At 51.6% G+C, this 114,613-nt stretch overlaps 2 protein-coding genes across 2 annotated transcripts; one reads left to right on the top strand and one right to left on the bottom strand.

Moving 5' to 3' along the window:
- The first annotated feature begins 2,846 nt into the window (after positions 1-2,846).
- LOC142908958 (coxsackievirus and adenovirus receptor homolog) lies at positions 2,847-86,262 on the top strand. The gene is made up of 8 exons (XM_076059640.1): positions 2,847-2,970; positions 10,940-11,067; positions 15,478-15,673; positions 25,634-25,786; positions 53,177-53,290; positions 57,635-57,782; positions 65,586-65,821; positions 86,132-86,262. The coding sequence occupies exons 1-8, from the start codon at positions 2,880-2,882 to the stop codon at positions 86,260-86,262; spliced, it is 1,197 nt and encodes a 398-aa protein (XP_075915755.1). The 5' UTR covers positions 2,847-2,879.
- Positions 86,263-91,053: 4,791 nt separating this feature from the next.
- Positions 91,054-100,888, bottom strand: LOC142908957 (uncharacterized). The gene is made up of 3 exons (XM_076059639.1): positions 100,612-100,888; positions 93,829-94,600; positions 91,054-91,344 (listed from the first exon to the last, which is right to left on the bottom strand). Exons 2-3 carry the CDS (start codon positions 94,510-94,512, stop codon positions 91,054-91,056), a joined length of 975 nt encoding a protein of 324 aa, XP_075915754.1. The 5' UTR covers positions 94,513-94,600; positions 100,612-100,888.
- Between the last annotated feature and the right edge of the window lie 13,725 nt (positions 100,889-114,613).

Genomic DNA, 114,613 nt, shown 5'->3' with positions numbered 1-114,613 from the left:
ATGAAGGTCGGGTCAGCGGGTTCAGAGGACGGCGCGCTAACCGTTCTTCTGATGATGATGATGATGATGCGTCGTCGATTTCCCGGGAAAGCCTCGCCCGAGTCTCGGGACGCGCGCTTCAGGAGGGTGCTTGCGTGAGGACGCGTTGCGTTGCTGTGAACCGTTGTTCATTTTAAATTTCGACTTGAAGCTTTCGTGACTGCAAGGATTCATCTTCTTTGGTTCTTTCGGTAAAGTCACCACCACGTAGAATGAGAATAAAATAATAAAATAACACAATAAAATTATCACGACGTTTCGGCCACAACGCAAGCGGCCTTCTTCAGGTGAAAGGAACAAACCTGCCGGGACGACAGAGCTTCAATGTAGCTCTGAACAGAGAAGAGGCTCCGTCGTCCCGACAGGTTTGTTCCTTTCACCTGAAGAAGGCCGCTTGCGTTGTGGCCGAAACGTCGCGAGAATTTCATCGTGTTATTTTATTATTTTATTCTCATTCTACGTGGTGGTGACTTTACCGAAAGAACCAGAGAAGGTTGTTCATTTCCCCCGCTGCCGTGTGACCGCTGCCGTGTGACCGTGCGTAGCGTGCTGTACTATGGCGAGTTGAATAAACGTTGGTGATGTTTTTCATACCGACCGTGTGTCTGCAGTAACTCGACGTAGCGTCTCGTTTCAGAGACTGAGCCTCAAGCGAGCGCTGAGCTCCGTCACCGCCTCTTCCCTGTTCACGCTCCTGAATTGAATTTTTTATTTAAAGCTTTCGTGACTGCAGGGATTCATATTCTTGGTTCTTTCGGTAAAGTCACCAGCACGTAGAAGGGAAACAATAAAATAATAAAAATATAAAACAATACAATTAAATCACCACGTTTCGACTGCAACACAAGAAGCAATCATCATCAGGTGTGAAAAACCACGGCAAGAAAATTTGAAAAAAGTGGCGTTTTTTTTTTCAAATGGTTCTTGCTGTGGTTTTCACACCTGATGATGATTGCTTGTGTTGCTGTCGAAACGTCGTGATTTAATTTTTATAATTTTATTGTTTCCCTTCTACGCGGTGACTTTACCGAAAGAACCAAGAATATGAGGTCCTGAATTGGTCTGTGGAAATTCCACATTGCTACTAAAGCACCGTCACCGGTCGCTCCATGCACGACAACCGCTCCCCCTCCCTTCCTCAAACACTCCCCACCCCCACGATGCTCTCGTTGAGACGTAAGAAAGAGCTGCAACGCCAACGTGCCCACGCCTGAATTGTGTTTCCGATTTGCCTTCTAAAGAAACGTCTGGCCGTGTCGTCTCGCACGCCCAGAGAGGGCATCTCGCATTCCCCCTGGGGGTGATGAAGAACGCCCGATGATCTAGAGACACAAACCTGCATCAGGATTTGCGTCGTATTCATAGGCAGCGTTTGATTTTCATATTTACCGAGGGGGGGGGGGGGGGGTGGGGGGGTGGTAGTTAGTGGCAGGGGGTTTGTGTAATAATTTAATAAGTACTTGTCGAGTTTGAACAGGAGAATGCGGTGGATTATTTTACATCGCTCTCTATGCAAGATGCAGCGGAATGGAAGCACAGTTGGGTTCCAGTTTGCTTTGTCCCTCGCGTTCGGAATCGCGGGTCCATTTAATAAAACTTCCACCCCCCCCGCCCCTAACTTGTAAACTACTGAACATACATTGATGAAGGTGTGCAGGTTAGGGGGGGCATTGCCCCCCACCCCACCCCAAAACTCCGCCCGTGGGTGTAGTCCATTGTTGTTGAGGGGTCACGTGAGGAGAGTTGCTTGGTCCACCGGTGACGATGACGGTGATGGTGATGATGACGGTGACGACGGTGATGATGGTGATGATGGTGACGGTGATGATGGTGATGGTAATGATGATGGTGATGATGACGGTGATGATGATGATGGTGATGATGATGATTACGGTGATGATGATGGTGACGGTGGTGATGACAGTGATGGTGATGATGACGGTGATGGTGATGACGGTGATGACGGTGATGATGATGACGGTGATGGTGATGATGACGGTGATGAGGTTGATGGTGATGGTGATGATGACGGTGATGATGGTGACGACGGTGATGATGACGGTGATGGTGGTGATGGTGATGATGGTAATGATGATGACGGTGATGATGGTAATGATGATGTTGACGGTGATGGTGATGATGGTAATGATGATGTTGACGGTGATGGTGATGATGGTAATGATGACGGTGATGATGGTGACGGTGACAGTGACGATGACGGTGGTGATGATGGTGATGATGGTGACGGTGATGATGACGGTGATGATGATAACGGTGATGATGGTAATGATGATGTTGACGGTGATGATGATGACGATGATGGTGATGATGGTAATGATGATGGTGAATGACGGTAAGGGTCAAAGATCGGGCAAAAGTCGGCTCGTTGCTTTTGACCTTTAACCTTGCCGAGGTCTTAGGGAAGGGGGAGGGTCCTTGTAAAGAGGGGCGTGGTTGGGGCGGGGGAGTCTACCGGAGCTCCACCCCTCGCCCACGTGACGTGTTGAGAGCGGAGTGGGGGAGAGAGAGAGGGGGTTGGGTGAATGGGGTGAGGGGCGTGGCCGTGGGTGGGTGGGTGGGGGTAGTTTCGTGGGTGGGGGTTGCGTGAGGAGGGGGTGGGGGGTGAATCCACCGGAGCTCCGCCCCTCACCCACGTGACGTGTTGAGAGCGTAGGGGTGGGAGAGAGTGGGTTGGGTGAATGGGGTGAGGGGCGTGGGCGTGGGTGGGGGTAGTTTCGTGGGTGGGGGTTGCGTGTGGGGGGGGTGAATCCACCGGAGCTCCGCCCCTCGCCCACGTGATGCGTGACGTCAGGGCGCGAGAGAGACGAGGAGAAGACAAGATGGCGGCTATGGCGGTGTCTCGCTCTGCGCTGCTGCTGCCGCTGCTGCTGCCGCTGCTGCTGCTGCAGGTGACTGCGATCGCTATGAGCGGTGAGTCGGCGGCTGTCTCGCTGGTCGTGCCGTCTTATTGGCGAGGCTTTGTGTTTGTGTGTGTGTTTGTTTGGGTAAGTTTGTTCTGTTTTCCCAAGTGCACCTAGCCTGGCACGAGCGGCGTTGATAACGGTGGTGGGCGGGGGCGGTGCGGGCGGTGCGGATCTGTGAGGGGGTGTTCGATGTCTCAAAGTGAACCTAGCCTGGCACACGAGGCTGGTGCGGTAACGGGGAGCGGTGGCGCAGTGGTTAGCGACTGGGTTGAACGTCGCCACTGGGGGGGGGAGGGAGGGAGACAAAGGCGGCCGGGCGTGGTGCTGTGTCACATGTTGTAGCAGCTGCTGCTGCTGACTCGCTAGCAGCACTTGCCCCTACAGCCTGTTGAAGGCTACACGGGGGAGCTTTGTCTTTCCTGGACACAGTCTCCCTCGCGTGTCAGACCTTCATCATAGGTGACACTTCATAGGTGACACTTCATAGGTGACACTTCATAGGTGACACTTCATAGGTGACACGTCATAGGTGACACTTCATAGGTGACACTTCATAGGTGACACTTCATAGGTTATACTTCATAGGTGACACTTCATAGGTGACACTTCATAGGTTATACTTCATAGGTGACACTTCATAGGTGATACTCATAGGTGACACTTCATAGGTGACACGTCATAGGTGACACTTTATAGGTGACACTTCATAGGTGACACTCATAGGTGACGCTTCATAGGTGACACTTCATAGGTGACACTTCATAGGTGACACTTCATAGGTGACACTTCATAGGTGATACCACAGGTGATACTTCATAGGTGATACTTCATAGGTGACACTTCATAGGTGATACTTCATAGGTGACACTTCATAGGTGATACTTCATAGGTGACACTTCATAGGTGATACTTCATAGGTGACACTTCATAGGTGATACTTCATAGGTGATACTTCATAGGTGACACTTCATAGTTGACACTTCATAGGTGATACTTCATAGGTGATACTTCATAGGTGACACTTCATAGGTGACACTTCATAGGTGATACTTCATAGGTGATACTTCATAGGTGACACTTCATAGGTGACACTTCATAGGTGACACGTCATAGGTGACACTTTATAGGTGACACTTCATAGGTGACACTTCATAGGTGACACTCATAGGTGACGCTTCATAGGTGACACTTCATAGGTGACACTTCATAGGTGACACTTCATAGGTGACACTTCATAGGTGATACCACAGGTGATACTTCATAGGTGATACTTCATAGGTGACACTTCATAGGTGATACTTCATAGGTGACACTTCATAGGTGATACTTCATAGGTGACACTTCATAGGTGATACTTCATAGGTGACACTTCATAGGTGATACTTCATAGGTGATACTTCATAGGTGACACTTCATAGTTGACACTTCATAGGTGATACTTCATAGGTGATACTTCATAGGTGACACTTCATAGGTGACACTTCATAGGTGATACTTCATAGGTGATACTTCATAGGTGACACTTCATAGGTGACACTTCATAGGTGATACTTCATAGGTGATACTTCATAGGTGACACTTCATAGGTGACACTTCATAGGTGATACATCATAGGTGATACTTCATAGGTGACACTTCATAGGTGACACTTCATAGGTGACACTTCATAGGTGACACTTCATAGGTGATACTCATAGGTGACACGTCATAGGTGACACGTCATAGGTGACACTTCATAGGTGACACTTCATAGGTGACACTTCATAGGTGACACTTCATAGGTTATACTTCATAGGTGACACTTCATAGGTGATACTCATAGGTGACACGTCATAGGTGACACGTCATAGGTGACACTTCATAGGTGACACTTCATAGGTGACACTTCATAGGTTATACTTCATAGGTGACACTTCATAGGTGACACTTCATAGGTTATACTTCATAGGTGACACTTCATAGGTGATACTCATAGGTGACACTTCATAGGTGACACGTCATAGGTGACACTTCATAGGTGACACTTCATAGGTGATACTTCATAGGTGACACTTCATAGGTGACACTTCATAGGTGATACTTCATAGGTGATACTTCATAGGTGACACTTCATAGGTGACACTTCATAGGTGACACTTCATAGGTGACACGTCATAGGTGACACTTCATAGGTGACACTTCATAGGTGACACTTCATAGGTTATACTTCATAGGTGACACTTCATAGGTGACACTTCATAGGTTATACTTCATAGGTGACACTTCATAGGTGATACTCATAGGTGACACTTCATAGGTGACACGTCATAGGTGACACTTTATAGGTGACACTTCATAGGTGACACTTCATAGGTGACACTCATAGGTGACGCTTCATAGGTGACACTTCATAGGTGACACTTCATAGGTGACACTTCATAGGTGACACCACAGGTGATACTTCATAGGTGATACTTCATAGGTGACACTTCATAGGTGATACTTCATAGGGGACACTTCATAGGTGATACTTCATAGGTGACACTTCATAGGTGATACTTCATAGGTGACACTTCATAGGTGATACTTCATAGGTGATACTTCATAGGTGACACTTCATAGGTGATACTTCATAGGTGATACTTCATAGGTGATACTTCATAGGTGACACTTCATAGTTGACACTTCATAGGTGATACTTCATAGGTGATACTTCATAGGTGACACTTCATAGGTGACACTTCATAGGTGATACTTCATAGGTGATACTTCATAGGTGACACTTCATAGGTGACAATTCATAGGTGATACATCATAGGTGATACTTCATAGGTGACACTTCATAGGTGACACTTCATAGGTGACACTTCATAGGTGACACTTCATAGGTGATACTCATAGGTGACACGTCATAGGTGACACGTCATAGGTGACACTTCATAGGTGACACTTCATAGGTGACACTTCATAGGTGACACTTCATAGGTTATACTTCATAGGTGACACTTCATAGGTGATACTCATAGGTGACACGTCATAGGTGACACGTCATAGGTGACACTTCATAGGTGACACTTCATAGGTGACACTTCATAGGTTATACTTCATAGGTGACACTTCATAGGTTATACTTCATAGGTGACACTTCATAGGTGACACTTCATAGGTTATACTTCATAGGTGACACTTCATAGGTGATACTCATAGGTGACACTTCATAGGTGACACGTCATAGGTGACACTTTATAGGTGACACTTCATAGGTGACACTTCATAGGTTATACTTCATAGGTGACACTTCATAGGTGACACTTCATAGTTGATACTTCATAGGTGATACTTCATAGGTGACACTTCATAGGTGACACTTCATAGGTGATACTTCATAGGTGACACTTCATAGGTGACACTTCATAGGTGACACTCATAGGTGACGCTTCATAGGTGACACTTCATAGGTGACACTTCATAGGTGACACTTCATAGGTGATACCACAGGTGATACCACAGGTGATACTTCATAGGTGATACTTCATAGGTGACACTTCATAGGTGATACTTCATAGGTGACACTTCATAGGTGATACTTCATAGGTGACACTTCATAGGTGATACTTCATAGGTGATACTTCATAGGTGATACTTCATAGGTGATACTTCATAGGTGATACTTCATAGGTGACACTTCATAGTTGACACTTCATAGGTGATACTTCATAGGTGATACTTCATAGGTGACACTTCATAGGTGACACTTCATAGGTGATACTTCATAGGTGATACTTCATAGGTGACACTTCATAGGTGACACTTCATAGGTGACACGTCATAGGTGACACTTTATAGGTGACACTTCATAGGTGACACTTCATAGGTGACACTCATAGGTGACGCTTCATAGGTGACACTTCATAGGTGACACTTCATAGGTGACACTTCATAGGTGACACTTCATAGGTGATACCACAGGTGATACTTCATAGGTGATACTTCATAGGTGACACTTCATAGGTGATACTTCATAGGTGACACTTCATAGGTGATACTTCATAGGTGACACTTCATAGGTGATACTTCATAGGTGACACTTCATAGGTGATACTTCATAGGTGATACTTCATAGGTGACACTTCATAGTTGACACTTCATAGGTGATACTTCATAGGTGATACTTCATAGGTGACACTTCATAGGTGACACTTCATAGGTGATACTTCATAGGTGATACTTCATAGGTGACACTTCATAGGTGACACTTCATAGGTGATACTTCATAGGTGATACTTCATAGGTGACACTTCATAGGTGACACTTCATAGGTGATACATCATAGGTGATACTTCATAGGTGACACTTCATAGGTGACACTTCATAGGTGACACTTCATAGGTGATACTCATAGGTGACACGTCATAGGTGACACGTCATAGGTGACACTTCATAGGTGACACTTCATAGGTGACACTTCATAGGTGACACTTCATAGGTTATACTTCATAGGTGACACTTCATAGGTGATACTCATAGGTGACACGTCATAGGTGACACGTCATAGGTGACACTTCATAGGTGACACTTCATAGGTTATACTTCATAGGTGACACTTCATAGGTGACACTTCATAGGTTATACTTCATAGGTGACACTTCATAGGTGATACTCATAGGTGACACTTCATAGGTGACACGTCATAGGTGACACTTCATAGGTGACACTTCATAGGTGATACTTCATAGGTGACACTTCATAGGTGACACTTCATAGGTGATACTTCATAGGTGATACTTCATAGGTGACACTTCATAGGTGACACTTCATAGGTGACACTTCATAGGTGACACGTCATAGGTGACACTTCATAGGTGACACTTCATAGGTGACACTTCATAGGTTATACTTCATAGGTGACACTTCATAGGTGACACTTCATAGGTTATACTTCATAGGTGACACTTCATAGGTGATACTCATAGGTGACACTTCATAGGTGACACGTCATAGGTGACACTTTATAGGTGACACTTCATAGGTGACACTTCATAGGTGACACTCATAGGTGACGCTTCATAGGTGACACTTCATAGGTGACACTTCATAGGTGACACTTCATAGGTGACACCACAGGTGATACTTCATAGGTGATACTTCATAGGTGACACTTCATAGGTGATACTTCATAGGGGACACTTCATAGGTGATACTTCATAGGTGACACTTCATAGGTGATACTTCATAGGTGACACTTCATAGGTGATACTTCATAGGTGATACTTCATAGGTGACACTTCATAGGTGATACTTCATAGGTGATACTTCATAGGTGATACTTCATAGGTGACACTTCATAGTTGACACTTCATAGGTGATACTTCATAGGTGATACTTCATAGGTGACACTTCATAGGTGACACTTCATAGGTGATACTTCATAGGTGATACTTCATAGGTGACACTTCATAGGTGACAATTCATAGGTGATACATCATAGGTGATACTTCATAGGTGACACTTCATAGGTGACACTTCATAGGTGACACTTCATAGGTGACACTTCATAGGTGATACTCATAGGTGACACGTCATAGGTGACACGTCATAGGTGACACTTCATAGGTGACACTTCATAGGTGACACTTCATAGGTGACACTTCATAGGTTATACTTCATAGGTGACACTTCATAGGTGATACTCATAGGTGACACGTCATAGGTGACACGTCATAGGTGACACTTCATAGGTGACACTTCATAGGTGACACTTCATAGGTTATACTTCATAGGTGACACTTCATAGGTTATACTTCATAGGTGACACTTCATAGGTGACACTTCATAGGTTATACTTCATAGGTGACACTTCATAGGTGATACTCATAGGTGACACTTCATAGGTGACACGTCATAGGTGACACTTTATAGGTGACACTTCATAGGTGACACTTCATAGGTTATACTTCATAGGTGACACTTCATAGGTGACACTTCATAGTTGATACTTCATAGGTGATACTTCATAGGTGACACTTCATAGGTGACACTTCATAGGTGATACTTCATAGGTGACACTTCATAGGTGACACTTCATAGGTGACACTCATAGGTGACGCTTCATAGGTGACACTTCATAGGTGACACTTCATAGGTGACACTTCATAGGTGATACCACAGGTGATACCACAGGTGATACTTCATAGGTGATACTTCATAGGTGACACTTCATAGGTGATACTTCATAGGTGACACTTCATAGGTGATACTTCATAGGTGACACTTCATAGGTGATACTTCATAGGTGATACTTCATAGGTGATACTTCATAGGTGACACTTCATAGGTGACACTTCATAGGTGATACTTCATAGGTGACACTTCATAGGTGACACTTCATAGGTGACACTCATAGGTGACGCTTCATAGGTGATACTCATAGGTGACACTTCATAGGTGACACTTCATAGGTGACACTTCATAGGTGACACTTCATAGGTGACACTTCATAGGTGACGCTTCATAGGTGACACTTCATAGGTGACACTTCATAGGTGACACTTCATAGGTGATACTCATAGGTGACACTTCATAGGTGACGCTTCATAGGTGACACTTCATAGGTGACACTTCATAGGTGACACTTCATAGGTGACACTTCATAGGTGATACTTCAATGTGTGATGTCCACTTCCGCGGGTTCCGTTCCCAGTGAACCACAGAGAGTCACTTGAAGAAGCAGGCAGCTCAGAGGCAGCTCTGTGATGTCCACTTCCGCGGGTTCCGTTCCCAGTGAACCACAGAGAGTCACTTGAAGAAGCAGGCAGCTCAGAGGCAGCTCTGTGTTGTTCATGGCCACCGCGAGGAGGGAGCTTTCGCAACGAGAGTCTAGCCACCACCACCACCACAACAACAATCTGCTTTTAACGTTTAGTTTTTTTGTCCTTCCCCCGCACTTCCAATTCGCACGGTTGGCTACGTTACGGTTGTGCGAAAGAAGTTCAGCGTGCATATAGACGTACCCCTCCGCCCAGGAGTGGGTCACCTTAGCTGATTTTGTTTCAAGCGGGTGAAAACGCAAGAGGCCACGATAAAATCTTATCGGTCCCCGTGTAATTCTCTGGGTATGGGTCTCTGTGTGAGTCTGCGGGTATCTGTGTGAGTCTACGGGTCTCTGTGTGAGTCTATGGGTCTCTGTGTGAGTCTACGGGCATCTGTGTGAGTCTACGGGTATCTGTGTGAGTCTACGTGTCTCTGTTTGAGTCTACGGGTCTCTGTGTGAGTCTACGGTTCTCTGTATGAATCTACGGGTATCTGTGTAAAGTCTATGGCTCTCTGTGAGTCTTTGGGTCTCCGTGTGAGTCTATGGGTCTCTGTGTGAGTCTACGGGCATCTGTGTGAGTCTACGGGTCTCTGTGTGAGTCTACGGGTCTCTGTGTGAGTCTACGGGTATCTGTGTGAGTCTACGGGTCTCTGTGTGAGTCTACGGGTCTCTGTGTGAGTCTACGGGTCTCAGTGTGAGTCTACGGGTCTCTGTGTGAGTCTATGGGTCTATGTGTGAGTCTACGGGTCTCTGTGTGAGTCTACGGGTCTCTGTGTGAGTCTACGGGTATCTGTGTGAGTCTACGGGTGTCTGTGAGTCTATGGGTATATGTGTGAGTCTACGGGTATCTGTGTAAAGTCTATGGGTCTCTGTGAGTCTATGGGTCTCCGTGTGAGTCTACAGGTCTCTGTGTAAGTCTACGGGTGTCTGTGTGAGTCTACGGGTGTCTGTGTGAGTCTACGGGTATTTGTGTGAGTCTATGGGTCTCTGTGTGAGTCTATGGGTATATGTGTGAGTCTACGGGTATCTGTGTAAAGTCTATGGGTCTCTGTGAGTCTATGGGACTCCGTATGAGTCTACAGGTCTCTGTGTGAGTCTACGGGTCTCTGTGTGAGTCTACTTGAAGATATTACTTCACAACCGTGTCACCACCACCACCACCACCCCCTTTCCCCCCTCTTTGCAGCCGTCTCGTGGATGGAGAAAGTGCAGGGGGAGACGGTGGTGCTGGGCTGCACCTGGACGGGCGACCCCACGGACACCGAGGTCCTGGACGTGGAGTGGTTCCTGCAGATGCCCACTACGAACATCTACGTGAGGAAGAGAGAGGGATACAGAGACGCACATCGCTACTCAGAGATGCCTGTAGCTTCTACTCAGAGACGCCCGTAGCTCCTACTCAGAGACGCCCGTAGCTCCTACTCAGAGACGCCTGTAGCTCCTACTCAGAGACGCCCGTAGCTCCTACTCAGAGACGCCTGTAGCTCCTGCTCAGAGACGCCCGTAGCTCCTACTCAGAGACGCCCGTAGCTGCTACTCAGAGACGCCCGTAGCTCCTACTCAGAGACGCCTGTAGCTCCTACACAGAGACGCCCATAGCTCCTACTCAGAGACGCCTGTAGCTCCTACTCAGAGACGCCTGTAGCTCCTACTCAGAGACGCCCGTAGCTCCTACTCAGAGACGCCCGTAGCTCCTACTCAGAGACGCCCTTAGCTCCTACTCAGAGACGCCTGTAGCTCGTACTCAGAGATGCCTGTAGCTCCTACTCAAAGACGCCTGTAGCTCCTACTCAGAGACGCCCGTAGCTCCTACGCAGAGACTCCCTTGGGCTCCTATTCAGAGACGCCCGTAGCTCCTACTCAGAGACCCCCGTAGCTCCTACTCAGAGACGCCCATCGGACACGCAGAGACGCCTGTAGCTCCTACTCAGAGACTCCCTTGGGCTCCTACTCAGAGACGCCCGTAGCTCCTACGTAGAAGTCCGCAGGCTCCTACACAGGCACCAGCAGGCTCCTACACAGGCACCAGCAGGCTCCTACACAGGCACCAGCAGGCTCCTACACAGACACCAGTAGGCTCCTACACAGACACCAGCAGGCTCCTACACAGACACCAGCAGGCTCCTACACAGACACCAGCAGGCTCCTACACACACACCAGCAGGCTCCTACACAGACACCAGCAGGCTCCTACACAGGCACCAACAGGCTCCTACACACGCACCAGCAGGCTCCTACACAGACACCAACAGGCTCCTACACAGGCACCAACAGGCTCCTACACAGGCACCAGCAGGCTCCTACACAGGCACCAGCAGGCTCCTACACACACACCAGCAGGCTCCTACACAGACACCAGCAGGCTCCTACACAGGCACCAACAGGCTCCTACACAGGCACCAGCAGGCTCCTACACAGGCACCAGCAGGCTCCTACACACACACCAGCAGGCTCCTACACAGGCACCAGCAGGCTCCTACACACACACCAGCAGGCTCCTACACAGACACCAGCAGGCTCCTACACAGGCACCAACAGGCTCCTACACACACACCAGCAGGATCCTACACAGACACCAGCAGGCTCCTACACAGACACCAGCAGGCTCCTACACACACACCAGCAGGCTCCTACACAGGCACCAGCAGGCTCCTACACAGACACCAGCAGGCTCCTACACAGGCGCCCGTAGGATCCTACACAGAAGCCGCCCCCACAGGCTCCTACACAGGCACCAGCAGGCTCCTACACAGAAGCCGCCCCCACAGGCTCCTACACAGAAGCCGCCCCCACAGGCTCCTACACAGAAGCCGCCCCCACAGGCTCCTACACAGAAGCCGCCCTCACAGGCTCGTACAGAATCAGAATTCACCTTCTTGGTTCTTTCGGTAAAGTCACCGCCACATAGACTGGAAATAAAATAATGAAATAAAATAATAATAATAATGCGATTCTCACGACGTTTCGGCCACAACACAAGTGGGCCTTCTTCAGGTGAAGAAACAGGGCTATCAAGAAGACGGAACTTGAATGAACGCTGTCAGGCAAGGACCGCGTCTTTTGAAGCTGTGTGGGCGAAGTTGAATTAGCATGTTACCAGCCTCACCTCCGGAGAGGGAGGTGGGATGGTAACATGCTAATTCAACTCTGCCCACACATATTCTTAGCTCTTTCGGTAAAGTCACGTTGAAGGGCAACAATAAAATAATAAAATATATTAAAATAATAAAATATATAAAACAATAAAAAATATTGTTGTTTTATATATATTTTATTATTTTATTGTTTCCCTTCAACGTGACTTTACCGAAAGAGCTAACAATATGAATCACTGCAGTCATGAAAGCTTTAAATCAAAATTCCGTCCACACAGCTTCAAAAGACGTGGTCCTTGCTTAACAGCGTTCATTCAAGCTCCGTCTTCTTGATAGCCCTGTTTCTTCACCTGAAGAAGGCCACTTGTGTTGTGGCCGAAACATCGTGAGAATTGCATTATTACTTGACTTCATTATTTTATTTCCAGTCTACGTGGCGGTGACTTTACCGAAAGAACCAAGAATGTGAATCCCTGCAGTCACGAAAGCTTTAAATCGAAACAGAATCGGAATATGTATATACACTGCAGGAGGAATCCGATGAGCTGTAAAGCTCTTTGTTCACAGATGGGGTGGGTCAGAACGTTCCAACAACAAACGGCTACAAGAACACGTGTCAGGAGTGCAACGTATAGGAAAACAAATCAATTGAACAGTATAAAAATAAATGTAAATTTAAACCTGGTAAAGCCCACTGAACTATAGGGTCTTATTCTTGGTTCTTTCGGTAAAGTCACCGCCACGTAGAAGGGAAACAATAAAATAATAAAAATATAAAACAATAAAATTCTCACGACGTTTCAACTGCAACACAAGAAGCAATCATCGTCAGGTGTGAAAACCACAGCAAGAACAATTTGAATAAAAATGGCGGGTTTTTTTTAACGTCAGCACCACGGAGAGCGATTTGGAAGTTTGTTCAGATGGACGAGTCCATCTATGTTCGGAAAAGAGGAGGGGGGAGACGAAAATAATGGATGCGGTCTGAAAGTCACCGTAAGCGTGAACAATCAATCAAGACCCGAAATGGTTTAGCAAATCCTTCCAACGATTGCTAAGCCCAGAATCCATCTCCTCGGTTGAAATTGTCTCCGTGTTTGTATATGCGGATAGCCTCATGAACGAATCTCTCTTGGTAGCCGTAATCGTGAACAATCAATTAAGACCCCAAATGGTTTATCAAATCCTTCCAACGATTGCTAAGCCCAGAATCCATCTCCTCGGTTGAAATTGTCTCCGTGTTTGTACGTGCGGATAGCCTCATGAACGAAACTCTCTTGGTAACCGTAAGCGTGAACAATCAATTAAGACCCGAAATGGTTTATCAAATCCTTCCAACGATTGCTAAGCCCAGAATCCATCTTCTCGGTTGAAATTGTCTCCGTGTTTGTATATGCGGATAGCCTCATGAACGAATCTCTCTTGGTAACCGTAAGCGTGAACAATCAATTAAGACCCCAAATGGTTTATCAAATCCTTCCAACGATTGCTAAGCCCAGAATCCATCTCCTCGGTTGAAATTGTCTCCGTGTTTGTACGTGCGGATAGCCTCATGAACGAATCTCTCTTGGTAACCGTAAGGGTGAACAAGCAATTAAGACCCCAAATGGTTTATCAAATCCTTCCAATGATTGCTAAGCCCAGAATCCATCTCCTCGGTTGAAATTGTCTCCGTGTTTGTACGTGCGGATAGCCTCATGAACGAATCTCTCTTGGTAACCGTAAGCGTGAACAATCAATTAAGACCCGAAATGGTTTATCAAATCCTTCCAACGATTGCTAAGCCCAGAATCCATCTTCTCGGTTGAAATTGTCTCCGTGTTTGTATATGCGGATAGCCTCATGAACGAATCTCTCTTGGTAACCGTAAGCGTGAACAATCAATTAAGACCCCAAATGGTTTATCAAATCCTTCCAACGATTGCTAAGCCCAGAATCCATCTCCTCGGTTGAAATTGTCTCCGTGTTTGTACGTGCGGATAGCCTCATGAACGAATCTCTCTTGGTAACCGTAAGGGTGAACAAGCAATTAAGACCCCAAATGGTTGATCAAATCCTTCCAATGATTGCTAAGCCCAGAATCCATCTCCTCGGTTGAAATTGTCTCCGTGTTTGTACGTGCGGATAGCCTCATGAACGAATCTCTCTTGGTAACCGTAAGCGTGAACAATCAATTAAGACCCCAAATGGTTTGTCAAATCCTTCCAACGATTGCTAAGCCCAGAATCCATCTCCTCGGTTGAAATTGTCTCCGTGTTTGTACGTGCGGATAGCCTCATGAACGAATCTCTCTTGGTAACCGTAAGGGTGAACAAGCAATTAAGACCCCAAATGGTTTATCAAATCCTTCCAATGATTGCTAAGCCCAGAATCCATCTCCTCGGTTGAAATTGTCTCCGTGTTTGTACGTGCGGATAGCCTCATGAACGAATCTCTCTTGGTAACCGTAAGCGTGAACAATCAATTAAGACCCCAAATGGTTTGTCAAATCCTTCCGACGATTGCTAAGCCCAGAATCCATCTCCTCGGTTGAAATTGTCTCCGTGTAGGTACGTGCGGATAGCCTCACGGCGGCGGCGGTGGCGATGGCGGAGCCCTTTTTGTCCGTCTCCCACCCCCCTGCCCTCAGGTTGCCACGTTCGCCGGGGGCGAGGGGCACATCTACCCGGACTTCGCGTCCCGCGTGCGATTCGCCCGCAACGCGACGCGGAGGGACGCGTCGCTGCAGATCGCCGGGCTGCGGGCGAGCGACGCCGGCGTCTACACGTGCAAGGTGAAGTTCGGCACTTTCATCAAGCTGGAGACCATCAGGCTCACCGTGCTGGGTAACGAACGCACGCACGCGCACACGCACGTACGCACACGCAGGTACGCACTTACACACACGTACACGCACGCACACACACGTACACACACGCATGCACGTACACACACGTATACGCACGCACACGCACGTACACACATGCACGCACACGCACGCACACGCACGTACACACGTACACGCACGCACACGCACGTACACACACGCACGCACACGCACGCACGCACGTACACACGTACACGCACACGCACGTACACGCACGCACGCGCACATGCACGCACGCACACGCACGTACACACATGTACACGCACGCACGTACACACACGCACGCACACACACGCACGTACATGCACACACGCACGTACAACAACAACAACCGCCATTCGCCACTAAGTGGCGGTGACGTCACCACGACGCTTGTGCCAGGCTATGTGCACCCTGAGGCCACGTGAAGTGTCGAACGCCCGCTGGCAGGAGGTCACGGGGCAGACCCAGGTGCCACGGGTCGACTGACTGTGGCAACCTGCTGTGCTTTAGCCACCCGGCGCTCCGCTCGTTGTTGTGAGCGTCGCTCCTCCGCCCTCCGTTGTTGTTGGAGGGTGACTGCCTCCAACTGCCCAGTAGCGTCCTTCACGAGCCTCCTCCACAGAGGCCGATCTTGACACCGCTGGTACCAGTCATCGGCAAGTCCACTCAGCTCCACGTCCTCCTGTACCACATCACTCCATCTCTTCTCTAGCCCGTGCCGTGCCCGCGTAGCCCCCTCAATCCGGCCAAACAAAAGCTGTTTCGGCATGCGGTGGCTGGGCATGCGGGCTACATGACCCAGCCATCGCAGCCTTCCCCGCCGGAGGAGCTCACCGATGGGACCTTGCCCAGATCTTTCAAGGATTTGTGAGCTTCTCACACAATCCATTCTGGTTAAACCCAGGATGGATCGTAGGCAGGCCAGCATAAATGTTTCTAACCGGCGAAGATGTTCCATTAGGGGGGTCCACGTTTCGCAAGCGTAGAGAAGGGAGGGAATGACCGTGGCCGAGAAGACCTGAAGCTTAGTGCGGAGCGACAGACCAGGTAGCTTCCACACAGCGTTACGCAACCGATGAAAAGATATTGCCGCTCGACTGATTCGGAGTGAGACCTCTGCTGTTAAACTGGAGCCAGTCATAAGCACACTGCCCAGGTATGGGAAACTCTCCACTCTCTCCACAACTGCCCCATCACCGATTGGGAGTTTTGGGGGCGGAGTGTCCGATGGTACAAAATACCCAGGCAGGTGCTTAGTTTTGGTGGGGCTGATGGTAAGGCCCCACCTCTTAGTGGCACGCTCCAGTCTCAGCAGCAGCGTTTCCAACTCCTCCTCTGAATGAGCAGTTATTACCAAATCATCAGCATACATAACATGGTTGAGCAATAGGGAGCCATCCCTTGACCGCACCCGGGCGTCGATCAGCCTCCCATTATATCTGTACCATATGGAGATTCCCCCGGTACAGCTATTGAAGGCTTCACGAACTACGTGGTCAAAGTAGATGTTAAATAATGTGGGAGCCAGAGGACATCCCTGTCACACCCCAAGGTTAACAGGGAATGGCTCTGACTCCCGGCCACGTAGTTTTACCCGGGCCCGCTCACCATCATGAAGGTCCTTAATGATCGTGAGCAGAGGGTCAGGTACTCCAAAAGCACGAAGAACAACCCAGAGCCCAGGCCTACTGATGGTATCATAGGCCTTGACCAGGTCAATAAAGCAGAGATGTAGGTCTTGTTGGAATTCCCTACACCTCTGCTGTAGCAGACGGACAGAAAATATGGCATCTGTGCAGGACCGCCCTTTCCTGAAACCGCATTGGGGCTCCGCAAGCCTCTCCTCAGCATGCCTGGCAAGGCGATGTTGAATAATCCTTGCCAGGACCTTTCCCGGCACACTGAGGAGTGAGATGCCCCTGTAGTTGTTACAGTCTGTGCGGTCCCCCTTCTTAAAAAGGGGGACCACCAGGGCATCCTTCCAATCCTGCGGAACCCATCCAGTGGTCCAGACTGTTGTTATGATGTCATATAGGGCAGTCTGTGCACAAACGCCGCCCTCCCTCAGCATTTCGCTTGGGAGATCATCTCTGCCCGCTGCCTTTTCTGGTCTCAGACTCCGGATCGCCTTCAGTACTTCCTCAACATATGGCACCTCAGCCAGCCACTCACAGGGGGTGACTTCTTCCAATATTTGAGGCACCGCAGCCTCAGCAGGGTCATCCTCACTTTGTGCCACGATGTTTTCCTGGCTGAGGGATTTTCCCTCCCCCAGGACCTCACAGAAATGCTCAGAAAACCTGCAAACCTGTTTCTGGGGGTCGGAGATTGGGTCACCGTTTTTTCCCCTAATGATGGTAATAGGTGTGGCGCTGCAAATTACTTTTTTGATGGAGTTAAATAGAGATTTGTGATCACGGGCCACTGAGGCAGACTCAATCTCCTCAGCAACCCGCGACTACCACCCATCCTTGCAGCGCCTCACGGCTCTCCGAACCTCCGAGCGAAGGCTGCGGTAAGCCTCCACATTCTCTGACGTGGGATTCTGTAGCCGATGACAGTGGGCCTGTCGCTTTTTCTCAACCATCCTGAACACCTCCTCTGTCAGCCAGGGTCTATGGGGAGGTCTGGACCGCGTACCCAAAGCAGCCATTGCAGCTGCATGAGTCACAGTCCTAAACCTCGCCCATTTACCCTCGACATCAGGAGGAGTGGAGGACGATGCCAATCCCAGCCGCAAGCGATGATGAAATTCTCGCTTGCAACTTTCATCAGATAACTGAGACCAGGCCACTTTAGGTTGGAATGGGGTCCTGGGTATACACCCACCACCGGAGTGGAAGAATGGCAGGCACATCTTACAGATGACTAGTCGATGGTCAGAGGGCAGATCAGCTCCACGGTAGGTCCTGGTGTCAAGGACATGGGCTCGCATCCGCTGGTCCGTCACTATGTAGTCCAGCAGATGTTCTTGCTTGGACCCGGCATGCATCCATGATGTTGTGTGGATGCGCCTATGCCGGAACAGCGTGTTGGTAATTACAAGCCCATGGGCTGCACAAAAATCTAGCAGCCTCCTACCGTTGTTATTGAGCTGATCTGGCCCATGCCCTCCAATCACTCCAGACCAGGTGCCAGTATCATGACCAACTCGGGCATTGAAGTCACCCAGCATGTTAACTCTATCCCGAGGGGCCACTTTAGCCAGCACCTGTGACAGGAGGTCATAGAAGGCATCTGACTCATCAGCTTTGCCTGCATCCCTCCACGGATGTTCATCTTTGGTGGGGGCATAAGTAACAACGACCACCATTCCTCGCCTCCGGTTGATGGGAAGGCGAGCCCAAAGTAGCCTGCGACTTACAGCTTCTCACACCTCACCGCTACGCTCCCACGCCCCCTCATTCTTTTGTTCAAAAGAAGAGCCACACCCTGTTGTTTGGCAGTCTGCTGCCCCGAGTAGAGGACGGTCCACCCCTCATGGTGGCAGGAGCCAGAGCCGGTCCACCGGACCTCCTGAATGCCACACAGATCCAGGCGGTACCGTTCCAGCTCCCGACAGAGGAGTGGCAGCCTCTCCTCCGCAGTGAGCGTTCGAACATTCCACGTGGCCACCCGTAGTGGCTTTTCGTTGTTTCTGGAGGAGCCCCGAGGGTAGATATTCAATCTCCTGGCTCCGCCAATTGGGGTTTGGCCAGGAGACGTCATAGACGCCTGGTCCTCCGGGGCCTCCGGCACAAGCTTATTAGTTACATATTTCAGTTTAACTCGTGGTTTAGTGGTAATTAATTGAAGGTGGAGGGGTTACCAGCCCCTCGCACCCGTACACACACGTACACACACGCACGTACACACACACACGTACACGCGCGCACACGCACGTACACGCACGTGCACGCACGCACACACATGCACGTACACGCATGTACACGCACGCACATGCACGCACGCACACGCACGTACACACACGTACACACATGCACGTACACACACGCACACACGCACGTACACGCACGTACACGCACTTGCACGCACGTACGCACGTACACGCACACATGTAGACATACGTGCACGCACGCACACACACGTGTGCGTGCGTGTACGTGTGGGTCTCTGTGGGTCTGGGTGTCTGTGGGTGTCTACGAGTGTACGTGTGCACGTTGAACTTGTTTCGCGCCGTAAAGTAGCCAACCGTGCTGTGGGTCTCTGTGGGTGTCTCTGTGTCTGTGGGTCTCTGTTGGTCTCTGTGGGTCTCTGTGTCTGCGGGTCTCTGTGGGTCTCTGTGAGTCTCTGTGAGTGTCTCTGTGTCTGTGGGTCTCTGTGGGTCTCTGTGGGTCTCTGTGTCTGCGGGTCTCTGTGGGTCTCTGTGGGTCTCTGTGTCTGCGGGTCTCTGTGGGTCTCTGTGGGTCTCTGTGGGTCTCTGTGGGTCTCTGTGAGTGTCTCTGTGAGTCTCTGTGGGTCTCTGTGGGTCTCTGTGGGTCTCTGTGGGTGTCTCTGTGTCTGTGGGTCTCTGTGAGTGTCTCTGTGTCTGCGGGTCTCTGTGGGTCTCTGTGAGTCTCTGTGGGTCTCTGTGGGTCTTTGTGGGTGTCTCTGTGTCTGCGAGTCTCTATGGGTCTCTGTGGGTCTCTGTGGGTCTCTGTGGGTTTCTCTGTGTCTGTGGGTCTCTGTGGGTCTCTGTGGGTGTCTCTGTGTCTGCGGGTGTCTGTGGGTCTCTGTGGGTCTCTGTGGGTCTCTGTGAGTGTCTCTGTGCGGGTCTCTGTGAGTCTCTGTGGGTCTCTCTGGGTCTCTGTGTCTGTGGGTGTCTGGGTCTCTGTGAGTGTCTCTGTGTCTGCGGGTCTCTGTGGGTCTGGGTGTCTGTGGGTCTCTGTGGGTCTCTGTGGGTCTGGGTGTCTGTGGGTCTCTGTGGGTCTCTATGGGTGTCTCTGTGTCTACACGTCTGTGTGGTTCTCTGTGAGTCTCTGTGGGTCTCTGCGGGTCTCTGTGGGTCTCTGTGGGTGTCTCTGTGTCTGCGGGTCTCTGTGGGTCTCTGTGAGTCTCTGTGTCTGCGGGTCTCTGTGGGTCTGGGCGTCTGTGGGTCTCTGTGGGTCTCTGGGTGTCTCTGGGTCTCTGTGGGTCTCTGTGGGTCTGGGTGTCTGTGGGTCTCTGTGGGTCTCTGTGGGTCTCTGTGTCTGCGGGTCTCTGTGTCTCTGTGAGTCTCTGTGGGTCTCTGTGTCTGCGGGTCTCTGTGGGTCTCTGTTGGTCTGGGTGTCTGTGGGTCTCTGTGGGTGTCTCTGTGTCTGTGGGTCTCTGTGGGTCTGGGTGTCTGTGGGTCTCTGCAGGTCTCTGTGGGTGTCTCTGTGTCTGCGGGTCTCTGGGTCTTTGTGGGTGTCTGTGGGTCTCTGTGAGTCTCTGTGAGTGTCTCTGTGTCTGTGGGTCTCTGTGAGTCTCTGTGAGTGTCTCTGTGTCTGCGGGTCTCTGTGGGTCTCTGTGGATCTCTGTGTCTGTGGGTCTCTGGGTCTCTGTGAGTGTCTCTGTGTCTGCGGGTCTCTGTGGGTCTGGGTGTCTGTGGGTCTCTGTGGGTCTCTGTGGGTCTGGGTGTCTGTGGGTCTCTGTGCGTCTCTATGGGTGTCTCTGTGTCTGCACGTCTCTGTGGGTCTCTGTGAGTCTCTGTGGGTGTCTCTGTGTCTGCGGGTCTCTGTGGGTCTCTGTGAGTCTCTGTGTCTGCGGGTCTCTGTGGGTCTGGGCGTCTGTGGGTCTCTGTGGGTCTCTGTGGGTCTGGGTGTCTGTGGGTCTCTGTGGGTCTCTGTGGGTCTCTGTGTCTGCGGGTCTCTGGGTCTCTGTGAGTCTCTGTGGGTCTCTGTGGGTGTCTCTGTGTCTGCAGGTCTCTGTGGGTCTCTGTGGGTCTGGGTGTCTGTGGGTCTCTGTGGGTGTCTCTGTGTCTGTGGGTCTCTGTGGGTCTGGGTGTCTGTGGGTCTCTGCAGGTCTCTGTGGGTGTCTCTGTGTCTGCGGGTCTCTGGGTCTTTGTGGGTGTCTGTGGGTCTCTGTGAGTCTCTGTGAGTGTCTCTGTGTCTGTGGGTCTCTGTGAGTCTCTGTGAGTGTCTCTGTGTCTGCGGGTCTCTGTGGGTCTCTGTGGATCTCTGTGTCTGTGGGTCTCTGGGTCTCTGTGAGTGTCTCTGTGTCTGCGGGTCTCTGTGGGTCTCTGTGGGTCTCTGTGGGTCTCTGTGAGTGTCTCTGTGTCTGCGGGTCTCTGTGAGTCTCTGTGGGTCTCTCTGGGTCTCTGTGTCTGTGGGTCTCTGGGTCTCTGTGAGTCTCTCTGTGTCTGCGGGTCTCTGTGGGTCTGGGTGTCTGTGGGTCTCTGTGGGTCTCTGTGGGTCTGGGTGTCTGTGGGTCTCTGTGCGTCTCTATGGGTGTCTCTGTGTCTGCACGTCTCTGTGGGTCTCTGTGAGTCTCTGTGGGTGTCTCTGTGTCTGCGGGTCTCTGTGGGTCTCTGTGAGTCTCTGTGTCTGCGGGTCTCTGTGGGTCTGGGCGTCTGTGGGTCTCTGTGGGTCTCTGTGGGTCTGGGTGTCTGTGGGTCTCTGTGGGTCTCTGTGGGTCTCTGTGTCTGCGGGTCTCTGGGTCTCTGTGAGTCTCTGTGGGTCTCTGTGGGTGTCTCTGTGTCTGCGGGTCTCTGTGGGTCTCTGTGGGTCTGGGTGTCTGTGGGTCTCTGTGGGTGTCTCTGTGTCTGTGGGTCTCTGTGGGTCTGGGTGTCTGTGGGTCTCTGCAGGTCTCTGTGGGTGTCTCTGTGTCTGCGGGTCTCTGGGTCTCTGTGGGTGTCTGTGTGTCTGCGGGTCTCTGGGTCTCTGTGGGTGTCTCTGTGTCTGCAGGTCTCTGTGGGTCTCTGTGGGTCTCTGTGGGTCTCTGTGAGTGTCTCTGTGTCTGCGGGTCTCTGTGAGTCTCTGTGGGTCTCTCTGGGTCTCTGTGTCTGTGAGTCTCTGGGTCTCTGTGAGTCTCTCTGTGTCTGCGGGTCTCTGTGGGTCTCTGTGAGTCTCTGTGTCTGCGTGTCTCTGTGGGTCTGGGCGTCTGTGGGTCTCTGTGGGTCTCTGGGTGTCTGTGGGTCTCTGTGGTTCTCTGTGGGTCTGGTTGTCTGTGGGTCTCTGTGGGTCTCTGTGGGTCTCTGTGGGTCTGGTTGTCTGTGGGTCTCTGTGGGTCTCTGTGGGTCTCTGTGGGTCTGGTTGTCTGCGGGTCTCTGTGGGTCTGGGCGTCTGTGGGTCTCTGTGGGTCTCTGGGTGTCTGTGGGTCTCTGTGGGTCTGGGTGTCTGTGGGTCTCTGTGGGTCTCTGTGGGTCTCTGTGTCTGCGGGTCTCTGGGTCTCTGTGAGTCTCTGTGGGTCTCTGTGTCTGCGGGTCTCTGTAGGTCTCTGTTGGTCTGGGTGTCTGTGGGTCTCTGTGGGTGTCTCTGTGTCTGTGGGTCTCTGTGGGTCTGGGTGTCTGTGGGTCTCTGTGGGTGTCTCTGTGTCTGTGGGTCTCTGTGGGTCTGGGTGTCTGTGGGTCTCTGCAGGTCTCTGTGGGTGTCTCTGTGTCTGCGGGTCTCTGGGTCTTTGTGGGTGTCTGTGGGTCTCTGTGAGTCTCTGTGAGTGTCTCTGTGTCTGTGGGTCTCTGTGAGTCTCTGTGAGTGTCTCTGTGTCTGCGGGTCTCTGTGGGTCTCTGTGGATCTCTGTGTCTGTGGGTCTCTGGGTCTCTGTGAGTGTCTCTGTGTCTGCGGGTCTCTGTGGGTCTGGGTGTCTGTGGGTCTCTGTGGGTCTCTGTGGGTCTGGGTGTCTGTGGGTCTCTGTGCGTCTCTATGGGTGTCTCTGTGTCTGCACGTCTCTGTGGGTCTCTGTGAGTCTCTGTGGGTGTCTCTGTGTCTGCGGGTCTCTGTGGGTCTCTGTGAGTCTCTGTGTCTGCGGGTCTCTGTGGGTCTGGGCGTCTGTGGGTCTCTGTGGGTCTCTGTGGGTCTGGGTGTCTGTGGGTCTCTGTGGGTCTCTGTGGGTCTCTGTGTCTGCGGGTCTCTGGGTCTCTGTGAGTCTCTGTGGGTCTCTGTGGGTGTCTCTGTGTCTGCGGGTCTCTGTGGGTCTCTGTGGGTCTGGGTGTCTGTGGGTCTCTGTGGGTGTCTCTGTGTCTGTGGGTCTCTGTGGGTCTGGGTGTCTGTGGGTCTCTGCAGGTCTCTGTGGGTGTCTCTGTGTCTGCGGGTCTCTGGGTCTCTGTGGGTGTCTGTGTGTCTGCGGGTCTCTGGGTCTCTGTGGGTGTCTCTGTGTCTGCAGGTCTCTGTGGGTCTCTGTGGGTCTCTGTGAGTGTCTCTGTGTCTGCGGGTCTCTGTGAGTCTCTGTGGGTCTCTCTGGGTCTCTGTGTCTGTGGGTCTCTGGGTCTCTGTGAGTCTCTCTGTGTCTGCGGGTCTCTGTGGGTCTCTGTGAGTCTCTGTGTCTGCGGGTCTCTGTGGGTCTGGGCGTCTGTGGGTCTCTGTGGGTCTCTGGGTGTCTGTGGGTCTCTGTGGTTCTCTGTGGGTCTGGTTGTCTGTGGGTCTCTGTGGGTCTCTGTGGGTCTCTGTGTCTGCGGGTCTCTGTGGGTCTGGGCGTCTGTGGGTCTCTGTGGGTCTCTGGGTGTCTGTGGGTCTCTGTGGGTCTGGGTGTCTGTGGGTCTCTGTGGGTCTCTGTGGGTCTCTGTGTCTGCGGGTCTCTGGGTCTCTGTGAGTCTCTGTGGGTCTCTGTGTCTGCGGGTCTCTGTGGGTCTCTGTTGGTCTGGGTGTCTGTGGGTCTCTGTGGGTGTCTCTGTGTCTGTGGGTCTCTGTGGGTCTGGGTGTCTGTGGGTCTCTGCAGGTCTCTGTGGGTGTCTCTGTGTCTGCGGGTCTCTGGGTCTTTGTGGGTGTCTGTGGGTCTCTGTGAGTCTCTGTGAGTGTCTCTGTGTCTGTGGGTCTCTGTGAGTCTCTGTGAGTGTCTCTGTGTCTGCGGGTCTCTGTGGGTCTCTGTGGGTCTCTGTGGGTCTCTGTGTCTGTGGGTCTCTGGGTCTCTGTGAGTGTCTCTGTGTCTGCGGGTCTCTGTGGGTCTGGGTGTCTGTGGGTCTCTGTGGGTCTCTGTGGGTCTGGGTGTCTGTGGGTCTCTGTGGGTCTCTATGGGTGTCTCTGTGTCTGCACGTCTCTGTGGGTCTCTGTGAGTCTCTGTGGGTGTCTCTGTGTCTGCGGGTCTCTGTGGGTCTCTGTGAGTCTTTGTGTCTGCGGGTCTCTGTGGGTCTGGGCGTCTGTGGGTCTCTGTGGGTCTCTGTGGGTCTGGGTGTCTGTGGGTCTCTGTGGGTCTCTGTGGGTCTGGGTGTCTGTGGGTCTCTGTGGGTCTCTGTGGGTCTCTGTGTCTGCGGGTCTCTGGGTCTCTGTGAGTCTCTGTGGGTCTCTGTGGGTGTCTCTGTGTCTGCGGGTCTCTGTGGGTCTCTGTGGGTCTGGGTGTCTGTGGGTCTCTGTGGGTGTCTCTGTGTCTGTGGGTCTCTGTGGGTCTGGGTGTCTGTGGGTCTCTGTGAGTCTCTGTGAGTGTCTCTGTGTCTCTGTGTCTGTGGGTCTTTGTGAGTCTCTGTGAGTGTCTCTGTGTCTGCGGGTCTCTGTGGGTCTCTGTGAGTCTCTGTGGGTCTCTGTGGGTCTCTGTGGGTGTCTCTGTGGGTCTCTGTGAGTGTCTCTGTGTCTGTGGGTCTCTGTGGGTGTCTGTGGGTCTCTGTGAGTCTCTGTGGGTCTCTGTGAGTGTCTCTGTGGGTCTCTGTGGGTGTCTCTGTGTCTGCGGCTCTCTGTGGGTGCCCGTGGGTGTCTGGGTGCCCGTGGGTGTCTACGAGTGTTACGTGCGCACGTTGATCTTGTTTCGTCACGTGGCCACAGGCGCCAAACGGAGCGCAACAGAGAGGACTTGGGCCTGTTGTGAGCCCTTTCTCCTGCTGCCCCACCCCCACCCCCCACTGTCCCACCTGGCACAGTGAAGCCGTCCCAGCCCAGCTGCGTGGTGAACGGTTCGCTGCAGCAGGGCGAGGAGCTGTCGCTGCAGTGCCTGTCCACGGAGGGGACGTCGCCCATCAGATATCGGTGGAGCAAGGCCGGCGGGGAGGAGGGTCCCTCACCGTCCGTGCTGGGTGGGTGGCACCTCAGACGGCGCGAGGAACGTGACGAGGACGATGACGACGATGACGACGATGACGACGATGATGACTATGATGATGATGATGAGACCCACAGACTCAACACACATAGAGACCCATAGACTCACCACACAGAGACCCATAGACTCACCACACAGAGAGTCCCACAGACTCACCACACAGAGACCCATAGACTCACCACACACAGAGACCCATAGCCTCACCACACACAGAGACCCACAGACTCACCACACACAGAGACTCATAGACTCACCACACACAGAGACCCATAGACTCACCACACACAGAGACCCATAGACTCACCACACACAGAGACCCATAGACTCACCACACACAGAGACCCATAGACTCACCACACACAGAGACCCATAGTCTCACCACACACAGAGACCCATAGACTCACCACACACAGAGACCCATAGCCTCACCACACACAGAGACTCATAGAATCATCACACAGAGACTCATAGACTCATCACCACACAGAGACTCATAGACTCAGCACACACAGATACTCATAGACTCACCACACAGAGACCCATAGACTCACCACACAGAGACCCATAGACTCACCACACAGAGCCCCATAGACTCACCACACAGAGACCCATAGACTCACCACACAGAGACCCACAGACTCACCACACACAGAGACCCACAGACTCACCACACAGAGACCCATAGACTCACCACACAGAGACCCATAAACTCATCACACAGAGACCCATAGACTCACCACACACAGAGACCCATAGACTCACCACACAGAGACCCACAGACTCACCACACAGAGACCCACAGACTCACCACACAGAGACCCACAGACTCACCACACACAGAGACCCATAGACTCACCACACACAGAGACCCATAAACTCACCACACACAGAGACCCATAGACTCACCACACAGAGACCCATAGACTCACCACACAGAGACCCATAGACTCACCACACAGAGACCCATAGACTCACCACACAGAGACCCACAGACTCACCACACAGAGACCCACAGACTCACCACACACAGAGACCCATAGACTCACCACACAGAGACCCATAGACTCACCACACAGAGACCCACAGACTCACCACACAGTGACCCATAGAATCATCACACAGAGACCCACAGACTCACCACACAGAGACCCATAGACTCACCACACACAGAGACCCACAGACTCACCACACACAGAGACTCATAGACTCACCACACACAGAGACCCATAGACTCACCACACACAGAGACCCATAGACTCACCACACACAGAGACCCATAGACTCACCACACACAGAGACCCATAGACTCACCACACACAGAGACCCATAGTCTCACCACACACAGAGACCCATAGACTCACCACACACAGAGACCCATAGACTCACCACACACAGAGACTCATAGAATCAGCACACAGAGACTCATAGACTCATCACCACACAGAGACTCATAGACTCAGCACACACAGATACTCATAGACTCACCACACAGAGACCCATAGACTCACCACACAGAGACCCATAGACTCACCACACAGAGCCCCATAGACTCACCACACAGAGACCCATAGACTCACCACACAGAGACCCACAGACTCACCACACACAGAGACCCACAGACTCACCACACAGAGACCCATAGACTCACCACACAGAGACCCATAGACTCATCACACAGAGACCCATAGACTCACCACACACAGAGACCCATAGACTCACCACACAGAGACCCACAGACTCACCACACAGAGACCCACAGACTCACCACACAGAGACCCACAGACTCACCACACACAGAGACCCATAGACTCACCACACACAGAGACCCATAAACTCACCACACACAGAGACCCATAGACTCACCACACAGAGACCCATAGACTCACCACACAGAGACCCATAGACTCACCACACAGAGACCCATAGACTCACCACACAGAGACCCACAGACTCACCACACAGAGACCCACAGACTCACCACACACAGAGACCCATAGACTCACCACACAGAGACCCATAGACTCACCACACAGAGACCCACAGACTCACCACACAGTGACCCATAGAATCATCACACAGAGACCCACAGACTCACCACACAGAGACCCACAGACTCACCACACACAGAGACCCATAGACTCACAAAGAGACCCACAGACTCACCACACAGAGACCCACAGACTCACCACACACAGAGACCCACAGACTCACTCACACAGAGACCCACAGACTCACCACACACAGAGACCCACAGACTCACCACACAGAGACCCATAGACTCATCACACACAGAGACCAACAGACTCACCACACACAGAGACCCACAGACTCACCACACAGACACCCACAGACTCACCACACAGAGACTCATAGACTCACCACACAGAGACCCACAGACTCACCACACAGAGACTCACAAACTCACCACACACAGAGACCCACAGACTCACCACACAGAGACCCACAGACTCACCACACACAGAGACCCACAGACTCACCACACAGAGACCCACAGACTCACCACACAGAGACCCACAGACTCACTACACAGAGCCCACAGACTCACCACACACAGAGACCCACAGACTCATCACACAGAGACCCACAGACTCACCACACAGAGACCCACAGACTCACCACACAGAGACCCACAGACTCACCACACAGAGACCCATAGACTCACCACACACAGAGACCCACAGACTCACCACACACAGACCCACAGACTCACCACACACAGAGACCCACAGACTCACCACACAGAGACCCACAGACTCACCACACAGAGACCCACAGACTCACCACACAGAGACCCATAGACTCACCACACACAGAGACCCATAGACTCACCACACAGAGACCCACAGACTCACCACACAGACCCACAGACTCTCCACACACAGAGACCCATAGACTCACAAAGAGACCCACAGACTCACCACACAGAGAGTCCCACAGACTCACCACACAGAGACCCATAGACTCACCACACACAGAGACCCATAGACTCACCACACACAGAGACCCACAGACTCACCACACACAGAGACTCATAGACTCACCACACACAGAGACCCATAGACTCACCACACACAGAGACCCATAGACTCACCACACACAGAGACCCATAGACTCACCACACACAGAGACCCATAGACTCACCACACACAGAGACCCATAGACTCACCACACACAGAGACCCATAGACTCACCACACACAGAGACCCATAGTCTCACCACACACAGAGACCCATAGACTTACCACACACAGAGACCCATAGACTCACCACACACAGAGACCCACAGACTCACCACACACAGAGACCCATAGACTCACCACACACAGAGACCCACAGACTCACCACACACAGAGACTCATAGACTCACCACACACAGAGACCCATAGACTCACCACACACAGAGACCCATAGACTCACCACACACAGAGACCCATAGACTCACCACACACAGAGACCCATAGACTCACCACACACAGAGACCCATAGTCTCACCACACACAGAGACCCATAGTCTCACCACACACAGAGACCCATAGACTTACCACACACAGAGACCCATAGACTCACCACACACAGAGACCCACAGACTCACCACACACAGAGACCCATAGACTCACCACACACAGAGACCCACAGACTCACCACACACAGAGACTCATAGACTCACCACACACAGAGACCCATAGACTCACCACACACAGAGACCCATAGACTCACCACACACAGAGACCCATAGACTCACCACACACAGAGACCCATAGACTCACCACACACAGAGACCCATAGACTCACCACACACAGAGACCCATAGACTCACCACACACAGAGACCCATAGTCTCACCACACACAGAGACCCATAGTCTCACCACACACAGAGACCCATAGACTTACCACACACAGAGACCCATAGACTCACCACACACAGAGACTCATAGAATCAGCACACAGAGACTCATAGACTCATCACCACACAGAGACTCATAGACTCAGCACACACAGATACTCATAGACTCACCACACAGAGACCCATAGACTCACCACACAGAGACCCATAGACTCACCACACAGAGCCCCATAGACTCACCACACAGAGACCCACAGACTCACCACACAGAGACCCATAGACTCACCACACAGAGACCCACAGACTCACCACACACAGAGACCCACAGACTCACCACACAGAGACCCATAGACTCACCACACAGAGACCCATAGACTCATCACACAGAGACCCATAGACTCACCACACACAGAGACCCATAGACTCACCACACAGAGACCCACAGACTCACCACACAGAGACCCACCACACAGAGACCCACAGACTCACCACACACAGAGACCCATAGACTCACCACACACAGAGACCCATAAACTCACCACACACAGAGACCCATAGACTCACCACACAGAGACCCATAGACTCACCACACAGAGACCCATAGACTCACCACACAGAGACCCATAGACTCACCACACAGAGACCCACAGACTCACCACACAGAGACCCACAGACTCACCACACACAGAGACCCATAGACTCACCACACAGAGACCCATAGACTCACCACACAGAGACTCACCACACAGAGACCCATAGAATCATCACACAGAGACCCACAGACTCACCACACAGAGACCCACAGACTAACCACACACAGAGACCCATAGACTCACAAAGAGACCCACAGACTCACCACACAGAGACCCACAGACTCACCACACACAGAGACCCACAGACTCACTCACACAGAGACCCACAGACTCACCACACACAGAGACCCACAGACTCACCACACAGAGACCCATAGACTCACCACACAGAGACCCACAGACTCACCACACACAGAGACCCACAGACTCACCACACAGAGACCCATAGACTCACCACACAGAGACCCATAGACTCATCACACACAGAGACCAACAGACTCACCACACACAGAGACCCACAGACTCACCACACAGAGACCCACAGACTCACCACACAGAGACCCACAGACTCACCACACAGAGACCCACAGACTCACCACACAGAGACCCATAGACTCACCACACACAGAGACCCACAGACTCACCACACACAGACCCACAGACTCACCACACACAGACCCACAGACTCACCACACACAGAGACCCACAGACTCACCACACAGAGACCCACAGACTCACCACACAGAGACCCACAGACTCACCACACAGAGACCCATAGACTCACCACACAGAGACCCACAGACTCACCACACAGAGACCCACAGACTCTCCACACACAGAGACCCATAGACTCACAAAGAGACCCACAGACTCACCACACAGAGAGTCCCACAGACTCACCACACAGAGACCCATAGACTCACCACACACAGAGACCCATAGACTCACCACACACAGAGACCCATAGACTCACCACACACAGAGACCCACAGACTCACCACACACAGAGACTCATAGACTCACCACACACAGAGACCCATAGACTCACCACACACAGAGACCCATAGACTCACCACACAGAGACCCATAGACTCACCACACAGAGCCCCATAGACTCACCACACAGAGACCCACAGACTCACCACACAGAGACCCATAGACTCACCACACAGAGACCCACAGACTCACCACACACAGAGACCCACAGACTCACCACACAGAGACCCATAGACTCACCACACAGAGACCCATAGACTCATCACACAGAGACCCATAGACTCACCACACACAGAGACCCATAGACTCACCACACAGAGACCCACAGACTCACCACACAGAGACCCACCACACAGAGACCCACAGACTCACCACACACAGAGACCCATAGACTCACCACACACAGAGACCCATAAACTCACCACACACAGAGACCCATAGACTCACCACACAGAGACCCATAGACTCACCACACAGAGACCCATAGACTCACCACACAGAGACCCATAGACTCACCACACAGAGACCCACAGACTCACCACACAGAGACCCACAGACTCACCACACACAGAGACCCATAGACTCACCACACAGAGACCCATAGACTCACCACACAGAGACTCACCACACAGAGACCCATAGAATCATCACACAGAGACCCACAGACTCACCACACAGAGACCCACAGACTAACCACACACAGAGACCCATAGACTCACAAAGAGACCCACAGACTCACCACACAGAGACCCACAGACTCACCACACACAGAGACCCACAGACTCACTCACACAGAGACCCACAGACTCACCACACACAGAGACCCACAGACTCACCACACAGAGACCCATAGACTCACCACACAGAGACCCACAGACTCACCACACACAGAGACCCACAGACTCACCACACAGAGACCCATAGACTCACCACACAGAGACCCATAGACTCATCACACACAGAGACCAACAGACTCACCACACACAGAGACCCACAGACTCACCACACAGAGACCCACAGACTCACCACACAGAGACCCACAGACTCACCACACAGAGACCCACAGACTCACCACACAGAGACCCATAGACTCACCACACACAGAGACCCACAGACTCACCACACACAGACCCACAGACTCACCACACACAGACCCACAGACTCACCACACACAGAGACCCACAGACTCACCACACAGAGACCCACAGACTCACCACACAGAGACCCACAGACTCACCACACAGAGACCCATAGACTCACCACACAGAGACCCACAGACTCACCACACAGAGACCCACAGACTCTCCACACACAGAGACCCATAGACTCACAAAGAGACCCACAGACTCACCACACAGAGAGTCCCACAGACTCACCACACAGAGACCCATAGACTCACCACACACAGAGACCCATAGACTCACCACACACAGAGACCCATAGACTCACCACACACAGAGACCCACAGACTCACCACACACAGAGACTCATAGACTCACCACACACAGAGACCCATAGACTCACCACACACAGAGACCCATAGACTCACCACACACAGAGACCCATAGACTCACCACACACAGAGACCCATAGACTCACCACACACAGAGACCCATAGACTCACCACACACAGAGACCCATAGACTCACCACACACAGAGACCATAGTCTCACCACACACAGATACCCATAGACTTACCACACACAGAGACCCATAGACTCACCACACACAGAGACCCATAGACTCACCACACACAGAGACCCATAGACTCACCACACACAGAGACCCACAGACTCACCACACACAGAGACTCATAGACTCACCACACACAGAGACCCATAGACTCTCCACACACAGAGACCCATAGACTCACCACACACAGATACTTATAGACTCACCACACAGAGACCCATAGACTCACCACACAGAGACCCATAGACTCACCACACAGAGACCCATAGACTCACAACACAGAGACCCACAGACTCACCACACAGAGACCCATAGACTCACCACACAGAGACCCACAGACTCACCACACACAGAGACCCACAGACTCACCACACAGAGACCCATAGACTCACCACACAGAGACCCATAGACTCATCACACAGAGACCCATAGACTCACCACACATAGAGACCCATAGACTCACCATACAGAGACCCACAGACTCACCACACAGAGACCCACAGACTCACCACACAGAGACCCACAGACTCACCACACACAGAGACCCATAGACTCACCACACACAGAGACCCATAAACTCACCACACACAGAGACCCATAGACTCACCACACAGAGACCCATAGACTCACCACACAGAGACCCATAGACTCACCACACAGAGACCCATAGACTCACCACACAGAGACCCACAGACTCACCACACAGAGACCCACAGACTCACCACACACAGAGACCCGTAGACTCACCACACAGAGACCCATAGACTCACCACACAGAGACCCACAGACTCACCACACAGAGACCCATAGAATCATCACACAGAGACCCACAGACTCACTGCACAGAGACCCACAGACTCACCACACACAGAGACCCATAGACTCACCACACAGAGACCCATAGACTCATCACACACAGAGACCAACAGACTCACCACACACAGAGACCCACAGACTCACCACACAGACACCCACAGACTCACCACACAGAGACTCATAGACTCACCACACAGAGACCCACAGACTCACCACACAGAGACTCACAAACTCACCACACACAGAGACCCACAGACTCACCACACAGAGACCCATAGAATCATCACACAGAGACCCACAGACTCACCACACAGAGACCCACAGACTCACCACACACAGAGACCCATAGACTCACAAAGAGACCCACAGACTCACCACACAGAGACCCATAGACTCACCACACAGAGACCCACAGACTCATCACACACAGAGACCCACAGACTCACCACACAGAGACCCATAGACTCACCACACAGAGACCCATAGACTCACCACACAGAGACCCACAGACTCACCACACAGAGACCCACAGACTCACCACACACAGAGACCCATAGACTCACCACACAGAGACCCATAGACTCACCACACAGAGACTCACCACACAGAGACCCATAGAATCATCACACAGAGACCCACAGACTCACCACACAGAGACCCACAGACTAACCACACACAGAGACCCATAGACTCACAAAGAGACCCACAGACTCACCACACAGAGACCCACAGACTCACCACACACAGAGACCCACAGACTCACTCACACAGAGACCCACAGACTCACCACACACAGAGACCCACAGACTCACCACACAGAGACCCATAGACTCACCACACAGAGACCCACAGACTCACCACACACAGAGACCCACAGACTCACCACACAGAGACCCATAGACTCACCACACAGAGACCCATAGACTCATCACACACAGAGACCAACAGACTCACCACACACAGAGACCCACAGACTCACCACACAGAGACCCACAGACTCACCACACAGAGACCCACAGACTCACCACACAGAGACCCACAGACTCACCACACAGAGACCCATAGACTCACCACACACAGAGACCCACAGACTCACCACACACAGACCCACAGACTCACCACACACAGACCCACAGACTCACCACACACAGAGACCCACAGACTCACCACACAGAGACCCACAGACTCACCACACAGAGACCCACAGACTCACCACACAGAGACCCATAGACTCACCACACAGAGACCCACAGACTCACCACACAGAGACCCACAGACTCTCCACACACAGAGACCCATAGACTCACAAAGAGACCCACAGACTCACCACACAGAGAGTCCCACAGACTCACCACACAGAGACCCATAGACTCACCACACACAGAGACCCATAGACTCACCACACACAGAGACCCATAGACTCACCACACACAGAGACCCACAGACTCACCACACACAGAGACTCATAGACTCACCACACACAGAGACCCATAGACTCACCACACACAGAGACCCATAGACTCACCACACACAGAGACCCATAGACTCACCACACACAGAGACCCATAGACTCACCACACACAGAGACCCATAGACTCACCACACACAGAGACCCATAGACTCACCACACACAGAGACCATAGTCTCACCACACACAGATACCCATAGACTTACCACACACAGAGACCCATAGACTCACCACACACAGAGACCCATAGACTCACCACACACAGAGACCCATAGACTCACCACACACAGAGACCCACAGACTCACCACACACAGAGACTCATAGACTCACCACACACAGAGACCCATAGACTCTCCACACACAGAGACCCATAGACTCACCACACACAGATACTTATAGACTCACCACACAGAGACCCATAGACTCACCACACAGAGACCCATAGACTCACCACACAGAGACCCATAGACTCACAACACAGAGACCCACAGACTCACCACACAGAGACCCATAGACTCACCACACAGAGACCCACAGACTCACCACACACAGAGACCCATAGAATCATCACACAGAGACCCACAGACTCACCACACAGAGACCCACAGACTCACCACACACAGAGACCCATAGACTCACAAAGAGACCCACAGACTCACCACACAGAGACCCATAGACTCACCACACAGAGACCCACAGACTCATCACACACAGAGACCCACAGACTCACCACACAGAGACCCATAGACTCTCCACACAGAGACCCATAGACTCATCACACACAGAGACCAACATACTCACCACACACAGAGACCCACAGACTCACCACACAGACACCCACAGACTCACCACACAGAGACTCATAGACTCACCACACAGAGACCCACAGACTCACCACACAGAGACTCACAAACTCACCACACACAGAGACCCACAGACTCACCACACAGAGACCCACAGACTCACCACACAGAGACCCACAGACTCACCACACACAGAGACCCACAGACTCACCACACAGAGACCCACAGACTCACCACACAGAGACCCACAGACTCACCACACAGAGACCCACAGACTCACCACACAGAGACCCATAGACTCACCACACACAGAGACCCACAGACTCACCACACACAGACCCACAGACTCACCACACACAGACCCACAGACTCACCACACACAGAGACCCACAGACTCACCACACAGAGACCCACAGACTCACCACACAGAGACCCACAGACTCACCACATAGAGACCCATAGACTCACCACACAGAGACCCACAGACTCACCACACAGAGACCCACAGACTCTCCACACACAGAGACCCATAGACTCACAAAGAGACCCACAGACTCACCACACAGAGACTCCCACAGACTCACCACACAGAGACCCATAGACTCACCACACACAGAGACCCATAGACTCACCACACACAGAGACCCATAGACTCACCACACACAGAGACCCACAGACTCACCACACACAGAGACTCATAGACTCACCACACACAGAGACCCATAGACTCACCACACACAGAGACCCATAGACTCACCACACACAGAGACCCATAGACTCACCACACACAGAGACCCATAGACTCACCACACACAGAGACCCATAGACTCACCACACACAGAGACCCATAGACTCACCACACACAGAGACCATAGTCTCACCACACACAGATACCCATAGACTTACCACACACAGAGACCCATAGACTCACCACACACAGAGACCCATAGACTCACCACACACAGAGACCCATAGACTCACCACACACAGAGACCCACAGACTCACCACACACAGAGACTCATAGACTCACCACACACAGAGACCCATAGACTCTCCACACACAGAGACCCATAGACTCACCACACACAGAGACCCATAGACTCACCACACACAGAGACTCATAGACTCAGCACACACAGATACTTATAGACTCACCACACAGAGACCCATAGACTCACCACACAGAGACCCATAGACTCACCACACAGAGACCCATAGACTCACCACACAGAGACCCACAGACTCACCACACAGAGACCCATAGACTCGCCACACAGAGACCCACAGACTCACCACACACAGAGACCCACAGACTCACCACACAGAGACCCATAGACTCACCACACAGAGACCCATAGACTCATCACACAGAGACCCATAGACTCACCACACATAGAGACCCATAGACTCACCATACAGAGACCCACAGACTCACCACACAGAGACCCACAGACTCACCACACAGAGACCCACAGATTCACCACACACAGAGACCCATAGACTCACCACACACAGAGACCCATAAACTCACCACACACAGAGACCCATAGACTCACCACACAGAGACCCATAGACTCACCACACAGAGACCCATAGACTCACCACACAGAGACCCATAGACTCACCACACAGAGACCCACAGACTCACCACACAGAGACCCACAGACTCACCACACACAGAGACCCGTAGACTCACCACACAGAGACCCATAGACTCACCACACAGAGACCCACAGACTCACCACACAGAGACCCATAGAATCATCACACAGAGACCCACAGACTCACCGCACAGAGACCCACAGACTCACCACACACAGAGACCCATAGACTCACAAAGAGACCCACAGACTCACCACACAGAGACCCACAGACTCACCACACAGAGACCCATAGACTCACCACACACAGAGACCCATAGACTCACCACACACAGAGACCCATAGTCTCACCACACACAGAGACCCATAGACTCACCACACACAGAGACCCATAGACTCACCACACACAGAGACTCATAGAATCAGCACACAGAGACTCATAGACTCATCACCACACAGAGACTCATAGACTCAGCACACACAGATACTCATAGACTCACCACACAGAGACCCATAGACTCACCACACAGAGACCCATAGACTCACCACACAGAGCCCCATAGACTCACCACACAGAGACCCATAGACTCACCACACAGAGACCCACAGACTCACCACACACAGAGACCCACAGACTCACCACACAGAGACCCATAGACTCACCACACAGAGACCCATAGACTCATCACACAGAGACCCATAGACTCACCACACACAGAGACCCATAGACTCACCACACAGAGACCCACAGACTCACCACACAGAGACCCACAGACTCACCACACAGAGACCCACAGACTCACCACACACAGAGACCCATAGACTCACCACACACAGAGACCCATAAACTCACCACACACAGAGACCCATAGACTCACCACACAGAGACCCATAGACTCACCACACAGAGACCCATAGACTCACCACACAGAGACCCATAGACTCACCACACAGAGACCCACAGACTCACCACACAGAGACCCACAGACTCACCACACACAGAGACCCATAGACTCACCACACAGAGACCCATAGACTCACCACACAGAGACCCACAGACTCACCACACAGTGACCCATAGAATCATCACACAGAGACCCACAGACTCACCACACAGAGACCCACAGACTCACCACACACAGAGACCCATAGACTCACAAAGAGACCCACAGACTCACCACACAGAGACCCACAGACTCACCACACACAGAGACCCACAGACTCACTCACACAGAGACCCACAGACTCACCACACACAGAGACCCACAGACTCACCACACAGAGACCCATAGACTCATCACACACAGAGACCAACAGACTCACCACACACAGAGACCCACAGACTCACCACACAGACACCCACAGACTCACCACACAGAGACTCATAGACTCACCACACAGAGACCCACAGACTCACCACACAGAGACTCACAAACTCACCACACACAGAGACCCACAGACTCACCACACAGAGACCCACAGACTCACCACACACAGAGACCCACAGACTCACCACACAGAGACCCACAGACTCACCACACAGAGACCCACAGACTCACTACACAGAGCCCACAGACTCACCACACACAGAGACCCACAGACTCATCACACAGAGACCCACAGACTCACCACACAGAGACCCACAGACTCACCACACAGAGACCCACAGACTCACCACACAGAGACCCATAGACTCACCACACACAGAGACCCACAGACTCACCACACACAGACCCACAGACTCACCACACACAGAGACCCACAGACTCACCACACAGAGACCCACAGACTCACCACACAGAGACCCACAGACTCACCACACAGAGACCCATAGACTCACCACACACAGAGACCCATAGACTCACCACACAGAGACCCACAGACTCACCACACAGACCCACAGACTCTCCACACACAGAGACCCATAGACTCACAAAGAGACCCACAGACTCACCACACAGAGAGTCCCACAGACTCACCACACAGAGACCCATAGACTCACCACACACAGAGACCCATAGACTCACCACACACAGAGACCCACAGACTCACCACACACAGAGACTCATAGACTCACCACACACAGAGACCCATAGACTCACCACACACAGAGACCCATAGACTCACCACACACAGAGACCCATAGACTCACCACACACAGAGACCCATAGACTCACCACACACAGAGACCCATAGACTCACCACACACAGAGACCCATAGACTCACCACACACAGAGACCCATAGTCTCACCACACACAGAGACCCATAGACTTACCACACACAGAGACCCATAGACTCACCACACACAGAGACCCACAGACTCACCACACACAGAGACCCATAGACTCACCACACACAGAGACCCACAGACTCACCACACACAGAGACTCATAGACTCACCACACACAGAGACCCATAGACTCACCACACACAGAGACCCATAGACTCACCACACACAGAGACCCATAGACTCACCACACACAGAGACCCATAGACTCACCACACACAGAGACCCATAGTCTCACCACACACAGAGACCCATAGTCTCACCACACACAGAGACCCATAGACTTACCACACACAGAGACCCATAGACTCACCACACACAGAGACCCACAGACTCACCACACACAGAGACCCATAGACTCACCACACACAGAGACCCACAGACTCACCACACACAGAGACTCATAGACTCACCACACACAGAGACCCATAGACTCACCACACACAGAGACCCATAGACTCACCACACACAGAGACCCATAGACTCACCACACACAGAGACCCATAGACTCACCACACACAGAGACCCATAGACTCACCACACACAGAGACCCATAGACTCACCACACACAGAGACCCATAGTCTCACCACACACAGAGACCCATAGTCTCACCACACACAGAGACCCATAGACTTACCACACACAGAGACCCATAGACTCACCACACACAGAGACTCATAGAATCAGCACACAGAGACTCATAGACTCATCACCACACAGAGACTCATAGACTCAGCACACACAGATACTCATAGACTCACCACACAGAGACCCATAGACTCACCACACAGAGACCCATAGACTCACCACACAGAGCCCCATAGACTCACCACACAGAGACCCACAGACTCACCACACAGAGACCCATAGACTCACCACACAGAGACCCACAGACTCACCACACACAGAGACCCACAGACTCACCACACAGAGACCCATAGACTCACCACACAGAGACCCATAGACTCATCACACAGAGACCCATAGACTCACCACACACAGAGACCCATAGACTCACCACACAGAGACCCACAGACTCACCACACAGAGACCCACCACACAGAGACCCACAGACTCACCACACACAGAGACCCATAGACTCACCACACACAGAGACCCATAAACTCACCACACACAGAGACCCATAGACTCACCACACAGAGACCCATAGACTCACCACACAGAGACCCATAGACTCACCACACAGAGACCCATAGACTCACCACACAGAGACCCACAGACTCACCACACAGAGACCCACAGACTCACCACACACAGAGACCCATAGACTCACCACACAGAGACCCATAGACTCACCACACAGAGACTCACCACACAGAGACCCATAGAATCATCACACAGAGACCCACAGACTCACCACACAGAGACCCACAGACTAACCACACACAGAGACCCATAGACTCACAAAGAGACCCACAGACTCACCACACAGAGACCCACAGACTCACCACACACAGAGACCCACAGACTCACTCACACAGAGACCCACAGACTCACCACACACAGAGACCCACAGACTCACCACACAGAGACCCATAGACTCACCACACAGAGACCCACAGACTCACCACACACAGAGACCCACAGACTCACCACACAGAGACCCATAGACTCACCACACAGAGACCCATAGACTCATCACACACAGAGACCAACAGACTCACCACACACAGAGACCCACAGACTCACCACACAGAGACCCACAGACTCACCACACAGAGACCCACAGACTCACCACACAGAGACCCACAGACTCACCACACAGAGACCCATAGACTCACCACACACAGAGACCCACAGACTCACCACACACAGACCCACAGACTCACCACACACAGACCCACAGACTCACCACACACAGAGACCCACAGACTCACCACACAGAGACCCACAGACTCACCACACAGAGACCCACAGACTCACCACACAGAGACCCATAGACTCACCACACAGAGACCCACAGACTCACCACACAGAGACCCACAGACTCTCCACACACAGAGACCCATAGACTCACAAAGAGACCCACAGACTCACCACACAGAGAGTCCCACAGACTCACCACACAGAGACCCATAGACTCACCACACACAGAGACCCATAGACTCACCACACACAGAGACCCATAGACTCACCACACACAGAGACCCACAGACTCACCACACACAGAGACTCATAGACTCACCACACACAGAGACCCATAGACTCACCACACACAGAGACCCATAGACTCACCACACAGAGACCCATAGACTCACCACACAGAGCCCCATAGACTCACCACACAGAGACCCACAGACTCACCACACAGAGACCCATAGACTCACCACACAGAGACCCACAGACTCACCACACACAGAGACCCACAGACTCACCACACAGAGACCCATAGACTCACCACACAGAGACCCATAGACTCATCACACAGAGACCCATAGACTCACCACACACAGAGACCCATAGACTCACCACACAGAGACCCACAGACTCACCACACAGAGACCCACCACACAGAGACCCACAGACTCACCACACACAGAGACCCATAGACTCACCACACACAGAGACCCATAAACTCACCACACACAGAGACCCATAGACTCACCACACAGAGACCCATAGACTCACCACACAGAGACCCATAGACTCACCACACAGAGACCCATAGACTCACCACACAGAGACCCACAGACTCACCACACAGAGACCCACAGACTCACCACACACAGAGACCCATAGACTCACCACACAGAGACCCATAGACTCACCACACAGAGACTCACCACACAGAGACCCATAGAATCATCACACAGAGACCCACAGACTCACCACACAGAGACCCACAGACTAACCACACACAGAGACCCATAGACTCACAAAGAGACCCACAGACTCACCACACAGAGACCCACAGACTCACCACACACAGAGACCCACAGACTCACTCACACAGAGACCCACAGACTCACCACACACAGAGACCCACAGACTCACCACACAGAGACCCATAGACTCACCACACAGAGACCCACAGACTCACCACACACAGAGACCCACAGACTCACCACACAGAGACCCATAGACTCACCACACAGAGACCCATAGACTCATCACACACAGAGACCAACAGACTCACCACACACAGAGACCCACAGACTCACCACACAGAGACCCACAGACTCACCACACAGAGACCCACAGACTCACCACACAGAGACCCACAGACTCACCACACAGAGACCCATAGACTCACCACACACAGAGACCCACAGACTCACCACACACAGACCCACAGACTCACCACACACAGACCCACAGACTCACCACACACAGAGACCCACAGACTCACCACACAGAGACCCACAGACTCACCACACAGAGACCCACAGACTCACCACACAGAGACCCATAGACTCACCACACAGAGACCCACAGACTCACCACACAGAGACCCACAGACTCTCCACACACAGAGACCCATAGACTCACAAAGAGACCCACAGACTCACCACACAGAGAGTCCCACAGACTCACCACACAGAGACCCATAGACTCACCACACACAGAGACCCATAGACTCACCACACACAGAGACCCATAGACTCACCACACACAGAGACCCACAGACTCACCACACACAGAGACTCATAGACTCACCACACACAGAGACCCATAGACTCACCACACACAGAGACCCATAGACTCACCACACACAGAGACCCATAGACTCACCACACACAGAGACCCATAGACTCACCACACACAGAGACCCATAGACTCACCACACACAGAGACCCATAGACTCACCACACACAGAGACCATAGTCTCACCACACACAGATACCCATAGACTTACCACACACAGAGACCCATAGACTCACCACACACAGAGACCCATAGACTCACCACACACAGAGACCCATAGACTCACCACACACAGAGACCCACAGACTCACCACACACAGAGACTCATAGACTCACCACACACAGAGACCCATAGACTCTCCACACACAGAGACCCATAGACTCACCACACACAGATACTTATAGACTCACCACACAGAGACCCATAGACTCACCACACAGAGACCCATAGACTCACCACACAGAGACCCATAGACTCACAACACAGAGACCCACAGACTCACCACACAGAGACCCATAGACTCACCACACAGAGACCCACAGACTCACCACACACAGAGACCCACAGACTCACCACACAGAGACCCATAGACTCACCACACAGAGACCCATAGACTCATCACACAGAGACCCATAGACTCACCACACATAGAGACCCATAGACTCACCATACAGAGACCCACAGACTCACCACACAGAGACCCACAGACTCACCACACAGAGACCCACAGACTCACCACACACAGAGACCCATAGACTCACCACACACAGAGACCCATAAACTCACCACACACAGAGACCCATAGACTCACCACACAGAGACCCATAGACTCACCACACAGAGACCCATAGACTCACCACACAGAGACCCATAGACTCACCACACAGAGACCCACAGACTCACCACACAGAGACCCACAGACTCACCACACACAGAGACCCGTAGACTCACCACACAGAGACCCATAGACTCACCACACAGAGACCCACAGACTCACCACACAGAGACCCATAGAATCATCACACAGAGACCCACAGACTCACTGCACAGAGACCCACAGACTCACCACACACAGAGACCCATAGACTCACCACACAGAGACCCATAGACTCATCACACACAGAGACCAACAGACTCACCACACACAGAGACCCACAGACTCACCACACAGACACCCACAGACTCACCACACAGAGACTCATAGACTCACCACACAGAGACCCACAGACTCACCACACAGAGACTCACAAACTCACCACACACAGAGACCCACAGACTCACCACACAGAGACCCATAGAATCATCACACAGAGACCCACAGACTCACCACACAGAGACCCACAGACTCACCACACACAGAGACCCATAGACTCACAAAGAGACCCACAGACTCACCACACAGAGACCCATAGACTCACCACACAGAGACCCACAGACTCATCACACACAGAGACCCACAGACTCACCACACAGAGACCCATAGACTCACCACACAGAGACCCATAGACTCATCACACACAGAGACCAACAGACTCACCACACACAGAGACCCACAGACTCACCACACAGAGACCCACAGACTCACCACACAGAGACCCACAGACTCACCACACAGAGACCCACAGACTCACCACACAGAGACCCATAGACTCACCACACACAGAGACCCACAGACTCACCACACACAGACCCACAGACTCACCACACACAGACCCACAGACTCACCACACACAGAGACCCACAGACTCACCACACAGAGACCCACAGACTCACCACACAGAGACCCACAGACTCACCACACAGAGACCCATAGACTCACCACACAGAGACCCACAGACTCACCACACAGAGACCCACAGACTCTCCACACACAGAGACCCATAGACTCACAAAGAGACCCACAGACTCACCACACAGAGAGTCCCACAGACTCACCACACAGAGACCCATAGACTCACCACACACAGAGACCCATAGACTCACCACACACAGAGACCCATAGACTCACCACACACAGAGACCCACAGACTCACCACACACAGAGACTCATAGACTCACCACACACAGAGACCCATAGACTCACCACACACAGAGACCCATAGACTCACCACACAGAGACCCATAGACTCACCACACAGAGCCCCATAGACTCACCACACAGAGACCCACAGACTCACCACACAGAGACCCATAGACTCACCACACAGAGACCCACAGACTCACCACACACAGAGACCCACAGACTCACCACACAGAGACCCATAGACTCACCACACAGAGACCCATAGACTCATCACACAGAGACCCATAGACTCACCACACACAGAGACCCATAGACTCACCACACAGAGACCCACAGACTCACCACACAGAGACCCACCACACAGAGACCCACAGACTCACCACACACAGAGACCCATAGACTCACCACACACAGAGACCCATAAACTCACCACACACAGAGACCCATAGACTCACCACACAGAGACCCATAGACTCACCACACAGAGACCCATAGACTCACCACACAGAGACCCATAGACTCACCACACAGAGACCCACAGACTCACCACACAGAGACCCACAGACTCACCACACACAGAGACCCATAGACTCACCACACAGAGACCCATAGACTCACCACACAGAGACTCACCACACAGAGACCCATAGAATCATCACACAGAGACCCACAGACTCACCACACAGAGACCCACAGACTAACCACACACAGAGACCCATAGACTCACAAAGAGACCCACAGACTCACCACACAGAGACCCACAGACTCACCACACACAGAGACCCACAGACTCACTCACACAGAGACCCACAGACTCACCACACACAGAGACCCACAGACTCACCACACAGAGACCCATAGACTCACCACACAGAGACCCACAGACTCACCACACACAGAGACCCACAGACTCACCACACAGAGACCCATAGACTCACCACACAGAGACCCATAGACTCATCACACACAGAGACCAACAGACTCACCACACACAGAGACCCACAGACTCACCACACAGAGACCCACAGACTCACCACACAGAGACCCACAGACTCACCACACAGAGACCCACAGACTCACCACACAGAGACCCATAGACTCACCACACACAGAGACCCACAGACTCACCACACACAGACCCACAGACTCACCACACACAGACCCACAGACTCACCACACACAGAGACCCACAGACTCACCACACAGAGACCCACAGACTCACCACACAGAGACCCACAGACTCACCACACAGAGACCCATAGACTCACCACACAGAGACCCACAGACTCACCACACAGAGACCCACAGACTCTCCACACACAGAGACCCATAGACTCACAAAGAGACCCACAGACTCACCACACAGAGAGTCCCACAGACTCACCACACAGAGACCCATAGACTCACCACACACAGAGACCCATAGACTCACCACACACAGAGACCCATAGACTCACCACACACAGAGACCCACAGACTCACCACACACAGAGACTCATAGACTCACCACACACAGAGACCCATAGACTCACCACACACAGAGACCCATAGACTCACCACACACAGAGACCCATAGACTCACCACACACAGAGACCCATAGACTCACCACACACAGAGACCCATAGACTCACCACACACAGAGACCCATAGACTCACCACACACAGAGACCATAGTCTCACCACACACAGATACCCATAGACTTACCACACACAGAGACCCATAGACTCACCACACACAGAGACCCATAGACTCACCACACACAGAGACCCATAGACTCACCACACACAGAGACCCACAGACTCACCACACACAGAGACTCATAGACTCACCACACACAGAGACCCATAGACTCTCCACACACAGAGACCCATAGACTCACCACACACAGATACTTATAGACTCACCACACAGAGACCCATAGACTCACCACACAGAGACCCATAGACTCACCACACAGAGACCCATAGACTCACAACACAGAGACCCACAGACTCACCACACAGAGACCCATAGACTCACCACACAGAGACCCACAGACTCACCACACACAGAGACCCACAGACTCACCACACAGAGACCCATAGACTCACCACACAGAGACCCATAGACTCATCACACAGAGACCCATAGACTCACCACACATAGAGACCCATAGACTCACCATACAGAGACCCACAGACTCACCACACAGAGACCCACAGACTCACCACACAGAGACCCACAGACTCACCACACACAGAGACCCATAGACTCACCACACACAGAGACCCATAAACTCACCACACACAGAGACCCATAGACTCACCACACAGAGACCCATAGACTCACCACACAGAGACCCATAGACTCACCACACAGAGACCCATAGACTCACCACACAGAGACCCACAGACTCACCACACAGAGACCCACAGACTCACCACACACAGAGACCCGTAGACTCACCACACAGAGACCCATAGACTCACCACACAGAGACCCACAGACTCACCACACAGAGACCCATAGAATCATCACACAGAGACCCACAGACTCACTGCACAGAGACCCACAGACTCACCACACACAGAGACCCATAGACTCACCACACAGAGACCCATAGACTCATCACACACAGAGACCAACAGACTCACCACACACAGAGACCCACAGACTCACCACACAGACACCCACAGACTCACCACACAGAGACTCATAGACTCACCACACAGAGACCCACAGACTCACCACACAGAGACTCACAAACTCACCACACACAGAGACCCACAGACTCACCACACAGAGACCCATAGAATCATCACACAGAGACCCACAGACTCACCACACAGAGACCCACAGACTCACCACACACAGAGACCCATAGACTCACAAAGAGACCCACAGACTCACCACACAGAGACCCATAGACTCACCACACAGAGACCCACAGACTCATCACACACAGAGACCCACAGACTCACCACACAGAGACCCATAGACTCACCACACAGAGACCCATAGACTCATCACACACAGAGACCAACATACTCACCACACACAGAGACCCACAGACTCACCACACAGACACCCACAGACTCACCACACAGAGACTCATAGACTCACCACACAGAGACCCACAGACTCACCACACAGAGACTCACAAACTCACCACACACAGAGACCCACAGACTCACCACACAGAGACCCACAGACTCACCACACAGAGACCCACAGACTCACCACACACAGAGACCCACAGACTCACCACACAGAGACCCACAGACTCACCACACAGAGACCCACAGACTCACCACACAGAGACCCACAGACTCACCACACAGAGACCCATAGACTCACCACACACAGAGACCCACAGACTCACCACACACAGACCCACAGACTCACCACACACAGACCCACAGACTCACCACACACAGAGACCCACAGACTCACCACACAGAGACCCACAGACTCACCACACAGAGACCCACAGACTCACCACATAGAGACCCATAGACTCACCACACAGAGACCCACAGACTCACCACACAGAGACCCACAGACTCTCCACACACAGAGACCCATAGACTCACAAAGAGACCCACAGACTCACCACACAGAGACTCCCACAGACTCACCACACAGAGACCCATAGACTCACCACACACAGAGACCCATAGACTCACCACACACAGAGACCCATAGACTCACCACACACAGAGACCCACAGACTCACCACACACAGAGACTCATAGACTCACCACACACAGAGACCCATAGACTCACCACACACAGAGACCCATAGACTCACCACACACAGAGACCCATAGACTCACCACACACAGAGACCCATAGACTCACCACACACAGAGACCCATAGACTCACCACACACAGAGACCCATAGACTCACCACACACAGAGACCATAGTCTCACCACACACAGATACCCATAGACTTACCACACACAGAGACCCATAGACTCACCACACACAGAGACCCATAGACTCACCACACACAGAGACCCATAGACTCACCACACACAGAGACCCACAGACTCACCACACACAGAGACTCATAGACTCACCACACACAGAGACCCATAGACTCTCCACACACAGAGACCCATAGACTCACCACACACAGAGACCCATAGACTCACCACACACAGAGACTCATAGACTCAGCACACACAGATACTTATAGACTCACCACACAGAGACCCATAGACTCACCACACAGAGACCCATAGACTCACCACACAGAGACCCATAGACTCACCACACAGAGACCCACAGACTCACCACACAGAGACCCATAGACTCGCCACACAGAGACCCACAGACTCACCACACACAGAGACCCACAGACTCACCACACAGAGACCCATAGACTCACCACACAGAGACCCATAGACTCATCACACAGAGACCCATAGACTCACCACACATAGAGACCCATAGACTCACCATACAGAGACCCACAGACTCACCACACAGAGACCCACAGACTCACCACACAGAGACCCACAGATTCACCACACACAGAGACCCATAGACTCACCACACACAGAGACCCATAAACTCACCACACACAGAGACCCATAGACTCACCACACAGAGACCCATAGACTCACCACACAGAGACCCATAGACTCACCACACAGAGACCCATAGACTCACCACACAGAGACCCACAGACTCACCACACAGAGACCCACAGACTCACCACACACAGAGACCCGTAGACTCACCACACAGAGACCCATAGACTCACCACACAGAGACCCACAGACTCACCACACAGAGACCCATAGAATCATCACACAGAGACCCACAGACTCACCGCACAGAGACCCACAGACTCACCACACACAGAGACCCATAGACTCACAAAGAGACCCACAGACTCACCACACAGAGACCCACAGACTCACCACACACAGAGACCCACAGACTCACTCCCACAGAGACCCACAGACTCACCACACACAGAGACCCACAGACTCACCACACAGAGACCCATAGACTCACCACACAGAGACCCACAGACTCACCACACACAGAGACCCACAGACTCACCACACAGAGACCCATAGACTCACCACACAGAGACCCATAGACTCATCACACACAGAGACCAACAGACTCACCACACACAGAGACCCACAGACTCACCACACAGACACCCACAGACTCACCACACAGAGACTCATAGACTCACCACACAGAGACCCACAGACTCACCACACAGAGACTCACAAACTCACCACACACAGAGACCCACAGACTCACCACACAGAGACCCATAGAATCATCACACAGAGACCCACAGACTCACCACACAGAGACCCACAGACTCACCACACACAGAGACCCATAGACTCACAAAGAGACCCACAGACTCACCACACAGAGACCCATAGACTCACCACACAGAGACCCACAGACTCATCACACACAGAGACCCACAGACTCACCACACAGAGACCCATAGACTCACCACACAGAGACCCATAGACTCATCACACACAGAGACCAACATACTCACCACACACAGAGACCCACAGACTCACCACACAGACACCCACAGACTCACCACACAGAGACTCATAGACTCACCACACAGAGACCCACAGACTCACCACACAGAGACTCACAAACTCACCACACACAGAGACCCACAGACTCACCACACAGAGACCCACAGACTCACCACACAGAGACCCACAGACTCACCACACACAGAGACCCACAGACTCACCACACAGAGACCCACAGACTCACCACACAGAGACCCACAGACTCACTACACAGAGACCCACAGACTCACCACACACAGAGACCCACAGACTCATCACACAGAGACCCACAGACTCACCACACAGAGACCCACAGAATCACCACACAGAGACCCACAGACTCATCACACAGAGACCCATAGACTCACCACACACAGCGACCCACAGACTCACCACACACAGACCCACAGACTCACCACACACAGAGACCCACAGACTCACCACCCAGAGACCCACAGACTCACCATACAGAGACCCACAGACTCACCACACAGAGACCCATAGACTCACCACACACAGAGACCCACAGACTCAACACACAGAGACCCATAGACTCACCACACAGAGACCCACAGACTCACCACACAGAGACCCACAGACTCACCACACAGAGACCCATAGACTCACCACACACAGAGACCCACAGACTCAACACACAGAGACCCATAGACTCACCACACAGAGACCCACAGACTCACCACACACAGAGACCCACAGACTCACCACACAGAGACCCATAGACTCACCACACAGAGACCCATAGACTAATCACACACAGAGACCCACAGACTCACCACACACAGAGACCCACAGACTCACCACACAGACACCCACAGACTCACCACACAGAGACCCATAGACTCACTCACAGAGAGACCCACAGACTCACCACGCACAGAGACCCACAGACTCACCACACAGAGACCCATAGACTCACCACACAGAGACCCACAGACTCACCACACACAGAGACCCACAGACTCACCACACAGAGACCCATAGACTCACCACACAGAGACCCATAGACTCATCACACACAGAGACCCACAGACTCACCACACACAGAGACCCACAGACTCACCACACAGACACCCACAGACTCACCACACAGAGACCCATAGACTCACCACACAGAGACCCACAGACTCACCACACAGAGACTCATAGACTCACCACACAGAGACTCACAAACTCACCACACACATAGACCCACAGACTCACCACACAGAGGCCCACAGACTCACCACACAGAGACCCACAGACTCACCACACACAGAGACCCACAGACTCACCACACAGAGACCCACAGACTCACCACACAGAGACCCACAGACTCACCACACAGAGACCCACAGACTCACCACACACAGAGACCCACAGACTCATCACACAGAGACCCACAGACTCACCACACACAGACCCACAGACTCACCACACACAGAGACCCACAGACTCACCACACAGAGACCCACAGACTCACCACACAGAGACCCACAGACTCACCACACAGAGACCCATAGACTCACCACACACAGAGACCCATAGACTCACCACACAGAGACCCACAGACTCACCACACAGAGACCCACAGACTCACCACACAGAGACCCACAGACTCACCACACAGAGACCCATAGACTCACCACACACAGAGACCCACAGACTCACCACACAGAGACCCATAGACTCACCACACAGAGGCCCACAGACTCATCACACAGAGACCCACAGACTCACCACACAGAGACCCATAGACTTACCACACAGAGACCCATAGACTCACCACACACAGAGACCCATAGACTCACCACACAGAGACCCACAGACTCACCACACAGAGACCCACAGACTCACCACACAGAGACCCACAGACTCACCACACAGAGACCCACAGACTCACCACACACAGACCCACAGACTCACCACACACAGACCCACAGGAGTGAGCTCTCCGCTTGTTGATTCTCCCCGCTTGGTGCGGCACGCAGGAGGAACGCTGCGCATCAGCAACGCGAGCGAGAGCCACGCGGAGACCTATCGGTGCAACGCCAGCAACCGCGTGGGCTGGCGGTCGTGCGTCGTGACCCTCTCGCTCGTGAGCCGTGAGTCTGCCTCTCGCTACGCACGCGGGCGCCACGCGTGTGTGTGCGTGTGTGTGTGTGTGCGTGTGTGTGTACGTGGTCCGGCAAAACAACCCCCTACTTCCTCGCGGTGCCGGACGGGCAACTCTGTCGTGGACAGTGCTGTGGGGGGAGATCCAATTTTGATTGGCTCCTCCCCTCATGGCATATGTGTCCACCACAGGGGCTAAACGGGGGCTCTGGACGGGTGCGAGGGGCTGGTAACCCCTCCACCTTCAATTAATTACCACGAAACCACGAATTAAACTGAAATATGTAACTAATAAGCTTGTGCCGGAGGCCCCGGGGGGCCAGGCGTCTATGACGTCTCCTGGCCAAACCCCAATTGGCGGAGCCAGGAGATTGAATACCTACCCTCGGGGCTACTCCAGAAACAACGAAAAGCCACTACGGGTGGCCACGTGGAATGTTCGAACGCTCACTGCAGAGGAGAGGCTGCCACTCCTCTGTCGGGAGCTGGACCGGTACCGCCTGGATCTATGCGGCATTCAGGAGGTCCGGTGGACCGGCTCTAGCTCCTGCCACCATGAGGGGTGGACAGTCCTCTACTCGGGGCAGCAGACTGCCAAACAACAGGATGTGGGTCTTCTTTTGAACAAAAGAATGAAGGGGGCGTGGGAGCGTGGCGGTGAGGTGTGGGAAGCTGTAAGCCCCAGGCTACTTTGGGCTCGCCTTCCCATCAACCGGAGGCGAGGAATGGTGGTCGTGGTTACTTATGCCCCCACCGAAGATGAACATCCGTGGAGGGATGCAGGCAAAGCCGATGAGTCAGATGCCTCTATGACCTCCTGTCACAGGTGCTGGCTAAAGTGGCCCCTCGGGATAGTCATCATGTTGGGTGACTTCAATGCCCGAGTTGGTCATGATACTGGCACCTGGTCTGGAGTGATTGGAGGGCATGGGCCAGATCAGCTCAATAACAATGGTAGGAGGCTGCTAGATTTTTGTGCAGCCCATGGGCTTGTAATTACCAACACGCTGTTCCGGCATCGGCGCATCCACACAACATCATGGATGCATGCCGGGTCCAAGCAAGAACATCTGCTGGACTACATAGTGACGGACCAGCGAATGCAAGCCCATGTCCTTGACACCAGGACCTACTGTGGAGCTGAACTGCCCTCTGACCATCGACTAGTCATCTGTAAGATGCGCCTGCCATTCTTCCACTCCGGTGGTGGGTGTACACCCAGGACCCCATTCCAACATAAAGTGGCCTGGTCTCAGTTATCTGATGAAAGTTGCAAGCGAGAATTTCATCATCGCTTGCGGCTGGGATTGGCATCGTCCCCGACTCCTCCTGATGTCGAGGGTAAATGGGCGAGGTTTAGGACTGTGACTCATGCAGCTGCAATGGCTGCTTTGGGTACGCGGTCCAGACCTCCCCAGAGACCCTGCCTAACAGAGGAGGTGTTCAGGATGGTTGAGAAAAAGCGACAGGCCCACTGTCATCGGTTACAGAATCCCACGTCAGAGAATGAGGAGGCTTACCGCAGCCTTCGCTCGGAGGTTCGGAGAGCCGTGAGGCGCTGCAAGGATGGGTGGTGGTCGCGGGTTGCTGAGGAGATGGAGTCTGCCTCAGTGGCCCGTGATCACAAATCTCTATTTAACTCCATCAAAAAAGTAACCTGCAGCGCCACACCTATTACCATCATTAGGGGAAAAAACGGTGATCCAATCTCCGACCCCCAGGAACAGGTTCGCAGATTTGCTGAGCATTTCTGTGAGGTCCTGGGGGAGGGAAAATCCCTCAGCCAGGAAAACATCGTGGCACAAAGTGAGGATGACCCTGCTGAGGCTACGGTGCCTCAAATATTGGAAGAAGTCACCCCCTGTGAGTGGCTGGCTGAGGTGCCGTCTGCTGAGGAAGTATTGAAGGCGATCCGGAGTCTGAGACCAGGAAAGGCAGCGGGCAGAGATGATCTCCCAAGCGAAATGCTGAGGGAGGGTGGCGTTTGTGCACAGACTGCCCTATATGACATCATAACAACAGTCTGGACCACTGGACGGGTTCCGCAGGATTGGAAGGATGCCCTGGTGGTCCCCCTTTTTAAGAAGGGGGACCGCACAGACTGTAACAACTACAGGGGCATCTCACTCCTCAGTGTGCCGGGAAAGGTCCTGGCAAGGATTATTCAGCATCGCCTTGCCAGGCACGCTGAGGAGAGGCTTGCGGAGCCCCAATGCGGTTTCAGGAAAGGGCGGTCCTGCACAGATGCCATATTTTCTGTCCGTCTGCTACAGCAGAGGTGTAGGGAATTCTAACAAGACCTACATCTCTGCTTTATTGACCTGGTCAAGGCCTATGATACCATCAGTAGGCCTGGGCTCTGGGTCATTCTTCGTGCTTTTGGAGTACCTGACCCTCTGCTCACGATCATTAAGGACCTTCATGATGGTGAGCGGGCCCGGGTAAAACTACGTGGCCGGGAGTCAGAGCCATTCCCTGTACACCTTGGGGTGCGACAGGGATGTCCTCTGGCTCCTACATTATTTAACATCTATTTTGACCACGTAGTTCGTGAAGCCTTCAATAGCTGTACCGGGGGAATCTCCATATGGTACAGATATAATGGGAGGCTAATCGATGCCCGGGTGCGGTCAAGGGATGGCTCCCTATTGCTCAACCACGTTATGTATGCTGATGATTTGGTAATAGCTGCTCAGTCAGAGGAAGAGTTGGATATGCTGCTGCTGAGACTGGAGCTAAGAGGTGGGGCCTTACCATCAGCCCCACCAAAACTAAGCACCTGCCTGGGTATTTTGTACCATCGGACACTCCACCCCCACAACTCCCAATCGGTGATGGGGCAGTTGTGGAGAGAGTGGAGAGTTTCCCATACCTGGGCAGTGTGCTTATGACTGGCTCCAGTTTAACAGCAGAGGTCTCACTCCGAATCAGTCGAGCGGCAATATCTTTTCATCGGTTGCGTAACGTTGTGTGGAAGCTACCTGGTCTGTCGCTCCGCACTAAGCTTCAGGTCTTCTCGGCCACGGTCATTCCCTCCCTTCTCTACGCTTGCGAAACGTGGATCCCCCTAATGGAACATCTTCGCCTGTTAGAAACATTTAGGCTGGCCTGCCTACGATCCATCCTGGGTTTAACCAGACTGGATTGTGTGAGGAGCTCACAAATCCTTCGAAGATCTGGGCAGGGTCCCATCGGTGAGCTCCTCCGGCAGGCAAGGCTGCGATGGCTGGGTCATGTAGCCCGCATGCCCAGCCACCGCATGCCGAAACAGCTTTTGTTTGGCCGGATTGAGGGGGCTCAGCGGGCGCGGCACGGGCTAGAGAAGAGATGGAGTGATGTGGTACAGGAGGACGTGGAGCTGAGTGGACTTGCCGATGACTGGTACCAGCGGTGTCAAGATCGGCCTCTGTGGAGGAGGCTCGTGAAGGATGCTACTGGGCAGTTGGAGGCAGTCGCCCTCCAACAACAACGGAGGGCGGAGGAGCGACGCTCAGAACAACGAGCGGAGCGCCGGGTGGCTAAAGCACAGCAGGTTGGCACAGTAGGGGGCACAGGTGGTGCATCAGGCAGTCATCTCAGTCAGTCGACCCGTGGCACCTGGGTCTGCCCCGTGACCTCCTGCCAGCGGGCGTTCGACACTTCACGTGGCCTCAGGGTACACATAGCCTGGCACAAGCGTCGTGGTGACGTCACCGCCACTTAGTGGCGAATGGCGGTTGTTGTGTGTACGTGTGTGTGTGTGTGCGTGTGGCTGTGCTACGAACCCGGCGACCCGGGGTTCGATTCCCGCTCACGGCCAACACCGCCGGTGACCATTATCTGAACCGGTCCCTGGGCCTCCGCTCGGTCGACACGGCCTCAAATGAGTACCTGGTGCGGTGTGTAAACATCGCCACTGGGGAGACAAAGGCGGCCGGGCGTGGTGCTGGCCACCCACCCCCTCGTGTACCGTTCCGGCTTTCATAGCTACTGCTGCTCGCTAACAGCACTTGCCCCTACAGTCTGTTACAGACAGCACTTTCCCCTACAGTCTGTTACAGACAGCACTCGCCCTGACAGTCTGTTACAGACAGCACTTTCCCCTACAGTCTGTTACAGACAGCACTTGCCCCTACAGTCTGTTACAGCCAGCACTTTCCCCTACAGTCTGTTACAGACAGCACTTGCCCCTACAGTCTGTTACAGGCAGCACTCACCCCTACAATCTGTTACAGACAGCACTTGCCCCTACAGTCTGTTAGAGACAGCACTTGCCCCTACAGTCTGTTACAGACAGCACTTTCCCCTACAGTCTGTGAAGGTTACGCGTGTGTGGGTGATCGTGTCGTGTGCAGCGAGCGCTAACGCCGGCGTCGTGACGGGCGCCGTGATGGGCGTGCTCCTCCTCCTCGTCGTCGTCGCCGCCATCGGCTTCCTCGTCCTGTACCCGCTGCTCAAGCGCAAGGCGGCGTGGGACCGAGACTACCGCCACAACGACATCCGGTGAGGGCCCACCCGCTCGCTCGCTTGCCCGCCCGCTAGCCCGGGCCGCCCGCTCACTTGCTTTACCCGCTCGCTTACCTGCTCGCTCGGCCACTGACCCACTCGCCCACTGACTCACTCACCCACTGACTCACTCGCCCACTGACCCACTCGCCCACTGACCCACTGACTCACTCGCCCACTGACCCACTCGCCCACTCGCCTACTCGCCCACTCGCCCACTTGCCCACTGACTCAGTCGCCCACTGACACACTCGCCCACTCGCCCACTGACCCACTCGCCCACTCGCCCACTGACCCACTGACCCACTCGCCCACTGACTCACTCGCCCACTGACCCACTTGCCCACTGACCCACTCGCCCACTGACCCACTCGCCCACTGACCCACTCACCCACTCGCCCACTGACCCATTCGCCAACTCGGCCTCTGACCCACTCGCCCACTGACCCACTCGCCCACTGACCCACTCGCCCACTGACCCACTCACCCACTCGCCCACTGACCCATTCGCCCACTCGGCCTCTGACCCACTCGCCCACTGACCCACTCGCCCACTGACCCACTCGCCCACTCGCCCACTGACCCACTAGCCCACTGACTCACTCGCCCACTGACTCACTCGCCCACTCGCCCACTGACCCACTCGCCCACTGACCCACTCACCCACTCGCCCACTGACCCACTCGCCCACTGACCCACTGACCCACTCGCCCACTGACCCACTCGCCCACTCGCCCACTGACCCACTCACCCACTCGCCCACTGACCCACTCGCCCACTGACCCACTGACTCACTCACCCACTGACCCACTCGCCCACTGACTCACTCGCCCACTGACCACACTCGCCCACTGACTCACTCGCCCACTGACTCACTCGCCCACTCGCACAGCTGCAGCAGCAGCGTTGGTCCGAATCTGCCTGAGATTCTCGGACGGTGACAGTCGGAGGACAAACTCCAGCAAGTGGAAGCGTCCGTGTGTGTGTGAGCATCAACTCGCTGAGCCCCTGCCCTCACTGCACCTCGGTGAAAGAGAGCTTCAGAGCTCATCGGATTCCTTTCCTCCTACAGCCTGAATACACATTCTTGATTCTGAGATTCTGAGCAGTCGTGACTTTAACAGATGGACGTTTGTCTGATCCCCTCCCTCACCTCCCTCCCTCTCTCCCTCACCTCCGTCACCTCCCTCACCTCCCTCACCTCCCTCACCTCCCTCCCTCTAAATTTCGATTTAAAGCTTTCGTAACTGCAAGGATTCATCTTCTTTGGTTCTTTCGGTAAAGTCACGTAGAATGAGAATAAAATAATAAATTGATCAAATGATATAACGCAATAATATTCTCACGACGTTTCGGCCACAACACAAGCGGCCTTCATCAGGTGAAGGGACGAGACTGTCTGGTAGGACAGCGCTGGAGTGAAAAAGCCACGTTCAGATCACGACCTTTAAGCTGTGTGAGAGGAAACAAAGCGCCTTGACAAAAGAATTAGCATATAATTTAGCATTGAAATGGCTGAGTGATTAGCTTGTGACTGGTCACAGAAATGGCTATGTTAAAAGTTAAAGCATACACATCCGCAGAGGCACCCCTTGACAAAGGAATTAGCATAGAATTTAGCATTGAAATAGCTGAGTGATTAGCTTGTAACTGGTCACAGAAATAGCTATGTTAAAGTCAGAGCATACACATTCACCAAGGCACTTAGTACAAATCAAACAGGAGAATTTAGCATTGAAATAACTAGGCGAATTTAGCATTGAAATAACTGAGTGATTAGCTAGTGACTGGTCACAGAAATGGCTATGTTGAAGTCAAGGCCTACACATCTGAGCTATTCACAGTACTATATAGTGAACCAATAAAAAACTAAAATATAAATTACCTTAATGTTATCAATAAACTCTATATTCTCCAATCAGCTAAGCTACCAACAATAAGTCGTTATATATCACAATGCTATATGGCGAAAAAATGGGTGGATTCTTACCCTCAACTTTAGCAACACGGATAGCTACGGGTCCCGTTCAGACGGACGAGTTCATCCATGGTCGGAACAGAGGAGGGGGAGAGAGACAGCTGTGAGGCGCTATTATACTCCATGTTGTAAACCATACCATTAACCGTGGTGTGAGAGGTATTAAGAGTCAAGGCTGACGAAAGAGCTGCGGTCTGAAGGTCATCGTAAAATACAATTAATTAAGAACAGAAATGGTTTTAAACATCTTTCCAATGGTTACTAAGCCAGAATCCATCTTCTCGGTTGAAATTGTCTCTGTGCTTGTATATGTGAATGGCCTCATGAACGAATCTCTCATGGTAGCCGGTTGGTTTGCAAAGAACCTCCGTCTTGGAGGAGTCAATGTCATGTGAGCCCACTGAATTATAACAGTGATCTGCCACGGCAGAGGAGTTCGTTCTACCGTGTTTCAAGTCTGCTTTATGTTCGCGGATGCAGTCCGAGATATGTCGTTTGGTTTCTCCAATGTAGCTACTACCACAGAGCCACTTTAGTTTGTAAACGCCCGGGTACTGTATGTCTGGAACAGCACCTTTTACAGATGGAACTAAATCACGGATTTTATGTACTGTGTTGAATCGGACCTGGATCTTGTGTTTATTCAGGATTTTGGAGATCTTTTTAGTGACCCCTGCAATGTAGGGTAAGGTGATGGTTTTGAGTGGCTCCACAAGAGGATCCTTCTTCATGACTGGAGTGATGGCTTTGCGGATTGTGTAGTCGGAGTAACCATTAGCCCTGAGAGCCTGGTGTACGTGCTTGAGTTCACTGGTAATGTGTTCCTGGTCGGAAATGCATTGGGCTCTATGGTATAGAGTCTTGATGAGGGAGTTCTTCTGGGATGGATGGTGGTGGGAATCCGGTTTCAAGTAAGCATCTGTATGGGTAGCTTTCCTGTAGACAGAGTGGCTCATTGAACCATCATGTCTCCTTTTAATTAAGACATCCAAAAAGGGTAGTTTGCCATCTTTTTCGACCTCCATGGTAAATCTGATGGCTGGGTGTATGGAATTGATGTGGTCGCGGAATTGGTCTCGAGCAGGCTGGCCATGTGGCCAGATGACAAAGGTGTCATCAACGTACCTCTTCCATAAGGTCGGGCGTAGAGTGGCAGTCTGGATGGCGTCAGTTTCAAATTTTTCCATGAATTCGTTGGCTACAACCGGAGATAGGGGGGAGCCCATTGGCGTGCCCTCAGTTTGTTTGTAGAAAGTTCCATTCCAGGTGAAGTATGTGTTGGTTAAGCAATGTCTCACCAGGGGGGGTACATCATTATGCAGTCCTTGATGAACCAGGTCTTCAATGATAGCGATGGTGTCAGGTACCGGGACTTTGGTGAACAAGGACACCACATCAAAACTGACAAGCAGGTCGTCTGGGGACAGGGAAATGCCTTTGATTGTCAATACCAGGTGAGTAGAGTTTAGTACCGCAGAGGTGGTTTTACCAGTGAAAGGTCGCAGTATATCAGCAAAGACGAACGTTTTGAATTATCTCAATTAAAAAAGAGGGATGATATTGTCGTCCTCTCAGCCGACAAGGGCAATGCCACTGTCATCATGGACAAAACAGAATATAACAACAAAATTCAAGAACTACTCAACGATGGCAGCTATACAAAAATAAAAAGAGATCCCACCAACAGCCTGGTCACCAAAACGAACAAAATCATCTCTGATTCAACAGCATTAATTGATGAGATCAAACAGTTCTCGTTGAAACCCTCTGCTGCCAGACCACCAAGATTATATGGCCTTCCAAAGATACACAAAGAAGATACACCCCTTCGTCCCATCGTCTCTACTATCAACTCCCCCACCTACAAACTGGCACGTTTTCTTGCTGATATACTGCGACCTTTCACTGGAAAAACCACCTCTGCGGTACTAAATTCTACTCACCTGGTATCGACAATCAAAGGCATTTCCCTGTCCCCAGACGACCTGCTTGTCAGTTTTGATGTGGTGTCCTTGTTCACCAAAGTCCCGGTACCTGACACCATCGCTATCATTGAAGACCTGGTTCATCAAGGACTGCAAACTGATGTACCCCCCCTGGTGAGACATTGCTTAACCAACACATACTTCACCTGGAATGGAGCTTTCAACAAACAAACTGAGGGCACCCCAATGGGCTCCCCCCTATCTCCGGTTGTAGCCAACGTATTCATGGAAAAATTTGAAACTGACGCCATCCAGACTGCCACTCTACGCACGACCTTATGGAAGAGGTACGTTGATGACACCTTTGTCATCTGGCCACATGGCCAGCCTGCTCTAGACCAATTCCGCGACCACATCAATTCCATACACCCAGCCATCAGATTTACCATGGAGGTCGAAAAAGATGGCAAACTACCCTTTTTGGATGTCTTAATTAAAATAAGACATGATGGTTCAATGAGCCACTCTGTCTACAGGAAAGCTACCCATACAGATGCTTACTTGAAACCGGATTCCCACCACCATCCATCCCAGAAGAACTCCCTCATCAAGACTCTATACCATAGAGCCCAATGCATTGCCGACCAGGAACACATTACCAGTGAACTCAAGCACGTACACCAGGCTCTCAGGGCTAATGGTTACTCCGACTACACAATCCGCAAAGCCATCACTCCAGTCATGAAGTAGGATCCTCTTGTGGAGCCACTCAAAACCATCACCTTACCCTACATTGCAGGGGTCACTAAAAAGAGCTCCAAAATCCTGAATAAACACAAGATCCAGGTCCGATTCAACACAGAACATAAAATCCGTGATTTAATTCCATCTGTGAAAGGTGCTGTTCCAGACATACAGTACCCGGGCGTTTACAAACTAAAGTGGCTCTGTGGTAGTAGCTACATTGGAGAAACCAAACGACATATCTCGGACCGCATCCGCGAACATAAAGCAGACTTGAAACACGATAGAACGAACTCCTCTGCCGTGGAAGATCACTGTTATAATTCAGTGGGCTCACATGACATTGACTTCTCCAAGACGGAGGTTCTTTGCAAACCAACCGGCTACCATGAGAGATTCGTTCATGAGGCCATTCACATATACAAGCACAGAGACAATTTCAACCGAGAGGATGGATTCTGGCTTAGTAACCATTGGAAAGATGTTTTAAACCATTTCTGTTCTTAATTAATTGTATTTTACGATGACCTTCAGACCGCAGCTCTTTCGCCAGCCTTGACTCTTAATACCTCTCACACCACGGTTAATGGTATTGTTTACAACATAGAGTATAATAGCGCCTCGCAGCTGTCTCTCTCCCCCTCCTCTGTTCCGACCATGGATGAACTCGTCCGTCTGAACGGGGCCCGTAGCTATCCGTGTTGCTAAAGTTGAGGGTAAGAATCCACCCATTTTTTCGCCATATAGCATTGTGATATATAACGACTTATTGTTGGTAGCTTAGCTGATTGGAGAATATAGAGTTTATTGATAACATTAAGGTAATTTATATTTTAGTTTTTTATTGGTTCACTATATAGTACTTTGAATAGCTCAGATGTGTAGGCATTGACTTCAACATAGCCATTTCTGTGACCAGTCACTAGCTAATCACTCAGTTATTTCAATGCGAAATTCGCCTAGTTATTTCAATGCTAAATTCTCCTGTTTGATTTGTACTAAGTGCCTCGGTGAATGTGTATGCTCTGACTTTAACATAGCTATTTCTGTGACCAGTTACAAGCTAATCACTCAGCTATTTCAATGCTAAATTCTATGCTAATTCCTTTGTCAAGGGGTGCCTCTGCGGATGTGTATGCTTTAACTTAGCTATTTCAATGCTAAATTCTATGCTAATTCCTTTGTCAAGGGGTGCCTCTGCGGATGTGTATGCTTTAACTTTTAACATAGCTATTTCTGTGACCAGTCACAAGCTAATCACTCAGCCATTTCAATGCTAAATTATATGCTAACTCCCTCCCCCTCTCACCTCACCTCACCTCCCTCTCTCACCTCACCTCCTTCACCTCCCTCACCTCCCTCACCTCACCTCCCTCTCTCACCTCCCTCACCTCCCTCACCTCTCTCACCCTCCTCACCTGCCTCCCTCACCTCCTCACCCACCTCACCTCCCTCACCTCCTCCCTCATCTCCCTCACCTCCCTCACCTCCCTCACCTCCTCCCTCACCTCCCTCACCTCTCTCCCTCACCTCCTCACCTCCCTCTCTCACCTCACCTCCTTCACCTCCCTCACCTCCCTCCCTCCCTCACCTCCCTCACCTCCCTCACCTCCCACCTCCCTCACCTCACCTCACCTCCCTCACCCTCCCTCCCTCACCTCCTTCAGCTCTCCTCACCTTACCTCCCTCACCTCACCTCACTCCCTCTCTCCCTCACCTCCTCACCTCACTCACCTCCCCGCACCTCACCTCCCTCACCTCACCTCCCTCCCTCACCTCCCTCACCTCCCTCACCTCTCCTTTCTCACCTCCCTACCACCTCCCTCCCTCACCTCCCTCACCTCCCTCACCTCCCTTTCTCACCTCCCTCACTCACCCCCTCCCTCACCTCCCTCACCTCCTCCACACTCACCCTCACCTCCCTCAACCTCCCTCACGTCCTCCCTCACCTCCCTCCACTCCCTCACCTTACCTCCCTCACCTCCCTCACCTTTCCCCCTCACCTCAGCCTCACCTCCCTCTCTCCCTCACCCTCCCTCACCTCACTCACCTCCCTCACCTCACCTCCCTCACCTCCCTTTCTCACCTCCCTCACCTCACCTCGGCCTCCTCACCTCCCTCACCTCCCTCACTCCCACCTCACCTCACCTCCCTCACCTCCCTCACATCCCTCACCTCACCCTCAACTCCATCACCTTACCTCCCTCACCTCACCTCACCTCCCTCTCTCCCGCACCTCCCTCACCTCACTCACCTCCCTCACCTCACTCCCTCACCTCCTCACCTCCCTCCCTCTCCTCCCCTCCCTCCCTCCCTCACCTCCCTCCCTCACCTCCCCTACCTCCCTCCCTCCCCTCACCTCACCTCACCTCCCCTCACCTCCCTCCCTCACCTCCCCTCACCTCCCTCCTCCTCCCTCACCTCCTCACCTCCCCTCCCTCACCCACCTCCCTCACCCCACTCCCTCCCCTCCTCACCCCTCCCTCCCTCTCCCTCCCTCACCTCCTCACCTCCCTCCTCACCTCCCTCACCTCCTCACCCCTCCTCACCTTCCTCACCTCCCTCACCTCCTCTCTCACCTCCTCACCTCACCTTCCTCCCTCACCTCCCTCACCCACCTCCCTCACCTCACCTCCCCCCCTTCTTCACCTCACCTCCCTCACCTCCTCCCCTCCCTCCACCCTCCCTCACCTCCCTCCCTCACCTCACCTCACCTCTCTCACCTCCCTCCCTCACCTCCCTCACCTCCCTCCCTCACCTCCCTCACCTCCCTCACCTCACCTCAACCTCCCTCCCTCACCTCACCTCTCTCACCTCCTCCCTCACCTCCCTCACCTCACCTCCTCCCTCACCTCCCTCACCTCCCCTCCCTCACCTCACCTCACCTCCCTCACCTCCCCTCCCTCACCTCCCTCCCTCACCTCCCTCACCTCCCTCACCTCACCTCCCTCACCTCCCTCTCTCACCTCCCTCACCTCCCTCCCTCACCTCCCTCACCTCCCTCACCTCACCTCACCTCCCTCACCTCCCTCACCTCCCTCCCTCACCTCACCTCCCTCACCTCCCTCCCTCACCTCCCTCACCTCCCTCACCTCCCTCACCTCCCTCCCTCACCTCCCTCACCTCCCTCACCTCCCTCACCTCCCACCGCAGGATTGACGACTGCCCCCCCGTGTCGATGTGCCGCCCGCCCACGCCCGCGACCCGCGACCCGCCCGGCACCGGCACCTCCGTCGGCCTCCCGGCACCGGCGCCCCCCGACGGCCTCCCGGCGCTCCGCCGGGCCCTGGGCGGGTCGCCCCACGGGCGAGCGGAGGGCCGCGCGGGGGCCGGGCCTCCTCCGGCGCGAGGGGGGGGAGAGCGGCCCGTGAGAGCGTCGCCGTTCCGTCGTGCGGCGGCGACCTCTCGGCTCGCTCCCGGTTCTCGGAGGGGGGGGGGGCGGGGTGGGGGGGGGCTTGTGGGACGGCGAGCGAGAGACCCCCGAAGCCCGATTGAATCGGCGGCGTCGGGAGCCCTCCGTTGGCGTCGCGTCGCGGACCCGGTAAACGAAAGCGACGTTTCAAACGAAGGCGGAACGACGCGTCAGGCGGCGAACGTCGTCGCCGCCGCGAATCGCCGAACGGTAATCCGGAGAGAGAGAGAGGGAGAGTGGGGTAGCGGTGGGGGTGGTGGCGGTTCCGGTTAGACGTGCGATCACGATTCAATTTTTGTCAGCGCGTAGCTCCCAGCGGCGAACGTGCCGCGCGCCTCTCTCGCCCGCCTCCCCCTCCACCCCGACGCGTGATCGGTCGATGGTGGAATCGGCAGGGCGGGCGGGCGAGCGAGTTGGGCGAAAGGTTTGTTCAGTGTCGGGGGGGTTCCGGATTAGAGAATCGAATCTTAAAATCTGTCGATTTTTGCTTTAAAAAATAAATAAAAAAATTGCACAATTTAACCCCGCGGCTTATCGCGAGCCAAACCGCCGTGCGGCAGACGAGGGGGGCGTGGCCTGTTGGGGTGGGCGGGGCACGGCGAGGGGGTTTCCGGCCTTCGCGAGGCTGCAATTGGCTTGTCGCGGGTGACTCCGTCCGCTCGCAAGCGAGTTTGGGTTCCAGAGGGGCCGTTCCTGAAGTCGCTTTGTTGGCGAGCCCAAAATTTGGTTCGCGAGTCCAACGTTGAGCCCCGTCGATTCGCTCGCTCGGCGCGGCATCGCAAGCGGGCGGCGGTGGTCGGCACGCTCCCGGCAACGGCGCCGCATTCCGCGGTATAACAGGCGCGTAGCGACGGGACACGTTGTACACGGTGACGGTGCACGTTGTACACCGTGACGGTGGTGATGGTGCACGCTCTACACCGTGACGGTGGTGACGGTGCACGTTCTACACCGTGACGGTGGTGACGGTGCACGTTCTACACCGTGACGGTGTCACGCTCTACACCGTGACAGTGCACGTTGTACACGGTGATGGTGGTGACGGTGCACGTTCTACACGGTGACGGTGCACGTTGTACACCTTGACGGTGGTGACGGTGCACGTTCTACACGGTGACGGTGCACGTTGTACACCGTGACGGTGGTGACGGTGTACACAGTGACAGTGTCACGTTCTACACCGTGACGGTGGTGACGGTGCATGTTCTGCAACTTGCCGTGTTGCTGTGGAGTTTCGTGTCGAGCTGAGGGGGTGGGAGGAACCCGCATTGAATAGAGAAGGGGGGAGGCTGGGGGGGTGAGTTGCCTCTTGTGGTCTGGAAGTTCACCGGCCTTGCCTCGGGCGAAGCCTCTGGGCGTCACACACAGTGACGCTTTTTCCTTTCGTGTTGAACCCAGAACACGGTGGGTCACGGCGGTGGGTCAAAGTCAACGGGTTCCTTTAGGAGGCTTTCACGACCGATATCATCCGCAACGGAGGTGTTTTGGGGGTTAGACGGCGTGAATATTTAAACGCGTCGTGAAAGACCCGCCAACCACCGGACGTAGCCGACGAGCAAGGGTTGTCAACGTCAACAGAACGTGGCAAAATTCGTCACCGGTTGTGCGCGTGTTTGATTGTGCACAGTCGTCTATTCGTTTCGTTGTTTTAGTTGACGTCATTAAATTTTTACGCGGAAATTTGCAAAAAAATGTATTCCGTGTCAACGCTCAAAACAAGTGGTGTGTGGGGTGCACAGTCGGTGGTGGAGATTCCACATCCCTACTGGGGGAGGGGCAGAGCCAAGCCACAACATTTACAATCCGAGTGCCGTGACGTTTCGCCAGTAATTACAACCGGCTTCATCAGGTCGACAGCCAGACTTGTGGAGCAGTCCACCAGTTTCGTTCCTTGTACGTAGCCGGCCGTGCGCTAACCGGAGGTGCGGAGCGGTGGCGCAGCGGTTAGCGCCACGCTGCACTGCGAACCCGGCGACCCACAGTTCACTTCCCGCTCACGGCCACCGGCACCGGCGACGATTTGTTGTCATCCGGTCCCGGGCAACCCCCTAGGTCGACTTAGCCTTACATGAGTAACCTGGTGCAGTGTGTATACATCGGCCTCGAGGGAGACAAAGGCAGCCGGGCGTGGTGCCGACCACCCACCCCCTCTTGTTCTGTGCCGGCCTTCGTAGGTGCTGCTCGCTACACTGGGGGTCTTTGTGTGTGGGGTAGCACCAGGACTAGATGTGTGGAATCTGTCCACTTTTGGCTGGGTTGGCAGTGGTGAGCAACTTTGTGGGCTAGTGGTGAGCTATTCTCTCTGTGTGCCAGTGGTGAGCTGTTCTCTCTGTGTGCCAGTGGTAAGCTGTTCTCTCTCTGTGTGCCAGTGGTGAGCTGTTCTCTCTGTGTGGCAGTGGTGAGCTGTTCTCTCTCTGTGCCAGTGGTGAGCTGTTCTCTCTGTGTGTGCCAGTGGTGAGCTGTTCTCTCTGTGTGCCAGTGGTGAGCTGTTCTCTCTGTGTGTCAGTGGTGAGCTGTTCTCTCTCTGTGTCCCAGTGGTGAGCTGTTCTCTCTGTGCCAGTGGTGAGCTGTTCTCTTTGTGTGTGCCAGTGGTGAGCTGTTCTCTCTGTGCCAGTGGTGAGCTGTTCTCTCTCTCTGTGTGTGCCAGTAGTGAGCTGTTCTTTCTGTGTGTCAGTGGTGAGCTGTTCTCTCTGTGTGCCAGTGATGAGCTGTTCTCTGTGTGTGCCAGTGGTGAGCTGTTCTCTCTGTGTACCAGTAGTGAGCTGTTCTATCGCTGTGCCAGTGGTGAGCTGTTCTCTGTGTGTGCTAGTTGTGAGTTGTTCTCTCTCTGTGTGCCAGTGGTGAGCTGTTCTCTGTGTGCTAGTGGTGAGCTGTTCTCTCTGTGTGCCAGGGGTGAGCTGTTCTCTCTGTGTGTCAGTGGTGAGCTGTTCTCTCTGTGTGTGTGCCAGTGGTGAGGCCGTCGCCGTGCCGGTGAGTGGGTTAATCCGGCGTCTGCCGTTCCTCACCGCCCCCCAACGTCGCCCCCCACCCCGCCACGCCTCGTGTGCTGCTCTGTACAGCTCTCACACTAACAACAACTATTCTCTCCGCCTGATGAAGGCCGCTCGTGTTGCCATCGAAACGTCGTGGGCTTTTTTGGCTTATGTTATTTTCCCAGTGATTATTTAACATTTTTACTATCTAATTTTTGCCGCGTTATTTTTATTTTCTATCTACCGTTACTTCATCGAAAGGACCAAGAATCACCAATAAAACCCTCAAGGCCGTCCCGTGTCTCTCCGTGTCTCTCTGTGTCTCTCCGTGTCTCTCTGTATCTCCGCGTGTCTCTCTGCGTATCTCTCCGTGTCCTTGTCTCTCCACATCTCTCCGTGTCTCTCCGCGTCTCTCCCTGTCTCTCCGTGTCTCTCCGCGTCTCTCCGTGTCTCCGCGTGTCTCTTCGTGTCTCTCTGTGTCTCCGCGCTTGCTCGCTGCGCGTGGAGCGACCCGCGTCACAGACTCACGCGCTATCTTCCTTTCTCTTCGCCGCCCGCCCGCCCTTCTCTGTTTCTCCTCCTCCTCCCTCTCCGTGACCTCGTAGCCCATCGAGTCGACGAGCGACGAGCGGCCAAATTCAACGGCGCGCCGGCCAGCGGGGTGGAAGGCCGGACACACTGGACATACAGGGGAGGGTCGTGCGTGCGGGCGTGTGGGCGGGCAGGCGGGCGGGCGGGCTCGAGTTCCACTCACTAACTCACCCGCTCACCCACTCACTAACTCACCCGCTCACTCAGCCATCCACTCACTCACCCAACCACTCACCCGCTCACTCACCCGCTCACTCACCCGCTCACTCACCCATCCACTCACCCACTCACTTACCCAACCACCCACTCACCCACTCACCCACCCACTCACTCACCCACTCACCCACCCACCCACTCACTCACCCGCTTACTCACCCGCTCACCCGCTCACTCACCCATCCACTCACCCACTCACTCACCCAATCATTAATTTTTTCCCCCCAAAGACGTCCAGCAGGGGCACGGGGCGTCAGTGAGTGCCACCGACAGTCGGGTCGACATTCTCGTCACAACAGACGGTCACGTGGGCTGGCGGCACCTGACGACGGCACGTGGGCCAAAACATTGGACACCGCATTTGGTAGAATCGGGTGACATTGCTCATTGCTGTGCCAAGGTGCGACTCGAAGTGGTCTAAGTAGTGGCCAAACAGCGGAATAAAACCCATCGCATTTAGAGGATATTGTCCCTTGTGATGCTTTGAATGTTGAACTGTGTCCATGTACATACAGAACAGAACAAACATACTCGTGATTAAAAAACACAAACATTAAATTCCGATTTAAAGCTTTCGTGACTGCAAGGATTCATCTTCTTTGGTTCTTTCGGTAAAGTCACCACCACGTAGAATGAGAATAAAATAATAAATTGATAAAATAATAAAATAACAATAAAATTCTCACGACGTTTCGGCCCAAACACAGGGTGATGCCACTTCAGGTTGTCCGTTAGTTCTGCAAGATATAAACCCCACGGCGAAAGGTCTCGAGACCTCCCACGAGGCACAAATCAGACCGCGCGGCGTTGCAGCGGCGGTTTCTTATACGAACTACTCAAAATGTTACCTATAGCAAAGTCTTTTTTTAAATGAAAAAACATTCTCATGTCCAGCTGCCTGGTGGGGTGGCGCCCCACCGCCCCCTAGTGGACTAAGTCAGACACCACCCCCACTGCCCCCTAGTGGACTAAGTCAGACACCACCCCCACTGCCCCCTAGTGGACTAAGTCAGACACCACCCCCACCGCCCCCTAGTGGACTAAGTCAGACACCACCCCCACTGCCCCCTAGTGGACTAAGTCAGACACCACCCCACTGCCCCCTAGTGGACTAAGTCAGACACCACCCCCACTGCCCCCTAGTGGACTAAGTCAGACACCACCCCACTGCCCCCTAGTGGACTAAGTCAGACCACCCCCACTGCCCCCTAGTGTGTGAACACGCACCACCACCACTGCCACCACCACCACTGCCACCACCACCATCACCACTGCCACCACCGCCACTGCCACCACCACCACCGCCACCACCACCACCACTGCCACCACCGCCACTGCCACCACCACCACCATGACCACCGCCACCACCACCGCCACCACCACTGCCACCACCGCCACCACCACCGCCACCACCACCACTGCCACCACCACCACCACTGCCACCACCACCACTGCCACCACCACTGCCACCACCACTGCCACCACCACCACTGCCACCACCACCACCACTGCCACCACCGCCACCACCACCACTGCCACCACCACTGCCACCACCACTGCCACCACTGCCACCACCACCGCCACCACCACCACCGCCACCACCACCACCAACACCGCCACCACGACCACCACCACCGCCACCACCACCACCACCACCACGGCCACCACCACCACCGCCACTACCACCACCACCACCGCCACCACCGCCACCACCACCGGCACCACCACCACCACCAACACCACCACCACTGCCACCACCGCTACCGCCACCATGACCACCACCCACCGCACCTCAAATGAGTACCTGGTGCGGTGTGTAGTAAACATCGCCAGGAGGGAGACAAAGGCGGCCGGGCGTGGTGCTGACCACCCACCCCCTCGTGTGCCACAGTGCCGGTAGCCCTCATAGGTGCTGCTACTCGCTAACAACACTTGCCCCTACAGTCTGTTACAGGCTACACAGTGGGGAATCTTTGTGTTTGTGTGTGCCTGGCCCCGCCCTGCCTCACCCACCACAGCCAGAACACCTCGTCACACACACAGCGTGACGAGGTGTGAACACACACAGCGTGACGAGGTGTGAACACACACAGTGTGACGAGGTGTGAACACACAGTGTGACGAGGTGTGAACACACAGTGTGACGAGGTGTGAACACACAGTGTGACGAGGTGTGAACACACACACACAGCGTGTGACGAGGTGTGATCACACACAGTGTGACGAGGTGTGAACACACACACAGCGTGACGAGGTGTGAACACACACAGCGTGACGAGGTGTGAACACACACAGCGTGACGAGGTGTGAACACGCACAGTGTGTGATGAGGTGGGAACACGCACAGTGTGACGAGGTGTGAACACACACAGTGTGTGACGAGGTGTGAACACACACAGCGTGTGAAGAGGTGTGAACACACACACAGTGTGACGAGGTGTGAACACACACACAGTGTGACGAGGTGTGAACACACAGTGTGACGAGGTGTGAACACACACACAGCGTGACGAGGTGTGAACAAGCACAGCGTGTGACGAGGTGTGATCACACACAGTGTGACGAGGTGTGAACACACACAGCGTGTGACGAGGTGTGATCACACACAGCATGACGAGGTGTGAACACACACACAATGTGACGAGGTGTGAACACACACAGCGTGACGAGGTGTGAACACACACAGCGTGACGAGGTGTGAACACACACACAGTGTGACGAGGTGTGAACACACAGCATGACGAGGTGTGAACACACACAGTGTGACGAGGTGTGAACACACACAGCGTGACGAGGTGTGAACACACACACAGCGTGACGAGGTGTGAACATGCACAGCGTGACGAGGTGTGAACACACACACAGCGTGACGAGGTGTGAACACGCACACACAGTGTGACGAGGTGTGAACACACACAGTGTGACGAGGTGTGAACACACACAGCGTGACGAGGTGTGAACAAGCACAGCGTGACGAGGTGTGAACACACACAGCGTGACGAGGTGTGAACACGCACAGTGTGTGATGAGGTGGGAACACGCACAGTGTGACGAGGTGTGAACACACACAGTGTGTGACGAGGTGTGAACACACACAGCGTGTGAAGAGGTGTGAACACACACCGTGACGAGGTGTTAACACACACAGCGTGACGAGGTGTGAACACACAAAGCGTGACGAGGTGTGAACACACAGCGTGACGAGGTGTGAACATGCACAGCGTGACGAGGTGTGAACATGCACAGCGTGACGAGGTGTGAACACACACACAGCATGACGAGGTGTGAACACGCACACACAGTGTGACGAGGTGTGAACACACACAGTGTGACGAGGTGTGAACACACAGTGTGACGAGGTGTGGACACACACAGTGTGACGAGGTGTGAACACACACAGCCTGTGACGAGGTGTGAACACACACAGCGTGACGAGGTGTGAACACACACACACAGCGTGACGAGGTGTGAACACACACAGCATGACGAGGTGTGAACATGCACAGCGTGACGAGGTGTGAACATGCACAGCGTGACGAGGTGTGAACATGCACAGCGTGACGAGGTGTGAACACACACACAGCGTGACGAGGTGTGAACACGCACACACAGTGTGACGAGGTGTGAACACACACAGTGTGACGAGGTGTGAACACACAGTGTGACGAGGTGTGGACACACACAGTGTCACGAGGTGTGAACACACACAGCGTGTGACGAGGTGTGAACACACACAGCGTGACGAGGTGTGAACACACACACAGCGTGACGAGGTGTGAACACACACAGCATGACGAGGTGTGAACACACACACAGTGTGACGAGGTGTGAACACACAGCGTGACGAGGTGTGAACACACACAGCGTGACGAGGTGTGAACACACAGTGTGACGAGGTGTGAACACACAGCGTGACGAGGTGTGAACACACACACACAGTGTGACGAGGTGTGAACACACACAGCGTGACGAGGTGTGAACACACACACAGCGTGACGAGGTGTGAACACACACAGCGTGACGAGGTGTGAACACACAGTGTGACGAGGTGTGAACACACACAGCGTGACGAGGTGTGAACACACACACAGTGTGACGAGGTGTGAACACACACAGCGTGACGAGGTGTGAACAAGCACAGCGTGACGAGGTGTGAACACACACAGCGTGACGAGGTGTGAACACACACAGCGTGACGAGGTGTGAACACGCACAGTGTGTGATGAGGTGTGAACACGCACAGTGTGACGAGGTGTGAACACACACAGTGTGTGATGAGGTGTGAACACACACAGCGTGTGACGAGGTGTGAACACACACCGTGACGAGGTGTGAACACACACACAGTGTGACGAGGTGTGAACACGCACACACAGTGTGACGAGGTGTGAACACACACAGCGTGACGAGGTGTGAACACACAAAGCGTGACGAGGTGTGAACACACACAGTGTGACGAGGTGTGAACACACACAGCGTGACGAGGTGTGAACACACACAGCGTGACGAGGTGTGAACACACACAGCGTGACGAGGTGTGAACACGCACAGTGTGTGATGAGGTGTGAACACGCACAGTGTGACGAGGTGTGAACACACACAGTGTGTGATGAGGTGTGAACACACACAGCGTGTGACGAGGTGTGAACACACACCGTGACGAGGTGTGAACACACACACAGTGTGACGAGGTGTGAACACGCACACACAGTGTGACGAGGTGTGAACACACACAGCGTGACGAGGTGTGAACACACAAAGCGTGACGAGGTGTGAACACACACAGTGTGACGAGGTGTGAACACACACAGTGTGACGAGGTGTGAACACACACACAGTGTGACGAGGTGTGAACACACACAGTGTGACGAGGTGTGAACACACACAGTGTGACGAGGTGTGAACACACACACAGCGTGACGAGGTGTGAACACATAGTGTGACGAGGTGTGAACACACACAGTGTGATGAGGTGTGAACACACACAGTGTGACGAGGTGTAACACACACAGTGTGACGAGGTGTAACACACACACAGTGTGACGAGGTGTGAACACACACAGTGTGACGAGGTGTAACACACACACAGTGTGACGAGCTGTGAACACACATTGTAACGAGGTGTGATCACACAGTGTGTGACGAGGTGTGAACACACACACAGTGTGACGAGGTGTGAACACACACACAGTGTGACGAGGTGTGAACACACACACAGTGTGACGAGGTGTGAACACAGTGTGACGAGGTGTGAACACACACACAGTGTGACGAGGTGTGAACACGCACACACAGTGTGACGAGGTGTGAACACACACAGCGTGACGAGGTGTGAACACACAAAGCGTGACGAGGTGTGAACACACACAGTGTGACGAGGTGTGAACACACACAGTGTGACGAGGTGTGAACACACACACAGTGTGACGAGGTGTGAACACACACAGTGTGACGAGGTGTGAACACACACAGTGTGACGAGGTGTGAACACACACACAGCGTGACGAGGTGTGAACACATAGTGTGACGAGGTGTGAACACACACAGTGTGATGAGGTGTGAACACACACAGTGTGACGAGGTGTAACACACACAGTGTGACGAGGTGTAACACACACACAGTGTGACGAGGTGTGAACACACACAGTGTGACGAGGTGTAACACACACAGTGTGACGAGCTGTGAACACACATTGTAACGAGGTGTGATCACAGTGTGTGACGAGGTGTGAACACACACACAGTGTGACGAGGTGTGAACACACACACAGTGTGACGAGGTGTGAACACACACACAGTGTGACGAGGTGTGAACACAGTGTGACGAGGTGTGAACACACACATTGTAACGAGGTGTGAACACACACAGTGTGACGAGGTGTGAACACACACACAGTGTGACGAGGTGTGAACACACATTGTAACGAGGTGTGATCACACAGTGTGTGACGAGGTGTAACACACACACAGCGTGACGAGGTGTGAACGAGGTGTGAACACGGAGTGATTGGGAACCCAGCAATAATGATCATTTCATTCACGCACGACTTGACCGTGGTAAAATCCTCTATACAAAAATAATAATTAAGGGGACGTCCATAAATGACGTCACGCGACTTTGGGTCATTCGGTAAAGTCACGGATAAAGGTTTCAAAGGAAATAAAATTAACTACGACGTTTCGATCCCAACACCAAGAAAATGAATTCCTGCAGTCATGAAAGTTTTAAGTCTTAAAATTGTATTTCTTACACTTGGCCAAAATAATGGGGTGGAGGGTATCGCGTGATTTCAAGAGGAGATTTTATATACACACCACCACACCTGGCTAAAGCAATTAACCACTCAATTAATTAAGGTGCTAAGTGGAGGCACGTGGCTGGGCTAAGACATTTAAATACTGACACGTGACACACCAGCTAGGTACTTTGAACACAGCACGTGGCTGGGCTAAGACATTCAAATACTGACACGTGACACCCGCTAGGCACTTTGAACACAGTACGTGGCTGGGCTAAGACATTTAAATACTGACACGTGACACACTCGCTAGGCACTTTGAACACAGCACGTGGCTGGGCTAAGACATTTAAATTCTGACACGTGACACACCAGCTAGGCACTTTGAACACAGCACGTGGCTGGGTTAAGACATTTAAATACTGACACGTTACACCCCCACACGCACAGCAGCGGTGGTGGTGGTGGTGACGGTGGTGGTGGTGGAATCTGCTCCTCCGCTTCTCAGTTGACGAAATTTTTTTTTATCTGCCGTTGTAGCGATGGAGAATGTAAAATCTCCGCTGGAAGTGAGTAGATAACCCCCCTCTCTCTCGTTCAGCGCTCCCCCATCTCTCCCCATCTCTCTCTCTCTCTCCCCCTACCCCGACTCTCTCCCCCATCCACCTCCCGTACCGCGCGTCCTTCATTTCCGCAGTTTTGACTTCAGCAGCCAAAGTGCGTCTCTGTGTTGTCTCTCTCTCTGTGTCTCTGTGTTGTTGCTGTGTCTCTCTCTATCTGTGTCGTTGCTGTGTCTCTCTCTGTGTCTCTGTGCTGTGTCTCTCTCTCTCTGTGTCTCTGTGTTGTTGCTGTGTCTTTATCTGTGTCTCTGTGTTGTTGCTGTGTCTCTCTCTCTGTGTCTCCGTGTTGTTGCTGTGTCTCTCTCTCTATCTGTGTTGTTGCTGTGTCTCTCTGTGTCTTTGTGTTGTTGCTGTGTCTCTCTCTCTATCTGTGGTGTTGCTGTGTCTCTCTCTGTGTCTCTGTGTTGTTGCTGTGTCTCTCTATCTGTGTTGTTGCTGTGTCTCTCTCTCTGTGTCTCTGTGTTGTTGCTGTGTCTCTCTCTCTATCTGTGTTGTTGCTGTGTCTCTCTCTGTGTCTCTGTGTTGTTGCTGTGTGTCTCTATCGGTGTTGTTGCTGTGTCTCTCTCTCTATCTGTGTTGCTGTGTCTCTCTCTGTGTCTCTGTGTTGTTGCTGTGTCTCTCTCTATCTGTGTCTCTGTGTTGTTGCTGTGTGTCTCTATCTGTGTTGTTGCTGTGTCTCTCTATCTGTGTTGCTGTGTCTCTCTCTGTGTCTCTGTGTTGTTGCTGTGTGTCTCTCTCTATCTGTGTCTCTCTCTGTGTCTCTGTGTTGTTGCTGTGTCTCTTTCTCTATCTGTGTTGTTGCTGTGTCTCTCTCTTTGTGTCTCTGTGTTGTTGCTGTGTGTCTCTCTCTATCTGTGTCTCTGTGTTATTGCTGTGTCTCTCTCTATCTGTGTCTCTGTGGTGTGCCTCTCTCTGTGTCTCTGTGTTGTTGCTGTGTCTCTCTATCTGTGTGTCTCTCTCTGTGTCTCTGTGTTGTTGCTGTGTGTTTCTATCTGTGTCTCTCTCTGTGTTGTTGCTGTGTGTCTCTCTCTATCTGTGTCTCTCTCTGTGTCTCTGTTAATGAACCGCAGTCACTGGGCGTAGCTTTGCCCAAATAAGGATTGCCACTAGATTGACATTCAGATATTTTATTCAATAACTATAGTAATTTTACGCCACTGCTAGACGAAGCCATTGCCACAGTATGTGTATTATGGTTGTTTGCCCATCTTCGCCACACTACTGGCCAGTGCGGGATTGACGGAGTGAGGCCCAGGACCGGTTCTGATATCACTTGCCACCGATGTTAGCCATGGCCTGGAATGGAACTCGGGTTGACGGGTCTAAACCGCAGTATGTCGACCGCCGTGCCATCAGTCCACCCGCCAATCGTGGAGTACAATTTTAACCCCGTTATTTCAACAAGGTCCATTCTGCATGCATAAATTAAAATATTAAAAAAAATATTCAAAGGAGTACAGCCTAGGCGTGGCCAAGAGCCTTGGAAGACCAAAGATGGTAGACAGTGGATAGCGGCACCCATACCGGTCGCGTACTCGGCCAGAGGCGAGACAATGTGCTCCCTTATCAATCACCCACCAGCATGGTGAGGTATGGTCAAACAACAACAACAACAACCACCGTGTGACACTCCTCAACTACAACCCCCGGTACCCAGAAGCTCTGAACCCACCAGCCGTGGCGTTGGTCAGGATGTTGATGGCTCTGCTGGGTGAACGAAAGCTTTGCTGAACCGCGAGCAGAATCGGCAGAAATAAAGTGCGGCGGAGCGGGACTCGGTTCACCTCTCACGCAAGACGGCGTCAAGATCCGCATTGCTCTGCGGGAAGACAATCCCGTTCACTTGCGTTAAGGCTGCGTGAGGAGGAGTTCAAACAGCCATGAGCGCCTCTGCTCTTGTTTAACCCGGTGAGAACTAAGGCTGCTGCGTGAGGAGTGAAAACCGCTGTTGGCGAGCGTCTCTTTGATGAACCTGCTGAGAACACCAAGCGATCAGGATGAGTCTGCACGGGTGACCTGCGGCAGAAGTCTGCCACTGGAGCGGTGCCCACAACGCGTCATTCCGATTTGAGTAATTTGCCGGCAATTCTCTGATTTGCAGCGTGCGGCGAGCACGCGGCCCTACTCTTGTTTAGAACGACGTCACGGGATCTTTGCCTTCCACTGTGAAGCAGGCAGTGCACATCTATGGTCTATACACCCGCAGTATTAACCAGGGTGGCTGCATGGGGGAGGGGAGGGGCGGGGGTGGTTTAAACGATGGACCTCTGCAACAAAAACAGCAAATGCGTTAGCGCTCGGTCACGCTCGGTAGCGAACGTACCCCTTGCAGAACCAGGAGACCGCTGGGCTTGAGCAGAACATCAGTATTGCTGAACAGACCCTGGAGGAACACGCAAAGACAAATATTCCCCATGTATTCTACACGGAGTGTTAAGGCAAGCGCTTGCTGGAGAACGGCAATGAAGGTGGGCACGGCGCACGGGGGTGGTGTTGTGGCCAGCGCCGCACACGTGCGCACACATGCATGGCACGCGCAGTGCGCACATACACACACGCTTGTGCGTGCATGCACACGCACACATGCATGGCACGCGCAGTGCGCACATACACGCGCAGTGCGCACACACACACGCTTGTGCGTGCACACACGTACGTACACACACATGCACGCAGAGTTTACTTCGTTGAACCAAATGAGAACTCACGAGAGCAGGACACAGTCTGCGTCAAGAAAATTAACAAAAGCTAAAATAAAAAAAACTACAGCTTGGAAACAAATTTTAAAAAATCGGAGAGAAATTTACTCCCACATGAGAAATGGAACAAAAATTGCACGCACATAAATATATAAGTAAAGTCATAAGTTGCAACATCAGATTATCTTCAGACTGATAATTGTAGAATGACGCACAAAGACCCCCCCCCTATAAGGTCTTTAGCAGCCTGTCGGGGCCAAGTGCTGTGAGCCAGCACCTACGGAGGCCAGCACTGTGCACGAGGGAAGAGTTTAGCCAAGACCACGGCCGCATTTGTCTTCCCAGTGCCGATGCCGACACAAAGGACGACCAAGGCACCGCGCTCAAGGCCGAGTAGACCCCACGGGAGGCCTAGGACCACTTCAGGCGTTCCTCACCGATGTTGGCCATAAGCCACAGCCGTGTGTACGTAGGCACGGACACATTCTCCAATAGACACGCAATCAGAGCAGTGAGCAGGGTGGCCATTGCCAAACTAAACACTGGAGCTCCGTGGCACAGGGCAATTAACGTGAAAGTCACGCAAATGACGAGCTGCTCATTTGGTCAAACCTAGAGTCGCCGTGACCTGGCGATGCTGCGATGTATCGCGACAATATAAGTTCCGTTTTCATGACGGTAGTCATTCGGTGATTATCTTTGCGCGTATATTTTGTTCTAAAACATCGCATTTCCTGACGAAACGTTTATGAAATAACAAACCCAATGGTTAATGAAGCAAGCAAACATTCTATTATCCGTGAAATTAATGCTGTGTAACACGTTTTCATGGGTATATGACGTGGCGATTCTATTATGTAATCAACTTCCGTAGTTAATTTGCCCCTTCTGTTACTGTCCGTGTAACTGTCAGCACGTGTTTGCAGCATTACGGCGGGCACAGGCTGAGCGAACTGTGGCTGAATAACTATTGCGCAATCTCCATCCGCACCGAGACCGAAACAAGTTTTAAAAAGGCGCAAGATAAAAGCGAAGCTACGAATAAAAGTGACGTTGCGAAAAAACTGTCATCGCAAAACGTGTCACGTGGCACTGCCATCTGCCCGCCACATTGAATCCGCAGCTGAATGAAGGCTTCCCTGCGATGTGTCTGCTGCACTCGTCGTGACAAAGAGCTCACAGCGCATTGCGGGGCGCAAGGCAGCTTGAGTGTCTTACAGATCTGAATACCTACGCAGTTACTTTAATTTGACGCTTGTTTACCCAGGAGCGTATAACTTGGGCGCGAATACTTTTTCAGGAAAGCCCTGCCAAACTCTTTGGTTCTATTCGGTAAAGTCACGTAGGTAAAAAAATAAAACAACAACAAAAAATCACGACGTTTCGGCCACAACACAAGTGGCCTTCATCAGGTGAAGGGACCATGCTGTCATGAGGAGAGCGTTGTCCTCGTGACAGGACAGGGCTGTCCTCGTGACTTTACCGAAAGAACCAAGAATATAATTCCGTGTTGTTAAAGGCACTGCTCTGCGTGCGGGAGGGAGACGGAGTAACCCAGAGAAAAAAAAACTCGAGCGGATGATGGGATTTCACTCTTAAGTGGCACGCAGATCGATTCAAGAAGCCAATTTGCTGCACAGCTTTCTTTTGGCCACCTTGCAGTCGGGCAGATTTGGGCATTTAACAAATCTGTGATCCACCAACCGTGCTTCAAAACCACAGGGATGCGCCACAATGCCCGGTTGCTTAACGTGGCCTTAAAGTGCACGTAGCTTGGCACAAGCGTCGTGGTGACATCACCGCTGCGCAGTGGCGAATGGCAGGCGTAGTTGTTGGCAGCTTAATGCCTCAGCACGATTTCAGTTTTTCTTTCCTAACAAACTGTAACAGTGGAATAGGACTGTGGATGTCATTATTGTTTTGAATTCTGCACGTAAGAAGCAATTGCTTTTTCACTCATACATACGCCGTGGTGGAGCGGTGGGGCACTGGTTGACGTACTGAATTTTTTACCCGGTGACCAGACTCGGATTCGCTGCCACGGCTAACTGGTCCTCCGCCTTTACCAGCCCTTACTGACCATTGTGGTGAAGTATGGTCAAACACACCCCCAGAACTGTACGTACGTGTGATGAACTTCTATTCGCACCGTACGTAGCCAACCGCGCTAATCGAACACGCCATGGGGAGGCTTTCATCCATCAGGGAATTTACAAACGGCTGAAAATTATTATCATGGTTACATACTGCATGTTATTAGTTCTTGTAAATTATGCAGCCACTGTAAACTCCACATACACCACTGGCGCCAACTGAGACTTCAAGGATTACTTCTCATGCGAATTGCTGAACGTGTGAATGGCATCACATCCCAATGCACGGCCTGGCTCTTGAACATATTCTTGAGACTCAAGGAGGTTTTCCTGAATGCATCAACATATTACTGGGGGTGTAAACGATTCATCCATTAACGTGTGTGTGTGAAAATCGATTTTTTCTATAAATCACATTCGTTGTATGTCAGTTGGTCACGTGACCCCTGCTGCCACTAGAGGCGCGACATTCAGAGGCTTAAAAAAAATGTGTTGAGTGCAATCGCAACCTCGAATCGCAAACAGGGCGAATGTTCATGTTCAAGGTGAATGCCCTGATGATGGCACGATTGTGGTGAGTAAAATCTTCCCCGATCTAAATACGTGCTTCCGATCGAGTAGCAGGAGACCTCGTTGACAAAAAAAAACCACGCAGTTTATTTCGGTTTTGCACTCGATTTATCAAGATTGCAGCTCTTACGAATGTAAATCTTCGGTTTGACTGCCATGCAACAATCCCATTGCAATGCATAGAAAGTGCGCCCCCTACTGTGTAAAGGTAAAAAGGGCACACGAAGGTTTCTTTGGTAAAAGTCCTGTAAAAATATAAATTCTGCAACTATTCCATGACACATGGGGTGCACTGCTCTAACATTCTCTTACATGATCCTGTGTCTCAAGGCATTGCTGCCAATAGCACACGGGAAGAACGCTAAACTAAACTATTGTTTATTTTACCGGGTGAGTCCCACTGAGCTACGTAGCTCTTTTACAGAAGCAACCTGGCCACACATACAGCTCGACAAAGTGGCTTCTAAGGTGGGAGTTTATCGCAGCCAAATACTCTAAACGCGTGTTTCCAAATGCGGAGGGGAAAACCGGAGGTCCTGGTGAGAATTTCACGCGACCACGGGGAAAACATGGAAATTCCAATTATGTGTAGTGCATCAGGATTGGGATCGAACCCACGACCTTTGACATACCAGGCGAGGGGGTTAACATCTCTCCACCGTGGCAATACTGAGGGAGCAAGACCCAAACTGTGAACAAATAGAAACGTTCTTTGGTTCCATTCGGTAAAGTCACGTAGGTAAAAAAATAAAACAATAAAAAAATCACGACGTTTCGGCCAAAACACAAGCGGCCTTCATCAGGTCCTCTGGACAGTCCGGTCCCTTCACCTGATGAAGGCCACTTGTGTTGTGGCCGAAACGTCGTGATTTTTATTGCTTTATTTTTTTACCCACGTAACTTTACTGAATAGAACCAAAGAGTATGGATCCCTGCAGTCACGAACGCTTCAAATCTCTTTAAAGAAACGTTGCTTGATTCCATGAGGCTGAACTCACGTGTGCATTTGGATGCCTTCTCTCAGCGAGTCAGGCAAACACATGTGTGCAGTGGTGCAGGTGCAGGGGGTGAGGCTCGAGCAAGGAGGAGGTGGGGAGGAGGACCGTGGGGAGACCCTCGCATCCATCTCAGCTGACGGTCGTGTCACCCGCTAGGCCGTCCGCAGAGGCCTTGACTGCCAGGGTGAGACGCGGACACACACACACACGGCGGTATCGTGCGGCGTGTGCGCGTGTGGAATTATCGCCGTCAGTTGAGCAACGGTCTTTTCAGTTGTGTTGTAACGCGCAGTAAAACCTAATGTCTAACACGCACACACACACGCGCGTCAGATCTGACGAGGCTGAAGCAGGGAACGTAAGGATGAGGATGAGGCGCTCATTTGGAGGCTGGCTCGTGGAACCTGCGTCGACTTCCATCCTCAGAGTACGCATGCCTAATTGAATCCAGTTCAATAACTAAACTATTAAACTACTATTTAAATTTGTTTTTTGTTTACCACGTAAGGCCCACTGAGTGTGGAAATTTATAGCAGCCAAATACTCTTAAACGCGCGGTGACGTTGATCCTAAATACGGAGGGAAAAACCAGAGGACCCGGAGAAAAATCCACGCGACCACAGGGAGAGAGAGAGAGACACCGCAAACTCCAAGCATACAGCAGCAGCAGCAGGCGTCGTCAGGGTTGGGGTCCAACCCGCGACCGCTTGTGTACGAGGCGAGGCAGTTAACATCCAGTGGTCATCATCACCACTGAGGCCACCGCGCCTCACCATCACTCTCCTCCTCATGCCGGTTATGCGACCGGACATTTCGTTGACGAGCCCTACCGTCGACGAATCCAAGCGAGGCAAGCGAGCGGCCCGCACATTGAAGCGTCTGCGTGTACGCGTGTACACGCTCACCTGCGCGTCTGTGTGTACGCACGGACGCGCTCACCTGCGCGCGTTCATCTCTGCGTGCGCTTGCACTCATGAGCGCACGTGCAAGGACGGCGACGTGCACCTGGCCCGGGCACGGAGGAGGGCTCCGTCCACAGGTGCACGTGCTCTTGCAGCGAGCAGCACCTGCGCAGCGGCCCCGCTCACCAGGTGAGGCATACGCCCCCACAACTCCACGCGCCAGGCTGCGCACGGCCACCATTTGCTGCGTCCGCTGCCATCTCTCACGTTCCAATGCTCTTTCCCTCGTTGCGCATTTCAACTTTTTTGTTTGTTATCCGAAATATCCATTGGCGCACGATGTAAGTCACCTACGTGACTTTACCGAATAGAACCAAAGAGTGTGGATCCTTGCAGTCACGAAAGCTTCAAATCTAGAAGAGATGTAAAGCGCTTCAAGATATTTGATCTATTTATCTATCAATTTAATTTCGCGAAAAAGTAATCGTCAGTGACATCACGGTGCGCATTTTTTGCTATCTGATATCGTATTTTACGGTGCGACGTCACAATGGTCATCGTCCTCCGTGCTCATCGTGTGCTATTCTCTACGCCGCGACTGCGCCCTTTGCCACCACATCAGAACCAGTCGAGACAGAGGGTGTGCGTCACGACTGCTGCGTGTCGCATTGCGAGTGAAACACCGATGTCATTCTGGGTGGCGCCATGGCCCAGCGGTAACACGCTCGCCGCTCGGTGCAGAGGTTCGCGGTTCAAATCCAGCGGGGGCCACCCTGGTTATATTACTGTGGACGTATTATTACTATGTGCCATCGCTACACCTTGTGACGGTCAAATCCCGCGACATCGTTCGCAAGAGGAGGCCATTGTGTCCCATTGGCGTCATGGCCCCGCAAATCACTTGGTCGGAATAGACGCAGCGATCATCGCCCCCTACGGCATAGAACTTGGCAAAGGAGGTCATGATGTAGATGCTCACCCCGAGCCCTCATTACTTTGATAGTGGCATTGTCTTTGAGCTGTGTGACGCCTTCTGGCGTCATCTGGTCGAGCACCGATTGGGTCGAGGCTCAAAAAGAAAGCCGTCACTTGGTGTGGACCAATCAGTTTCAAGGACAATGCATCATATATTATCATAGTGTGTTTTTTGTTTGCATTTTGACTGCAGGTATTGTGGTTAATGCAGTGACATGAATCCTTGTAAAAAGGTTTCAGTTTTGTTGCCAGAAAAAAAGGGGAAAAACCCTCTTATTATTACAACTTGGCAGGATCTTCCTATGCAAGTCACACGGCACTCAGTGAACACAAGTGCAGCAGTAGTAGTAGTAACAATAAAATGATGAGCTGCATTTCTACCGGGCCTGAAGCAATCAGACCCACGCTGTGCAGATCCGTTCCTGAGAAGGCCAAGCCCAGCTCAGGTTTCTCCCCCGGGCCACTGGCTCGACCCCTGCCTTCCGCCCCCCTCCTCGCCATCACGGCGGAGAAGTGATCAGAATTGAAGGTTCAATGCATGTTTGGGGTTAGCTGGTGTTACCCCCGCCCCCCCCCCCAAAGCTTTCGTTTTTTTAGCTCTTTCGGTAAAGTCACGTTGAAGGGAAACAATAAAATATATATAATATATCTAAAACAATAAAAAATTCTCACGATGTTTCGACCATAACACAAACGGTCGTCATCAGGTGTGTCGTTTGTGTTATGGTGGAAACGTCGTGAGAATTTGTATTGTTTTATGTATATTTTATTATTTTATTGTTTCCCTTCAACGTGACTTTACCGAAAGAGCTAAGAATATGAATTACTGCAGTCACGAAAGCTTTAAATCAAAATTTAGTTTTTTTACGTCGCTTTCGAGATTTTTCCGCATTCACTTTTTTGAACGTTGAAAAACGCGGATCCGTGAGTTGACATAAGCGACAGACGCCGTTAGCAAACGCGCATCTTCGCCGTGAAGCCACGAGGCTTTCCGAGGGTCGGGCCCCGCTCAGAGTGGCTGGAGCCCCCCGCCGTTGGCGAAGTGGGCCATGCGGCCCGCGTGAAATGATGACGCCGAAAATTACTCGGGCAGAGCTCGCGGACTTTCGTGGGAATTTGTGATTTGCGACTGTGCGTTCGTGTCTGAACTTGCCTGCATTATCACCAGCTGTGGTCTCAACTGGGGTTTCCCCCCGGGTGTGTAATAAAGTAAACCTGTCAACCTAAAATAACCCTTTGTCACGTTAGACGCGGCTTAAAAACGTGCGTTGACGGAGACAAACTTGTACGCACGCACGTTGAACTTCTTTCGCACCGTACGTAGCCAACCACGCTAACCGGAGGTGCGGTCGGCTAAATCGCCGCGCGTCGTCCGTGCGGCACAGGGCCCAGGTTTTTCCCTCCACACGTAGGAAACATCGCGTCGGTCAGCTTCACGGTGGAACGGACTTCAGCAGCAGGCCGCGATGCCAAGGAGCGTGAAAGGCAGCAGCGGAGAGGCCGGTCGTCGCCGTGCCGGTTTTCTGTCGACGCTAAAAGCTAGCCGCTATGAGGGTGCTGAAGGCGACGGTCTGTCAGCAGCGGCCACAGCCGGTTCTGGATTCTGGCTCGTTCGGGAGGCAGTTACGGGTCGATGATTGGGGTCAAGTCTAGCGAGCAAAGGCACGATCCATCGGCTTGGAGGTGGGCATCAAGCGGGACAGCCATGGCCGACAATTACCCTGATGGATTTAACCCAGTACGGTAATATACTCCACATGCATGGGCATACCAAGTACTCGCACCATATATTGATAGACGTTATGCTGTTTTAAAGCGTGGATTCTTGGGAACTTTTTTATGGGCCATCAGCCATCACGACAATTTCCGTCTGCTTATGACAGCGTAATGTGCCGACTTATCCCGAGATCCACAAACAAAAAATATTTTGCGATCCACCCATGAATCACGATCTACGCATTGGCCACCGCTGACCTGCTCGCGCAACAGAATTGTTAACCGGTATAAAGCAGATGTTTTGTGGACCACTCAAAATCCAGGGCCCCGAACGGCAGCCCCGGCTGCCCCTGGCGATTGTTTACGTACAATCCTTTTCACTTCAGTCGTAAAATTAAAGATTTTTTTTGTTAAACAATGGGCAGTGCCACCCGTTCCCAAGTTTGGTGTTTCCCGACTCCAGGACGGTGCGGAGCGATCCTGAGAGATGCTGACAGATGCTGAGACACGTACCGCGTCGCCCTCTACCCTGTCCGTGCATCAATCCTGAGAGACGCTGGCAGATGCTGAGACACGCACCGCGTCGCCCTCTACCCTGACCGTGCATCGATCCTGAGAGACGCTGGCAGATGCTGAGACACGCACTGCGTCGCCCTCTACCCTGTCCGTGCATCGATCCTGAGAGACGCTGACAGATGCTGAGACACGCACCGCGTCGCCCTCTACCCTGTCCATGCATCGATCCTGAGAGACGCTGACAGATGCTGAGACACGCACCGCGTCGCCCTCTACCCTGACCGTGCATGTCTCGACATCTTAGGGCGTGAAAATAATTTCTAGCCAAGGGGGGGGGGGGGGGGGGGTAAGACACCAGTTGATGGTTTGGCACAAAGGACGTAGATTTATTTATCCCACATATGCACAATGTCTTAACAGCTGCAAAAAACTGTCAATTTGTAATGAACGCCTTTTCAAAGGAGAAGTTTTTCATCAGCAAAGAAATGTCCATAATACAGGTTAACTCTCCGATGAGTGACACTTTTTGACAATACATTCAATGTGTATGTATTATACAGTTTTTCAGTACAAAGAATGTTAGAAATAACAATTTTTTTTTGGCGTGACATCAAACGTGCAGTGTGCAAATGTGTGACCGTGTGCGTCTATGGATGTCCTTTGTGGTTTCACTTCACGTGGCCTCAACGTGCACATAGCCTGGCACAAGCGCCGTGGTGACGTCACCGCCACTTAGTGGCGAATGGCGGTTGTTGTTGTTGTGTTCTTTGTTTGTACGCGTGGCTCTGGTTCTGTGTCTTTTGATGTCCTTGTCTGTGAGTGCAGAAATTGTGGCACTGTCGGATGTCATCGGTACCATAACGACCTCCCACAATGAGCAAACAGCAGCGATGGGGGAAACGTCGTGAACCAACCGCACTGCATCATCATACCTCGTGACGTTATGCCCTGTGGCAGCTTGTCATTACACTTTGGCTGGGGCCTAGACTTTGACTCAACATCGACAGAAATTATTTACAATGCGTATTTTTATTCTTGGTTCTTTCGATAAAGTCACCACGTAGAAGGGAAACAATAAAATAATAAAAATATAAAACAATAAAATGTATCACGACGTTTAGACTGCAACACAAGCAATCATCATCAGGTGTGAAAACCACAGCAATAAATTTTGAAAACCACAGCAAGAAAATTTCAAATTGTTCTTGCTGTGGTTTTCACACCTGATGATGATTGCTTCTTGTCTTGCAGTCGAAACGTCGTGAGAATTGTATTGTTTTATATTTTTATCATTTTATTGTTTCCCTTCTACGTGGTGGTGACTTTACCCAAAGAACCAAGAATAATAATTGTATTGTTTTAGATTTTTATCATTTTATTGTTTCCCTTCTACGTGGTGACTTTACCGAAAGAACCAAGAATATGAATGCCTGCAGTCACAATCAAAATTTAATGCATATTTTGTTTTTCTGAACAAAAATACGAGCGTGTTGTGCGTTGAATCCTAGGGTCAGAGTCTATGCCACACGTGCAGTCTCAAGTTACCTATTGACAACTTTTACTCAGCCTACCCTGTCAAATCCCATCCATGTTCACTTTACTGGACTTCACCCAAGCTCGACTGCCAAGGTCTACACAAGTCTCACAACTTATCGATTAAATCGTTTTCGTGACTGCAGGGATTCATCTTCTTGGATTATTTCGGTAAAGTCACCACGTAGAAGGGAAATAATAAAATAAAAATAATATTTTATTATGTTTTATTTGTATTATTTACATAGAAGGGAATTAATAAAATAATAAAAACTAAATCATCTTTTATTGTTTTATATGTATTACTTATGTAGAAGGGAAATAATAAAATAATAATATTTTATTATTTTTTATTTGTATTACTTATGTAGAAGGGAAATAATAAAATTAAAACAAAATAAAATATTTTTATTGTTTTATAAATTAATAAAAAGAAAACAAGATAAAATAATATTTTATTATGTTTTATTTTTATTTTTTACGTAGAAGGGAAATAATAAAGTTAAAACAAAATAAAATAATATTTTTATCGTTTTATAAAATAATAAAAATAAAACAAAATAAAATAATATTTTATTACGTTTTATAAAGTAATAAAATATTATATTTTATAAAGTTGTATTTTTATTATTGTATTATTTCCCTTTAAGGTGACTGAAAGAACCCACAAGTAGTAGTAGTGGTCTAACAATATTCTATTGTTCACACATCCCACCTGACACAGCAGGTCCATGACTAACACCCTCAGGACGTAGCTGCAAGCCGTAACTGGCCCCGGTGCGCGTGTTGGACAATAGTAATAGGTTTTACCCTTTTAACTGGCACAAAAAACTGACACCTTTATACAAGGCATCATGTCTGCAATAACCACAACACAAGCAGTCAAAATGCAAACAAAAAGACAACTCTGATAATAATATTGGCACTGTCCTTGAATTTGATTGGTCCACACCTGAGACGGCTTTTCTTAGAGCCTAGTCTCCACTGATGTTGGACCAGAAGACGCCAAAAGCTGTACAACACCAGTGGAGACTAGGCTCTAAAGAAAGCCGTCTCGGGTGTGGACCAATCAAATTCAAGGACAGTGAATATTATTATCAGAGTTGTCTTTTTTGTTTGCATTTTGACTGCTTGTGTTGTGGTTATTGCAGACATGATGCCTTGAATAAAGGTGTCAGTTTTTTGTGCCAGTTAAATGGGTAAAACCTATTATTATATCTTGTTACTGGCAAAGGAGGTCTCATAGTGTTGGACAATCTTCCTTTCTCCTCGTTGTGCAAGCATGCCGATGTCTCCATCGCCAACAGCGGGACGGGAAGGGGTGGGACACAATGAGCAAGAGGTGGCGAGTTCCCACCGTCTCAACAAGAAGTGAATGTCACCCGTCGGGGGGGGGGGGGGGGGGTTTGACGCCGCCACCTGAAAGTAACAACCGTAGCTGCTCGATCTTCTTTGGTCCTTTCGGTAAAGTCACCACCACGTAGAATGAGAATAAAATAATACATTGATAAAATAAAATAACGACGTTTTGGCCACAACACAAGCGGCCTTCATCAGGTGAAGGGACGAGACTGTCTGGAGGACAGCGCTGCAGTGAACACGAGGACAGCGCTGGAGCGAACACGTGTTCGCTCCAGCACTGTCCTCCAGACAGTCTCGTCCCTTCACCTGATGAAGGCCGCTTGTGTTGTGGCCGAAACGTCGTGAGAATATTCTTGTGTTATTTTATCAATTTATTATCCTTGCAGTCACGAAAGCTTTAAATCGACAATTTAACTGTAGCTCGAGTTTCATCATCTCGCTCGCTACAAAACCAAACATGCGCTCGTTCTCATCTCTGAATGCGTCGTTTCTTGAATTGCATCATTTCTGCTGTTGCTGCTGCTTGAAATAGAATGGGCTAATGGAGGTTAAGGGGAGGCAGAGTGTGGAACGAGTCGTAATGGGGAATCATGGGAAAAGTGGCACGCTTGGGTCTCCTGTTAACGTCTTTTTCTGAAATAAAGTGGTTGAAATATTTAAAAAATTACCTTTGAAAAATTGACTACACGGGTAAGAAATACACTGCTAGGTGTTTGAGTAGAGTGCAACAATGGTTATTGCTACACTGCCACCCACAAGGTCAGCCCAACAGCCTATAGCACGCCCATGTGTGGTGGACGTCTGCCCAAGATCCAGGCCGAGGCCTGCTTCACTTGCGAGATGGGGCACATTCCGGGGTCATCTAAATACCCAACTCTATGCGGTACACCGTCACACCGAAACCCTATCAGACTGTACCCACACCACGAAGCACACCGCCCGACACCATTACACAACACCGCACCAACATCGCACGACACCACAATGCCGTGCCACCGCAACGGGGCGTTTCACGACAATTTGTGAGCTCCGCCAACACTCGTTTGAGATTATTACAACGATAAGCCCTGTTAAAATTAAACATTGCGTTTTACCAACCTGTCCACGTGACGCGACCGGAACCGCTGACTTACCTGTGACCGAGGGACACGTCTTCACGTTAACGTGCGCTTACTTACAACGTTACCAACGGACAATCTCCACGCAGTCATCGACCCCGGGAAGCCCGCAGGTTGACAAAGTGCCGTCGAAGCAACTCCATGGACGCCTGCCGCTCCCTCTGCAGCTCGTCGCGCGTCCACCAGAGTCCGGCCTGCAGTTCAGCCAGCGCGCATTTGTAGCGCAGCCCCATCTTCCCGTGCAGGGCCTCCTCCTTCAGCAAAGACTCCTGAGACTTCACTTCCTGTTCCAGCGCCCTCAGCTGCTGCCGCTGCCGCAGCCACGCCAAGTGAAGGTCCCTGCGGCACCGTGACGCCTGGAGCTGGGTTGCACTCACAACCTTCACAAGCAAACACAACCTGCGTTACAATCTCAACCTTCACAAGCAAACAACCTGGGTTACACTCACAACCTTCACAAGCAAACACAACCTGCGTTACACTCACAACCTTCACAAGCTAACAACCTGGGTTACACTCACAACCTTCACAAGCAAACACAACCTGCGTTACACTCGCAACCTTCACAAGCAAACACAACCTGCGTTACACTCACAACCTTCACAAGCAAACACAACCCGCGTTACACTCACAACCTTCACAAGCAAACACAACCTGCACTACACTCACAACCTTCACAAGCAAACACAACCTGCGTTACACTCACAACCTTCACAAGCAAACACAACCTGCGTTACACTCACAACCTTCACTAGCAAAACACAACCTGCACTACACTCACAACCTTCACAAGCAAACACAACCTGCGTTACACTCACAACCTTCACAAGCAAACACAACCCGCGTTACACTCGCAACCTTCACAAGCAAACACAACCTGCGTCACACTCACAACCTTCACAAGCAAACACAACCTGCGTTACACTCACAACCTTCACAAGCAAACACAACCCGCGTTACACTCACAACCTTCACAAGCAAACACAACCTGCGTTACACTCACAACCTTCACAAGCAAACATAACCCGCGTTACACTCACAACCTTCACAAGCAAACACAACCCGCATTACACTCACAACCTTCACAAGCAAACACAACCCGCGTTACACTCGCAACCTTCACAAGCAAACACAACCTGCGTCACACTCACAACCTTCACAAGCAAACACAACCTGCGTTACACTCACAACCTTCACAAGCAAACACAACCCGCGTTACACTCACAACCTTCACAAGCAAACACAACCTGCGTTACACTCACAACCTTCACAAGCAAACACAACCCGCGTTACACTCACAACCTTCACAAGCAAACACAACCCGCGTTACACTCACAACCTTCACAAGCAAACACAACCTGCGTTACACTCACAACCTTCACAAGCAAACACAACCTGCGTTACACTCACAACCTTCACTAGCAAACACAACCTGCGTTACACTCACAACCTTCACAAGCAAACACAACCTGCACTACACTCACAACCTTCACAAGCAAACACAATCTGAGTTACACTCACAACCTTCACAAGCAAACACAACCTGCACTACACTCACAACCTTCACAAGCAAACACAACCTGCGTTACACTCACAACCTTCACAAGCAAACACAACCCGCGTTACACTCACAACCTTCACAAGCAAACAACCTGGGTTACACTCACAACATTCACAAGCAAGCAACCTTGCGTTACAGTTGTGAGCAGATTAACGCGAAAATTCCCCAAGCATTAACGTTTGCAAACCAACCTATCTATGTTGATGCTTTGAGATACTAACCTTCACTAAGTATGTTTTATATTCTGATTCGCACGGTTGCCTACGTACGGCGCAAAAGACGTTCAACATACTTATATATAAAATTATTTTCCCATATTTAACCTTACTTCAGTCTACAGGGCCTCTTCTACTTACACACGAGTTAGATTCCCGAGGTCTGTTCGTAAGTCGATTTGTTCAAAAGTCCAACATTACTCCTGTCGATTCCCAACGTGTTGTACGGCGTGTACACTCAACACGGGGAATGGGTTTACAAGTTGTGTAATCTCCTGTAGATGTAGATGCCAACTTGGGAGGTTGAACTTACGAATCTCGGTCCGAACAGGCCGACTGGACATACGGACAGGGGTTTGTTCTTATCGCTGAAAGTTCGTAAGTAGAATGTTTGTAAGTAGAGGAGTCCCCGGATACCACGATGTTAATTACGTGCGTGAAATAGCGCTCAACAAAGCCCCCCACACTGAGTCTGGAGACTTTTTCTGGAGCGTGCCGCTTTGCAATTCTTCTTTGCCGACACCAACAAGTGTTTGGGCTCCGTGTGGGGAAACAAAAATGACAGCACGCAGAGAAACCCCACAAGTACAAAAGTGTCACACTAAACACCACCATATTCTGAACCGCTAAAGGTTTTAGAATTCAAGTACTAACCGCGTTCGCCCCTGCTTAGCCTCTGAAATCCGATGAGATCAGGTACATTTAGTGTGATTTGGTAACAGGCAGAATTTAAATTTTAGTTTTTTACGGAAAGGAAATGCACGCAAAGCGCTTCGTCAATCTACTGGATGGATGAGGCCCTGTCCACGCCACGGAGTTCGTGCGGGGTTATTTGACCATACTTCGCAAGAATGGTCAACGAGACTTTCTGAAGGCGAGGAGCATGGACGTGGGATGCAGCGAGCAGCCCCGCCGTGAGTCCTTGGCACAATCCACACTCAACCCGCTTAGCTTCTCAGATATGACAAAATCGGGCGCATTATGGGCATATTCAGTCACACATCCTACTTAGACCATTCAGTTCCGTCAAAACACATCGGGCGAGGAGAGAGCAACACGATAGATGACGTTACCGTGCTTCCTCTCACCTCCTGCAGGGCTCCAAGCGACTTCTCAAGCTGCTGCACCTCACGCTCGAGCTTCCGGCAGCGCGTCGCCCGCCCGTCCGCCTCCTGCCGAGCGGCCAAACCCACCTTCAGGTCGTTCTGCAGGCACTCGCAGCGAGCCCTCGGCTCGCCCCCGGCCGCTTCCGACGCGCTTGGCGCGGGCTTCGGCCCGCGAACCCGCGCCGCGTCGGCGTCGTCCTTCCTCCTCCCTCCGCCGTCCCGCCTCAAGGCGGCCGCGTCCTCCTCGCCCCGCGAGCGCCTCGCCCCCGTCGCCAGCTCCTCGACGCCCACGCCGCCCGCGCGCCTCTCCGACTCGCGAGGGGACCCCGTGGAGTCATCTCGCGCGGCACCGGCGGCGGCGGCGGCTCCCTCGGGGTACTCGCGGCCAACGACGACGCCGGCGCCTCGTTCCGGCCGGGCTCCACGCGCCGCCGCCGCCGCCGCCGCCGCCGCCGCCTCCGCCGCCGCCTGTTCTCCGGACACGGTGCCGTTAACGTCCTTCGGGCGCCGCGCTCGGCCCTGGCGAGCCTGTTCCCCCGCCGCCGGCAAAGTCAGCGGCCCGCCGCCGCCGAGGAGGCCGTCCGAAGTGCAGGCGTGCCCGGCGGGGAACAGGTCTTCTCCCGCCCGGTGGTTCAGGCGGCGTCTCGCAGTGCGAGGGACATTCATGGTCACGGGACGTGATTTGGGAAAGGCAAATGGGACCTCTCGTCAGTCGGCTCGTTCGGCTCAAAGTTGACGGTGGGTCACGCCGTCCCTTAAAAGGCAAACAAAAAAACCACGACCATTTCATTCCCTTCAACGTGACTTTACCGAAAGAGCCAAGAATATGAATTAATGCAGTCACGAAAGCTTTAAATCAAAATAACAACCTCGGCGCGTTTCGTATTAAAACTGGCGGCAATGCTTTTGCGGTATTCGAGTCACGACTTCCAGATGACGACGGCAAGCGACGCGCTCCGGACTGCGCTTCTGCGGCCGTCTGGAACGCTCTTCCCTTCCGACGTCAGGAAGCCACCGGAGCTATGCCACTTGTTAATTCGTCTCGATTGACAAACTCGTTTCTCTAGTTCTAGATTTGAAGCTTTCGTGACTGCAAGGATCCATACTCTTTGGTTCTATTCGGTAAAGTCACGTAGGTAAAAAATAAAACAACAAAAATCACGACGTTTCGGCCACAACACAAGTGGCCTTCATCAGGTGAAGGGACCAGCCTGTCTCGAAGACTTTCACTCCAGCGTAGTCTTCGAGACAGCCTGGTCCCTTCACCTGATGAAGGCCGCTTGTGTTGTGGCCGAAACGTCGTGATTTTTGTTTTATTTTTTACCTACGTGACTTTACCGAATAGAACCAAAGAGTATCATTTCTTTAGAAGTGCTTCTGCTGTGTCTAGCTTGTTTGTCCTTCCCCCCACCCCCGTACCTCCGATTATCGCGGTTGGCTACGTACGGTGCAAAAGAAGTTCAACGTAGACGTGCGGTCGATCATCGATAATGATAATCCGACGGCGTCGTGGGGCGTGTGAATGCGCCGGATTTTAAATACCGACGGATAATCACTGTGCACGGACTGTACTCACTGTGCCCGGACTGGACTCACTGTGTCTGTGATGGACTCACTGTGCACGGACTGGACTCATTATTCCCGGACTGTACTCACTGTCTGTGATGGACTCACTGTGTCTCTGATGGACTCACTGTACCCAGACTGGACTCACTGTGCCCGGACTGGACTCACTGTGCCCGGACTGGACTCACTGTGTCTGTGATGGACTCACTGTGTCTGTGATGGACTCACTGTACCCAGACTGGACTCACTGTGCCCGGACTGGACTCACTGTGCCCGGACTGGACTCACTGTGTCTGTGATGGACTCACTGTACCCCGACAGGACTCACTGTGTCTGTGATGGACTCACTGTGTCTGTGATGGACTCACTGTACCCGGACTGGACTCACTGTACACGGACTGGACTCACTGTACACGGACTGGACTCGATATGCCCTGGACTGGACTCTCTGTACCCCGGACTGGACTCACTGTACCCAGACCACGTGGTTTCGTGGTTTTGGTTTTGCCGGGAAATGCGCTGAGCTGACGCTTGCCGTCGCAAGCCAATCGCCGCATCGATTCCTCGACATCTAAAGTCGGCGCGATTACTCCCCGTCGAATCCTGCTTGATGAGAAATCAACCAATCGCCGAAGAGATTCTACGTCCTGCGCGCGTCGATTGTCGACCGTCACGAATCGACCGTCGCGATTCGATGAGGCGACTCCGACCTCCGCCGACTCCGAGGCCCACGGACGAGGCGGCCACCGCTTTCCTGGTGGCCACGCGGAGCAGCAGGAGGGCCTGGGTGAGACACGCGCTGTGGACACGTGACACCACCTGCTGTGGACACGTGACACCTGCTGTGGACACGTGCCACCTGCTGTGGACACGTGCCACCTGCTGGTGGTGTACACACAGAGACACACACACACAGAGACACACACACACAGAGACAGACACACAGACACACACACACACAGACACACACAGAGACACACACAGAGACACACAGACACACAGACACAGTGACACACAGAGACACACACACACAGAGACACACACACACACAACACACACAAAAACACAGAGACACACACACACAGAGACACACACACACAGAGACACACACACACACAACACACACAAAAACACAGAGACACACACACACAGAGACACACACACAACACACACAACAACAACAACCGCCATTCGCCACTAAGTGGCGGTGACGTCACCACGACGCTTGTGCCAGGCTATTTGCACCCTGATGCCACGTGACGTGTCGAACGCCCCCTGGCAGGAGGTCACGGGGCAGACCCAGGTGCCACGGGTCGACTGACTGAGATGACTGGCTGATGCACCAACTGTGCCCCCTACTGTGCCAACCTGCTGTGCTTTAGCCACCCGGCGCTCCGCTCGTTGTTGTGAGCATCGCTCCTCTGCCCTCCGTTGTTGTTGGAGGGCGACTACCTCCAACTGCCCAGTAGCATCCTTCACGAGCCTCCTCCACAGAGGCCGATCTTGACACCGCTGGTACCAGTCATCGGCAAGTCCACTCAGCTCCACGTCCTCCTGTACCACATCACTCCATCTCTTCTCTAGCCCGTGCCGCGCCCGCTTTGCCCCCTCAATCCGACCGAACAAAAGCTGTTTCAGCATGCGGTGGATGGGCATGCGGGCTACATGACCCAGACATCGCAGCCTTGCCCGCCGGAGGAGCTCACCGATGGGACCTTGCCCAGATCTTTCAAGAATTTGTGAGCTCCTCACACAATCCAGTCTGGTTAAACCCAGGATGGATTGTAGGCAGGCCAGCCTAAATGTTTCTAACCGGCGAAGATGTTCCATTAGGGGGGTCCACGTTTCGCAAGCGTAGAGAAGGGAGGGAATGACCGTGGCCGAGAAGACCTGAAGCTTAGTGCGGAGCGACAGACCAGGTAGCTTCCACACAGAGTTACGCAACCGATGAAAAGATATTGCCGCTCAACTGATTCGGAGTGAGACCTCTGCTGTTAAACTGGAGTCAGTCATAAGCACACTGCCCAGGTATGGGGAACTCTCCACTCTCTCCAGAACTGCCCCATCACCGATCGGGAGTTGTGGGGGTGGAGTGTCCGATGGTACAAAATACCCAGGCAGGTGCTTAGTTTTGGTGGGGTTGATGGTAAGGCCCCACCTCTTAGTGGCATGCTCCAGTCTCAGCAGCAGCGTCTCCAACTCCTCCTCTGACTGAGCAGCTATTACCAAATCATCAGCATACATAACGTGGTTGAGCAATAGGGAGCCATCCCTTGACCGCACCCGGGCATCGATCAGCCTCCCATTATATCTGTACCATATGGAGATTCCCCCGGTACAGCTATTGAAGGCTTCACGAACTACGTGGTCAAAATAGATGTTAAATAATGTGGGAGCCAGAGGACATCCCTGTCGCACCCCAAGGTATACAGGGAATGGCTCTGACTCCCGGCCACGTAGTTTTACCTGGGCCCGCTCACCATCATGAAGGTCCTTAATGATCGTGAGCAGAGGGTTAGGTACTCCAAAAGCACGAAGAACGACCCAGAGCCCAGGCCTACTGATGGTATCATAGGCCTTGACCAGGTCAATAAAGCAGAGATGTAGGTCTTGTTGGAATTCCCTACACCTCTGCTGTAGCAGACGGACAGAAAATATGGCATCTGTGCAGGACCGCCCTATCCTGAAACCGCATTGGGGCTCCGCAAGCCTCTCCTCAGCGTGCCTGGCAAGGCGATGCTGAATAATCCATGCCAGGACCTTTCCCGGCACACTGAGGAGTGAGATGCCCCTGTAGTTGTTACAGTCTGTGCGGTCCCCCTTCTTAAAAAGGGGGACCACCAGGGCATCCTTCCAATCCTGCGGAACCCGTCCAGTGGTCCAGACTGTTGTTATGATGTCATATAGGGCAGTCTGTGCACAAACGCCACCCTCCCTCAGCATTTCGCTTGGGAGATCATCTCTGCCCGCTGCCTTTCCTGGTCTCAGACTCCGGATCGCCTTCAATACTTCCTCAACAGATGGCACCTCAGCCAGCCACTCACAGGGGGTGACTTCATCCAATATTTGAGGCACCGCAGCCTCAGCAGGGTCATCCTCACTTTGTGCCACGATGTTTTCCTGGCTGAGGGATTTTCCCTCCCCCAGGACCTCACAGAAATGCTCAGCAAATCTGCGAACCTGTTCCTGGGGGTCGGAAATTGGATCACCGTTTTTTCCCCTAATGATGGTAATAGGTGTGGCACTGCAGGTTACTTTTTGGATGGAGTTAAATAGAGATTTGTGATCACGGGCCACTGAGGCAGACTCCATCTCCTCAGCAACCCGCGACCACCACCCATCCTTGCAGCGCCTCACGGCTCTCCGAACCTCCGAGCGAAGGCTGCGGTAAGCCTCATTCTCTGATGTGGGATTCTGTAGCCGATGACAGTGGGCCTGTCGCTTTTTCTCAACCATCCTGAACAACTCCTCTGTCATCCAGGGTGTCTGGGGAGGTCTGGACCACGTACCCAAAGCAGCCATTGCAGCTGCATGAGTCACAGTCCTAAACCTCGCCCATTTACCCTCGACATCAGGAGGAGTCGGGGACGATGCCAATCCCAGCCGCAAGCGATGAAAAATTCTCGCTTGCAACTTTCATCAGATAACTGAGACCAGGCCACTTTAGGTTGGAATGGGGTCCTGGGTGTACACCCACCACCGGAGTGGAAGAATGGCAGGCGCATCTTACAGATGACTAGTCGATGGTCAGAGGGCAGATCAGCTCCACGGTAGGTCCTGGTGTCAAGGACATGGGCTCGCATTCGCTGGTCCGTCACTATGTAGTCCAGCAAATGTTCTTGCTTGGACCCGGCATGCATCCATGATGTTGTGTGGATGCGCCGATGCCGGAACAGCGTGTTGGTAATTACAAGCCCATGGGCTGCACAAAAATCTAGCAGCCTCCTACCGTTGTTATTGAGCTGATCTGGGCCATGCCCTCCAATCACTCCAGACCAGGTGCCAGTATCATGACCAACTCGGGCATTGAAGTCACCCAACATGATGACTCTATCCCGAGGGGCCACTTTAGCCAGCACCTGTGACAGGAGGTCATAGAAGGCATCTGACTCATCGGCTTTGCCTGCATCCCTCCACGGATGTTCATCTTCGGTGGGGGCATAAGTAACCACGACCACCATTCCTCACCTCCGGTTGATGGGAAGGCGAGCCCAAAGTAGCCTGGGGCTTACAGCTTCCCACACCTCACCGCCACGCTCCCACGCCCCCTTCATTCTTTTGTTCAAAAGAAGACCCACACCCTGTTGTTTGGCAGTCTGCTGCCCCGAGTAGAGGACTGTCCACCCCTCATGGTGGCAGGAGCCAGAGCCGGTCCACCGGACCTCCTGAATGCCGCATAGATCCAGGCGGTACCGGTCCAGCTCCCGACAGAGGAGTGGCAGCCTCTCCTCTGCAGTGAGCGTTCGAACATTCCACGTGGCCACCCGTAGTGGCTTTTCGTTGTTTCTGGAGTAGCCCCGAGGGTAGGTATTCAATCTCCTGGCTCCGCCAATTGGGGTTTGGCCAGGAGACGTCATAGACGCCTGGCCCCCCGGCACAAGAGACACACACAGACACACAAACACAACACAAATGTCTCCCCGTGTAGTCTCCCTGACGGGCTGCGTGAGGCTTACACACACAGAGACACACACACAGAGACACACACACAGACACACACACAGAGACACACAGAGACACACACACACAGAGACACACAGACACAGAGACACACACACAGAGACACACAACACACACACAGAGACACACACAGAGACACACACACAGACACACACAGACACATACACAGACACACACAGACACACAGAGACACAGACACAACACAAATGTCTCCCCGTGTAGTCTCCCTGACGGGCTGCGTGAGGCTGACAGACACACACAGAGACACACACACAGACACACACATAGAGACAGACACACACAACACACACACAGAGATACACACACAGAGACACACACACAGAGACACACACACACAGACACATACACAGACACACACAGACACACACACAGACAGACACAACACAAATGTCTCCCCGTGTAGTCTCCCTGACGGACTGCGTGAGGCTGACAGAGCCCGCGCGTCTTTGTGGGCCTCAGGCTGTGAGGGCGAGAGGTCGGCTCCACTCTCTCACTCACCGCGCCCGTTGTGTCGCTCGCTCTCGTTCACGTTTTTGTTTTATTATAGTCGTAGTAGTTGTTGATATTACAGTATTAGTTATTATAGCAGTTCATGTTTTTATTACTATTGTAATTGTTTATATTATTGCTGTTGTAAGTTGTTGATGTTATTATTAGTGTTATAGTTACGATTGTAGATGTTATTGCTATTATAGTAGTAGTTATACTTATGATTATAGATGTTGTGGTGATGGTGGTGCTGGTTGTTAGTCTCCTCAGAACACACAGCCGCCTTCTCCCGCCAAAACGCGACAGTTTGGTGGTGGAGGGAGAGGGTTGTGGGCGAAACCAACGCGAGCAGCGGGCGAGGGAGGGGTGAATGCCACCGGCGAACTTAAATTGTTTTAATTTAGGAGGGTACACAGCAAACCCCACCTTTCACTAACGCTAGCGAGCCCCTCTTGCTTCTTGTCGCTATGGATGAAATAATTAAACATCAAACAAATTCGCTACATTTATTCAGGGCGTCTTGAGTTTTGATGCTTTTCATCCCCCTCCCCCTCTTCCGGGCTATGCTTGGTATAGTCTAAAACGCAGCAGCGCCTTATCTACTCTATGCTATTTACCATGGGCCTTAATCCGGGCTATGAAATAAAGTTCAATGTCACGTGCAATGGAGCTGACCAATTAAAAAACACCCACAAAATATCAACACCACGTGACTCGTGGTGGGAGGGGGGTTGCCATCTTGGTAAGGGAGAAGCCACCACACACCCCCCTACCCAAGATGACCGCCCACACGTTGTTTGACTGGTTGTTGGGGAGAACCTCTGATAGCCAATAGCGACTATTAGGCGACTATTCACACTCGACTATTGCGGAGCTGTAGAAGCCCATCACGCGTTTACCCCGTCGTGGTCTTTGCGCAGGCAAAGTGAGTTCCCAGGCCCGTACGGGCATACAGCCGTTTCAATATGGGCAAACAACAATACAAATCCGTGTCGATTTGTTTGTGTTTCTTCCTTGTGATGGGACTTTGTAGGATTAACGTTGCGATTTATAAGGGGCACGGGGTGATCAGTAAGGTCTGAATTGGTCTGTAATAAGGTAGGGCACTGATAAGGGGTTGACAGCTGTGTAGTGTATAGTGTAGTATAATGTATAGGATGAACGTTGAGATTTATAAGGGGCACGGGGTGATCGACCAGGTCTGAATTGGTCTGTAATAAGGCAGAGCGCCGATAAGGGGTTGACAGCCGTGTAGTGTATAGTGTAGTATAATGTATAGGATGAACGTTGAGATTTATAAGGGCCACGGGGTGATCAGTAAGGTCTGAGTTGGTCTGTAATAAGGTAGGGCACTGATAAGTGGTTGAGAGTTATGCTACTGACACTAACGGTGTGACTATGCATACGTAGCCGTTCAGAGTGTTCAACGTCGGCCTGGGTGCTGTGGTCGTCCAGGCGGGCACCGTTCTGGCCCACGCAGTGGCCGCGTGTCGTGGGGAGGCCGGCAAGGCGACCACAGATGTCTCGTGGCCATGGTGAAGCGGAGGAGCGAGCCGGACGAATCATGGATGGACGCGCTGCGCTGCAAGAATTCCGATTTTATCCGGCGAGCAGCGGGGCGAATTTTCAAAACATTTTCAGTCAGGGTAAATATGACACTTTGGGCGCACGTCCCTGATGGCAGCACCGCATTGTCACGGGCAACGCCGCTTCCGTACGCCAGAATTCACACGGGCTCAGTCGTCAGGAAGAGGACCACGTTCGCCACTGCGGTCGACGAGGGGAGCTCTCGTTGTTCCCGTTAAGAAACATGATGGGAGTCTGCGGCTTTGCGTGGATTTCCACCAATTGAACAGGGTCTCCGTGGCAGATGCACACCTGCTCCCACGGATGGACGATTCATTGGATGCCCTGTCGGCCGTGTGGGTTTTCTACCACACTTGACTTGTCGTCGGGGTGTTGGCAGTTGCCTCTTGATGAGAGCTCTAAACCAAATCCTGCCTTCTGAACACCTCGGGCTCTGTTCCAGTTTAATTGTCTCCCGATGGGACTCCACTCGGCTCCGGTCACGTTCCAGCGACTCACGCAGCTGGTCCTAGCAGGCCTCCAATGGGACTCGTGCCTTATTTATTTGGACCACGTGATCGTCTTCGGATGCATGTTCCAGGAGCAGCTGCAGCGGTCGCGATCGGTGTTTGTTAAACGTTCGGGCGGCCAATCTTACGTATAAACCACAGGAGTGTCATCTCCTGCAGACATCGGTTCGCTACTTGGGGCACATCGTCAGCGAGTCCGGGATAGCCACGGACCCCAACAAAACTGCGTGCGTGCGCAACATGGCCAACCCCCACGTCGGTGGGTGACGTTTGCAGCTTTGTCGTAATACCGCCGCTTTGTGCCCAAATTTTGCAAAAATTGCAAAACCGCTCCACGCTCTCACCGCGGAAAGGCCAAGGATTTCGGTGGGGAGGGGGGGTGGAGGAGGAAACCGCATTTGTCGCGCTGTGGGACGGCCTCGTGACTTCTTTGTGACGTCATACACCAACGTGCATTGAGGCCCTTATAAGGACTGCTTTGTGACGTCATACACCAACGTGCATTGAGGCCCTTGTAAGGACTGCTTTGTGACGTCCTACACCAACGTGCATTGAGGCCCTTATAAGGACTGCTTTGTGACATCATACACTAACGTGCATTGAGGCCCTTATAAGGACTGCTTTGCGACATCATACACCAACGTGCATTGAGGCCCTTGTAAGGACTGCTTTGTGACGTCATACACCAACGTGCATTGAGGCCCTTATAAGGACTGCTTTGTGACGTCATACACCAACGTGCATTGAGGCCCTTGTAAGGACTGCTTTGAGACGTCACACACCAACGTGCATTGAGGCCCTTGTAAGGACTGCTTTGTGACATCATACACCATTTGCCATGACGTCCAAGCCATTAAACACCGGAACAATGAACGTGCCATTCAAGTACATCTTGAAACCCATTATCTGAAGTAGTTTGTATTAAACAATAACTAAATAATAGAAACACGTTTACAATATTGAGCGAAGTTATAGTCACGGACTTTTTACAACTTTAGCTCTACAGGACCACAAAAGCTCAAATATGTGGTTCATAATAAATGAATCAATCTGATTGCAATCATGAACTGGCCAAACACTTTTCGATTTCAACATCACTTTATAAAATAACATTTTAAATATAAGCGCACAACTTTATCTATCTGTGATGAGCGCTGCACTTTCCGTTGTTTTCATGCAGGGGGCGCTGCAAACCTACGCACCCCCTGCATGGACGACGGAGGCGCAGGGACAGACGTTCGATTACGTTGGAATCGATCTGCAGACGGCGGTCTTCTCGCACGGCCAGCAGCTCCGTGTCGCCTTATCTCGATCCCGCAATCCCAAACAGGTGAAAGTCCGCATCGAACCGAACCCCCGGCAAGGCCGTCTACTGATGTAAATTGAGACAAGCTTTTAATGAAGAAATAAAATCATCTAATTCAAAACACAACACAATTCAAAGATGTTTCATTTTAAAACTTCAAAATGGAGCATGGGGTACTTGCGTGAATGCGTCCTTCGTGTGCAAATGTTGTGACTTTCCTGGCCTGAAAGCCGTCAATGTGTTGGACCCTTATTGGTGGACAGCGTCTCAACAACAGCAGTGGGGTTTGCTTCAACCGATAGGTACGAACATCCAGACATCAATCAGCAAGGAGCACTTCTAGTCCTAGTTAGACAAAATCTATGTCTACACTTAAGACAAAACTACAATTCGTGTTATAGAGAATGTACCTCCTCCTATACGTGTAACTTTTAAGTGGTATGCCTTGTAACTGATGAATGATCCGAGCGTGCTCCCTATTTCAAAGACAATGAGTTGCTCCAGAGGCAGACGTTTCGTGGAACACAAAAATACCCTTTGACCTGTATCACAAGAACAACGGATCTCAACTGAGTTCTCTGTACAGGTTACTTCCAAAACACACACACACTTTGTCCTAACATCACTTATTCAATGTTTGACCCTCAGACAAAATGTTACATGCACGCGCACAATCAGACAAGTATTCATTCTAAATCATTGACGGGCATATTAACAAAATTGAATTTCTGCAGCGAAATTGACTGCATCACATTACATCGTATTAACAAGAAGTTATTTTACAAATACGCACCGTCTGCTTAACCGTGTATGTACAACGTACTATTGTTGCGTCATTCAAAACGAGTAGGCCGTTGCATGCTGGCGCCTGGGTCAAAATGTAGCAAATTCAAACCATTACGCTACAAATAATAGATCACGGCACTTCGATGGCAACACAAGCAATCGTCATCAGGTGGGACAAGCACAGCAGCAAGAAGAAGAAACTGCTGGAGTAGGCGCCTACTACTTCAGCAGTTTCTCTTGCTGTGGTTGTCCCACCTGATGACGATTGCTTGTGTTGTGATCTAAACGCCGTGATCTGTTATGTTTCTACTACGTGATGACTTTACTGAAAGAATTCAAGAGTGTGGATTCCTGCAGTCACGAAAGCTTCGAATCAAGATTGCCTACAAACTACACAAATGAGATGACGCATCAATCATCGCCCCCTACTGACAGGCTCTTGCCAGTGCAGGGCCACCACCTTGTGCCACACAGGGGCAGCTGCTACTTGGGGATGTTTCAGACGAGGTACGACAAAAAACTCTGAGTTGCTGAGGCGGTTAAGCAAGCACCGTGTAAATGCAATTATTATAACATAGTGAATGCTTGGGGGCTTATTGTCTCTCGCTCCTGGTTAAAGATCTACCCAACCCACAGGTCCACAAAGACTGGCCGCTCTTACCCTGCAGGTTGAACCAAGGAACTGAGTGTCCAACTTCACGGTCTTGTCATTAAAGGCCTGTGACAAAGGTGCATCTATTGAAGCGACATTGACTCAAGCTTACACATCTACCGGGTCTCCACTTGACTTTGTATTGTCTCGGAGGAAGTCCACCCACACCTCCACTTCCACAAACTGCTGGGAGTTGCATCGCTCTACCTCACAGTCAGAATTCTCCTCCTGCTTCACGTTGCCTCCATCGATGTGAAGGTCCCATTTTGGATTTGAATCTTCATCTTCACATTTCACCTTCACTTCTTCACTCTTCACCATCACTTCTTCACATTTCACCTTCACTTCTTCACATTTCACCATCACCTCTTCATATGTCACCTCGATACCTTTAAAAGTGTCCAAGCTGGGATTTTCCTCCGGTTCGTGTTTCATGAGGGATGGGCTCATTGCGGCACTTTGACTTTCACAAGCTGATTTCAGACTGCACTCCTTGTGGATCTTCTGATGCTTCTGTGTTCTCTGGTGTACTTGAAGATTTGATGAATTTGCAAATGCCTTCCCACACACACTGCACTTGAAGGGGTTCTCTCCCATGTGTGTTCTCTGGTGTTTTTTAAGAGCAGATGACCGTGAAAATGCCTTCCCACACACACTGCACTTGAAGGGTTTCTCTCCCGTGTGTGTTCTCTGGTGTGTTTTAAGAGCAGATGAATCTGAAAATGTCTTCCCACACACACTGCACTTGAAGGGTTTCTCTCCCGTGTGTGTTCTCTGGTGTCTTTGAAGATGAGATGAATCTGAAAATGCCTTCCCACACACAGTGCACTTGAAGGGTTTCTCTCCCGTGTGTGTTCTCTGGTGTTTTTTAAGAGTAGATGAATCTGAAAATGTCCTCCCACACACACTGCACTTGAAGGGTTTCTCTCCCGTGTGTGTTCTCTAGTGTTTTTTAAGAGCAGATGACTGTGTAAATGCCTTCCCACACACAGTGCACTTGAAGGGTTTCTCTCCCGTGTGTGTTCTCTGGTGTGTTTTAAGAGTAGATGAATCTGAAAAAGTCTTCCCACACACAGTGCACTTGAAGGGTTTCTCTCCCGTGCGTGTTCTCTGGTGTCTTTGAAGATGAGATGAATCTGAAAATGCCTTTCCACACACACTGCACTTGAAGGGTTTCTCTCCTGTGTGTGTTCTCCGGTGTGTTTTAAGAGTAGATGAATCTGAAAATGTCTTCCCACACACACTGCACCTGAAGGGTTTCTCTCCCGTGTGTGTTCTCTGGTGTGTTTTAAGAGTAGATGAATCTGAAAATGTCTTCCCACACACAGTGCACTTGAAGGGTTTCTCTCCCGTGTGTGTTCTCTGGTGTGTTTTAAGAGCAGATGAATCTGAAAATGTCTTCCCACACACAGTGCACTTGAAGGGTTTCTCTCCCGTGTGTGTTCTCTGGTGTATTTTAAGAGCAGATGACTGTGCAAATGCCTTCCCACACACAGTGCACTTGAAGGGTTTCTCTCCCGTGTGTGTTCTCTGGTGTTTTAAGAGCAGATGAATCTGAAAATGTCTTCCCACACACAGTGCACTTGAAGGGTTTCTCTCCCGTGTGTGTTCTCTGGTGTTTTTTTAAGAGCAGATGAATCTGAAAATGCCTTCCCACACACAGTGCACTTGAAGGGTTTCTCTCCTGTGTGTGTTCTCTGGTGGGTCTCAAGAACTGATGGCCATGCAAATGCCTTGTCACACACAGTGCACTTGAAGGGTTTCTCTCCTGTGCGAGTTCTCTGGTGCTGTGTCAAATTTCCAGTCCGATCCGTGCTGTATGCACGCTGGTCGCATTGTTGGCTTGTTGTACCAAGCTGCTGTGCTGAGGGCCTTTGCTCCATCAGACCAGCATCAGCTGCAGACAGAAAAAAAGAATATCCACACCATCTACACGTCAGTATCGAGCCATGGAGCAATTAATATATACAGTCACACGTGACTTAGACGTCTATATTCATTCATGTATTCACGACTAGCTGTACTACCCGGCTTCGCCCGGGACTTTCATCCACCACGTCCGGCCGCCTTTGTCTCCCCAGTGGCGATGTTCACACCTCAACAGTTACTCGTTTTAGGCTGAGTCGACCTAGGGGAGGCCCAGAAGCGGTTTAAATAATCGTCGCCGGTGGTGGCCGTGAGCGGGAATCGAACTCGGGTCGCCGGGTTCGTAGCGTAGCGCTAACCACTACACTACAATGCGTTACGCTTCCACACACACACAGACACAAAAACACAAACACACAGACAGACACACACAGACACACAGACACAAAAACACAGACATACACACAGACAACGCTAACGGCTACACTACAATGCGTGACGCTTCCACATGCGAGGGTCACGTGACAGATTTGACGTCACAGCTCACTTGCTGTGCAAAAAATCTATACATTATTGAGCTCCCCCCCCCTAAAAAAACCAAAAGTGTATTTGTATAATGTTTGCACGGTGTACAGTCTGGAAAGTACCCACATGGCAAACTTCCAGTTTGTTGCATGTCGGGAAGTACGCTAAACATTTTGAACATACAACACACACAATCACAACTTTGCCTTTTATATATATTTGGAGATGCAGTGAAAAACTTTCCCAAATTCATCACGCGGTTTCAGTTTTTTGATTTTCAGTTTGATTTATTTTGGTTATAGTCCCGTGAGTCATTCGGCTCTTGAATCGGGTGCAACCACAACAAGCAACACAACAAAAACACGACCAAGAAAAACATCTTACAGTGACTATGTGTGACTGTGCAAACAGCACTGTCATGGCACGCAATGAGAGGGCAAATGTCATAAATATTCCTGTAAGCCCTCGCATCTTCAACATTAATGTTGCCATAGAAACGTGGGGTTTTTTGCTTCATTAAAAAAATTATTATCTGTTATTTTAATTTTATTTTCTATCTACGTGACTTTACCGAAAGAACCAAGAATATTAATTCCTGCAGTCACCAAAGTTTAAAGTCAAAACATTCACACACGTTGACAAAGCCTCACCTTGTGTTGTTGTGGGCAGGTGGCTTCTGATAACAAGAGCGGTATAGCAGCTCAAGCGGGCTTGGCCTGGTAACAAAAGAAAATAAAAACTGCGTGAATATTGACAATAAAACAAAGTTACAAAGTGACGAGCCGGGTGAAGACAAATTAAACTTAAGCGAGATAATTAAAGTGAACGCAATCAGGCGAGGGCAGGAGGCAAGGCCACGCGTGGCTAGGCCCCGCGTTGTAAAGTTCCAACCTGGACATCGATTCCCATGCTCGCTGCTACTCAACTGACATCCCTACGAGAGAGACGCTCTACCTTGGTAAACAACAACAACAACCACCACCATGAGAATTTCTCACCTCGGATTTCAGTGCAAGCGCGGATCGGCAGCCTCCTGTTACCTCGCGACGTCACGCGAGTAAGCAGGTAACATGACGTCACTTCTGGGGTAAGAGACACGCCCCTCCCATAATAAGCGGCTCGGCAACTGAATATATTATGTTAATGTGAACTGGCCATATCTCGAGGGATGGGGCGTGGCTGCTGAACTCGACGGCTTCAACGGACACATTATGTTAATGAACCGCCAGTCACTGGGTGTAGCTTTGCCCAAATAAGGATTGGCACTGGATTGACATCGGCAGTGACCCAAGCGGTGACATCACGCTCAAGAGCGCTGTGGACGAGGTTGGCAGAGTGTGAATACCTTGGTGACATGACGTCACTAGCGAAGTACACCTCCCGATGGCACTTCATGCCGATGAGGTCATGCTGAGTGGTGACGTCGCAGAGCGGGGATGGAGTTTAAGTTGATTTAGCTTCATTTTCCATTGCCCCCTCCCTTGGGTGCGTGAACGCAGCAACAACAACGTGGACATTGTGTGTGTACATACACACACTGTGTGTGTGTATGTACACACTGTATGTGTGTACGTACACACATACAGTGTGTGTACATACACACTGTGTGTGTGGGGGTAGTGGGGGGCAAAGGTGGTGCATTAGCCAGTCATCTGAGTCAGTCGACCCATGGCATCTTATCAATTTATTTTAAAAATTGTATTATTTTTATTTATTCGTATTTTTTAATTTTATTTTATTTTGTTTATTTTTTGTATTCTATCTACGTGACTTTACCGAAAGAACCAGGAATATGGTAGCGCATTCTCTATTTGTTGCAGAGGTTCAAAGTTCAAATCCGACAGGCACACCTGGCCACCCCAGTAACATTCACCACAATATGCGCTGTTCAGCTTCACGGCGGATGTAAAACAGAGTATTGTGTCACTCACAACGCACAGGTCATTGCATGCTGGTGTCACGGTCAAAATTGTGGTAATTCCAAACATTATCCAGAAACTCTACAACGGAAATGTTTGGCTACGTTTGGTTTGAAAGAAGTGTTAGTCAAACAGAATGTGTATTTGCGTGCGCGTTTAAACGTATCTTTGTACGAGCGGTAGGGCAGCGGTTAGCGCTACGCTGCGCTACGAACCCGGAGACCCAGGTTCGTTTCCCGCTCACGGCCAACACAGCCAGTGACGATTATCTGAACCGGTCCTGGGCCGTCCCTAGGTCGACTCAGCCTAAAAATGAGTACCCAGTGTGATGTGAGCATCGCCGCTCGGGATACAAAGGCGGCCGGGCGCGGTGCTGGCTACCCACCCCCCTCGTGTGCCGTGCCAGCCTTCATAGGTGCTCGCTAACAGCACTTGCCCCTAGAGTCTGTTAATGCTCTACCGGGGATCTTTGTTCTTGTTGTTGTGTACGAGTGGGGAGCGGTAATTTAGTGGCTATCGCACTGCACTCCGTAACCCGGTGACCCAAATTGGATTCCTGCTCATGACACACAACAGTGGCAGATATTTAAACCAGTCCTGGGTTTTCCCTACATTGATGTAGTCTTGAATTACTTCCTAGTGTGGTGTGTAAATATCAGGGGAGACAAAGGTGGCCCGGTGCGGTGTTGGCCACCCTCCCCCTCGAGTGCCGTGCGTGCCGGCGTTTATAGCTCACCAACAGCACTTGCCCCAGCAGTCTGTTGAAGGCTGTACGGGGGATCTTTGTGTGTGGGTGTGTGTGTGTGAGTGTGTGTGAGTGTGTTTGTGTGCAATAAGATCAGGCAATGACTGGCAGAGAAAATTGCTTGAGATTATTTTAAAAGCATGGGTTTAGAAAAGTGAACAAAGCATGTCTCTATTATGTGCATTACCAAAGAAGGGTGCATTGGGTTCAAAGCCATCCGCATAGCCTCAAATCTGCATTAATGCCAATTTGTCTCCGTTTCTGGTAAGATCATAGTATTACAGGAGGTCCTCTCATGCGCTAACCCAGACTGGTATGAGTGCACGATCTCTGTATGTTTTTTTTATTGTCCTTAACTCAAATCAAACAATATGCAGTTCAGGTCAAGACATTCCTTCCAAGGTTGAGATGTTAATGCATTAGCTCTGTTCGTTCATATCTGCCCATCTGTCTGTAGCATGGCATTTCGATAACCCTCTTAAAGATGTATGGACTGATGCTGTACAGGATGTGGAGCTGAGTGGACTTGCCGATGACCGGTACCAGCGGTGTCAAGATCGGCCTCTGTGGAGGAGGCTCGTGAAGCACGCTGCTGGGCAATTGGAGGCAGTCGCCCTCCAGTAACAACGGAGGGCGGATGAGCGACGCTCACGACGAGCGGAGCGTCAGCCACACCAAGTCGGTGCAGTGGTGCCTCTGTCAGTCATCTTATTGAGCACATGGCAACTTGGGTCTGTCCTGTGAGCTGGCAGAGAGCCTTCGACACATCACGTGGCCTCAACACGTAAGACAAAACTATAATTCGTGTTGTAGAGAATGTACCTCCTCCTATACGTGTAACTTTTAAGTGGTATGCCTTGTAACTGATGAATGATCCGAGTGTGCTACCTATTTCAAAGACAATGATTTGCTCCAGATGCTTCGTGGAACACAAAAATACCGTTTGACCTGTATCACAAGTACAACGGGTCTCACCTGAGTTCTCTGTACAGGTTACTTTCAAACACGCACACACACTTTGTCCTAACATCACTTATTCAATGTTTGACCCTTACAGATAAAATGTTACAAGTATGCACACAACCAGACAAGTATACATTCTAAATTATTGCCAGCCATATTAACAAAATTGGATTACTGCAGTGAAATATACTGCATCACGTTACATCGTATTAACAAGAAGCTTTTACAAAAAAGTTGCACAGTCTGCTTCACAGTGTATGTAAAACATACTATTGTGTCATTCAAAACGAGTAGGCCATTGCATGCTGGCGTCTGAGTGAAAATGTAGCAAATTCTAAACATTACCTACAAACTACACAACTGAGATGACACATCAATCATCGCCCCCTACTGACAGGCTCTTGTCCACATGCAGGCCGGTGCAGGGCCACCACCTTGTGCCACACAGGGGCAGCTGCTACTTGGGGATGCTCTTCGAGTGTTTCAGACGAGGTACGACACAAAACTCTGAGTTGCGGAGGCGATTAAGCAAGCACCATGTAAAAGCAATTATTATGATAAGATAGTGAATGCTTGGGAGCTTATTGGCTCTTGTTCCTGGTTAGAGATCGACCCAACCCACGGGCCCACAAAGTGTTCAACTTCACATTCTTGTCATTAAAGGCCTGTGACAAAGGTGCATCTATTGTAGTGACATCGTCTCTGGCTTACACATCTACCGGGTCTCCACTTGACTTTGTATTGTCTAGGAGGAAGTCCACCCACACCTCCACTTCCAGAAACTGCTGGGAGTTGCCTCGCTCTGCCTCACAGTCAGAATTCTCCTCCTGATTCACGATGTGAAGGTCCCATTTTGGAGTTGAATCTTCACCTTCACATTTTACCTTCACCTCTTCGCATTTCACCATCACTTCTTCACATTTCACAATCACCTCTTCATATTTCACCATCACCTCTTCATATATCACCTCGATAACTTTAAAAGTGTCCAAGCTGGGATTTTCTTCCGGTTCTTGTTTCATGAGGGATGGGCTCATTGCGGCACTTTGACTTTCACAAGCTGATTTCAGACTCCACTCCTTGCAGATCTTCTGATGCTTCTGTGTTCTCTGGTGTACTTCAAGATTTGATGAACGTGCAAATGCCTTCCCACAAACACTGCACTTGAAGGGTTTCTCTCCCGTGTGTGTTCTCTGGTGTAATACGAGATTATATGACTGTGTAAACGCCATCCCGCACATCGTGCACCTGAAGGGTTTCTCTCCCGTGTGTGTTCTCTGGTGTAATACGAGATTATATGACTGTGTAAATGCCATCCCGCACATCGTGCACCTGAAGGGTTTCTCTCCCGTGTGTGTTCTCTGGTGTGTTACAAGAGCAGATGACTGTGCAAACGCCTTCATGCACACACTGCACTTGAAGGGTTTCTCTCCCGTGTGTGTTCTCTGGTGTTTTTTAAGAGCAGATGACCATGAAAATGCCATCCCACACACACTGCACTTGAAGGGTTTCTCTCCCGTGTGTGTTCTCTGGTGTGTTACAAGATTACATGACTGTTTAAACGCCATTCCGCACATCGTGCACCTGAAGGGTTTCTCTCCTGTGTGTGTTCTCTGGTGTTTTACAAGATCAGATGACTGTGCAAATCCCTTCACGCACACACTGCACTTGAAGGGTTTCTCTCCTGTGTGTGTTCTCTGGTGTTTTTTAAGAGTAGATAAATCTGAAAATGCCTTCCCACACACAGTGCACTTGAAGAGTTTCTCTCCCGTGTGTGTTCTCTGGTGTTTTTTAAGAGCAGATGACCATGAAAATGCCTTCCCACACACAGTACATTTGAAGGGTTTCTCTCCTGTGTGTCTTCTCTGGTGCCGTGTCAAATTTCCAGTCCGATCCGTGCCGTATGCATGCTGGTCGCATTGTTGACTTGTCGTACCGAGCTGCGCTGAGTGCCTTTGCTCCATCAGACCAATTCTGCAGAGGAAGCGTCAGCTGCAGACAGAAAAAAAAGAATATCCACACCATCTACACGTCAGGCACAGAGGAATGCACACGTGACTTACACGTCTATACTTATTAATATATTCATGATGTAGTGAAAAAGTTTCCCAAATTCATCAGATTTGATGAACGTGAAAACGCCTTCACGTACAGAGTGCACCTGAAGGGTTTCTCTCAACGGGCTGTTATGGCACGCATTGAGAGGGAAAATGTCATTAATATGCCTGGAAGCCTTCATATCTTCAAGATGAATGTTAACCAAAAACTCTAAGCACACAATTTCGGCTGTCTGACTACAAAAGGAATATTTATGAAAGCTAAATTCAGCTGACATAGCAAAGGGTGTTGAAAACAATACTATTTGTGTTTTGCAGAAATGCATGAATTAATGTTCAATCGCAACTTAGAGGTGTGAATCCAGGCTCAGATGTCCTTGAATGCTGGGATGAACAGTTCCGAATTCAGCTGCATGTGTGTGCTGTGTTCACCTCCTGTTTCCATTCTTAGTAAGAGTTCCAGAGGAAAACAAAAATAAACTATTGTTTTGATATAACCTCCGTGTTCAACAGAGTTAATAGACTTTACTGCAAACACAAACTTGACAGTATCACACACTGCCATGAGTAAACAGGTGGTGGTGTGACCAGAACCATGCCTGGCCACCTTCATCTGCTCAGCATTAATTCTTCCTCACTCCACCAAGTAATGAATCGAGGATCAATCAACACAGCCGAGGCTATCCGTGTCTCTGTCTCTCTCTCCCCGTGGTGAAGGTGTTCCCCTCCACACATTCAGAGTCAACAGCGGCACGCGCTTAGCGTCTTTGACCGATAGATACATTGTATTGTTGGTTTTTTCGGTAAAGTCACGTAGATAGAAAATAAAAATAACAGATTAAATTTAATAAGATAAAGACCACTTGTGTTGCGATCGAAACCTCGTGGGTTTTTGCTTAATTTAAAAAAAAGATTTTTCATTTAATTTAGTATCCGTTATTTTTATCTTATTTTCTATCTACGTGACTTTACCGAAAGAAGCAAGAATATTAATTCCTGCAGTCACCAAAGTTTTAAGTCAAAACATTCACACACGTTGACAAAGCCTCACCTTGTGTTGTTGTGGGCAGGTCGCTTCTGATAACAAGAGCGGTAT

This window comes from Petromyzon marinus, unplaced genomic scaffold, assembly GCF_048934315.1.
Source record: "Petromyzon marinus isolate PM22_M1 ecotype Great Lakes invasive population unplaced genomic scaffold, UKy_Petmar_22M1.pri1.0 PM_G_Scaffold_11, whole genome shotgun sequence".
NCBI classification, from domain to species: Eukaryota; Metazoa; Chordata; class Hyperoartia; order Petromyzontiformes; family Petromyzontidae; genus Petromyzon; species Petromyzon marinus.
The sequence above is the reverse complement of the archived record's forward strand: the minus strand, read 5'-3'. Positions and strand labels throughout refer to the sequence as shown.

Coding starts and splice junctions, on each gene's coding strand:
- LOC142908958 (XM_076059640.1), top strand. CDS start 2,880: ATGGCGGCTATGGCGGTGTCTCGCTCTGCGCTGCTGCTGCCGCTGCTG. Junction 2,971..10,939: donor GACTGCGATCGCTATGAGCG/GTGAGTCGGCGG, acceptor CCCTCTTTGCAG/CCGTCTCGTGGATGGAGAAA. Junction 11,068..15,477: donor TGCCCACTACGAACATCTAC/GTGAGGAAGAGA, acceptor CCCTGCCCTCAG/GTTGCCACGTTCGCCGGGGG.
- LOC142908957 (XM_076059639.1), bottom strand. CDS start 94,512: ATGAATGTCCCTCGCACTGCGAGACGCCGCCTGAACCACCGGGCGGGA. Junction 91,345..93,828: donor CGCTTGGAGCCCTGCAGGAG/GTGAGAGGAAGC, acceptor TTGCTTGTGAAG/GTTGTGAGTGCAACCCAGCT.